Source organism: Gallinula chloropus (genome assembly GCF_964237585.1).
Source record: "Gallinula chloropus genome assembly, chromosome: 22".
Classification (NCBI taxonomy): Eukaryota; Metazoa; Chordata; class Aves; order Gruiformes; family Rallidae; genus Gallinula; species Gallinula chloropus.
Window position 1 is genome coordinate 2629107 of NC_140107.1, and position 143002 is coordinate 2772108.

Consider the following 143002-nt stretch of genomic DNA (forward strand, 5'->3'; position numbering starts at 1 on the left):
TTGGGGCAGCAAGAGATCAGCTCTGTGGTCATTTTAGCTGCCTACATGGTGGAACCACAGCAGAGAGCAAGGAAGGGCAGGGTAACATCAGGCCTCTTGGTTTTTAAACTGGCTTTTCACTTTAGGACTGTCTTTATATCCCAGACCTGGGCAGAACTCCCCAGGTCTTTATTTTGGTAAGGAATTTGTTCTTTGTCTTGCCACATTGCTATATGCTCAGTAAATTCGCTCTGCCAAAGCAGAGAGCAGAGCAGTTTCCCCATCCAAAACCACCCCAACCCTCCTGCAGAGCCCCAGCAGCCCTTTGGAAGCAGCAGATGCTATAGCAAGTATTTAGTCTGGCTGCATCCCTGTGTAGGAGTCGGAGATGGGGAATTTTTGATTGATACTTTAATCCAATTGGATTTAAGAGAGCAGTGACACTCTGGTGTGGAGGAGATCCTGTCTGGGTTGGGGAAGACGTGGAAAATCCTGCTCTGGGTTTTCTCACAGTCCCCAGGGAGTGCTGGTGCTGTGGATTCCTGAGGAACACGTTTATGAGGCGAAAAACCAGAATAGATGGACACCCAGCCAGTGGGGTCTCTACGTAAACATTTGCATTCACCTACAAGAAGTATCTGTTAATAAGAGGCCAGTCACCTGGAAATTAATCAAAACACATTCTGGTTCTCATTAAATGCTGCTTGGTTTCACTGGCATAAGGTGTGTTTTTGTATGTGCATACAAGGGAGTTTTGTAGCACTTGTGATGACAAAGAAGCAAACACTGTCCAGACTTGATTCTTTTCTTCCTACCAAGCTAACAGCATTCCCTCCAAACTCAGTCATGCTTTTTTTTTTTTCTTTCTTTCCTGTTAAACAAATGTATATCTTGATTTTAAGTGATTTCTGCTTTTTGTGACTTGGCTTGGCCTTTGCTGGCAGCCTGAGAGCTGGAAAACGTGACGTTTTGCAGAATCCCAGGATCATGGAATGGTTTGGGTTGGAAAGGACCTCAAAGCCCATCTAGTTCCAACCCCCTGCCATGGGCAGGGACACCCCCACCAGCCCAGGGTGCCAAAAGCCCAACCTGGCCTTGAACACTTCCAGGGATCTGAGTGCAGCCCCAGCTTCTCAGGGGACCCAGTGCCAGGGCCTCACTCTTCCCTGGTAAGAATTTATTCCTTATATCTAATGTGAATCTCTCCTCTTTCAGTTTGAACCCATTACTCTTTGTTCTATCACAATACTCCCTGAAAAACAGTCCTTCTCCAGCTTTTCCTCTGGACCTCCATGGTGTGAGGAGCACCAGGGTACTCCAGCAGCATCGTGTCTTTGCACCCTTTGTTTGCAAGGAGCTTGTAATGTGGAATCACTGGTGCACATATGTATATGTGTGTGTGTGTGTGAGTGTGTGTGTGTGTGTGTGTGTGAGTGTGTGCACAAGCATCTGCACTGCGTATACATATATATTTATATATGTATACCTCAACAGGTGGAGAGCTGGGCAGGGAGAAACCAAATGAGGTTCAACAACAGCAAGTGGAGAGTCTGGCACCTGGGAAGGAATAACTGCTGGAATCAGGACAGGCTGGGGGTGACCTGCTGGAGAGGAGCTCTGTGGAGAAGGACCTGGGGGTGCTGGGGGGTGACAGGGTGGCCATGAGCCAGCAGTGTGCCCTGGGAGCTGAGAGAGACAATGGGATCCTGGGGGCATCAGGAGGAGTGTGGGCAGCAGGTCACAGGAGGGGATCCTCCCCCTCTGCTCTGCCCTGGTCAGGCCCCACCTGGAGTGTTGTGGCCAGTTCTGGGCTCCCTGGGATAAAAAAGACAGGGATCTCCTGGAGAGAGTCCAGAGGAGGGACAGAGATGATGAAGGGCCTGGAGCATCTCCCCTGTGAGGAAAGGCTGAGTGAGCTGGGGCTGTTCAGCCTGGAGAGAAGACTAAGGGGGGACCCTATTAATGTTTATCAGTATCTGAAGTATGGGATGCAGGGGGAATGGGCAGCCCCTTTTCAGTGTCTGTGGGTTCAGGACAAGGGGCAATGGCTGCAAGTTGGAGCACAGGGAGTTCCACACCAACATGGGGAAGAACTTTTCCCCAGTGAGGGTGAGGGAGCCCTGGGACAGGCTGCCCAGGGGGTGTGGAGTCTCCTTCTCTGGAGATGTTCAAGACCTGTCTGGACACCGACCTGTGTGCCCTGTCCTAGGGACCCTGCTTTGGCAGGGGGTTGGACCCCATGGGCTCTGGAGGTCCCTTCCAACCCCTGTGACTCTGTGATTCTGTGATATATTAATTACCCTTCTGAAGAGGGGGTTGAGGCATGTTGCTGGAGAGGAGAAACGGAACGAGCTGCATCACCTGTTGCATCGTTGGTAGATCTGCTTCTGCCTCCCAGCTGCCTCTGCCCAGCGTTTTGGCAGCCTCTGTGCTGCCTGGGAAAATATTTACCTTAAGAAAAGTCGCGTTAATTAAACTGATTCTTCTCCTAAGTCCCCAGCCACGTAAGGAACACACAGCAGAGTCTTTATCAAGGAAGCTTTTCGAGGCAGGGCTGGCACTGGGGACAAGCAGGCACTTGCTCTGTGTGTGTAATGAGTATTTCTGGATTTTTTTTTTCACTATTTCTGTTATGTGACAAAATATAAATGAATTTCAGTATATCCCTCCAAAGAGTCAAGACTGTTCCTGCAAATAGGAGGTCGCCAGGCTGGTGATAGGATCAGGAGCTGTTTTGCCTGTAGGGAATAAAAGGACCATTTTTTTCTCTTTCTGACTTTCTTTTCATTGAGGATAGGAAAAACCCCATTGTCTTTGGTCCTGAATCAGCCCAGGAAGTTTCCTTGTTGTATTATTTCCACTGAGATTCCATGGGTTTTTTCACTGTCACTTTAACAGAAATCTTTCAGCATCTCCTCTTTGTGTTTGGTTAAATAAGATACAGACTGGCATAATACAGCCTTGTGTATTGATGCTGTATCCAGAAAGTAACACCCTACTTAAGATCTGATTTATTTTCTTTTCCTTATCAGAAGCTGCAGACTGATGCACTAATTCCCCCATCTACATCCTGCTTTTGCATCATCCTAACTCCAGGAATTAATAATGTATTTGTATTTCATAGAATCACAGAACCATAGGGTTGGAATGGACCCCAAGGGTCACAGAGCTCCAAACCCCTGCCACAGGCAGGGACACCAACCTCCAGGCCTGGAGCTACACAAGGTTGCCCAGGGCCCCAGCCAACCTGGCCTTGAACACACACAGGGATGGGGCACCCACCCCCTCTCTGGGCAGCCTGTTCCAGCCCCTCACCACTCTTTCTAGAAAGAATTTCCCCCTAATACCTAATTTAACCCTTCCCTCCTTCAGCTTCACTCCATCCCCCTTGTCCTGCCAGTCTCTGCCCTTTAACAAGCTGATTCCCCTCCTGTTCCTCTGCTCCCTTCAGGGACTGGAAGGCTGCAGTGAGGTCCCCCCACAGCCTTCTCTTCTTCAGCATAGGCAAGAGGGACCTGGGGTTCCTGGGGGACAGCAGAATAGCAAGGAGCCAGCACTGTGCTCTCATGGCTAAGAAGACCAAAGGCATCCTGGGGTGTATTAGAAGTGGGGTGGTTGGTAGGGCATGAGAGATCCTTCTCCCCCTCTGCTCTGCCCTGGTGAGACCACATCTGGAATAGTGTGTCCAGTTCTGGGCACCTCAGCTCAGAAGGATGGGGAACTACTCAAAAGAGTCCAGAGCAGGGCCACCAAGGTGATGGAGTGGAACCCCTTCCTCATGAGGAGAGGCTGAGGGAGCTGGGCCTCGTTAGCCTGGAGAAGAGGAGACTGAGGGGGGACCTCATTAATGTCTGTAAATATGTAAAGGGTGAGAGTCAGGAGGCTGGAGCCAGGCTCTTTTCAGGGATGGCCAGATGGTCAGTGGGTGCAGCTGGAGCAGAGGAAGTTCCATGTGAATGTAAGGAGGAACTTTTTACCTGTAAGGGTGCTGGAGCCCTGGCACAGGCTGCCTGGAGAGGGTGGGGAGTCTCCTTCTCTGGAGAGATTGAAGCCCACCTGGATGTGTTCCTGTGTGATTTAGTTTGGGTGATCTTGCTCTGGCAGAGGTGTTGGACTAGATGATCTTTTGAGGTCCCTTCCAACTCCTAATAGTCTGTGATGCTGTGATTCTGGTGAGGTCATGACCTGAAGTGATGAAAACCTTGCAGCAGTGGTGGGGTTTACCCACCATGCTCTGGGAGAGTGAGGCAAAAACTTAAAGCTTGCTTTTTGCTGCATGGAGAAGACATCTCTTGTCTCCTGTCTCCAAACAGGAGCCAACTGCACTGACACAGACCGAGTAACTCCCCCTGGGTAGCACAGAGGGTGCCTGGTGTCTGAGTGGTGTGAGAAATGGGGCTGCTCAGATGGAGCTTGTACCAGCCTTACAACAGCAATAGCAAGACTCTGCAGTGCACAGCTTGGATGCTTTGGCTCTGCCCAGCTCCTGTGCCCAGCAGCTGGTCACCTCCTTTGCTGGAGGCAGCAGCAGCACTCAGCCTTCCCTGCAGCTGAGCAGCTGGGGGGGCAGAGTGGGGATCACCCTCTGCTGTGTGATTCCCATTGCAGGTGCTTGGTGGGGGTGTGGGGGTGGTGTGGCTGTGTATTTACAGAGGGTTTGGTGGTTGGGTTTTTCTGAGGGGAAGGGGTTGGAAATAAGGACAGAGAAGTCCCTTCCCACATGCCTTGATATTGCAGTTCAGTGGCCATAAGTGACTTCCTTCTCCTCCTCCCTTCCTGTATGGTTGCTGCTTCCTCCCTTCTCCACTCTGCACCCAGGATCACAGCACAGTGAGGCAGGGCTGCACCTCAGCTTTGGTCCTGTGTCAGCACCCAGCTTTCTGAAGCTAGAACTACATCAAGCTGCATGGCAGGGGCATTTATCAACCCTGACCACACTCTTCTTTGCTTGGGGGGGGGATGAGAAACAACAAATCAAGCTGAGAAGGCAAAGCTTATCCTGGTTTTGGTGGAAACTCTCTGCTGAGCCTGTGTCTGTGCTGCTGAAGCTGTGGGGCAATGCTGTGGTGAGCAGACCCATCAGTCAGCGCTGTGAGGAGCTTGGGAGGTTGTGGCCTACATGCTTTTGGCTTATTTCAGTGTTGTAGATGTTGAATGTGATACTCCAGAGTTTCCTGGCTGCCTTTCAAACGCCTCCTCTCACCTCTACATGTGACTGGCATTTCAACTCGGAGCGGGTACAGCCCGTGGTGTGCTCCAAGAGTTTGCTAAACCCCTGTAGATTTGTTTGCTCAGGGAGGGAAGTGACAAAACCCCACAGATATGTAATGATTTTTTTTGGTTTTTTCAAGTCCAAACCAGAAAATATTAAAAAGACAGGAAAAACATCACTGTGTAGGGGCTGGCCAAAACACCAGCACAGAAGTGACCTGCCACCCATGGGTGAGTTGCAGCAGTTGTAGCATTCATCCCCCTCTGTTCCTCCTTCATGCCATCCCCTTCTGTCTCTCTTCCATGCCATCCCCCTCCTTGCCCCCTCCTGCCATACAGGCAGGATTAGAGGTGCTACCTCTGCCAACGGCAGAGCTTTGTCTGGGGCAGGAGCTGCTCCTGCTGCTGGATCTGCTGCTTTTGAGTTTGTTTCCATGTGTCAGATGAGCTGACAGCTCATCTTTGTGATGATGGAACCCAGGGGAGGATGTCCTTGTGTCCTCAGGGCTTCAGAGATCTGTGTGCAGTGAGGGTAAGGGTGGGTGGAGGTGGCTGGGTCGCTAGGCAGACCATCATCATGTCACTGGGTCAGGGTTTCCTTTTGCCACCCCTGAGCTGCTCACCTTGCATTTCCTAAGCTCTGTTCACAGCCCAGCTCGACCATCTCACATCCATGTTGCTTGAGGAGTAACTGGGTTTGCAGAGCTATTGTGTGTCTGAAGGGCAGAAGATGAGAGCTCCTGTGTAATCATCTGGCACAAAATAATTCATCAGGGGTGGGAAAAAAGTCATTGGAGAAAAAAGCCATCAGTTTGGGGGCTGTGTGAGCTGCCATGGAAAGGATGGCAAATCCAGGCTGCTGGAACCTCAGCAGTTCCCTCTGTCTGGTCAATGAAAGTGTGAGTTGCTTGAGCATCGTGGGCTGTTGTGTAGCCTGATGGTCATGTAGATATGCAGAGCCGTGCAAATGCATTCAGGACTGGATGCTTCATTTGACAGTGCAAAGAGCAGAAGCCTTGCTGTGGGCTTGGACTGTCACTGTGCAGGGATAAATGATCTCCAGTGGGAGGCTGGTCACGAGTGGCACCCCCAGGGCTCAGTCCTGGGTCCAATTCTGTTCAACATCTTTATCAATGACCTGGAGGAAGGGATTGAAGCTCCCTCAGTCAGTTTGCAGATGACACTAAACTAGGAGGAAGTGTTGATCTGCCTGAGGGGAGGGAGGCTCTTCAGAGGGATCTGGACAGACTGGACCGATGGGCTGAGACCAGTGGGATGAAGTTTAACAAGGCCAAGTGCAGAGTGCTGCACATGGGACAGAACAACCCCCTGCAGCGCTACAGGCTGGGGGAGACTGGCTGGAGAGCTGTGAGAAGGACCTGGGGGTGTTGGGTGACTGCAGGCTGAATATGAGCCAGCAGTGTGCCCAGGTGGCCAGGAAAGCCAATGGCATCCTGGCTTGTGTCAGAAATAGTGTGGCCAGTAGGGGTGGGGAGGGGATTGTGCCCCTGGACTGGGCACTGGTAGAGGCTGCACCTCGAGTGCTGGGTCCAGTTCTGGGCTCCTCACCATCAGAAGGACATGGGGGTCCTGGAGCGAGTGCAGAGAAGGGCAACCAGGCTGGGGAAGGGGCTGGAGGGCAAATCCTCTGAGGAGCAGCTGAGGGAGCTGAGGGTGTTCAGCCTGGAGAAGAGGAGGCTGAGGGGAGACCTTCTCCCCACCTCCCCTGCCCTGCCAGGAGGGTGCAGAGAGGTGGGCGATGGTCTCTTCAGCCAGGGGACAGGAGATGGGACAAGGGGCAATGGGCTCGAGCTGTGCCAGGGCAGGGGCAGAGCAGATATTAGCAAAAAATTTGTTACTGAAAGAGTTGTCAGGGCTGGAACAGGCTGCCCAGGGAGGGGCTGAGTCACCTTCCCTGGATGTGTTTAAAAAAGGGTAGATGAGGTGCTCAGGGATCTGGTTTAGTTTAGGATGGGAATGTTTGGACTCAATGATCTTCAAAGGTCTCTTCCAACCTTGTGATTCTGTAATTCTGTGATAACACAGCTCTCAGACCCTGGCTACCACCCTCCCAGTGAGAGGTGGTGTATGTGGGGAGGTGTTTTCTGTTACATGTCTTCTCACTTCTGTATGCAAAGCGAACTGGAAGCTGTTCAAGATCACTTTGTCATCTTAGTAAGGCTGGTTTAATTTTATTTTCCTTAAGTTTTATTGCATTTTGCTTAATTGCATCTGCTTTATTGTTAATGAGACAAAAAGCAGTTTGTGCACACAGAGTAAAATCATCAAGGCTCAGAGATGGCATTTGCATGTTAAAAGTTTCTTTGCAGTGTTTTCATTGTCTCCAAATTCCCCATTTGGTTTTGTTCAGTCCTACAAACCTGCTGTGCCCTGCAGGCAGCATCACTGTGTTTGCTCAGGGCAAACTTCCCTGGGCTGTGGCAGAAGGATGTTCCCCATGGGTCAGGAGGGTGTGTAGCCCACCTAGCACTGGTGCAGAGCGTTGCTCACTACCTGGGCACCCCAGCAGTCCTTCACTCTTGGTGTCTTCTGCCATCAGCCACAAGCAGCCCTCCCTTCTTATATTTATGAAATGCACCCAAATCCTTCATTTTCCCTGTTGTGGAAGGAATGGCTTCAACCCCTGCAGTAAGCAGCTGTCAGAAAAGCAGAGGCTGAGTTAACACCACAGCCAACCAACCACCCATGGCACATGGTGCTTTTTTTTATTAATTTATTTTAATTTTGTTTTACCTTAGAGAAGCCTGAAGGAAATACTACTCTCAGGATGCCCATGAAGCGAAATTAATGGGAAAGGAAACTATATTAATTGATCTGGTGAGCTTAATGCAAGAAGCAAGGACATGCAGGCTTGCTCCTGCATCCTGCTGCTGCACAGAGCTGGGGCAGGCTGGGTGACTTACTGCTGTCTCCAGTCTGAAATGTCTTCACAGAGCTTTTCTTGTGTCCTTAGGAAGCAAAACCCTATAGGAGTTATGTAGAGGGGGTCTAGGGCATGGGTTAAAATCTGGGTGTGTAAAATGAGAATATATAGATGAGAATACCCTGCAAGGGATGGGAGTTCATCTCGTGACAGATGTGATGAAGCCCATCGTCATGTCTTCAGGTCAGGGTTTCAGTTTGCCACCCCTGAGCTGCTCACTCTGTTCACAGAGCTCGACCATCTCACGTACATGTTGCTGGAGGAGCAACTGGGTTTGCAGAGCTGATGTGCATCTGAAGGGCAGAAAATCAGAACTCCTATGTAATCTTGCATGAAATCGTTTATCAGGGAAAAAATATAAGTCACTGGAGAAAAAGGGCATCAGTCATGGATTCCTGCTGCCCCTTTTCTGTCACTCAGTGCCATTTTTCATAGTGATTAGCTGACCAGCTAATTACCTAGCTGCAGTCTTGCCCCTTACCCCATCAATTGTTCTCCTGTGGACAGGGTGAGAAGAATCTCCAGTGGTCCCTTACGGACCAGGTCCAGGTGTGTGAGGGGGAGCCAGGACCTGGGACATGCTGTAAAACTAAATATCCAGGGTAAAACTAAATAGGAAAAGAATCTGAATCCCTAATTGCTGAGATGGACTCATTTCCATTTTGGTGGTTGATTTGGGGACCATATTTTTGCCCTGAGTACTGACATCACTGCTGGCTGACTGCAGCACTGAGTTTTGGGTCTCAGATACAGACAAGGCGCTCCTCCTGCAGCTCAGCTGGGTTCTGGGTCTGGTGTGTATTTGCATAGGGCTTGACAAGATGTGTGCAGTGAGCCTGGACACCTACACATGCAAAACAGCCCCACCAAGACCTGTGCTCGCTCAGACTTGCTGCAGGCTGCAGACCAGCCTGGCTGTGGGGCTGCAATGGGTCTGACTTGGGACCCTCTCCTGGTCCCAGCAGCTGCTCACAAGTCCTTTCAAACTTGAGCCCCACGCTGTTAGACAGCTCTGAACGTGAGGTGGAAAGCTGGCCTGAGATCTGTTTGCCATTTGGGCAGCCTGTAACTTCCCATACTGCACTTCCTTCTGTTTGTCCCAACCTTTGAGTTCATCAGCCAGTGAGAGAGTCAGTTCATGGGGCAGGAGAGGCAGGGCAGTGACTAGTTGCATCCTCCAACTCAGAGCAGTGGAGCCCACTCTTACCAGCAAATAATCACAGAATCACATCTTGCTTCTCCCACAGCAAAATAATCTGAGATACTCCCTGTATCTGCCTGGGTTTTGCATTATACCTCCCCTCCCCACCAGGCAGTTGGCTTTTGCACAAGGCAAATGGAGAAGTGAGCATCCAGCCTGCAGCAGCTCCTGTGCTCAGCGAGCCTGCTCAGCCGTGCCTGTGTGCATCCATGGAGGAAAGGTGAGGCCGACTCTGAGGCCAGGGAGGGTCAAGGGAAACCATTTTCAGCTGATCTCTACAAATCCTCTTGGCCATGAGACCAGGGGCTGTGGTATTGACTAAAACCTCCTTCCCCACTGATTCACCCTGCAGTTATGAAACGGAGCAGAAATCATAAACTCCCTCTGAACTGTACTTGTCCGTTTCTTCTTCTTCTTCTTCTTTTTTTTTTCCACACTCCTGTGGTTTGAAACTATGTAGAAACGTTTTGGAAGGTTTCTCCAAACATGAGTTTAACCATAAGTCTCATCAGAGGGAACATATTATTGGCGAAAGGCAATTACTGCTGGAGCTGTATGCAGGACACATTACCTTGGAAACAGTCCCCATCTCGCCAATAGCTGGCTTCCCACTCTTGGTTTGGCAGGTCTGGAGTCTTCAGTTCAGATGGGTTTTGAAAGAACCATTACACAGCAGCACTTTCAAAATATTAGTTTACTAATGACTTTCTTGCACCAAGGAGCCTGGGAGAGGCGAAAGCAGCAGAGATTTTTACAGTCCTCTGGAGGAGACGTGATGGTGATGCACATAATCCCACCTCATAGTCATAGAATCACAGGATCACAGGGGTTGGAAGGGACCTCCAGAGCCCATGGGGTCCAACCCCCTGCCAAAGCAGGGTCCTTGGGACAGGTCACACAGGTCGGTGTTCAGACAGGGCTGGAGTATCTCCAGAGATGGAGACTCATGAGCATCAAATGGGTCTTGAGGGTCATCTCAAAGACTCCAAGGGAACTCAGTTTCCTTGAGTTTTGTTTGCAAGAAAACAGGATTAGTTTCATTCCAAATATATATAAAAAAACCCCAAACCCAACAAACCATCTGGAACATGAGTAGTGTATTGGTGTGCCCTTCCTGTCTGCAGGAACCTGACTTCCAATCTCACTCAAGTGATGGCAATGACATTCTTGCTCCCAAGCATGTGTTTGCCTGCAGTGAACCGGAGCAGCCCTGCGCTGAGCCAGGCAGCATGCATGAGGCTCTGAGCAAGAGCTGCATCTGCCTGAATAAAACTCTACCACAAGTTTGCATTGGATGGGGCAGAGCTGAATGTTGGCCCCAAAGGCAGGATGAAACTATTGTGTGTCTTCTCTGTTTTGTGAGCAGGTCCAGGAGGAAGGGAGCTCTCAGCTGCTGCTTGCTGGGTCTGGGGCTGTGGTGCAGAGCTCCTTGCTCCATCTCTGGCTTTCAGCTTGGTGATGCTCACTGGGCTGCACAGGGATTGTTCCTTTTTTTTTTTTTTTTTCCCCTTCTAGTTTCAATGGTGATATTTCTGGGAATATTTAGCTCTAAAATATGCAGATTTTGCAATAATTACTCCATTCCGACCCAGATGCTTTTCTGGAAAAACTGGTTTAGGTTATGAAAATAGATTAACCCTTCACACATGTGCCTTGCTGGCAAAACATCAGGGTACTTCTGCTTGTCTGCTTTCCTCCTGGTGCAGGTATTGATGTCCTTCACTGCCTGGGAAGGTGAGGAGGGAAGTTACTGAAACCACGTGGGGTATAAGCAAAACTTAATAAGCACAACGTTCAATCCTAGACATTTTAATGAGCAGAGAAAGTCTCCTGGATGGATTCCCGTCTGTTTCTGGTTATGTGGCTCCCTGTTTATCTCTGTGGGTCTCTCCCTTCCCGTAGTATCTGGGGGCCTCACAGCCATTAATGGGTGACTCACAACACATCTGTGAAAGAAGGAACTATCCCCGTTTTAGAACTGGGGACTAACGCAGGCCGTAGATGATATGACTTGCCCAGTTTCACACAGGAAATGTGTAACCGAAGTGGGAATTGAACCTAAGTCACTTGCCAGTGAGGACTGGATCGTCTTCTCCCCTTGGCAAGTCCACAGCAGCTCAGCAGATGTTGCACGTGTGAGAATCACACATGTGAGTTGTGTCGGGAGATGCTGGAGTTGGGAGCTGTAAAGGCAAAAGCTGCTGCTGCCTAAAGGAAAAGGAAAAGAAAAGGAAAGAAAAGCATGCTTTTAAGAAGTTAGTTATTTTCTAACAATCAGCTGCCCCTGAGGGAGAAGGAAACTGATGCCTGTGCCCCTGGCTGGAAGGGAGACTGGGGAGATGTGATTCAGACAGGCAGCATCTGAACGCAGAGAGTGCTTGGGGCAGCAGCCAAGTTCAGCTGTGTTGAGCAAGCGGCTTTGCCTGGGGGGCACATCCAGCCTCCTGCCCTGTGGTGGGGCTTCCCTGGGTCAACCCTCCCTGCACCTTGGTCATCGTGTGTCCATCCTCACTGAGCACGCCAGGCAGCCCTTCCCTACCCGCAGCCTCTGGGCCCTTCCTCTCTGCTCTGCATTCCCACTGTCCCCTCACCCTGCTCTGCCAGTGGGCAGAGTCCTCCTTTCTCCAGGAAAAGCAGAGTTGGAGAGAAAGGAGGAGTGCTGCTTGTTTGTGGCCCCCATGGGGAGGAGGGGAAGAGGCATTAGGAGTGTTTTGGTCCAGAAACTGATCTAACTGGCTTGATGGCACTGCTGGCTGTGGTTTGAGGAATTTCTTACTCAGGATGGCCTGATTTAGGCTGTGCAGGGCAGGACCAAGGACATGATGCTGCTGTATGGACTACAGATGGGCAAAGGGACACCAGGAGGTTTTGTAGAGCCCATCAGGATTAACTGCTGCTGTAGTGTCTCCCTGCAATGGTGTGTATGTGCTTCTGCCCTGCTTTGCTCACATCTGCCTCACCTCCACCAAATGCATTCTTCAGATGTTTCTATCTGCCTGGACAGAATTGGTGTCTGGGTGCAGAGGTGCCCATAGGGACGTCCTGCCACATGCCCAGGGGTTCTACTGTCTAGGCAAGTGGGCTGGTGAGGTAGCTCTCCACTGCAACCCCATCTTCTACCCAGCTGGTGTTGGAGCTGGTACAAGTAGGGGACAACTGGGGTTTCAGGGGAAGAGCAGGGATGGGGGAGATCTGAATAGCCAGTGCTTTAGTACCCAACATGTGCTGCCACCCTTTGTTCCTTCAGTGGTTCAGAAGTGCTGTGACCAGCTAGCAAAGGAAGAGAGAAGTGTCTCAGTCCTGACTGTGCAGGTCTGTGAGCTGAGCACTGGTGGCAGGCTCAGACACACCCCCACTGAGAGCAGCTTGCACCAGTGTTGCTGAACTCTGGATTTGGTGATGGGGACATCAACTTGGAGGACCCATGCATTCTGTCATAGTGATGCAAGGCTTGTGTCTGTGAAGGAAATGTCCTTTCTTTGCATGTAAATTATAACTGCAAGCATAGCCCATACTCAGGGTCATTTGGATCTTCATTTGGAACCTCAGCCTGACCCATGTGCAGATCACTGTGTTTGTATCAGGAGCTTTGTGTAAGGCAGGTATGGAGGAGCTGAATGATTTCCTTAAAACTAAAAGTGCTCTAAATGCAAAGCTCAGGACTAAACCTGAGCTTTGGCAGAAGGGCTGCAGCACCTTTGTGCTGATCTGAATACTCAGTATCTGAGCAGACCTGAAATCCACACCAAGATGTGGAGCTTTTGCCTTATCCACACTGCATTGTTGTGGCTGGCACAGGCCAGGCTGTGGTTTCCCTTGAAGCCTCTTCCAGGAGGAGGAATACCCTGTGGTGATGTGTTTACTATGAGGGTGCATGTCACTGTGAGGGTAAACACGCTGAAGGAGGTGAATGCAGTCACCAAGGGCTTCTCCAGCTGTTGGGACTGAGTTTGTGTACTGTTTTGGTTACCAAGCAATCCTCTCCATCAGGGCACCTGATGTAAGTCCTGTGTGCTGGCTGCTGAGATGGCATTTTGATAGACGCTCATTACGACTCCAACACACTGTTTCTTTTACAGACTGAATTAAATCGTGAGCAAATAAAAGAGAGACACCCTCAAAATCACAGACTACTGATTCCACTGTAAGTAATCTCTGCTTTTACCCTGGTGATTTATCCTGGATGTGTGCACTGGCCTTTGCAACAGACCTAACCTGGGAGTGGGACTTGCTTTTCTGTTCGTCTGGTTTACTTTGCTTTCTCTTCATTATATCTGAGAAACTTTTGCCTGGTGAGTCCCCCTCAGTGCTGCAGCAGCATTTTATACTACTGAGTCTAGTTAAATGAGGTAACAGGAGCCGTGCTATTGCTGCCTGCTCATTGCATTGTTAATCCCTCTCAGTCATAAATCACTTTGAATGTCTAAGGTGGCATCTGCCCTTTCATTCAAAGCTCCAGCTCAGGTCTAGTTGCAAAGACCAGGATCTCCAGGTAGCACAATGTCCTACACTTTGCCCATCACCTTGTCTGCTTTCATAGAGTGTGGGGTTGCAGATTTTTTTGGTAAGGACTGAGGAACATTAGGAGCTCCTGAAAAAAAGAGAGATCTGTTTCCCCACAGCTGTGTCTTTGCAGATTGAGTAATCCATAGTTTAAAAAGGGATGAAGCTTTTTCTTCAGAAAAAGTGTGTGAAGCTTTTTCTGCAGACAGGACACTATAGTATTACTAAATTACAGGTACCTTTACTAAAGTAAAGGTGTTTACACTACCAGTAAGAAGGGAGTGGTACTTTTCCCTCAGGGGAGTAGAAATAGGGACTTGTGCTTTGTCTAATTCATTCACTTTCACTAAATTTTTAAGATTTAGGGGAGGGCTGGAGCAGCTCCCCTATGAAGAGAAGGTGAGGGAGCTGGGCTGGGTCAGCCTGGAGAAGAGAAGGCTGTGGGGGGACCTTACTGCAGCCTTCCAGTGCCTGAAGGGAGCAGAGGAACAGGAGGGGAATCAGCTTGTTAAAGGGTGGATAATGGCAGGACAAGGGGGATGGAGTGAAGCTGAAGGAGGGAAGGGTTAGATTGGATATTAGGGGGAAGTTCTTTCCAGAGAGAGTGGTGAGGGGCTGGAACAGGCTGCCCAGAGAGGGGGTGGGTGCCCCATCCCTGGGGGTGTTCAAGGCCAGGTTGGCTGGGGCCCTGGGCAACCTTGTGTAGCTCCAGGCCTGGAGGTTGGTGTCCCTGCCTGTGGCAGGGGGTTGGAGCTCTGTGATCCTTGGGGTCCCTTCCAACCCAGACTAGTCTGGAATTCTAGGATTCTATGATTTAAAAATAAATTTAACTTACACCAGATTTGTTGGTGATTGGTTAAATTTAGTTAAAACTGGCCAAATAGCTTAGAAGTCATGATGAGTAATGAAGAAGTGGCTTTTCCAGTGGCACACCATTTGCACAGCAGCATGGCATCCTTCAAAACAGGCTACAATTTGGTGTGTGAAAGTAAATGCTGTTATGGTTGGACTAGTATAGGAAAGCAGAGGTATAATAGCTTTCCACTGATCTCAGTGGATCTGAATCTGGTTGAGACAGGACCAAACAGTCAAGAAAATGCTTCCATCTGCTTGAGTGCTGCAAACAGTTTTGACTCTGATGGGGTTTTGAGGAACCATTGTGACAAAGATGTCTCAGTGTCCTGGAAACAAAAACCCAGGTTCAGAAAGCCAAGGGCTGCAGTGTTCCACCTGACACTTGAAAGGAACAAATTCTGGAGGTCAACCACAATGTAGAAAAAGTCCTGGTGCTCTCAGATATCTTTTCAGTGATGTTCCTACCTGGAGCTCAGGTGTGAGGTGCAGCATTTCTCTTCACCTATAGGGGAGTCTCAGTCCTAAACCCAACAGTAACGAGTTTGAGTGCATGGCTGCATGTATGTGGTGATTGCTCCAGGTACAGAGGTATCAGTGTAAGGCTTGGCACTGGTTAGGTCTTCCTTAAAGCCTTTGGGAGGACTTAGGTGAGGTTTAGGATTGTGCCAGGGCCTCTTTGCAGGACTTCATCTGTAATAAGGTAATTCAATATACCAACAATTGTGATCTTCTTAAAAAAAATTTCTAAGCATTTTATCTTAGTCTTTAGGGCAAAATTCTGGTCCCATTAAAACCAGAAAGAATTTTGCCATTGATTTCTTTCATCAGGGTGGCAGTCTGTGTTTCTGTCATGGAGAATAAAGCAGGCAGTTCTGTTCCTGTTTGCTCCATTGCATTTCAAGTAAAACCCTAAGAAATTATGTTTGAATACAAATAATAGCTGGAATCCCCAGTTTTAGTTCCTGTACTTTGGCTTTGGCCACAGACATGCAATGTTAGCAGCTGGAAACCATGTGCCATAAAATCCATGTGACTTTTTCTCTCAAAGACTCGGTGATGCTGCGCCGATGCCGTGCGCGGCCGCTGCCGCCGAGCTGCTCTGCAGAGCACAGAGGATGTGCTAAGTGAAAGTGATAAGCAAAAGTAGTAGAGGCATAACACATGACAGAGAGAATAAGCTGCTCGGGTCATGAGGAGCTGGAGATGAAAGTAAAAGCAAAAGGAGACATGCCTTTTCTGAGAAAAAAAAAAAAAGAGAAGAACTGGGAAAGCGTGGTGAATAGTAAAAGGCTGAGGTCTGAAGGTTGATTTTCACTGAGGTAAAGAGAATAGAAACTGGAAGGGGGAATTAAAAAAAAAAAGGTAGGTGTTCCCACCCATGTTTGTCTCATTGCTTTTCTAGGAGGAGCTGGTTGGAAGCTGTCTGTGGAGGTGGGCTCTGGGGAGGACTGATCCGTACCAGCTCCCCCATCCCTGCAGCCACAGGGGTACATCAGCCAACAGGGAGACCAGTGGGAACAAGTTCTTTTATCTGTTTTAATGCAGCAAGATGATCCTTAGCTACTTTAGGTTATGTCTGAGCTGGGCAGAGCAGTGGTAGGCATCTTCAGCTACCTCTTTGGAAGCTCTCATTCCCTTCCTCTACCATGCCTCCAGCTTCATAGGGAAGAAACCCCCCCCCTACAACTTATATCTAGGTGGACTTTGTTGAGTTATTTTTTGCACTGTTGAATTTTCCTTGCAGACATATCATTCTGTCTTAGCTTCATCCAGCTAGAAGAATTATCTGTTGCTATTGACATTCCAGGGCCATTTCCAGTGATGGAAAAAATATGTAGAAAGTAGCCTGTGTTACCCAAGAATGGCTGTGCTCACTGCTGGAGCCAGCAGGTGTGCTTGTTTGTTGACCAGTTCTTTAAATGTTAACTTTTGTGGAGAGTTCCTAACAAAATCAGCTGGGGCCATCTGTTCATCACAGAAGGCTGAGGCACTTTTGGGATGATATTGAATCTCCCCTATGAGGATAGGCTGAAAGAACTGGGGCTTGAGAAAAGATGGCTAAGAGGGGATTTTATTAATGTTTATAAATATCTCAAGTGTGGGACACAGGGGGAAATGGCCAGCTTCTTTTCAATGGTCTGTGGGGACAGGACAAGGGGTGATGGCCTCAAGTTGAAGCACAGGACGTTCTGCACCAATATGTGGAAGAACTTCTTCCCAGTGAGGCTGAGGGAGCCCTGGGACAGGCTGCCCAGGGGGTGTGGAGTCTCCTTCTCTGGAGAGATTCCAGCCCCATCTGGACACTGACCTGTGTGACCTGTCCTAGGGACCCTGCTTTGGCAGGGGGTTGGACCCCATGGGCTCTGGAGGTCCCTTCCAACCCCTACAATTCTGTGATTCTGTGATCTCAGGATGCTTCCTCACAACCAAAATGGTTATATACTCAGGAGTGAATATGGAGGCTATAGGATTATGATGTTTTTCAGGCACTACTGAGTTGGCAGTTCTTAAACATGAGTGCTTGAGCTGGCAGGAGCCAGTGTTCACCTGCTGCTTGCTGAAAAAGTCTCTGCTTAAATCCACCAAGTCAATGTGTTCTGTGTGTCATGAGTGAGGAAAGAACAGCATCTTGGGCAGATATCAGCATGATAAATCAGCTCCACAGCTGTCTTTGATCTTGATTAAGTCCTGTTCTGTAAGTACAGTCTAGCCCAGACCATGGTCAGTGTTGGTGAGCATTGAGGAGCTGGCATCCTCTAAGAAGGAATTTCAGAATGGAATTAATTACTCCTCCTCACAATGCACCCATAAGCATGAGGCACCTTTCTTATAAAGTTGGGGCAAATGCAGGTACTCTTCTGGTCCTGGGAAGATGTGAAGCTCATGCTGGAGGGGAGCAGAAGGTATATTTGGGAGAAAGAAGGAGATTTGAAGGACAGCCCCGATTTTCTGTACATTGACCTAAGAAGTGAGTGTCACAGCTGGCCAAGGAAGGCACTAATCCAATCAATAAGAGATGATATCCCAGGACAATCAATTTAACTTAATGTAATTAATCCCACCTTAAGCACCTCATCGGCACCCGCCTGCCTCAGTGATACTACAGGGAGCTGTGTCTAAGAACTTAAACCCTGATTTTTGGCTATCTAAGGTTAGAGAAAATCAATTCTGTTCATAGACAGTTCTTAACCACTTTTTAAAAAGTCTGTTTAGCCTTGATGTTAGGCTGTTCATATTTTTTAGACTGCTAAATTAAACTCAGTTACCTTAGCCTTCATGTCTCTCTTTTCTCATTGAAACTCTTGTTCCTCATTGGAATTCTATGATCCTTGGGGGTCACTTCCAACTCATGCCATTCTATGATTCTATGATTCCATGAACATGGAGCATCCATAGGTTTTAAGAAAGAATAAGGAGCAGGTCATCCTTGGAGGACTTCATGTTCAACACACCCAACCTCTTCTCGTGGTGCTTCACCCTTCCTCCTCAAGATGAAGTTGGGCCATCAAGCAGCTAAAAGCTCAGCCCCTGGGCTTCCCTGTTTTGCTGGGTTTACACTTCAGCACCCTCCCCCTGCATGGGACAGGATCAAAGCAGTAGGGCTTTGAGCAATTTCCCATCATTAAACCACTGCAATTGTGTCATAGCAAAGCTCTGCACCCTGAGGCAGACAACAGCTCCGTGAAGAGGGAAGATAGTTCCTTTCTCAGTGTAAATTACACGTATCAATTTGCTTCACTTAAAAAGCACCCTCCTTATTTTCCTTAGGAGTATCCCACCCATTTTCTATTCCATCTCTTGGTGATAGAGTCTTGTTTCAGCAGAATTGGTGTATTCCCTCCCTGATTGTCTCATTAATAGCTGAATTTGCTGACAAGGGCGGTAGGTTTAATAGAGTCTCCCATTCAGATGCATTGTAAGAAGGGCTCCCCTTTATAGACAGCCAATTTCCACATCCCTCCTGTATGAAATACATGCATGCTATAGAAGTTGAATCTGCACCATTGTTTGGCAGAAAAAGGCAGGAAATTAAAGAGGCAACATCTCAGTAAAAGAGATGTGTCTGCTTTCTCTTTACCTGCCATTGTTGTAAATGACACTGAAGATTATTGGGGGGCTTAAGAGAGCATTTTATGCCAAAAAGGTTTGCTTTGTGTTTGTCAGGGAATGTATGTGCTCCATTAGGCAGTGCATTGTATTTAGTCAGCTTTACTGTGCAGTCTGTTTGGAAAGGAAATATAATTATAACAATTGTGAGACCATAAATGTTTGCAGGAGATTAGAAGGAATTCATGTTTGAAGCCATTTCAATACATTTTTCCAAAAACCTCCTGTGTTTCAAGTTAAAGTCTTTGGTTACTGCTCCAGAGCCAGGTTATTTGTGCATTAAACTGTGCATGAGTCCCTGAGGTTTGATGTAGTACCATTTACATTTAGATTCCCATTAAAAGTAATGCCATTCAATAATTTATGCTGAATTTCTTTTGTGCAAAATATTTACTGTTATCCTCTATAGAAGTAGCATTGTTTAATTACTTAAATGCAAATACTGAAGTAATTCTTTTTTTCTCTGTTTGTTTTCTTTTGGATGTAATTACAGAAATGTGGGAAATACTTTTCCAAGGCTTTTGAACTCAAAAAGTGGAACAGAAGGAAGACACAGGGACACACACACCGTTCAGTGTTATTTTCCTTGCACAGGAAAAAAAAAAAGAGCATTGTGAGATGAGCACGAAAGTCTCAAGTTTTCAAAGGTTTGCATAACAAACAAGAGACACATTGTGGGTTGCATCTTGACTTTGAAGGCTTGCCACTGTCAACTGAAATAAAATGGCAAGGTTTAAAGCCTTAACCAAGTTCACAAGGAAAATATTTGGACTAAAAGTTTTGGAAAGTTTTCTCTCTTTGAAGTAGTTTGTCATGTGTTACCAATGTGAACTTTATTGACCTTGAAACATTTTTTTTTTTAATCAAATAGCAACTAGTGACACTTTAGTAAAATCTTAAATCAACAAGCATCTCCTGGTGGCTCCAGCTTCATAGCAAATGCAGGCAAAACAGGGAATCTACAGAAGAGACCTTTATTATTCATAAATGAAGCCTGCCAAAACCTTCCCAAAATAGCATTCAAAGACCCTTTTAAGGTCATGGATCCTGAACAAAGCCAGAAGAGCACAAAAAAGGCTGAGGAAAGTCCAAGAAAGAGGCTTCCCAAAGGAGAGGCTTTCCAAGTCAGTATTTCATCTACAGCTACGTACCAGGGCAGCTCCGCTTCTTCGCAAGGAACCCCTCTCCGAGATATCATATCGCAGCAGCACTTTTCTGGTTCTTTGCCAATTCCAAGAGAGGAGTCTCAGGAGAAGACTGGACATCAGAAGCAACCTAAGCCCTCCTCTTTCGAGCATACTCCCCACGTTTCGCAGCTTCAGCAGCACGCACTGTCACCAGCATTTATGTCTCCTGGGAAACCAGAGCATGTCCTTGAAGGTCCCACATGGCAGCTAGTTGATCCAGTAAGACCAGGTCCCTCTGGCTCTTTTTCATCACCCGGGCTTCACTCTCACCACGGCCAGCTCTTACCTTCCCATTCACCGATCATTCCTGGAGAGGACATGCCGTCCGTTCAAAAGGTCTATATCCCTCGCCCTTCGCAGGTTTCCTTAAAACAAGCTGAGGAAGTGCACAAGAAGGAAAAGAAACCTCAGAAGCCAGGCAAATACATTTGCCAGTACTGCAGCAGGCCTTGTGCGAAGCCAAGTGTGCTCCAGAAACATATCAGGTCACACACGGGTGAGAGGCCGTACCCTTGCATTCCATGTGGCTTTTCTTTTAAGACTAAGAGCAATTTGTATAAACATAGGAAATCTCATGCTCATCGGATAAAAGCTGGGCTGGCCTCAGGGATTGGAGCGGAGATGTATCCATCAAGTTTGGAAATGGAAAGGATTGGTGGGGAGGACTTTGAAGAGCCAACGGAAGGAGAAAGCACAGATTCAGAGGAGGAAACGGGTACAATGTCGGGCCATTCGGTCGAGCTCTCACCCAGGCAGAAGCACACCTTGTTATCCAGTAGTTTGCTGAGTGGAGGGAGCCAAGGCTCCAGCCACGACCGGTATTCATTGTCTCATTCCAGTATGTCCCAGTCTCTTGAGGACAGCACCCAGTTCGTGGAGCCATCGTCAGACCACGCCCTGAGCCATAAATCTGAAGATACCCACACTATAAAGCAGAAGCTTGCACTTCGCTTAAGCGAACGGAAGAAGGTCATAGATGAACACGCCTTCTTGAGCCCCGGGAGCAAAGGGAGTACTGAGTCAGGCTACTTCTCCAGGTCAGAAAGTGCAGAGCAGCAGATCAGCCCACCAAACACCAATGCAAAATCTTATGCAGAAATTATTTTGGGGAAATGTGGTAGAATTGGGCAAAGGACTGCAGCGTTAGCTGCAAACACAAGCCAGGGGTTTCCACACCTGTCTACTGAAGAGAAACCCAGTATGGTACCCTTATCTGTGCCTAGAACACAGGTTATTGAACACATCACTAAGCTAATTACGATTAATGAAGCTGTTGTAGATACCAGTGAAATAGATAGCGTTAAGCCTAGAAGAAGCTCTTTGTCTAGGCGTAGCAGCATTGAATCCCCAAAGTCTGGTGTATATAGAGAACCGTTTCAGTTTGATATCAAGTCTGGTTCCAGTAGCCAGTTGGATGCATCCAAAGTGTTGACATCCCATGGTGAAAAAATTAAGCCTGAACAATCATTGTTGTCACTTCAGCAATCCCACAGTGCCACAGAGACAGTGCCTCTCCTAAGAAGCCACTCAATGCCTTCTGCTGCATGCACTATAAGCTCCCCACACACCTTTAGAGGTAGCTATTCATTCGACGATCGCATCATGGAGCCTGAAGTCTTAAGCCGCAGTCAAGCATTTTCTTCCCATCCTCGAATGCTAAAACGACAACCAGCTATTGAGCTACCTTTGGGAGTCGAATACGTCTCGGAGGAGGTTAGCTCTGCAAACAAAGAAACTGTCTCCAAACCTCCTGAGGAGCCTGAAACCAAGGAAAGCGATCTTACCAAAAAGTCACGGAAGGGCCCGAAAGTCAAAGGGTTCATGTACGAGTGTAACATATGTGGTGCTCGGTATAAGAAAAGGGACAATTATGAAGCCCATAAGAAATACTACTGTTCAGAACTGCAGCTCTCCAAGCCTCGTTCTTCCACCTCTCATACCTCTTCAGAGACTGAGAAAAGCGTTGCGGAGCCTGAGACGTGGCCCCAGATGATGCATTACAAGCTGGGAAGCAGTTTGGAACTCACCCCGCTCCGAAAAAGACGAAAGGAAAAGAGTCTCGGGGATGATGAGGAGCCTCCAGCTTTCGAGCTGTCTGAGACTCCCTCCTCCAGTACTGGGCCAGGGACTCAGTTTGCAAACCCAGCATCATCTGATGTGGCTTTAAACCTAACCCGTGAATCCATTAAGTCACCAGCAGATCCAGGTAAATCCGCACCTTCTGATGTCAGTGCTAGCTTTCATTCCAGGAATACAAAGGTGACTTCAAGTGCAGAGGGTAAAGAGAGAAGGACAACCTCAAAGGAGATCTCTGTCATCCAGCATACGAGCTCCTTTGAGAAGTCTGATTCTATAGAGCAGGCGAGCAGCTTGGAAGAAGAGAAACCCATGTCACAGTACTCATCTCAGCCCACACCCCAACACAGCCGACCGCCTCACTCCCTGCAGCCCAAGCTGGTACGCCAGCCCAACATCCAGGTCCCAGAGATTCTGGTCACAGAAGAGCCTGACAGACCAGAAACGGAGCCAGAGCCTCCTCCAAAAGAGCCAGAGAAAACAGAGGAATTTCAGTGGCCACAGAGGAGCCAGACCCTTTCTCAGCTCCCAGCAGAGAAACTCCCACCAAAAAAGAAGAGGCTGCGGCTGGCAGAAATGGCTCAGTCCTCTGGAGAGTCCAGTTTTGAATCAGTGTCTCTCACCCGAAGCCCAAGTCAGGAAAGCAGCATATCCCATGGCTCCAGCCACTCCGTGTCATTTGATCGTGAAGATCACAGCAAGTCAGAGTCGACCAGCCAGCCCTCTGAATCCCACCCAAAGCCTCCTGGCATTGGCTCACACATGTTGATGGTACCAAGCCACCATCATCATTCCAGGGAAATGCGGAGATCTGCTTCTGAGCAGACACCGAATGTATCCCATCCTTCCCAGATGTCGGAGACCCGCAGTAAATCATTTGACTACGGGAGCTTGTCATCCACTCCTGCTTCAACCCCTGGCCCCTCAGCTTCCTCAGCTCCACAGGAGAGAAGGAAATGCTTTCTAGTTAGACAAGCATCCCTCACGAGACACCCAGAGCATGAGCCCGACTCAGCCCCCACAGGGCGGCCAGAGACAGAAGATCCAATTCCTTCATCAAGTAAATCTCCTTCAACAAGTTTACCCCATCAGCCAACATCTTCACCCCCTTTACCATCCTCTTCTCATGGTACTTACTCAAGTGAAAAGAGCCAGCCAAAAGACAGCCCTCCCCCAGCATACACCCAGCCGTACACAGAAGCTCTGCAAGTGTTCCATCACCCCCTGCCACAGCTAACGCTGCATGAAAAGCAGTTCATGGCCCCCCAAGTATCTATTTTTCCTTACCAGCATCTCCTGCCACAGCCAGGGCAGTCTGCAGAGCTCTTCACTGCACACACCATGGCTGACATCCTCTCTGCTCAGTTCACCATGCCTCAGATTCCTCCTTCCATATTTCAGAGCCCACCACTGCCTCTCCCACAAACGCTTATCCACCCAGGCCCACTTCATATTGCTCCCCCATTGATGTCTCACCCTGTCGAGGTGCCATTCAGGCAGCATTCTTCCTTCCTGCCGGTGCCCTACCCTGGCTCCTCCCCAATCCCTTCAGCCTTTTTTCTGCCTCTTCAGTCTCAGTTTGCTCTCCAGTTGCCAGGTGAAGCTGGTGGACATTTGCCACAGATCAAATCTGGTTTATTCCCAGAAGCAGCGACCTCCAGTCTTTCCCCTTGCACAGAATACAGCTCGGACAGTAGGTTGCATCCTTTGACCTGCACAACAAGTCCTTCAGTGTCTGTATCCGCGTCTCAGCTCATCGTTCCTACGCGGTCAGACCCAATGGTGTCACTTGTTGTCCCCGTTCGCATACAGACAAATATGCCATCCTATGGGAGTGCGATGTACACGACGCTTTCCCAGATCCTGGTCACCCAATCGCAGTGCAGTTCCTCTTCCATCATTCTCCCAAAATTCGATGATCGTCAGCCCAAGGGTACCCTGGTCTGTAGCGCTGATGTTCACGGACTGGGCTTTGATCTGGCACAGATGATCACAGAGGATCAAAGAAGCATTTTCCAGAGCCCTTATCTGAGAGTGCCCTTACCCTTACCAGAACGAAAAGGCTATATGCCACTCTCCTCCCCATCAGACAGTGTCCTTGGACTGGAAGGAGGCCCATCAACAGTCAGTGGAAGCAAAAGGATGCTCTCTCCAGCTGGTAGTTTGGAGCTGACAATGGAAACACAACAGCAGAAGAGAGTGAAAGAGGAAGAAGTGTCAGAAGCAGAGGAGAAGTTGGAAGTGGTGAAGCCTCCCAGTGCAATAGAGGAAGGGAAAAAGCAGGATAAGTCTCACTTTCTTGCAGAAAGCCAAGGCAGGGTCGAGGTTGAGACACCACCTAGTTTGTCCTTAGAGCAGTCAGAGCCAAAGGAAATCCCAAGTACTTTGCAGCAAGCTGTATCCCATCCAGGTTCTCCAAGTTTTGAGGCACTGGAAGAGTATAAGCAGCCAGCTGGAAAGCAGTTCCTCAGCAAGGCACCTTTGCAACCCGTGAAGAAAGAAGACTCCAAAGAATTGGCGGAGCCGTCTCCACCAAACCCTTCAAACCCTTCAAGCCCTGCACCTCTCTCCGAGGTCACTCCTAGTGCAATGAAGTCTCGAGAAGGTACAGACACAAAGAAGGTACTTCAGTTCCCCAGTCTCCACACAACCACTAATGTCAGTTGGTGCTATTTAAACTACATAAAGCCAAATCATATCCAGCAAGTTGATCGACGGTCTTCAGTATATGCCAGCTGGTGTATTAGCCTGTATAATCCCAACCTTCCGGGTATATCCACTAAGGCAGCCCTCTCCCTCCTGAGGTCCAAGCAGAAGGTGAGCAAGGAAACCTACACCATGGCTACTGCTCCACGTCCAGAGGCAGGCAGGCTTGTCCCGTCCAGCTCCAGGAAGCCAAAAATGACAGAGGTAATGCAATCCTATATATTTCTCCTCATCCATTTGGATACATGGGAAGAGGGGGACGAGGGCCGGGGAATTGCTATTCTTAGTTTAATAGGAGTTTATTCATCCCTCTCTCAGTTTGGTAAGCACTTGTTCTCGGTGAAACTTTTAGAATGAAGAAGCAAAGCCCACTGTAATTAAAACAAAGGAAAAGGCAAGCCTTCTGCAAGGCAAAATGCCATATTTCTGTTCTCCTTTCTACTTGCCTTGTAATCAAAAGAGCATGTAGGAATCACCACTGCACCATGAACTGCCACTGCTCAAGCACAAAGGATTAGACTTGATTTGCATTTGTCTTGATATTTCAAATAGCTTCATACCTATTTTTTTTCCTTTTTTTTCATTTTTCTTTAATAAATGCTGTTATAATTCCCATTTTGCATGTGATAAATGAAAAAGGATTTACCTTGGGGAAATGGGATTCTGTCTGGTTGTGCATCTACTGATCTCACATTAATGAACATGGAGAGGCATGCTTAAAAGTATTTAAAAAATATTAAAGGGAGATTTGCAAGTGTATTTAGGCCCTCAAAGAAGCTTGAAGGCATGCAGTGACATTTATAACAGTGCCTTGGTAGGTTAGTCTCATTATAACACCCATGTTGTTTGGTCATATCCTTGGCTAGTCTACCTTTTCTAGGTATCTAAGGATATTTTATACCTGGTCTTTAGAGTTAAGGGCAGCAAGGCAAAGAGCTTCCCATGTGTAGAGCTCACCAAAAGCATGGGCTATATAGGCACAGAAGTCTTTCAGATACTTCTGGTAGCTGCCTAGTGTTACGTATCTCATTTTGAGGCCAGACTTTTCCCCTCTTGGTTAATGCTGAACCATACAGATCCCTTTAATCCAGATCATGTTCATGTAGATTAGCAAACAGAATTGCTCTAAAGATTTTGCAATTTGATATTCATCTCAAGTCAATTTATATTGATGGATTATTCATTTTATTTCTGTATCATGAAATGAACTCTGAATATTAAATTTATCATAATCACTGCTGCAGCTGCTGCTTATAAACACATCTTAAAATACACAGTAGAGTCACTTTGAGTCAATAAATCTTTATTTCTATTCAGCATTTCCATCATTCTTCTGCAGAAATCCAAATGACAGGATTTCTAGGGACATGGGGCAGATAATTTATTACCCATGTGGTGCAATAACCACACTAAGGCTTGGTATTTGTGCAGCCTTTTTCAAAGGATTTTCCAAGGATTTTATCTGAGTGGTGTCGTACCATCCTTGATTTCATTCTCTAATAGAAGTGCCTGTGCTCCTCTGAGCTTTGCTCTTTGACATGGTGCTAAAATGCACACTGAGTGTGTGTTTCAGAACTAGGAGACCCTCATACCCTGAAGTCAAAGGTTAAGCTCTAGACAGAACTGGTTCTGCCCTTAGTCATCAAAAGACACATTTCACTGCTTGTGTTTGCCCAGAAGACTCAAAAGCCTTTTAGACAAAACCCTCTAAGCTGACTCATGCTGAAAGTTAAGGTTCTCATGGTACAATTTGAAAAAGTAAGAGTTTTTCCAACCAAATTCACCTAGAAAATGGTGTAGCCTAAATCTGACATTAATACCTGCTGCTTGAGGGAGTGCAGTGTGCAGAAATTATGCTAATTTCAGTGGAGATAAATTGACATCATGCCAAGCAGAGAAATAATTTTTGATTACATGATCAGTGGGAGTGAAATTCTCAGTTTAGTTTCTAATATATATATATATATATGACTGGCATGGATTAGGAAGTAGCCTTGCTGGTTACTCAGGAAGATGTGATTTCTAGGAGCTGCGTACCAGTAGCATCCGTCAAAGGTTGGAAGTTCAACCTTCAGTTCACTCTGCTTTACCTATTTCCTTTAAATATTTCCTTCTTTATGTAACTCTAAGTTGTCAGTCAACACAACAGCGATGTAAACCAGCTCTAATATTTTGTACAAGTATGCATGAAGCAAGCTACCAGCAAGCAGTAGTACTGTATATAATGTCTACGTACTTGGCTTGATTTTTAAATTCCCAGTGGGGTTTGCTGAGCAGAGCAATTCTGCAGTGACTGTAGGCTGCAGCGTGCATGTAGGGATGGCTAATTACACTGTATCGGGCTTGCACACTTTGTAAATTAAATGAGATTGTAAAAGGGGGATAGTAGTGACTGTATGATTTTTGGCTGTCTCTGGTGCCTTTCATCTGTCTGTGTTTTGTGCTTTCAAAAGTTGCAATAAATAAAACCTCATGCTACATCTAGAAAGTCAATTGTTTTGTATTCCTCAGTAAATAAGGATCCCAGCTGGGAAGGTTCAATGATATGAGCATGCAGCTCATATCAGGAGGTGAAATCATAACGGCCAAGGTTTAATTTTTGGAGATGCTCAGTGTGTCTCCTGCCATTGATTTCCTCCGAGCACAGACGTCTCCATGCCCAGAGACACCAGCTCGAGACTGTTCCTGCTGTTTAGTTGTTAAGTGGTTCCTGGCACAGTTGTGCCCTGGGCTGATAGCCCTCTCCCAAGGAACTCTGGCGCACACTTAGGGAGATAGGACAGCACAGGGACCATTCCCATGTGGCATCTAGGCAGGATATGTGGGTCTGGAGGTGGGCTAATCTGTGTGAGCTGTCCTGAGGGCAGCGAGCAGCCCCAGGAGTGTTTAACACTAGAGCTGAGCTCCTGAAATTACTGAGAACATTTAAAATGCTTGACTTTTTAGTGAGTTCATCCCTCCTGCTGCTGCTGCAAACCTGATGGTCAGATGAACGGTGTTCTGCTGTGGAGGCTGGGTTATATCCCACTGAATTTTGCATGTCTCAGTTTGAGCTACTTACACTTGGCTTCCCACATAACCATGAGAGACAAAGAGGCACCTCCTGGGTGATTCATCCCCCCTCAAGATAAGTGTCTAAGGTAGGGCAGCTGAATCACCCTTGAGAGCAGCCGCTCTTTCCAGTAACTGTGAAGAGTCAAGGCTGACCAGCTCTGCTTCACTTCTGCCAGTTCATTGGCAATGTTATGGCCAAAATTGCTCTGATAACCGTGGCCTCTCAAATGCTTTCAGTATGTTCCATAAATCATATATAAAGTGAGGATTTGGGTAGCTCAGTTGAACTTGAGAGGTATTATTGCACTTGTGTAAGGAGTAACCTGGGTGAAAGACAATCTGCTTTCCCCTTGCAGAGCTTCAGAGACCACCATGATTTGTGCTGGAGGTTGTAGCAGGGCAGCCTCCCACGATTTCATCCAGGTGTGGAGATGCCTACCCTGTATGGAGCTAGGGAGGAGGCAGCTGTAAGGTTTAGGTCCACCTGTTATTACAAAGAACTTTGCACATACTCAGTGAGATGTCAGTGCATGACTTAAACCTTGGTCTGAATCAAGGGTGACAAGTTCAACAATGAAAAAGCAAATTTTACCCTGGGAACATCTGGGGAGGTTGAGGATTATTTTCTCCCATTGGTTTTTGCAGCTTTCCCTGTACTGCACCCTTGGCAACAGGGGTTTGGGGAAAGGAAATCACCCAAGAGCCTCGACTGTCAAGTGATTTATATCAAGTTTAGATGGCTAAAGTCCAGATTTGTGTGGATGTGAGTGCATGTGGGGGAAACCCGGAGGTTGAGGTTAAATATGTGAATTCTACAGATGCCTCCTCTCTAGACCTTTGTAGAGACCTTAGAGGGTGGATTATCCAAGGACAGAGCAGTGGATTTGGGAACAGAAAGACCCATGGCTCCATCACATGCCCAGAGTGACCCCAGCCAAGACACTTCTCTTTATGCCTCAGTTTTCCAGTTGGCAAGAGAGCTGGATAATATTGAGCCCCATATGCAGGGGGGTGAATTAAAACCTTGTAGGCGGTCACAGTGACTATAACATAACCAGCAGGCCTCAAAGTCCAGAAGCAGAAGCCCTGTTTGTTAAGAGGATGTCCTAATTACTGCACTTAGCTGTCAGGAGCAGCGTGTGCAGCAGGTTGCTGGCTCTTTCTGAAGCTGTTTGGTCTGTGTCTGTCTTAGAGTGATTTTGTATGTAATCATTGATTGTTTTGCTCTTTTGGGGAGATAGGTTCATTTGCCTTCGCTCCTTTCTAATGAAGGTCGAAAAGATATAATTAGAGCTGAGAAGGAAGAGGATAAAAGAGGAAAAGCAGAAGAAGAGGCTCTTGTAACCAAAAGAGGGGAGCCAGTCAGGATCAAGATCTTTGAAGGAGGGTAAGTGTCTCATTCTATTTCTCTTTCTGTGTAACGGTTGTGTAGGAGTTACTGATACCGGTGATGGCAAGTCAGTGAAGGTGCTATGTGGAGGTGAGCAGAAGGCCAGATATAGTTGGATTTCAGCTTACTTTCCACATCTGCTGTAAAAACCTGGTCCTCAGGATCAGTAGATACTCAGGACTGCATTCTTTATTCTGATTTCTTTCTTTTCAAGTTATCTTTAAGTTAGCAAGCATCTCCTCCTCTTTTCTGAGCAAAGATGGCTGAAGAGCACCAATACATCTTGTAGCAGCCTCTGATGTGATGGAGGTGTTCTCCATGTCTTCTAAATCTTTGCAGAACCTTCTCCTGAAAATGATATTCCTAATGGTTGTTACAGTTATAAGGAGGATCTGGGGAGATCTTTTCTGATGCCTGGGTTTGGGGTGGGAGAGAAAAGAAGGATTGTGTTTATGTAATTCTGATCCCACCCAACCAAAGTAGCTCAAACCAGAATGGATGCAAGATGTAAATTTGGTGTATATTCTCAGCTCCAGGTAATTCAGAATACTCTTGAGTAATTAGCACTGGTCTAATGCTACTGTTTGTCTTTTCAAAAGTAAAAAAATCAGCTAGTAAGTAGTGTGTCTGTGGAATGCAGTTAAAGATCATGCTTCCTGCTTGTTCCAGGCTGGGCCAGGGAGATGTAAGCTATCCCTAGCAGGATTCATCAGTTGGGTGGTCTTGTTTTTTGTGTGTAAGAAAAAGGCTTTAATTAGTCAGTGGTTGTGTTTTTCTGCCATTACTGGTCAAAGTTTGCTTTTATTTAAAAACATTTCATTAGCAGGTGATCAAACTAGCTACCTGAGAGAGTAAAATAGGGCTTTGGGAAAGGAAACCTGCTCAGGACAGCTCACCTCTCACCCAGGCGTAGGCACCATGTGCACAGCTCAGGCATAGATACTAAAGAAGTGGCAACCTGCTAACGGTTATGACCTGAAGTGGTTCAGGGAGGGAGCCAGGGAATGGCAAAGCAGCAGAACAAGATGGATTTAGCTCATTGCCATCACCCTCCTGCAGCAGGTAGCACCCACAGGGCCGACCAGGCAATGGGGTTTATTGCCCAAAAGCCCATGAGAAGCCACCGTTCCCCTTGCTGGGCCCTCATGGAGCTGTGGCTGTTTCTGAGGGACTCTTGAGCTCCTTCCTAGACATCATTAACCAGCGTTAATTTGAATGAAAATCACCCTGCCCCTCGCAGAGCATCACCAAGGAGGGGGAGAGATGCGGGGGTGCTTGATGCTGGCTGCTCACAACTACCCCCACCAAACCAAGCTCCATCTCCACCTCCCTGCGCTCCCAGGGGGAGGCTGTCTGCATCTCCAAACCCAGCCCAACGGATGCAGAGTCACATTTTCTAAAGGACAGACACAAAATAAAGCAACTTTCCCAACATGTTCTGTAGAAGCCAGCATCAGGGAACACATTAGTCATCCTGAACGTATGCTGTGTTTTATTTTAAAGCTCCTGTAGCGCTGACTTAAGCCAGCCATCCTTCTGCATGTGAGACAGAGTAGAGTAGCTGATTAATGCCAAGCACAGGCACTGATGCAAAGCACCAGGTAATGGAAATGAATTTTCTATCTAAATTGGATGGCATATACACTGCTAACAGGTCAGGCAGGTCAGGCTGGTCGCCCCTCAGGGTGCTTGGTGCGTTCCTGGTGGTCTGTGCCTGGTTCCTGTGGGCTTTGTGATGCTGGATCGTTCAGCCTCAGAAGCCTTCAAGGGTATTTTCTTGTAGTGAAGGAACAAGCCTCTAGATGAAGCTGCAGGGTACCTGCTTTGTGCAAGACCCCTTTCCTGGCCATCTCCTCAAAATGTTTTACCAAAAGTGCATCCATTCCCAAGACATTATTTCACCATCTTCCCCCCCCCCCCCCCCAACAAAAATTTTCCTTCCTGTCTCATTCTTTCCCTTCTTTATTGGTTTCACATAATCTGCTGTTGGATAGATAGGGGGGGATGCAGTTGGTTTCAAATCTTTTGGAGCCATCCCATGCTTTGTTGTCTCAACCAAGGAGGGATATTATAAAGAAATTCCAGTATTACCACAAAAGGTGAACTTGCTGCAGTTCTTTTAACTCCTTCTTCAGTTTTTATTTCTTTAGAGCTCTTTCCTTTCTCACTGCCATTTTCAACACTTGTTTTTCCCTCTGGCTTCCCCAGTCCCATTGCTGGCTTTTCCCCATTGCTTGTTGCATGGCCCTGACCAGCTCTGCTACCTTCCCTGCTGCTGCCCAGCCTGCAGCCTGGAGTTGTATTTCTTGGCTTTCTGAGAAGACTAGAAAAGTCAGATTTTATACTTTCATCGTACCCACTGCCCATTTTTAAGGAACAAACTGATGTACATTTGGATGTACAAAGTGATGTACAAACTGGTTTTGGGACCAAGGCTCAGTAAATGCCATCTGTGGAGTGTGCTTGGGCTCAGATTCTTCCCTTATCACCCTTCCCATGAAGGATGTCATTGTCCCCTGTTGTGCCATCTCAGGATGTGGGACAGTGACCACTGGGGCTGTAAGTGCACCTGGGCAGTGGAGTTCTTCAGCTGTGAAGAGGACCCAAAGTCCCCTTTCTTGGGGCCCTCAGGAGGGATGTGTGCAGTTCTGCTTGACTTCTCCAGTTACCTGTAGACAGGCTGCACAGAGCTTTCCTTTGGGCCCCTGTTTAAAGAGCAAATTCCTTTTAGAGACCAAGTCAACATCATTCACATCATTCACACATAATTTCAGCAGTGACTTTCACTTCCAGATCTGAAATTTCCTAAGACTGGATCTACCTCCACTGCAACCAGCATTCACCCATGAGCAAACCCCATGCACTTGTTTCTAAAGGAGAGGGGAGTTGTTTAACATCCCCCACACAGACTGGGCGCTGCACAGTCTCATTGGCTTGTGTCTGGGAGAGCCATGTCATTAAGCATCCAGGGTAAAGTTTGGACTTCTGAAGGAGCTAATAAAAATATTCACTGGACTTGTCCTGAGGGATATTGTGGTGGTTTTAGGCAGTGAAAATGATCTTTGAAGGTCATGCTGGCCAGCACCACTTCAGGAGAAGTGCTGTGATTCCTTGGTAGCTCTGTGTCACCTTCATCAATCCACTCTAGTACTTTGGAGGCACCAGGTCCATTCTGAAATCTTACATCATGAAACTGTAGATTGGTATCGACCTGATTTGAGAGTGAGGTCTGTGATGGTATCATGGTCTTGTCGGGGAAATGTTGCCTGTTTACTGTGCATTAGCATTACCATGATGAAATCTGATAGTGGTTGGGTAGTTACAGTCAATATATGATCTTCTATTTCATAGCCAAGCCCTCTGTGCTTTAATGGGCCCCATCAGTTGGCTCATTGCACTAGTTGATTGCAACTAGTAGGGGCAGCAAAACCAATATAGAGAGGGTTAAGGACCATTCCCTGACATCCTCAAAGCAGCATCATGTAAAATTAATATTACATCAAAAGGAAAAACGTTCCAATCAATTTTTCTTCCCTCTTTATGGAACTTCTGGCTGCAACCTTCTGGTTGCAGATCCAAGTATCCTTGCATTCACACCTTAAAAAATACCTCCTCTTCACACCATCCCATGTGTGGGAATCCACAGGAGTGAGAAGAGCCCGTGGTGATGGTGTGTAGTGTGTCTCAGCATTAAGAGATGCTCGTAGAGCTGTTGTGACCCAGGCTGCTCTAGTCATCAATTTGGCCTGGCCCAGGTATGAATCTGAGTCCTTCACTCTTTGTCCTCCCCAGAAAGTGACACAGTTGCAGGTTCACTAGCCATGGGATGTGCTGAACTGGGGTTCTGGACCCCCCCCTTCAGCCTGAGCAAAACCCATACTGTCTAGTACAGCACAAGTAGTTGGGGGGGATGGTATGAGGCTTGGCCATTGCATGTCCTCAAGAGCACAGGGCTGGAGGGGTAGAGGCTGCTGCATTGTCCTGTCCTCTGTCTCTGAGCTATGGGGCTGCTTATGGGATTGTTGGCCAGTGGGAAGGAGGTGGAGATGTACATCTGCCTCCCTCAGCCTGTCCAGTGAGGGAGCCTGGGGGTTGAAGGAAACTGGAGAAGCCTTGGAACTGTTTTATCAGACTCCAATGTGAGTGCTAACGAGTGGATGTACAAGGAAAAAACAACAACCTTTGGGGGACCCCTTGGCTGTATGCAAAGCTCTTCCCAGTTCCTGCGGTTGTAGACTCCCTGGGATCTGTGGTTGGCTTCTCCAGGGTGATCTCACTCCATTTCTATGACCGGCCACAGAAACTGCATCTCCCACCACCCGCTGACACACACACACCTCATGGAAAACCCCTGGCACAGGCTTGCAAGAGTTTTATTACTCTGGAGAAAGCCTCTCTGTTAAACAAGCAAAGTCTCTCAGCGTGTAACTCCAAACCCCTGCATCACACCCGGTTCCTTCAGGGGATTTCCTTTGCTGCTTAGATGAGTTCTAAGAACTCATCCTGTTTGTTTTGAAAGGAGTCATTTATCCCAGAGACACTAACTTGAGCACGCACGTTAGCAGCAAAGGAGGAATCTGGGAAGGGTCGTGTCTGTCGCAGATCCAGCTGCTGTGTGTGAGGTAAAGGCTGATGCTCCTTCCTTTACCTGCAAACCAGCTCGAATCCTGGAGGTAAACTCAGTTCACAGCCCCAGGGCAGTGCCTCAAGTGTGAAGTGGAGTTAGTAACGTTTTACTCCATAGTCTGTTCCATGATATGAGCAAAGAATCCTTCAAACTTGCATTTTATAAGTGAAAGGGGTTTTCCTGAGATGGGGGGGTCGCTTTGCACAGAAGGGAGAAATTGGTGTTAAAACTTTCCTGTTAGGGATGGTGGTGCTGGACTGAGCATCTTGTGGAGGTTGGTTGCTGGATTTTCCCTGTCTTCAGAAGTGCTGAGTAGGCATTGCTCCATTCAGGCAGCTCTGTGGCTGCACAGCCCTTCTGCAAATCTGGTCCCACACGTGTTGAGTTTCTCTCTGAAACACGGTTTTAAATTCTCCAGCATTAGTTTGTGCACAGGTATTTATCCTGCCTGTCCATGGATATTTGCCCTGCACCTGTAAAAAACCTTTTCTAAAAAAGCAAAGTGTTTCTTATATGTGGAGTTTTTCATCTGTTTTCCAGATAGGACTTTCCAGCAAAAGGAGGGGAGAGCTTTGAGCCACAGGCTTTGAGGCCAGCAGGGACAGTCCTATTGCCTGGGCAGATCTGAAAATGATTAACCAGCTTGGGTTGGGGATGCTGGGAAAAGGGAGGGGAAGAGCATAATTTTGTTAACAGAATCACAGAATCACAAGGTTGGAAAAGACCTTTAAGACCATCAAGTCCAACCGTTCCCATCCTAAGCTAAACCAGATCCCTGAGCACCTCATCTACCCTTTTTTGAACACACCCAGGGAAGGTGATTCTGCCCCTCCCTGGGCAGCCTGTGCCACAGACCCACAACTCTGCCAGGGAAGAACTTTTCCCTCCCATCTGCTCTGCCCCTGCCCTGGCACAGCTTGAGCCCATTGCCCCTTGTGCCATCTCCTGTTCCCTGGCTGAAGAGACCATCGCCCACCTCTCTGCACCCTTCTGGCAGGTAGCTGTAGATGATAAGGTCAAATGAAAAATAAAGCCATGTCCTGTAAGATGCTGGCATCTCCCCAGGTATCCTCACCAAAGCAGCTGGTCATCCCCTCAGAGGGGCTGGCTTTCCAGGGTCCATCGCCACAGTTTGGGTATGGCCCAAAGGGTCACGATGCTCACGCTCGCCACGATCCATCCATGTGGGTACCGAGGGATGCTGCCAGGCACTGTGCTCCATACAGGGGGAAGGACAAGCCTCATTTCTCCCCTTAAAAGAACATAAGGTCTCTTTTGAGCACCACACATTTACCCACTCTTTTTCATAGCACAAAAAAAGCACTTTTTTCTTCTTAAAAAGCTAACAACCCAAAGGAGACAAGACACAGGGTAGCAATTGCAGGAAGGATGGATTTGTGAATTTTACCAGTGCTGACAAGATGAAAGGAGAAATTGTTTGAAGAGACAGGTTTGCAGGCAGGGAGAAAGGCTGCTCACAAGATACACTCAGGAGCAGCAGCAGAGAGAAATGGGAACTGGAGAAAAAAATATTTTCAGAATGAAAAAAAAAGTGCTTTTTTGCTTTGAAAATCACTGCTTGCTTACTTTAAAATATCTTTAAATGCTAATAGGAAGAAAAGGTTCAATTTGACTCAGAGCAAATGTTCTTCCCTCCCATAATATGTCTTTATGAAAACGGGGATGCTTTCTTTCTTTTGAATTTAGGGTTTAATTTTTAAAAAAAAACCAGAATAATTCAGGGAGTAGCTGTACTGCAAAACCTGCTGGGTTCAGTGGTCTGATTAGGAAATGAGGAGCAGCAATTAAACACCAGGGACTGACACGCGGGTGAGGAGGGAAGCAAGCGGTTTGCAGGTGGAGCCAGTGCAGCAAAGCAAAGGTGTAACTGGCTTGACTCCGACTTTGGACACCTCAGCTTCTCTGCTTGCTTCCAGCCACTGCTGAAATGTGTTAGATAAGAGCTGGTGTGTCTGGGAGAGCTGACAGATTTCCTTTCGGAGGGAAAGTGTGGGACGCTCTGTAACAGCGCCAGTTCCCCATCCTGCCACTCAGCAGATGGTGCTGTGTGCCAAGAGCTCTTGTGTAAGTAACCTTGTGTAATATAGAAGTAACATTGGGTTATTAACTTTAAAACAGGTTATTAATTGCTGTTGGGAGCAGCTCCTGGTTGTATAAGCATTACTGAAGCTTCAGGCAAGATCCCAAATGTTGTCTTGAGGACAGAGCTTGGGGCTTGAAGCACTTTTATACTCTCCCTGCCTTTCTGACTGTACATACAACCTGGGAGCTGAGACCTGCCCTGAACTTTTCTCAAGGGTCTGTGCGATGTGAATCAGCATCGTTCCCATTCAACCTGCTCTTTGCTCCTTTCCCCCTACAGATGAGGGATACAACCACCCCATTGAATCAGTCAGCTAAACATGGCCCTGCTCCCCCTTACCATCATAGCCCTGAAACAGATGGATGAAAAGATATTTGCAAGCTCATGGACCCCTGTGCTGCTCATGCTTTGGGTAGAGCGATGACCAGCCACCCCTGCACCACCTTCACCTTGGCTCCAAAATGCAGGATGTCCCCATGTGCCCACAGCTCAGAGCACTGGAGATGTCTTTCCTCTCACACCAGCTGTGTTGGTGCTGAGTGGCTCCCAAACGTGCTGTTGCTTGGCCTCCTGAACACATCCCAGAGCTGGCGAGTGGTGGTGGTTAGAGCAGATAAGTGTGACTTGGGGATGGATGGCAGACTGTGACTCATCCTGACTCTTGGATAAGCCTTTCTCCCTCTATACTTCAATTTCCTTCTTTGTGAGAGGGGCCATGCAAACTCACCTACAGCTACACTTGATTATATTATGCCTTTAAAATGCCTTAATATTCCTCAGTGGGAATTGTTCATGTTTCCTGTCCTGAATACCTCCTCACTTCACCTGACAAATTGGGTTCATTCTGCAGCTTATTCCTGTTTTCCCAGGAAATTTGACAAACACAGAAGGATTTAGTCTGGGTTGTTGTCTGCTTTTCTTTCTTATTTTTCCTCAATTATTTTTGCCTGTACAGCCAGCCTGCTTTCTTGACATGTCCCACTGGCAGATGCTGATAATGCAGCTTGATGCTAATTTCCCACAGCCAATTATTAAAACAATGCTATTTCCAGTTTCCTTTCTGACCTTGTGTGGGATTCTCAACTTTCTGCAGGGATTTCTTCCCTGTAAGCAGCCAGCCAGCCAGTCCTCAGGCTTCCCCAGTGCAACACATTTACTGTGGGGCGGAGGCTGAGTGTGGTCCTCAGGTGTTCTTCCTAAGTTCAGCATTCCCAATAGGATTTTCTCAGCCTCTTATTCCACTCATCATGACTTATATCATCTCTGTGCTGCAGAGACAAGAATTCTCATTTGGTTTTAGCTCAAATAATGAAAAATAAAGACTTAATAAACAGTGTCAAGCAAGGAAAGGTCCTAGATACCTTGCACAGGTCCCTGGGGTGTGGGATAGGACAAACCCACCTTGCTGGCATTGTGATGGATCTTATTGGGGAATGAAGAACTGCCAGGCTTGTCAGTCTCCTGTTGTAGCACTAATTGACTTAAAAACCTATTAGCAATTGCATTGAATTATTTTGCTTATAACACCTTGTAGGTGATAGGATAGTCCAGGCAGATAAAGAGAAGCATGACCTGTTCTGCAGTCTCTGAGACCCACAGATTTGGGAACAGAGGATGATTTTTCTTCCTTCTTCAGTGGAAAGATGAGTTCAGGTCACTGCAAACAAAGTGGCAGAAAGGGAGCGCTGTCTCACTTGGGGTATCTCTCCCATGCCCTGCCAGAGCCTACTGACCCTGGAAGTCACCTTTTCTTTCCCTGTCTTGGTCATTAGTTTGCAAAAATGGGGGCAAAGACAAGGATGACAGTAGTGGGAGTTTTGTTTTTAGATCTCAGTCCCTCCTTGGGGCTGGACAGACCACTCCACAGGTCTACAGCATTGCCTCTTTCCTGGACCTGTTGGCAGATTTGCCTCATTTCTGGGGCTGGAGCTTGCTCACAAAACCCTGCACCACCACTCTGGAGTCATCCTCTGTAGGGAGGTGTGTGGGGGCTGAGAGGGGAGAAGATTAACAAGGGGAAGGTGACCCACTCATCCTGGGTGGGGAGAGTCTGAGCTCACCAGCATGCCTTAAACATGGGAGAGATACAAAGCCCAATGGACAAACAGCACACAGTGCCAGCAGTGCCAGCAGGTTGTTGCAGGTCCAGGGCTGCTGCCAGAGCAGAGATGAGCATGAGAGATGGGAGACCTTGTGAGGCCCCAGCTGGAGTCCTGTGTCCAGAGCTGGGGCCACAATACAAGAAAGATGTGGGACTGTTGGAGAGGGGTCAGAGGAGCCACGGAGATGATCAGAGGGCTGGAGCACCTTCCCTATGAAGAGAGGCTGAGGGAGCTGGACTTGTTCAACCTGGAGAAGAGAAGGCTGTGGGGGGACCTCATTGCAGCCTTCCAGTCCCTGAAGGGAGCAGAGAAACAGAAGGGGAATCAGCTTGTTAAAGGGTAGGTAGTGGCAGGACAAGGGGGATGGAGTGAAGCTGAAGGAGGGAAGGTTTAAATTAGATATTAGGGGGATGTTCTTTCCAGAGAGAGTGGTGAGGGGCTGGAAGGGGCTGCCCAGAGAGGGGGTGGGTGCCCCGTCCCTGGGGTGTTCAAGGCCAGGTTGGCTGGGGCCCTGGGCAACCTTGTGTAGCTCCAGGCCTGGAGGTTGGTGTCCCTGCCTGTGGCAGGGGGGTTGGAGCTCTGTGATCCTTGGGGTCCCTTCCAACCCAGACCTGTCTGTGATTCTATGATATCCAGGTGCAGATAAAGGGACACACGAGAGCATTTCATAGTGCCTGGGTCACACAGTAAGGGGAAGCCAGTGGAATGGAAGAGCGTGATTTGATCAGACAGACAATTTTGGCAGCTGAACAGGGATGGAGAGAGGCAGAAATGGGTTAGAAGGTAAGAGATTGCAGTTATCCAAGCAGGTGAGGGTCAGGCTGGAAGATCTGAGCTCTCACAGCAAAGAGAGGGTCGGACGTAGAGAAAAATGGGATGAGTTGGTGCCAGCAAAGAAGTGAAGAGAGAGAGTGAAGGTCATAGATGGTCTCAGGATAAGGAGAACAACATATAGGAATGGGTGCATGTGGGTGCCAAGTTAACAGCAACCATGTGAGTGTGCATCTCCAAGGTTGCATATGTTTCATGACAGCGAGTGGTTTTTTTGCTGGACAGTTGCCTTTGTCAGGGCTTTGAAAATGATGATGTAAAAGAATCTGTGAGAAGTAAGTTCTCAATCACCTGGGCTGTCCTTCTGCATCGCGGGTTCTCAGGCATGACACAATGTCTTATTCTGAGCCGCTCTTTGGTGTGGGCCAAATGTCTGGAATAATAAGCTCTCCATGTCAGCAGACTGTTTATGAGCTTGTGGCAAACATCAAGATTATTGTTAGAGGGTTTTTCACTTTCTTGATTCAGTGGCACAAACTCTACAATTAATTCAAGTGGAAAATTTGAGGAGGCAAACGTTTTTACCAGGTTTACTTGGTTCTTAACATCTGCATATCTAGGCAGCCTGTCCTATGCAGAAATGTAATTTATGGAAGGTCTTTAATAGATTCCAAGTACTGTGCAATCAATTAGAAACCTGATGTTCAAATAGACAGACCCAGGCCTGACTGCCTGTTGCTCAGTCCCTATCGCACTAGGTAAGTGGCAGGATGACGACTCTGAGAATGTAATTTGGCTGTTTGGGTCTTTTCTGTCCCTTTTTAATGATAAAAACATTACTTTTGAGGAGACAGGTCTCTTCTCAAGGCAGATGTTACTCTGATTCCTGTTTGGTGGGGTTTCTTGTTTCGGGTTTTTGGGGTTTTTCTTGTAAATCTTCCCAAATGTGGGAGTTGATTTTCAATTCTCTTTACCAGAGAATCCCAGTGATGACAGATGGGATGTGAAATCCTTGGGAACATTTGTCATGATGGAAATGATAGACAACTGAGAGTAAAGTGCCTCTGAATCATATTTTCAAAAAAACCCCATGCATTTGGGAGCATGAACCCTATGAGATCCATCTAGTGAGTCAGTATTTCACCTAGAGTGGGACCATGTCCCTGAGACTGGGAATTGAGCACTTCCTGCTCCCAGTTTGGATTCCACCTTTTACTTTTCATAGAATCATAGAATGGTCTGGGTTGGAAGGGACCCCAAGGATCAGAGAGTTCCAACCCCCTGCCACAGGCAGGGACACCAACCTCCAGGCCTGGAGCTACACAAGGTTGCCCAGGAAATTTTTTGAAAACTAACTTTTTTGCATTATCTAGAAGTGAGCACACAAGTCAAACTGATGGTAAGGATGCTTGTAAGGACTGAGTAAAGCCTGTTACATCCTTCAGTAGTGGGACTGTGAGAGTTAGACTCAACATTTAAGGAAGACTTTCCAATTCCTCCCGTTGTGTTTCTGGAAGGAGAGCAGCTCAGCCTGTGTGCTTTGTCCTGATATAGCCCATGATGTAAGTGGGTCTTTGATGGTTGTGAATATCATCGTTCATCTGCACAACTGAGGGAGGTGCAATGCTGTGGAAGGAAGGTGAGATCATTCCTCCTCATGGGACACCGCTGGGCTTGCTCGAGGGGGGGAGAGGTTGGAAAGGCTAAACAAAACCTGGGTTGTGGCAGGAGCAGATGGAAAGAAGACCAGTGGGACCAGAGGAGATGGGCAGAGTCTGCTGCTGCTCTGAAAGCCAGAGAGTTGCTGGAGGCCAGGATCCAACTGCAAGGATGTGGTGGGCAGGGCTGCATATAACTTATTTTTAATATTCCATCTTCCCAAGTTGTGTTTCACTATTTAAAAGTTATGTGGGGTTTTTTATGATTAAAAAAAATAGGATAAAACAGGATAAAACCTGCTTACTTGCTTTTCAGCTTTAGATTGTTTTAGAGGAGGAACTCCTTGGGGACATGGTGCAGGCAGATACATCTCAAACCTGTAGCCAATCTGAGTCCCATGGTCTCTGGAAGTGCTATAAGGCGGCTGTCAGCCCAGCTCCATTTCTCCAGGGTGGAGGAGTAGGGAAAAGCTGTAATGACTCACTGCAAGTGTTTAATGTAACTTCCCTGTCCTGAAGGACCTGTGGCTGCTCAGGCAGTTACACAGAATCAGTTGGGTGAAAAGGGAGGGTGGGATGAGGGGTGTGGGGGGGCCTCTCTAAAAACATGTGAGAAATGAATGTCTAATCTTAAAAAATATGAGTCCAGACTGACTGTAGCTGCACATTTCTTTGTGTGCAGAACCTCAGACAAAAGGCAGTGCAACCCAATCAAGATATTTTTGCTGCTCTGTTTTGCTGCTTCTGCTGGTGTAAAGATAAGACAGAAGAATTACAAGTTTTTTTATAAATTGGAAGCTGGGATGCTCCAGGGGGAGATTACAGAGTCTTGGCTAACTCTCCTGATGATGTTCATCTGGCATCTCAGCATGGTGGTTGAGTTCCTTGGAAGTTCATGTGTTTCTAAGTGCTTGGGTGCTCTTGTCTTTCAACTTTATTTGGGATTTGGTATGTCAAACATAGGGGAATAATCAGATGCCTGCAGCCAAGCTTTTCTAAACCTTTCTGTTTGTTGGGTTTCTTGTAGACCCTGGCCATGACTGAACTGGTTTGTGTGACTCTTGGTTGGGTTAGCAGCACAGTAGCGGCACTTTCAAAGAGCAAATATTTCTTGCAGATGTTTTAGATCAGCAGTTAAACCAAGTGGTTTCCAATGTTTGTGAATTTCTTGCCATTCTTATTTAAACAAACTAGTTGATGGCAGAATGATGTGGTTTTCAAGGTTGCAAGAGGCTGAGCACTTACGCCTCAATCCTGTATGTATTTCAGTCCCCCTTACAAGACCATAGAGGGCTTCCAAGTGTGGGGTTATCTGCAAAGTGTTGCTCTGAAGTGTGCCAGAGCAACCCCAGTCTGCAAGCTGGTTTTGATAAAATAAGAACCTTTCCAAGATGTGAACTGAGCAAAGACCTTCATTACTAAAAATACAACCCTCTGCTTGACAGGAGAGCTGCTGTGGGGTGAGAGACCCAGGGGCTAATTACCATGTCAGGTAATTAGTGTTGATCACTGGGGAGGGATGCTGTGGTACATGAGGTCCCTGCATCGGGTGTCGTGGGTGTATAGTGCAGCTAGAGAAATGCCAGAGATAAAAGATCCTTGGGGAGCTTAGGCTGAAGATTGATAAGTTTTTCACAAGAATTCAAAAAGGCCAAGTAGGATTTGGTGTGTGCTTACTCAGGCAGTGTACAGGGAGTATAAGTTGCTCTGTTATTTCCTTAGCTTGAGGCTATTTACCTGCTTTCTCAAGATGCTGTGTCCTTGAGAGCTGCAGTGACATCTCCAGTGTATGTAGGGTCACAGTACAAATAGGGGATAATTAGTATATTCACCCAGGTTGGGAATGGCTTTGAGTTTCAGACCTGAAACATGCTAGTTTTGTGGCAAAATATCATCAGTAACGATAATTTATTATTAATTCACCTCTTTGTGTGTTGAATCTTGAGTTGGAGTTGTTGAACTGAAAGCTGAGCTCATCACTCAAAGAAGGGCTTCATCTTCCAAGATGCTGAGTGATGGGCAGAACTCACTGTGGTCATCAAAAACTTCGTGCTAATATATTGCAAAGGGTACTTGCAGGTGGCAGCAGCCTACAGAAATAGGAGGGCTCTGGGAGATGCCAGTCCTGTGCCATGAAGGTTTGCAATCTGCAGGCTGCCTTCACCAGTGGAGAAAGTCCCAGGAGTTTCTGACACTGCACCGCTGGCCCCCGTGCATTGCACAGCATCTCTCCAGGGTACCTTGGCATCAAACATGCTCAAATCTCTCTGCTGAACTTTAGGGAGTTTTTATTTCTTGCAGTGACGACCAGTGAGTTAAAATAAGTCTAACTCTGCCCCTCCTTCTTCAGAAGGGGACTTCATGGTCCTCCTTTTCTTGCACAGCCCAGAAATGCTGGAGAGCAGAGGACGTGTCAGCAGTAACAGCCGCCAGTTGTTTTTGCACAGACAGTCTCTGCTGCCTTCCTGCCATCTCTTAAGAAGTGTGAGTCGTGTCACCAGAACCGCCGAGGCCTCCAGCAGCCAAGGTCACATCTGGAGAGTGGGTTCATGAACTGTGCCTGGGATCAGATGGCTTCAAGTTCCTCTGCAGATGGCCCCGTCAAGGGAACTCCCAGCTGGATGGTGATCCCACGAGTGCTGGTGGTTGTTGGCAGCCTCCTAAGGCTCAGTGTTTATCTAAGAGAGGGGAAGATGAGTGGTTTTGAGGAGGAGTCGTCTTGGATTCTTGCAGGGTTTAGTATCGCCTTGTCTTCAGACAGCAACACGTCTTCTAGCAGAGTCTTAGATGGAAGCAAGCCCACGTGTCCCATATGAAGATGTGTACATGAGAGACCCCCAGAAGCCTGCGTGTCCCTCCTTGACTTGGGAAAAGTGCCACAATCATGAGATAAGCAAGGATGGCTGGTTGTGTAATGTTCCAGAAAGAAAATTGAATATATCTCAATCTCAGCAGAACTGGTACATTTGACAGACTCCCTTGCACACAGAGAGGAAGAGTTCTGTGTAGGGATTTATGTGATGCTTCAATCTTTTTCTTTTAAAGGAAATATCCTGAACTCTTCATGCACAAAGGGGGTTTCACAAAATACATGGAAAATGGTCTTTACTTCCCCCTGCACCTTGAGTAGATTGAGCTTTGTCTGCGAGTCACGTGCTATTGGGCTTGTCAAGATCCACTTCCAGGTGGCACCTCCTCTCAAAGGAGGGACTGGAGTCCTCTTCCCCCCTATTCTGGCTCCCTGCACCCCAGACTTTCTGCTGGGTGGGAACAGCCTCTTCAGCAGCAGGAGAGAGCTGTGAGCTGCTTGTCCTTGCTGTCACTTAACCTATCTCTCCGTAGAAAGGCAGCCTGACATTTTTCTTCCCTGATGAACACATGTAAAAACCAGCAGCCATAAACAGGATGATCACAGAATCACACACTGGTCTGGGTTGGAAGGGACCCCAGGGATCACAGAGCTCCAACCCCCTGCCACAGGCAGGGCCACCAACCTCCAGGCCTGGAGCTACACAAGGTTGCCCAGGGCCCCATCCAACCTGGCCTTGAACACCCCCAGGGATGGGGCACCCACCCTCTCTCTGGGGATGGAGCAAGATGCCACCAGAGTATTCTCACCTTTGGGGTGCTCCTGTCCTGGGTAGGCAGCCGGGAGACGACTGAGACGAGATGAGGGGAATTATGCCCATCAGCTCCAGTTCAAACTGGAAAAACCATGCTGTGCAAGTTTTCCATCCTCAGCACCTCTGCATGATCACATTGGACAATGTCACCTTCCTGCTATTACTTGGGGGAGGCTTTTTTCCTGGAACATTTAGGCTCTGTTCATATTTTACCAACTCTTTGGGCACAACCTTTTCTGTCTGTGTACAGAAGAGATGCTCTTCTGACTACTCTGCTATATCCTACCCTGTGTGCTAGCAGTGGCAATCTGGATCTGTCTCAAATAATTATGGAAAATGAGTGGAAAAAGTAATTTCCCTGGTACTTTGTCCACAAAGAGCCCTCCCTGCATCCCACTCACCCCTATCACACCAGACACAAGCCAGTATCACTACCAGGGCACTTTACAGCTCAGCACAACCTTGCATGTTGTCTCTGTGTTATGTTCTCAAACCTTTCTTCCCTGCTGCACAGATGTCTCTGAAAACATCTGCCAGCCTTCTTTTTCCTCCTTCGACTCACCTCTACTCTGAGGTGTCTTCAGAAATGATGACAACATTTAGGCTGCTGTGCCAGGACATCCCAGTGCATCACACTGTCCAATGCTGTCCTGTTGTTTTCCCATACCATCCACCAGTGTCCATCTGCTGTGTCTTCATATGTCCTTGGGGCAGGAACTTGGCAGGGTACAGAGCAGGTTGTTTTTACTCTGTGGGCAGTGCCTGCATAATGGACTTGTAGGAATCATGTTAAGAACAATAATAGGGTTTCTCTTTTGGAAAACTTTCCTTTTATATGTGTGCAAGGTACTGGACCTGCAACACTGGGGAGCAAAGTCACTGTGTGCAGAAGGGGGCTGGCATGGCTGAAGAAGACTTGTTCTGACCCAGGAAGGCAGGCTAGCAAGAGTAGTCAGTCTGCAGTGCAGAGACATCATCCATGGGACCTCACCTGCAATTAGCAGCTCCTTTTGCTTACAAGCTGCCAGAAAATCACCACTGTGACAGCTTCCAGCCACCACGGCTTTAAGCCGAATGTTGAGCTGAGCACTCAGAGTGAAAGCCCTTCAGAGTCAGCAGCAGACCTTGGGGCTCTCAGGGGACTTTTTATTTAATATGTATATATTTTACATCCTGTTTAAACACTCTCCCCCTCCCCAAAACCTTATGATCTTCCACCATTTGCACACACAAACATTGGCACGTTGTTTTTTTTCCTCTCTGTGTGTTAACTCTGTGAGGTTTCCATGGGAAACTTTCCAAGGAGGGATTATTTCACAGTCCCTTTGAACCCACAGGGGAGGTGGCCGGACCCACAGCATTTTCCATCGGGGACTTGGGAGCCAGTCTCCCCATCCCACCATGTCCGCATTCCTTGCACAGGAATCCGCGCTGCCGGTGTGTGTCCGTGCTGGCAGCTGGTGGCCTCATCTGTATTTCCCAGATGCTTTGCTGCTTGTGTCTCTGATCTCCCCCACGGGTGTGGTGTAACGCCTGGGAACAGACAGAGCAGTGTGTTCCCCTGGGGAGGGTTGTCTTGCAGCCTTGGAAAGGGGTGAGGCCTACACCAGGCCTTTGGGCTGAATGATGGTCCCATGAGAACCGCTGAGCTCCTGGGGCTTATGGAAACGTGTGTGTGTGTCATGGATCTGCTGCTGGAAGGTTGGGAACTGTATCTGTAGAAATAGTTGATAAAAGCAGCAGGATCTAAGTGTGACTTATCTGTGGCGGGAGAATTATCTGAGGGCTGGAGCCCCTCTGCTCTGGAGCCAGGCTGGGAGAGATGGGCTGGTTCAGTCTGGAGAGGAGAAGGCTGCAGGGAGACCTCAGAGCCCCTTCTAGTATCTCAAGAGGCTCCAGGAAAGCTGGAGAGGGGCTGGTGCCAAGGGCAGGGAGGGCCAGGCCCAGGGGAACGGCCTTCAGCTGCAGGAAGGGGATGGAGAGGGGCTGGGAGGCAGATATCTTTCCTGGGGAGGGGGGAGGCCCTGGCACAGGGTGCCCAGAGAAGCTGGGGCTACCCCTGGATCCCTGTCAGGATTCAAGGCCAGGTTGGATGGGGCTTGGGACACCCTGGGCTGTTGGGGGTGTCCCTGCCCATGGCAGGGGGTAGCATGGGGAGCTTGGCAGTCCCTTCTCACCCAAACCAGTCTGGGGTTCTGTGACAATATTTAGGGACCTCTACAAAAAATCACTTATGGCATGCAGCTGCAGGAGAGTATGCTCTTAGCATAATTGTATTTTTTATTATTATAATCATTATACACTGAAACTCATGCACAGCAATTATCTAATGCACCAGCTAAAAGCAGATGCCTAAGAGAGAAGTGTTTTGTGCTTGGCTTTTTTTTTCATTCTCTTCTTTTTTTTTTTTAAGTTCAGTTGCAGAAGAATGACTGGGAAAATAACATTATGTATTTTCCAGATTTTGTCCTCAATAATTGTGGTATCTGATGTGGTATCTGTGTTCCAAGTTAAAAGATGAGGGGTTTGAAGTGTAGGTCCTGAAAACACAACTTTGGCTCCGCTCACCTCCTCACACATCATCATGGGTAATGAAGGCTCTACCCCTAGTTACCCTTGGGCTGCCCTGTTTCCTTCAGTCTCTTTGCAATGTGTGATTGGAGCTGCCTAAATCATTGCATTGATTATGTGCAAGAAAGAGAGAACAGGATCCAGCTCCCTCTCTCTGGGCTGTCTCAGTTTTTGTAGCAATAGCAGAAGAGGGAAATCACAAACTCTTTTCAGTTGCCGAAGGCAGAAATTCTGGCTGGCTGAAGATGCCCCAGGGAGGAGCAGTGAGATGGGAAGGGGTACTTTCTGAGGCACTTCTCACACTGCCAGAGTGGTCTTGGAAAGCCATGGGCCGGTTGAAACTTTGCTGAGGACTGCATGGCTGACAGAGGATGGTCCTTTGGGACGTGTGATTTTGTACAGATGTGGGATAATTAGCAATCACCAAACTCCATTTAGAGTGCCTGGGCTGGAGGAACAAGTCTCTAGCTGGCAGGAGTTGAGTCGCTTGGTCATGTCTCCCTTATGATGCATGGACACAGTTCATGCTGCCTGAAAGAAGCCTGCACTCAACCCTGCCTACAACCCAAGTCCAGGCCCTCACACTGGCTTGAGGGCACATTGGATTTGGACCTGTATTTGGGCTGTAGTAACGCTAAAAAAGCATCCTGGTGTTCATAGATCAGCATAAACTTACTGCCTCTTGCCAGGTGTTTCATAGGTTCTCCCTGGGGGTCAGTCATTCCTATTAAAAATGAGGAGGACTTAAAATCTCATCCTGCTAGTCCAGATGAGTGCCTGAGGGTCAAGACACTTCTCTCCAGCTCATCTGGAATCTCTTACCTGTCTACAATTAGGCTGAAATTTGGTAGGACAGAAAGTTCTTATGCAGTTCCTGGTGTTTCTGGGGTCCAGTTGGACTGATGATATCCCAGTCTTCCTTGGGATTAGTCCTTATTTTCTTGCTTGGCCTTGACAGGAGACAGGAAGCACGGGAAATGAGAAATAATTAAATCAGTTCTTACAAATTGGTTTGTCTCAGATCCAGTTTGAAGGATGGGGTAAAGGCTATAGACAAGTCTGAGGCTCATGTTTCCTTGAAGCATTTCTCTATCTAGCAGAACAATGTACAGAATCTCATTAACAATTATAATTCCTGGGGTCTCATAAAGTAGAATAAAGGGCTGACGTGATGGTCTGCTTGTAGGTGATAATCTAAGACCAATCCATTAGCTACTCCAGGATGTCAAGATGTCATAATAACCTAAGTGTCTTGAGGTATTTTGTCAGTGGTATTTATATCTGGAGATCAAAAATTCATCAACCATCAATGCCCAGTGGTGATAAGGGCAAGAACAGACCATAAAGTGGTACTGATTTTTTTTTTAATGTTTTTATTGCTTTGGAGGCAAAAAGGGACCAGGAATTTGGACTTAGGGGTTTTTTACAACATTTCAGTATAGTAAGAAGCTTTTTGGCTTCTATGCTATAGAAACAAATCTAGTCTAATATTATTTATTGTTATTACTTACTAAGAGCTTTCACTGGGGAGTTGCACCTCACTTAGAGAAGTGTCAAACTCAGTGGAAATGGTCTATTCCCCTCCACCTTCCAGAAATGTTGGCTGTCAGGAAACCCCAGGATCTTGCTACCAAGGAGAGGTGCTCCAACATCTTGAGGTCAGATGGAGGTTAGGCCAGGGAAACGAATGTTGAAAGAAACCTTGAGGGACTGATGATGCCAGTGCCATCCTTAGAGCCTTCTGCTCTGAAGGGCTTGAGACTCCAGAGTGTCCATCTCTCCTGTGAAAACATCCTGCTGTGTCCAACCAGCTCCCTGACTTCTGATGTAGTTTCACATGGGATTGGCAGTGGGGTTGTCTGGGCTGTCTTGTGAAGGCATTTGGAAATCCAGAGTGTGTCTTGAAGAAGTTCCTCCATAATGTGCAGGAAATCAGCTTCAGGTCCAAGATTCTTTGAAATCAAGGCTCTTCCTGTTATTTCAAGGCGTAACCAGGCTGCTGCTTGGATGGGGTTTGTGTTATTGTTCATGGCAGACAGTCTTAGACGCTCAGTTTTTATTGTGCCAGCAGTTTAGGGATGGGTATTCATGTTGCTGGTGAAGACGTGAATGAAATTCAATACTCCCTACAGGGCTGCTGGAAACCTACTCTTGGAGGAGAAGTGTTTGGGTTTCTAGTGCTAGGTAACAAAAGGATGGGGATAAAAATGATTCCTGAACGGCACCCCCCCTCTCCCAAGCCCCTTACACTGAGACCTGTGCTGCAGCCTTGTTACAAACTAGAGAGGGAGGCTCCATTCCCCAAGGAGAACCTCTGCAGCACGGAATGGTGGAGGTGGAGGAGCTCGTGAGGAAGTTTTCTTTCACCATGGCTGTTGTTCTGACAGATTCCTCCTGTGATGCTCCCCAGGTCTAACACAGTGGGAATGAAGATGTAGGAGGTCACTGTAAAAGCATCCTTGGCAAAGGCTTTCAGAAATAAGTTTACATGTAAGGAAGATGGGCTGAAGCCCCATGAGACAAGAAGAGGAAAACAGCTGTGACAAAGCAGACATCCGTCAGTGAATGGGTTTAGTCTGAGCCAGTTTTGTGGCTCCCTTGTATAGAAGAATCAGTCTTTCTTACTCTATCCCTGCATATCTTAATACTAACATGATTTCCACTACTTGGGTTGGCTGACACTGAAGGGAAGCTGGAAGAAACTAGTTATCCCTATGTTCCACTGCAACCTTCTCAGTGAGAAAGGAGTAGCATCTCCACTGCTTTCAGGGAGCATTTGAAATTCGTTTGAATGAGTCAGCTGCACCAGAAAAGACCTTCCCTTCATCTCATGGAGTACCTTACAGGTTTTACTGAAGTAAAAATAACTGAAAGTTTACTTTCTCTCACTTGGAGTAGTCATAGAATCCCAGAATCACAGACTGGTCTGGGTTGGAAGGGATCCCAAGGATCACAGAGCTCCAACCCCCTGCCACAGGCATGGCCACCAACCTCCAGGCCTGGAGCTACACAAGGTTGCCCAGGGCCCCATCCAACCTGGCCAGTAAGGGAATTTAAGTAGGTGGCTTGGCCACAGAGTAAGTAAGGATGAGAATCCTCTAGACATCCATTGCCTTTAGCACCAAGGACACACACAGTAACTGGGGCACTTGGCCTGGCCAAGGGTCTACCAGTTGCTAGTGCTTTAAAAATACTGGGTTTTGTAGCTCTGCTCATATCTCGTTCACCCTGGGCATGCCAAAAGGCTCTTCATTGCTCATTTGAGTGATTAGAAATGGGCATTATAACTTGCATGTGATGTTAAAACAAAATAATTAAAATTGTAGAAATTTCATCTCACATGCATTCCAAACTTTGTCAATACTAACAGCAGTATCTAAAAGGTTGTCTTTTAAGTTGTAGTCAGACATGTAGGATTTACAGTTAAGTGGGCAAATTTAGATGTAGGTTGGTGGCCCTGCCTGTGGCAGGGGGTTGGAACTCTGTGATCCTTGGGGTCCCTTCAACCCACACCAGTCTGGGATTCTATGATACTATGATTCCCAATTTCTGATTAATGGAATTTGCAAATTAAGGTGAAAATATAGTTTCTTTTATTCTATGATTTACTTTCACCTTGCAGTGAATGGGATTGGAGGGCAAATCCTCTGAGGAGCAGCTGAGGCAGCTGGGGGTATTGAGCCTGGAGAAGAGGAGGCTGAGGGGAGACCTTCTCCCCACCTCCACTGCCCTGCCAGGAGGGTGCAGAGAGGTGGGTGATGGTCTCTTCAGCCAGGGGACAGGAGATGGGACAAGGGGCAATGGGCTCAAGCTGTGCCAGGGCAGGGGCAGAGCAGATGGGAGGGAAAAATTCTTCCCTGGCAGAGTTGTGGGGCTGTGGCACAGGCTGCCCAGGGAGGGGCTGAGTCACCCCCCTGGGTGTGTTTAAAAAAGGGTAGATGAGGTGCTCAGGGATCTGGTTTAGCTTAGGATGGGAATGGTTGGACTTGATGATCTTAAAGGTCTTTTCCAACTTTGCTATTCTGTGATTTCTAGATGTGAAATAAGCTCAGGTACCATCAACATTGTTGATATCATTTCCCTTGCTGCTATTTTCCTGCTTACTGAAGTATAAGGTGATTTTCAAATGCAGCATTGGGGTCTGCAACCCCTCTTCGTACCCCCAGAGCAGAGGGGTAAATAACCACGGGCAGAGCAGGACACAGGGCAGCCAGGCTTGGAGCAACAACCTCTGGAGCAGCAGCAGAGCAAAGCAGCTACATTTCCCTCATGGAGTATTACTATTTTTTGTTATGTGCAGGAATTCAGCTTTTTTAACACCATGGTGATTTAGTCTAAAAATGTGCAGCAGGGCTTTTGCTTTTTTTGGCTTTTTTTTTTTTAAACAAAGAAACAACCAACCTCATTAGGTCTCAGCTTTCTAAGTCTCACCACAAAAGCAATTAGCATCCAGGCTAAGCATAAAATGTTTTCTATGTTAAAGACCTTGCAGACCTGGCTGCTACATTACAGATTTATTGTAAAAGCCAGCGTATGGCCTTTTAATTTTTTTTTCCTGTCTGCCTACCAGTAATTCCAGTGACCCTGGATGGGACAGCTTCATTTGTGGGTCAGTGATCTCTAAAAGCAGAGGAATTACTTGAAGAAGATGAAGCAATCACTGGATGAAACAATGTAAATATAATTTTGGACAGAATACTAGAAAAAAATTCCAACCCAGCCTTCTATTAAGTGTCAGTTAACATTTGTTTCTCAAGTGAAATGATGAAATTCCACCTTTTAATAATTTAAAGCTAAGTGATGTAGCAAGGGAGAGCATACGGGGGCAGTGGTTCTGTATGTGTGCCCACCCCCAGACCCACCGGTGTGCTCCTTTGAGGTGCAGGTTGTAAATCTCAGAATCAAAGAAACACAGGGGTTGGAAGGGACCTCCAGAGCCCATGGGGTCCAACCCCCCCTGCCAAAGCAGGGTCCCTAGGACAGAGCACACAGGTCGGTGTCCAGATGGGGCTGGAATCTCTCCAGAGAAGGAGACTCCACACCCCCTGGGCAGCCTGTCCCAGGGCTCCCTCACCCTCACTGGGGAAAAGTTCTTCCCCATGTCGGTGCAAAACTTCTTATGCTCCAACTTGCAGCCATTGCCCCTTGTCCTGTCCCCACAGACACTGAAAAGGGGCTGCCCATTTCCCCCTGCATCCCATATTTCAGATATTGATAAACATTAATCAGGTCCCCCCTTAGTCTTCTTCTCTCCAGGCTGAACAGCCCCAGCTCACTCAGCCTTTCCTCACAGGGGAGATGCTCCAGGCCCTTCATCATCTCTGTAGCCTCCTCTGGACTCTCTCCAGGAGATCCCTGTCTGTTTTATCCCAGGGAGCCCAGAACTGGACACAACACTCCAGGTGGGGCCTGACCAGGGCAGAGCAGAGGGGGAGGATCCCCTCCTGTGACCTGCTGGCCACACTCCTCCTGATGCCCCCCAGGATCCCATTATCTCTCTCAGCCCCCAGGGCACACTGCTGGCTCATGGCCAACCTGTCACCCACCAGGATCCCCAGGTCTTTCTCTGCAGAGCTCCTCTCCAGCAGGTCACCCCCAGATGGGATATTTATTAGTTTCTAATGGGTGGGAAAACAAGGAGGCTTGTATGAGGTGTGGTGACAGCAGAGAAAATGCATTTCTGTGCCCCAGTCACTGGAGTCAATGGTTACTCACCTTGTCCCATGGCAGGAATATCAAGCTTTTTTCACTATGGCTCATGTTGGGGAACTGGGGCCAGTGTGATAACAGCACTACCGTGCACTGTGTCTTACTGACATGGTGTCCAGCAAAAGCCAAACCTGAGTCAAAATCGGAGCAAGCAAAGCACTGTGAGCTCCTCAGAACGGACAGGCATCTCACACAACGCTCAAGGAGGAGACATCCATGTCTGGAATGTCCCTCCCTTCAGAGGGATCTGGACAGACTGGACCGATGGGCTGAGACCAGTGGGATGAAGTTTAACAAGGCCAAGTGCAGAGTGCTGCACATGGGACAGAACAACCCCCTCCAGTGCTACAGGCTGGGGGAGACTGGCTGGAGAGCTGTGAGAAGGACCTGGGGGTGTTGGGTGGCTGCAGGCTGAATATGAGCCAGCAGTGTGCCCAGGTGGCCAGGAAAGCCAATGGCATCCTGGCTTGTGTCAGAAATAGTGTGGCCAGTAGGTCTGGGGAGTGGATTGTGCCCCTGGACTGGGCACTGGTGAGGCTGCACCTCGAGTGCTGGGTCCAGTTCTGGGCTCCCCACCATAAAAAGGACATTGAGGTCCTGGAGCGAGTGCAGAGAAGGGCAACCAGTCTGGGGGAGGGGCTGGAGGGCAAATCCTCTGAGGAGCAGCTGAGGGAGCTGGAGGTGTTGAGCCTGGAGAAGAGGAGGCTGAGGGGAGAACTTATCACCACCTACAACTACCCAAAGGGAGGATGTAGAGAGGGGGCGATGGTCTCTTCAGCTGAGTAACAGGAATGGGACAAGGGGCAATGGCCTCAAGCTGTGCCAGGGCAGGTTTAGATTGGATATAAGAAAAAAATTTTGACTGAAAGAGTTGTCAGGGCCTGGAACAGGCTGCCCAGGGAGGGGCTGACTCACCTTCCCTGGATGTGTTCAAAAAAAGGGTAGATGAGGTGCTCAGGGATCTGGTTTAGCTTAGGGTGGGAATGGTTGGACTTGATGATCTTAAAGCTCTTTTCCAACCCTGTGATTCCGTGATTTTGTGATTTATTTGAATGTTGCTGACTGTGCTAGGATAAACTCTAGGGTATATTGGTAGCAGCTTCAAAATAAAGAGGGGGGTATATGTCCTGGAGCTAACGGCTCTACAACAAGAGTAGGGGGCAGAATGAACTTGCTTCCTACATTGGGTATTTTTGTTCAACATCATAGAATTGCAGAATTGTCAAATCTCCTGAGTTGGAAGGACCCATAAGGACCATCAGGCCAACTCCCAGCCCCACACAGGCCCAGCCAAGTCAAAGTATGGCACTGAGTGCATCATCCAGATGCTTCCTGACCTCAGCCCAGCTCGGGGCTGTGACCCCTTCCCTGGGGAGCCTGTGCCACTGCCCGACCCCCTTAGTACAGAACCTCTTTCTGACACCCAGCCTAAACCTCCCCTGGAGCAGCTTCATGCTGTTCCCTCGGGTTCTATCCCTGGTCCCCAAAGAGAGGGTCCTGATCAGTGCCTGCCCTTCAGTACATCCTCAGTACAGTTTGAAATGTTTCTTCAGTTGTAACCAGCCTTGATCCAAAAGAGTTTCTTTCAAAACTTTGATGATGTTTGGGACTAACAAATTGTATAGACTCTTAACTTGCCTCTGAAAATTCAGGTCCTGCAGGGAGCGAGTGCTGCAAAATAAAACCCAGGAGCAAGGCCATTAAACACAGCCCTTCCTCCTTGATATGGCAAGGGAGAGAAGGACAAGGCAGCAGCCTGTAATTAGAACAGCCATGGCTTGCAGAATCATTCACAGCACTTTGGAAAGCAGTTGCAGAAAGAGCTGTTTGGAGAACAAGAAGTCTCTGTGTCAGACGAGAGTCGCTTAAAGTCACTTGGAGTCACTAATGGCAGATCCTCCGGAAATTGTTTTATCAATTGTGATGGGGGCAGAGGAGGAAGAGATGGGATTGAGACAGGTCATCTGTGGGGATTTCCATGCTAGACTTTCTCTATGAATATTTTATGAATCAGCTGTATGAGTCTCTGGCAGATGTTTTGGTTTTTTTTTAAAAATCTGGTACTTTAATCTATTTGTATTTGATCTTTAGAAGGGAAAGGTGGTGTTGGAGCAGTGCCCAGGGAACAGAGTGTGTACTTACCCTGTGGACTTTTGTACCCTGACCTAACCTGTCTGGCCAGTGCTGCGAAAAAAGGGGCCAGCCTTGCCTTAGCAGTCATGCAGCATTAATTTACTGTAGCATGGGGAAGGATTTGGAAATGGGCACGTAGAGGTGGAAAGCAGACGTGATGTGTTGTGATGCTGCCATCGTGGCCTTGTCATTAGGAAACCCTGTGGCAACTCATTCTTTTTCCTTTCCTGTTTATGGCAGGGTGGTGGTGGTGGTGGTGGGGTTGAGATGTTTAGATTGCTTGTGCTCTGCAACCATGGCTTGACTTTTGTGTGGTGTATTCTGAGAGCGGGGACACCCTGCCCGGTTGTTACACAAGAGGTGTGAGGCTGTGGAAGGTTTTGCTATGAGAATTTTTGTACCACCCCTCTGCAATTGGACTTAACAGAAGGGAAGCCCAGAAGGGACTAATTAGCCTGTGCATACAATCAAGATAATTCCACATTTCTTCAGGCTTATGTGGCCAAAGCTGACTGCCTGGCATGGCCAGTGCATGCATGTTGTACTGAAATACTTTCACCTTGCAGTGAATGGGATTGGAGGGCAAATCCTCTGAGGAGCAGCTGAGGGAGCTGGGGGTGTTCAGCCTGGAGAAGAGGAGACTGAGGGGAGACCTTATCACCACTTACAACTACCTGAAGGGAGGTTGTAGAGAGGTGGGCAATGGTCTCTTCAGCCAGGGGACAGGAGATGGAACAAGGGGAAATGGGCTCAAGCTGTGCCAGGGTAGGGGCAGAGCAGATGGGAGGGGAAAGTTCTTCCCTGGCAGAGTTGTCAGGGTCTGGAACAGGCTGCCCAGGGAGGGGCTGAGTCACCTTACCTGGATGAGTTCAAAAAAGGGTAGATGAGGTGCTCAGGGATCTGGTTTAGCTTAGGATGGGAATGGTTGGACTTGATGATCTTGAAGGTCTTTTCCAACCTGGTGATTTTGTGAATGTACTTCCATGTTTTCAGTCTTGTTTCATAATTGTGTTTTAGTACCCCAGCCTGGATGTTCAGCCTGTATAAAGAAGCACACTACTGGGTACATCAATTATTTTCTGAACAAGATGTGTGTTTGCAGCAGTTTGCTATGACAATTAAATTATTAAAGCGTAGAGAGGGCAAAGCTGTGTAACAGCAGATAGAGCCATAGAATCATAGAATCACAGACTGGTCTGGGTTGGAAAGGACCCCAGGAGTCACAGAGCTCCAACCCCCTGCCACAGGCAGGGACACCAACCTCCAGGCCTGGAGCTACACAAGGTTGCCCAGGGCCCCATCCAACCTGGCCTTGAACACCCCCAGGGATGGGGCATCCACCCCCTCTGGGCAGCCTGTTCCAGCCCCTCACCACTCTCTCTGTAAAGAACTTCCCCCTAATACCTAATTTAAACCTTCCTTCCTTTAGCTTTAATCCATCCCCCTTGTCCTGCCAGTCTCTGCCCTTTTGATGAGTATAACTAGAATTTTACTCCTAACAGACTAGCAAAGGCCTGATGCCACAACCAAAAACTGAATCAAGCTTTCACTCCAGCATAACACTTGGAGGAGCAATAGAAAACTGCAGTTTTTACAGTTTTACATCCATACCCAGTGTTTGCTGATGTTGGATTAATTTAATTGAAGGAAATCCCATGGTCTGCCTGGGACATAACCAGACTGCCCGAGGGCCAGCTCCAAGATCAGGGATCGGATGCTGTGGCTGTTGGGGAGCAGTCCTACTGCTGCAGACCAGCTCATGCAGTCTCAGATCCTCTTGTCCCTGGAGCCCACAACACATCTTCAATCAAAACAGGCTCTTCTGGCAAAAGGATTTGCATTTGCTGGGGGAGAGATGCCTTCAAAAGTCATTCTACTGACCGTGTTCTCATGCTAGTACAAGCTGCTTGTGTGGAATCGGGCTGTTGATACCTATTTTCTGTGTTGCTTTCACCCTGGTTGGTTGTCAACCTCTGGAGACTGTTGTTTGTGTTACAGAGATGTCAAAATTTCTGTCAGCCCTTCCAGGGAATTTATAGCAAGAAGCTGTGTCCAGTGAGAAGTGCCTGAGAGGCAGAGCATGCCAGAGGTGTTATACTGCTGGAATCCACACTGCTCCTCTGTGAGGTGTAAACCTACCTGGAGAAGCTGCCCAGCTTTTTTTTCACATTCACCTTAGATTTTCCATTTCTTGGTTTCACTCTGTAGTTCTTAGGATAACTGTGAATAAGAAAGAAATGTCTCCCCATCCTGACCACCACATACATCCTTCCAAACCTCCAGCCTGTGCCTAATAAATATACTGTCTGTGGTTCAGTACAATATTTGAATCATACACTTTTTGTAGGCTTTCTTCCCAAATTCATGTTTGTATCCAACCCCCTCCACCAGCAATGTTCTTTCCCTCCTTTTTCTTGGTTTGTTTATTATTTTGCTTTGCTGGCATCCTTCAAATTTTGAAATGTGAAAACCTGGACACAGTGTCCCAGCTGTGATCACATCAAGAGAGATTTCCTTTGACTTGGTATTTCTACAGGGACCTCCCCACATCCTGGTGGTCTGGCTATAGGAAGCTTTTTTCAATGATATATGGGCTCTGCCATATTTTGTAGGCAGGCTGGAGAATCGCTGATCTACTTTTGGACAGTGACTTGACCACCCATGGTGCCAGCATCACTTCTGAAGCAGCTGGTCTGTCCCACGCAGCCCCAGTGCCACCGAGGTCGTGCTGACAGAGCTGTGATCACAAGGAGCACACTGAGGGGATACACCCACTTTATTGTTTCCCATTCAAAGAAATGTGGAAAATTGCCTTAGGTACCATCTGAGCTGTGAGGACCCACCAGGGACATTATAGAAAGCAGAAAGGGTAACTTAAGCCTGGGCTGTCCTGTGCAATGATTATTTTGGGGTTGGATTTTTTTTGCAGTGCCATAAAGTTGTTGTTCCTCCTCCTCCTCCTATCTATCCTCAGATCCCTGCAGAAAGGAAAGGAGTGGTATGCATTTCATTCTGAAGTTGCCTGTAGAGTTTCCTGTTGAATCAGTGTGCATTTTGCAGTCGGGGTGATGAGCACTGCTGGCATGCCACGGAGACATTTTGCTCTGGGAGACACCAGCACTGGCAAGTTGTGCTGGTTTCCATGTGAGCAGACATGCTTTACATGTGGCAGTGATGGTATGAATGCTGTGCTGTCCTTGGGTCAATGGCAAGCCTTATGGTATACAGCACAGGGGGGCTTCACAGGCAAGAAACCTGATGGTCATCAGCTCTTTTTACCTCCATAAATTAGATTATCATAAGCAAGACCTTCCTGTTTGAGGTGCTGCACTTGGGGGAGGCTTAAGATGTTCTTGTGCAACATGCTCCAAGGGGTTTCTTTGAAAAAGTGTGATGTGCTATTGATGTGACCTGAGATAGAAATAGCAGTATTCAGTGCTCATGTAAATATACCTACTCAGTGTATTAATCTAAGCACATTGAGTCCACTGGGGGTTGGACTCAATGATCAGGGTGGCCAGGAGCCAGCAGTGTGCCCTGGGGGCTAGGAGAGACAATGGGATCCTGGGGGGCATCAGGAGGAGTGTGGCCAGCAGGTCACAGGAGGGGATCCTCCCCCTCTGCTCTGCCCTGGTCAGGCCCCACCTGGAGTGTTGTGTCCAGTTCTGGGCTCCCTGGGATCAAACAGACAAGGATCTTCTGGACAGAGTCCAGAGGAGGCTACAGAGATGATGAAGGGTCTGGAGCATCTCCTGCCTCCTTCCTCACCCATTGCTTTACCCACCAGTCCATCCTTCCTCTTGACACTCTTTGCTCTGCATAAATAAATCACATTAACCCCCATCTTTATTTTAAAAGCACAAATTATAGAAGCCATCAGTTCCCACCTTTCCTCAGAGGCACATGTTTAGACCTTTTATTCCTTCCATTCACGTACATGAATGAACTTGGAAGTGGCCACAGAAACTCAGAGGTGGAATGGGCTGGTTTTTCCACGTGTTTCTTGTTGCTCCTTGTGCAGAAGAGGTATCATCAAAGCTGCAGGTTTTTGACTCAGGCACTGAGAGTCTGTGGCTGGCAGGTTTGCTGTGGGGTCTCTGCCCTTCCATCCTGCAGCCATGGAGCTGCAGTGTGTGAGGAAGCTGATCACAGCAGCAGTCCGGACAGGGAGCTGTGTTTGCAATGTTTTAATCTGCTTTCTGCTATCACCAGTAAGGGACAGGGCCAGTGACAGGGCACAGCCACCCACCCAAAAGCCCTGGGGACATTGCAGTGCAGAGGAATAGCAGCAGTGGCTACCCAGCCACTCTTCCCATGCCACAGGCTCACGTGAATGATTAAGAGAAGATTTAATAGCCCTAAGCCTCTCTGGGATTCCCAAGGAGTCCAAACCAGCTAATTACCTTTGTATTGACCCTGAATTAGTGTCCCTCAGAAGGAGGGACCCGTTGTGCTAGGCACTGTGCTGTACCTGGGGCAGAGGACAGTCCCTGCCTCAGTGTGTTACCGAGCAGAGGGACCCCAGGGTGGGCATTGTCAGCAGCATGATCCTGCCAGCCTTAAATCTCATGTGAGCTGCTGATGCCTAATTCAAGGGCAGGATGATGTTTGTAGTAACTGTTACAGACCAGGGCTCCCACCTGGGTGGCAGGGTCTCACAGAGCTCAGGCTTGTGCCTTGTGCTGATTGTGAAGCATCCTTTACTTCAGACAGGGGCGAGAGGATTTCCGTGCCAGCTCTTCCCACAGGCATCCCCCAGCTCTCTCTCTCTCTGTCTTGCTGTAGCATTCTTCAGAAGTTTGTTGTTTGTCTGGGTGTAATATCCCTGTCTGGTAAATTGGGATACTGGAAGGTTTTACGATGCTTTTGGAAACCTGGAAATGACATTGTCTGGTCTGGAGTTTGTAAAGAAATCCTTCTGTTTGTTCTGCTGTAGCTTGGCTCGTGTTAAGGGAGATTTCACAGTAGCTGGCTGGCCTTGGGGACACAGCTCTGTGTGTGGGGATGCTTAACACAGATTACAGTGGTGCAAGGTCTGCTCCTGGGTGTCCCTGGGGTGCCCAAGGTGAGGGAGGGTAAGGACTTCTGCTGCACTTGCAGTTTCAGAGTGGGCATCACCTGTGGTATTAAACAGAAGATGGTCTAATCGTCTAGTAGGGAGCACTGAGAAAGGTGATAAATGTAACAGTAATTAGTGACATTATGATTGTTACACCTTTATCAGCGATCTGGCGGGTGGCATCAAACACAGAGGAGATCAGTTAATACCAGGGCAGACTGTCAGGAACTTCCAAAGGATTTAGCCAGGCCAGATGAGTGGGCAGCCTGATGACAGATAAAATCAGTAAAACCAGAGGGCTTAGGGCAAAGGCAACAGCTGGAGCTACTTGGATCCCTTGACTGTGAAGGAAAGGGATCGGGTGTCTGATTCGGGTGACTGTACCAGAAATCCAGAAAGCAAACATGGGAGTTTAACAAAACCAGTCCAGGAAATGCTTGTTGCAGTTGCTGCAAGGTTAACCAGGGGTGTTCCTTACCATAACACATTAGAAACAGAGATCATAGAATCATCGAACCTCCTGACCTGGCAGGGACCATCAGTCCAGCTCCCAGCCCCACATAGCCCAGCCCAGTCAGAGCTGCACTGAGCGCATCGTCCAGATGCTTCCTGACCTCAGCCCAGCTCGGGGCTGGGACCCCTTCCCTGGGGAGCCTGTGCCAGTGCCTGACCCCCCTCTCAGCACAGAACCTCTTCCTGACACCCAGCCTAAACCTGCCCTGTCACAGCTTCACACCGTTCCCTGGGGTTCTGTCCCTTGTCCCCAAAGAGAGGAGAGAGATCATCACCTGCCCCTTCGTTCCCCCTCAGCAGGAAGCCACAGACCCCCACGAGGTCATCCCTGAGCCTCCTCTTCTCCAGGCTGAACAAACCCAGGGACTTCAGCCCCTCCTCATAAGCCTTCCCCTCCTGACCCTTCCCCATCCTCATTGCCCTCCTCTGGACACTCTCCAATAGCTTTGTGTTTCAGATTCTGAATATTCAAGAATTAAAAATCTCAGGCTGGCTGTGAGTCCTTGCATATTAGATATGCACTGAGGCTTTGATCACCAGGGGCATGTTGATAACAGCATTGCAGGGCAAGGTAAATTCCTGGCTGCTGTAGGAGTCAGGAGAGAAGGGGTGATGCAGCCCAACTGTGTCTCACAGTGAAGCAACAAGTCTCCCAGAAACCTGCTCTCCCTTCCTGCCCATGAACCACCAAACTTCCTTCCCCCTCTGCTCTCCAAGGTTTTAGTGGGTGGTTTTCAGCCACATGAAGATTTTGGATGTGGCTCACAGCACTGAAAAACTACCCAAGTGTGTGTGGCTACAAAGGATAGGCAGATATCTGTAAAAGCAAATACTAAGCCTCCTAAAGCCTGCAAAGGAAAATGCTTCATGGTTTTAAGATTCAATCAAGTTTAAGGGAAGGAGCTGAGAGAAAGCTTTCTCTAAGTTCCTGTTTTCCCATTGTTTCCCAGCAGTGATGGGCTGTTTTGGGGCTGTTGAGCCTGGTACTGCCTGTGGTAGCACCGGTGCTGCCATGGCTGTGCCAGCTCCTCTGGCTCTGAAGAGCATTTGTGGTGGCAGATGTGCACTTGCTAGCACAACACAGCGAATAAGTTTTCAAAAATACATCAAATAACGTTCATTTCCCCCCCCCCCTAATGTCTATTTGAAAGAACTATTTCCTAAATTAGTCTCTGAGCTCATAATGGCCAGTTATCCTCCTGGGTTTGAAATCATCTTGGTATTAGATGGGAGCTGTGTAGGAGGTATAACTTGCTAACTACATAGGTATGAATCCCTCAATGCTCTGGAAGAGAAGCCCAGATTTGCTGACAAAAACTCCAGCTGTGGATATTAGAAGGATCTGGTTCCAGAGCAGGAAGATCCCTTGTCCAGGGTAAATCTCCATGTGAAGTGAGCTGTCACTGATTCCTCTTTCTGATGCAAATCTTATGAGCGCATTAGATCCACGCAGAGAGAAACCAGCATCACACTGAAGTCATTATCTCCATAAACACATCACAGCCTTCAGTGCAGACAGATGGCACTTGCAGCAGCCTTTCCTGTGTTACAGCAGCGTTCCCTCCCTTGTTTTCCCCTTGTTTCATTTGGTACTTCTTTAGGTTACCTTTCTTTTTGTGTTTCTCCCCTTCACACGCGGTCTGAGGGAGCTGTAGAGAAATATCTGTGCTGCAGGATGGCTCAGACTCACAGAGTGTCAGATAAACCCCTATGTCTAATTTCAGATTAAATCACGTGGCCCTTTTTATCCAGGAAAAGCCAGCACTGATAGCTTTAATGAAGCTGACGAAGGGACTGTTGGACACAAAGAAGTCGCTTAGAGATTTCCATGGGAGAGTGTAATTAAGGGCAGGGCAAGTACAAGGCTGATAAAGGAGCAATTTCATTTCTTAAATGGCAAGGTGATTACCAGCATAATGACAGGAAGAAAGGAAGGGGAGAAGGTAGCCTCCAGTATAAATTTGAACAGAAGAAGAGAAATCAGGATCCCTGGGTTCCTTTTGCTCCCTTTAGTGCTTTAGCATTCAGGCACTGACTGAATGAAGGAGGCACCTTGGCCACCCCTAGGAATTAATGATGCTGTCTGAAGGGTTAAATGAAGATAGCTGGACATCCTGGGGTGCAGGCTGGTGTGCTCTTCAGCTGAGTCAAATAATGAGAACCTTGTGATGAAAGGCTTTTGGTGCCAGGTTTTTTCCTGGGGGGCTGGGGAGAAAAGCATGGTGTAGAAGGCATCGATGTGCCTTCAGTTACAGGAGGTGGAATATGTGAGAGTATCTGTGCTGCCAGGTGACCCTGGTTACTTCTGCTGATGCTAAAAGGAGATCTGTGGCCTCATCACCTGAATGCATGAGCGACTCATCATGTTCTAAGCAGCTGCTTCTCCTGTGAAGCAAAGAATTGGCTCAGCCTCTTGCAGATAAGACCTTGAGGCAGAGAGACCAGGATTTGCAGGAGGGAAAGGGTTCTGTCCAGAACTCACATCTACCAGGTGGCACCCAAGAAATTTATTCTGAATTTTATGACCCCAAAACACCCCCATGGAACTGAAATTCCCTGTACCTTTCTTCAGGGAATGAAATGAAATGGAGCCAAAGCCACGTGTGTTCTGCCAAGGGGTTCATGCAGGGTGACACCTGCTTTTGATCCAGTTGTGGATTATTGGGATGTCTTTTCTTGGATGCATCCTGAGCAGACCATGCCATTATCACCCTGTCAGTCCAGGGCTGGATTTGTGATTTTTGTGTATTTTTACTCAGTTTTTCAATATTTTCCCCCTTTTTTTTTTTTGCATTATAAATACTTGCTTCTTTTTTTTTTTTTTATAAATTTACTGTACCTTCACTTCTGTAAGTGCTCACATCCCTAGTGCTGCTGTTTCTATTCAGTTTCTCTTCAGTCTGGCTGCTGGTTTCTCACCATTCTGGTATGGAGCAGGCTTAATTGGGAAGATGGTGACTGGTGGTGGTGTGTGTCTTTGGATCACTCAGATGCTTTAGCAGACCTAATTTTCAAAGGTGGACATTAGGATCAGGCACAATTCATGCTGGATAGAAAAAAAAATGAGTTGCAAGAAGTACCAGGCTACAAAAATGTGGCCTCTGGAAAACCTGAGGGGACCAATTCCATGTTACCTTATTCTTCTTGTGCTGCAAGTACAGGAAATTACAGAGTCCATTTGCTGAGCAGCAGGAGGCTAAATGATTTGTCTCACTCTCACAAATATTTTTCAAATCCACATCATGTAGCCTTCTCTATGCAATAATGTGTGGCCAGAAAGCAAATGAGTATACAATGTAAAGGAAGGATGACCAATCTCATTCTCTTGGGTGAACTTAAGTCATGATACGGTGCCAAAGGTAAAAGAGCCTGGAGTCTGTGGTGTTTGCCTTTAGTGTCAGCACAAGGTATTTGAAAAAAATGGCTGTTTTCTTCTCTTTGTGTCCATTCTGGGTGTCTCATTCTACCAGCAGTCTGTGCAGGGACCACAACTTGCTGCATGGCATCATGGGGTTCTCAGATGGCTTTTACTGCTGTCCCAGTGGGTGGGAAAGGTCATATCACAAGAGGTTTAGCTGGGATGTATTTTCTCAGCACTTTGCATAGTACAGTGACAGCCTGTGCATATTCTAAACCACAACACAGACAGGCAGAGAGACGATTCAGGCAGCCAGGTTGGACTGTGACGTGTCTGATTCAGACTGAGTACCTCAGCTTGTGTTTGAGGATGGGGAAAATCAGGATGTTTGGGTGATCCTGTGCCTTGATCTCAGACTTTAGGCTATCTGCCTGTACAGAGAAGGTGATGTAGGACATAAAGCTACATTCCAGAAGTGGAAGAAGCCATCTGGTGAAAAGCTTTTGCTGCTATTTTGAATTTAGCCTTATTACCCAGAGCCTAGCGAATGGTAAATGAAACCAGTGGTGTCAATAACATGCTGAATGAATCAATCCAGGAACGTTGTGGCTACTTTGGAGGTGGGAATCTTCTTTTTTTTTTTTTTTTTATCTATCATGACACCTGTTGCTCATAGGTACAAATCAAACGAAGAGTATGTATATGTGCGAGGCCGTGGAAGAGGGAAGTATGTATGTGAGGAGTGTGGAATTCGCTGCAAGAAACCCAGCATGCTGAAGAAACACATTCGCACGCACACAGACGTCAGGCCATATGTCTGCAAGTACTGTAACTTTGCTTTTAAAACCAAAGGTAAGAGACAGTCAGCTCCTAGATCCTCTTGCTTAGCATATTGACTTGCAAGCCTTCTTGGGGGCGCTGGCAAAGGGCAAGGGAAAGCCTTCCCAAGGTCTGGAAAACTCCATGAGTTGGAGGGAGGGGGATGAAGGAGTCTTAAATTTGGCTGAAATTTTGAGAAGAGGACCAGCCTTGTGTTTAGCTTGCTGTGTGTCACAGTGGAGAGCACTGGCTGCGTGTGCTAGCCTGCAGCAGAGCATCAATGCCATCCCACTTGTGCTTCTTAGAGGGAACAATCCTGAAATACAGCTTTGCTGGCAGGGATTTCTAAAGAAAACCACCCCAGACTGAGAACAGGAGCTCCTGAGTATGGGAAAACATCCCTGACTGAGCACCTGGAGATGATCTTTGGGTGGCTTTTCATGCTGCTGCTCTCAAGATCCGTTTGCACTGCACATTCTCATCCTTCGCAGTTGCATGTAGCTTTGACATTTTCTCTATCATCATATCAATAGTCTTTTTTTCTCTAAAGACCTCCATTCCAGGACATCTAGTCATTAATGATCCACATCCTCACTACTACCAGATGTTCTTTGCAAGCGACCTTCATCGTTGCCTCAGTAGGCGTGTGAGGGAGCTCTATCAGGAACATGTGAAACCACATGCAAAATAAGATCTCTTTCAGGATACTGTGGGTAAAGTTTTCAAAAGTGCCAGAGATGCCTTGGTCCCTCTAACTTCCCTTAAGAGCTTGGCACTGTGGCCTTGACAGATCTCCACTCCGTCTTTGGTTGCAGCAAGTCTGGCAATAAAGATGTCAAGTTCAGTTTCTTCATTAGAGTTTGACATAACCATAAAATGTCCAGTGTCTGTAGCTGCATCATTGCAAAATTCCAGAAGATGACAGAGCTGGGAGAGTTAATTACTCAAGAAGAGTGTCAGCCCACAAAGACCAGTGCTACCCACGGAAGTGGGTGTGGGGAAGGAGGCACTGGGTGCTGCGTGGACCCCAGCCCGTGTCCTTCCCCAGAAGTGCAGGGGGAGGAAGGGAATGTCTGCACTAGACAAGTGCAGACACTGGGTGATTCAGGGGGAGCAGTGCCTGGAGCTGATGGCTTTGTTGGGCAAGTGAGCTGGTGATTTCTGGGTAACTGTGTTGGTAGCACAGGGGAGGGATATTGAATTAGAGGCCAAATTCTTGTCAGCCACACGCAGCGGATCCGAATGATGGTTCTTTCTCTCCCTCCCAGCCTGGAGCTATTTCTGATTAATTAACTTTCTCTTTCCCTCTTGCTTTTGTTACTCTGTTCTGAGGGTTTTCCTTTGAGAGGTGAATCCATTCAGCCTCTCCCATCACTTCACCTTGCTTTTCCACCACGCTTCCGTGAGGCTTTTATTCAGGATGCTGCAATCAAACCATCCTCTCCACCATCTCTCTAGCTGCTTTGCTCTTCATCTCTGCTCCCTTGAAGCACACAAACTGTCAGCACTGACTGTGCCAATCGCAAAGAGACACTTGGCTCCAAGGGACTTCCCTTCTTTAGCCTTGCAGGGAACTTGCATGAGGAAGGGAGCATGGAAAAGCTTCCTTCCAAAACCCCCCAGACCAACCAACTCAGTGCTGGGATTTGAATGCACAACTCTCAGTTTGCCTATGGGGGTGCATGAGGGGTAGAACTTCCCCAAATCAGTGATTTCAAGACATCAGTTGCATGATGGTAACTTGGAATTGCATGAAAATGGCTCTTTACTGGAAAGGGGGGTTGGGGGGGGACAGTCAGAGCCCTGGCTGTGACCTGAGGACATGCTTGTACTCCGTAGACTTCACAGCACTTGGGTGAAAGCTGTTTGCTTGGCTCATGGAGACCCAAGGACCTTTGGAAGAGTTACTGGAGAGTGAGAAAGTCACTGGAGAGTGAGAAAAAAATTAGTGCTGGGTGCTGATAAAATCATCAATAAAGTCCAGTTATGGAATCATTGCTGTTGGTGCTGGAGTGGGAACCAGAGGTCCGGGAGGTTTGCAGGACTGGGGGTTCACAGCTGATTTTGCAGATGTCTCCAATAAGTTTGTGCCCTGATTCATTAGCATCCTCCTTCCTGGTCTGCAGTTTTGCAACCATGGCTAATTGCAGAATGGAGAAGCCAGAGCTCTCACCACTGGACTGCACTTGCAGAAGTACAAGTGGAGTTGAAACTCTTTTAGAAATCAGCTTTCCAAAGTTAATTTTAGCCTTCAGCATAAAGTCAAGAGGGATATCTGTGGAGCTGTCTTCATTTTGGCTGTGGTAGATCTCTCCAGCATGATCTAATGCTCTAAACTCTCAAGTAGGCTGGAAGCAGTTAAAAAGGGGGGTTTTATTATTATTATTTTTAATGATCTTTATCTGGTTAAAATGTACCTCCCCTCTCATCCCCCCACCCCTGAAAATCCATATCTGTGTTCCAAGAACTCAGAAAACTTTTGCAAAAGAAAGAGCTTGAAATACTTTCCCCCTTTTCTCTGATTATGTTGTTTCTTTGCTTTTTTGTGTGTGTGCATTTCTCCCACTTCACTGCAGCTGCTCCTTTGCGTTACAGAACTTCAAGGAAACATTTTCTTTTTAAAAATAATGATTATTTTAAAGCAAATCCATGAGATTTTTTTCTTTTTGTGTGTGTGTGTGTTCACTTAGCTGATGGAAACAGCAGTCTTGGAAATTCAGTTTGTAAAGATTTATTTGATTCTGCCTTTCTGGAGCAGATATAAACCACCCTCCTTAATGAGGTGTCTCTACCTCCACTGAAGTAGCCATCTCCTCAGAGGTTTGTTACCCTGGCCTCCAAGATGTTGTTTAAAAGAAGTTAAGCAGCTTCTTCATTGTTTTCTTACCAGGAAGGAAATGAAGAAAAAGTTACAGACTGACAATTTTCCCCTTCAGGAAGGTCAGGGGGAGCCTTTCCCTTGACCACTTCCCCAGAGGGGACACGGGAACCACCAGCCTTCCCTCATCCCACCCCTCCAGGGAAGAGCAGCCCCTTCCTTCGCTCCTTCTCTTGGGTGCCTTGGGGATGTGGGTCGGTGTTGGCACATTAATTTCCCTCCTGTGCAGACATTGTCCTTTTCCACAGCTATTTTCTGCTCTCATTCAGACTCACATCAGACTCTCACGTCCTGATGGCTTAAAATTTCTGCAGATTTGGGGATAAAATGTATGGAGCAGCTCACTGTGTCTGTGCTGCTGCCTTTCCTTAGAGGTCAGAAGGGACAAGGAGCTTCATATTAATTTAAAAGGTGCTTGTGTAAAGGACATCAGTGCCTTTTGGCTGAAGGTACCCATTTGATAGTCTAGTCCACTCACAGTTTCCAGACACCAGACTTCTTCATATCCTCAGCCATAGTCTTCCTTTAATAAATTAGCTTGCAGTTCCTTAAATCAGCACATGACAGGCACTGAAGTTATTGAACATGTTAATATATTAAATGCATTACCCCAGCAGCCCTTAAAGGCAAGGTTATGGCTGTACAGTTTATTATTATTCTTACTGCTCTAGCAGACTCAGCGCTCTGCTGAGCTTCCTCTGGAAACTCCAGAGCGGGTCCAACTGGCGGAAAGCTCTGCAGGCATTAACTGCTGTTGTAGCAGGGCAGGTTGATATATTGGTTTGCAAAATGTCCCTGCACCCTGGGTGTGCTGGGACCCTTCCTGAGCAGCCAGGGAGAGGGAAAACCCTGAGCATCCCTGCAGAGTCAGTGTAGGGAGGAGGCTTTGGTCCCCTCCGTGCCACCAACCTCCAAGGGGATGAGGAGAGAGGGGGTGGGTGCCCCATCCCTGGGGGTGTTCAAGGCCAGGTTGGATGGGGCCCTGGGCAACCTTGTGTAGCTCCAGGCCTGGAGGTTGGTGTCCCTGCCTGTGGCAGGGGGTTGGAGCTCTGTGATCCTTGGGGTCCCTTCCAACCCAGACCAGTCTGTAATTCTATGATCCTCAGGAATGTGTTGCCCTCTCCCTTATGCAATGTGGTGTGAGGTGTGTCACTGGGAGCAGAGAAGGACCCAGTGGTAGGGAAACACTGGGAGCAAAAGGGCTCTTTAACTTACCAAGAAAGGGTGAAAAAAAAAAGGAGGAATGAGGGCTGGAAGTCAAAGACTGGCAAATTCAAGTGAAATATTAGCTGTTATTTTTTTTTAAACAGTGCAGCTATTAAGTCTCAGCACAAGCCTCAATGGGAACTGTGCTAATTCTCTATATTTTGGAACCTGCAAACCCAGCCTGGGTACATTTCTGCACGATTAGGTTTAGCTTTACACAAGCTGATAGGTTTGATCTAGAAGATGGCTAATAGGTTATTGGCTGTGTCACTCCAGGCAGGCAGTCTTGATGTTCAAATTCTCTTCTTTAATCTTTAAAACAATAAGTATAAATAATAATAATAACATTTTTTTTAAAAAAATCAATGTTTTGCCCAATAAATTATTTAAATTAAAGCTTTGCTTCTCACAGAGTCTCACCTGGGGACATTATGACCCTGCAGAGACATAAATCAAGGCCTTTGCATTATTTAAGTTGCACATAAAACCTATTCCAAGGGGTTTTTCTGGGATCAAGAGTATTGGCCTGTTGCTGTTCTCTGTGTGTGAATGTGTCTCACAGCGAAACGGGACTTTGTGAGTTCTCCTTACATAGTATTTTAGAAGTGGAATAGAGAAACACTTAAGTGCTGGAAAGCTGTGAATGTTTGTATGACACTGTTGTCTTGGATACTGAGATCATGCAGCTGGTCGTTTGTTGGGGTATTTTTTTTCGTTGTTAAGTTGTTCATATAGGAGAAATAGAAAGGATGGTGTATGCCCACTGCAGTCAGGATAATTTTTCCAGGAATCTTAATGTTTCTGATCCCTCCTTTTTCCTTTAACTCCTCCACTTTTAAAATATGCTAATGGATATTCTGAAAAAAATAATTTCCTTCTTTTAATTTAAATGGGAAATCAGTCCCAGTCCCTATTAAGCTGCCTGAAGTGCATTTGGAAGAGTAGAGTTTTAGCTTTCTCAAAACAACACAAGTATTTAAGCTGCTTTAAATCCAGAATAAGACCTCACAACATCAGAAGGGCTTAAGCAGCCAGTAGTCCATAGTTCTGAGCAGGCGTGGTGAGAGCTGTGCTGATGCTGCATGTATCCCTTCTGAACAGCAATAGCTGGGGCAGGGGGACAACTTCACAGAATCACAGAGTCACAGGGGTTGGAAGGGACCTCCAGAGCCCATGGGGTCCAACCCCCTGCCAAAGCAGGGTCCCTAGGACAGGGAGCACAGGTCAATGTCCAGATGGGTCTGAAATATCTCCAGAGAAGGAGACTCCACACCCCCTGGGCAGCCTGTCCCAGGGCTCCCTCACCCTCACTGGGGAAAAGTTTTTCCCCATGTTGGTGTGGAACTCCCTGTGCTCCAACTTGCAGCCATTGCCCCTTGTCCTGTCCCCACAGACACTGAAAAGGGGCTGCCCATTTCCCCCTGCATCTCAGGCTTAAGATATTTATAAACATTAATCAGGTCCCCCCTTAGTCTTCTCTCCAGGCTGAACAGCCCCAGCTCACTCAGCCTTTCCTCACAGGGGAGATGCTCCAGGCCCTTCATCATCTCTGTCCCTCCTCTGGACTCTCTCCAGGAGATCCCTGTCTGTTTGATCCCAGAACTGGCCACAACACTCCAGGTGGGGCCTGGCCAGGGCAGAGCAGAGGGGGAGGATCCCCTCCTGTGACCTGCTGGCCACACTCCTCCTGATGCCCCCAGGATCCCATTGTGCCCCCAGGGCACACTGCTGGCTCATGGCCACCCTGTCATCTATCAGGACCCACAGGTCCTTCTCCACAGAGCTCCTCTCCAGCAGGTCACCCCCAGCCTATACTGATACAAACAGTTATTAATTTCCATTCATTTCTGAAGTTTCAGCATAACAAGTTTATTTCAAGTCTGGGAACTGTTTGGTAAAGAGTCCTTAGTGAGGACCACTTACCTGCTTAGCATCTCATATAACCATCCTGCCACGTGAACCCATGGTCCCTGCCCACTAGTTTCCCACTTCCTCCTTCCAATATGGTTTTCTTCCTTCCCTGCTGTTTCCAAGGAAGCAATGCTATATGGGTTTTGGGGGGTTGGGTTTTGGGGGTTTTTTTTAAATGTTGGGAGCCAGAACTCTGTAAGCCAATGAGTAGCTGTGAGTCCTTCCTTGTAGGATTCATATTCAGCTTTTACTTAGGGTGTTGATTTTTACTGGCACTTTGCCAAAGAACTTTAGCATTTAATCCTGCCAGCATTAATTAAGGGGTCTAAAAACATAAACTGTAAGAAGAATCCTGATAAGATAAATATCATTGTCCTCCAAATTGCTCCCAAGATGATAACTCAGCTTCTCAGCTGGTGCAAATAAGCCTCAAGCATTTAACTTCCTTAAAATGATGCAAACTGAGGTCAGGTGATGATCCAAGGAGTGTCTCTTCCCTGAAAATATAGCAGCATCCCTGTTATGTTGGGATTCCTTGCTGGGTGTATGCAGGGGGTGCTGTGCAGGGGTACACTGGGCACCAGGGGATTTGCACCAAGAGCTCGTCAGCAGCGTGTGTGGGTGTTGTCTTCTCTAACCAAGTGAGGATGAGGGAAGTTGGAAAGGAGAGTAGGAAAAAGCAGGAATGGAAAGCAAGCACCACTTGCTATGAATTGTTCCTTTGGCATTTTGCATAAACTCATTTGCACCGGGAGTTTTAGCATTGCTGGTGTGGTGCCTTCCAGCTCGTGCCTGTGCAGGCAGCTTGGGTGGGGAGGATGAAGAAGAGGCAGAAGAAGCCTCCTGCATTGCCTTGCACAAAGACAAGTTGCCTTCAGTGAAAGAAAACAGAGAAGGAACTTAGGCTGATGGGTTCTGGCAGAGCCTGTCAGCCTGACCCGGTGCTCAGGGTGGAGCTGAGGCAAAGCAGAAGTGTGATGGAGTGATGGGCACAGAGCTGGGCTGACCATGGTCCTGCAGCCCCAACAGTGAAAGTGTGTGTTTGCTACAGGGCTGAGGTGACAGGGAAGGCTTGACTGTAAAAACAGCCATTGAACCACTGCAGTGGCTGCTGTATGGGCCTGAGGACCAGAGGCCTTCCCTTGACTATGGGATGGCTGCAGTCAGCAGCCCCCCACCCCAAGTCGTTAATGTTGCCCCCCTCCAGTTTATCCAAAGCCAGATGATGGGGAGCTAATGTGCTTATTTTGGGGATGCAGGAACACCAAAATGCCTGTTGGAGAACCCCTCCCCACGTCCCACCCTGGGGATCACAGCTGAATTCCTGAGGTGCTGCAGACCACAGTTTAACCAAGACCCCCCTGCTCACACCAGGCGTTCGCTTGGGCTCTGCTCTGCCCTCCTGAGGCCCCAGCTGGAGTCCTGTGTCCAGAGCTGGGGCCCAGTACAAGAAAGATGTGGGATTGTTGGAGAGGGGTCAGAGAAGCCACAGGGATGATCAGAGGGCTGGAGCAGCTCCCCTACGGAGAGAGGCTGAGGGAGCTGGGCTGGGTCAGCCTGGAGAAGAGAAGGCTGTGGGGGGACCTCATTGCAGCCTTCCAGTCCCTGAAGGGAGCAGAGGAACAGGAGGGGAATCAGCTTGTTAAAGGGTGGATAATGGCAGGACAAGGGGGATGGAGTGAAGCTAAAAGAGGGAAGGTTTAAATTAGATATTAGGGGGAAGTTTTTACAGAGAGAGTGGTGAGGGGCTGGAACAGGCTGCCCAGAGAGGGGGTGGGTGCCCCATCCCTGGGGGTGTTCAAGGCCAGGTTGGCTGGGGCCCTGGGCAGCCTTGTGTAGCTCCAGGCCTGGAGGTTGGTGTCCCTGCCTGTGGCAGGGGGTTGGAGCTCTGTGCTCCTCGGGGTCCCTTCCAACCCAGACCATTCTATGATTCTAGGATTCTGTGTTTATCATCCCTGGAGGGAAGCCAGCTCAGGATTTTGCTGTTGCAGCTGAGCAAAGATGGGGTGTTTTTTGCCAGCTGAGCTAGGATGTGCTGAGATGGACAGGCAGCAGCAGCAGGGTTTGGTTGTGACAAACTGAGTTCATTTGTCTTTTTGCTACTTAGGTCCAAAAATTAAATTCCAGTTCCATGAGGCCACAATTTGGACTTTGCTGGGTACTTTTCAGTGAAACAGTTTTTCACTTTAAAACGATGGTGATTCACTGGAACCAGAGGTGTCTGTGAGAGTGTGTTCTTGTCTGAGGGGGTATCTTTGGGTCCACAACAAAACTCATGGTCTAAACTGGAGAAAGAGAGGTCTGATTGAGAGCAAGAATCTGAGCCAACCTGGCCCCATCCTCATAACTGAGTGTCCTAACCACGGGGCGAAGGGTATTTAGGCTCAGAGTTCAGAAATAATAAATCTCTCTTATTGGAAAGCTGCTTTGCTGTATTTAAATTATTAAGTATCCTTTGAATCCACATCCTAGATGGGTGCCAGATACACAAGGATATATAGTCAGCCTTTGTCTCTCCTGGTCTTTCCTGTTGGAGCTAGTCCAGCTTGTATAAAATGGTCTAAATAAATAATTCATGGACTAAAGAGAAACTAACTTGGTAGTGAGATGGTTATGGCACTCTTTTGAGATGTGAGGGCGTCACGGGTAATTCTCTGCTCCAATGAATAGTTGTTTATTTATTTATACTGTCCAGAGCAGTGGGAGGAGAGGTTGATAGAAGTTCTCTATACTCCCACCCAGTTCAGGGACCAGGGGACCCTCTGCATTGTAGGATACCAGCTGAGGGACCTCAGGCCTCAGCTGAAAGTTAGAATAAAGTGTGAGAATTCATTTTTTCTTCCCCAAATTTTCCTCTTTTTTTTTTTTTTGGTGAGAAAAACTAGCCTTGTGTTCAGCACCACTACCAAGCATTGGCAAGCAGGAAGGCTGATGGCACATGATATTGTCACAGTGAATATGGGGGGGCTCAGCCATCTACTGGGCTGTACTGGGAAATGAAGCAGCTCTTGATGGAGCTTCAGCAAGGGCCCAGGTTTCTTAGCAGCAGCTCAGCCCATAAAGAGATGTGGGAGAGGAAAGGGAAAAATGGGACATTTTATCTTTATTTCTCCTACCCTTTATCTGTTTTGCCTGTTCCACCTACCTTTCCCCTCCCCTCTCAACTAAGGATCCCCTTTGTTCAGCATTTCCTTATTCCTTTGGATATAAGTAAGGTTAATTAACCTGTCTAATTAACCTGCCTGTAATTTGGGAGCTGGAATTAGAAAGGTGCCCTATGAGGCCAGCATGCCCACAAGTTATCCTATCACACTGTCTCGGAGCAGGACCCAATGCCCCCACATCCCAGACTCCCCCTTGCAGGGGCTGCTCTTTCCATCCTGGCCCCAAAGAAGCCTCATTAGTGCTGAGCAGGTTTTCTCAGTGCTGCCAGACCCTGCACAGGTATCTGTGATGTCTCCTGCTCTGGCTGAGAACTTTTGCCTGGTGCTTCAGTGCATGCCAGAGCATCTGAGCTGGGAGCAGAGGGTGATTGATGTTTTTCCACTGCTGCTGGCATCTTGTACTCTTATTTTTGGTAGTTCCAGGCTGCCCCGTGGTGCTGAGGAGCTCCTCACCTGCAGGCAGATGTGTGGGATGTGGCAGGAGGTGATGCAAAATTGAGATGTGTTTCCTTCCCCACTTTCATAAAATCATAGAATAATATGAGTTGGGAGGGACCCCAAGAATCACAGAGCTCCAACCCCCTGCCACAGGGGCACCAACCTCCAGGCCTGGAGCTACACAAGGCTGTCCAGGGCCCCATCCAACCTGGCCTTGAACACCCCCAGGGACGGGGCACCCACCCCCTCTCTGGGCAGCCTGTTCCAGTCCCTCACCATTCCCTCTTTCCTACCATCTTCCTTTGCTGCACCATCACAGTTGAAAGCAATCCAGGACTTTTCTTCCCCCCAAAACCCAAACATGGGCCCCAGCCGTTGTTTCAGGTTGCAAAGTACCTGAAAGGTCCCACAGCCCTGCCAGCACCTCCTCCCCACCCCAGTGCAGCAGTGAAGGAACCAAAGGGGAGGATGTAGCCTTGTGTCATTGGGTATTGGCAGAGGACAGTGGTTTGAGGAGAATCAGAGGCCTCCTTGGCCAGGAGAGACAAGTCATTACCATCTTCCTGCTGAGCTTGCAAAATGAGGGGAAAAAAAACCAAGAAAAAGCCATATTGACCAAAATATGTTTTCTGCTTCTTTTCAGGGAATCTGACTAAACACATGAAGTCAAAGGCCCACAGCAAAAAATGTCAGGAGATGGGCGTGTTGGTATCTTCACTGGTGGATCTGGAAGCCGAAGAAGGTAAAATCTGTCCCACTACAAACCTGCTAAGAGAGGGAAACACTCATCAGGCAGGAGAAGTGCTCTCTGCAGATCATCCTTTCAAAGATTAGGAGGGATTTTGTTCACCCCAGGCTTTTTCAGGAACCCAAGGAGGGTAGTTGTGCTGTCATGAGGTGGTTTATAGGGCCATCCTGTGAGTCTGCCATCTGTGAGACTATGTGAGGCCAGGTCTCCATGGCAGGCCCAGAGGAGGCCCCAAGGATGATCCAAGGGCTGAAGCACCTCTCCTACAATAACAGGCTGAGACAGTTGGGGTTGTTCAGCCTGGAAAGAGAAGGTTGTGGGGAGATCTCAGAGCCTCTTACAGTCCCTTGAGGGGCTCCAGGAAAGCTGGAGAGGGGCTGGTGCCCAGGGCAGGGAGGGCCAGGCCCAGGGGAATGGCCTTCAGCTGCAGGAGGGGGATGGAGAGGGGCTGGGAGGCAGAAATCCTTCCTGGGGAGGGGGGAGGCCCTGGCACAGGGTTCCCAGAGAAGCTGGGGCTGCCCCTGGATCCCTGGCAGGATTCAAGGCTGGGTTGGATGAGGCTTGGGGCACACTGGGCTGGTGGGGGTTTTCCCTGCCCAAGGCAGGAGGTTGCACTTGGGGGGGTCTGAGGTCCCTTCCCACCCAAACCAGTCTGAGGTTCTGGGATTCTATGGGAATCACAGGCCCTGAAAGGGCCTCCAGGGAAGGACTTATTTCATAAGGATCAACTTTTATGGCCCTGCTCTTCTTACTGTATTTGGCTGACCCCAGGAGACTTCAACTTATCAGTGTAAACCTGGTCTGTGTCTGGAGGGCCTTGTGAGTGTATGAGCTGCTTCCACCTTTGCAGTCAGACCCAGCCCAGACCCTACCCCACTGCTGGAGCCCTCAGCATGCCAGAACAGGGCATGAGCAGCTCCTGCCCCCATCCCTCACTCTCACGGGTCTTTCCCACGTGTAGGATGAAGGTGAATCACCCAGGTCAGAAAGGAGCTGGAAGAGTTCTTATTCAGTAAAGAGCCAACAAAACTAAACTGACATGGTGCTTTGACATTTAGGAGCTTGATTCTGAGTGCTTGACAAGGACCTACATTTACCCTGAACTGCTTCTTTCTTTCATCCACTTATGCACAAACACACACATACGACATCTGTCCATGGGTGTCTGTAAATTCGGGACTCTGTTCTTTGAGTGGGACACAGGAGGGGATCCTCCCCCTCTGCTCTGCCCTGGTCAGGCCCCACCTGGAGTGTTGTGTCCAGTTCTGGGCTCCCTGGGATCAAACAGACAGGGATCTCCTGGAGAGAGTCCAAAGGAGGCTATGGAGATGATGAAGGGCCTGGAGCATCTCCCCTGGGAGGAAAGGCTGAGGGAGCTGGGGCTGTTCAGCCTGGAGAGAAGAAGACTAAGGGGGGACCTGATTAATGTTTATAAATATCTTAAGCATGAGATGCAGGGGGAAATGGGCAGCCCCTTTTCAGTGTCTGTGGGGACAGGACAAGGGGCAATGGCTGCAAGTTGGAGCACAGGGAGTTCCACACCAACATGGGGAAGAACTTTTCCCCAGTGAGGGTGAGGGAGCCCTGGGACAGGCTGCCCAAGGGGTGTGGAGTCTCCTTCTCTGGAGAGACTCCAGCCCCATCTGGACACTGACCTGTGCTCCCTGTCCTAGGCACCCTGCTTGGTCAGGGTGTTGGACCCCATGGGCTCTGGAGGTCCCTTCCAACCCCTCTGATTCTGTGATTCAGGATTGTGGTGGCTGTAAGCACTCCTGTCTCCATCAGAAATGTTGAGGGAAAGGTGAGGAAGATGTCTAAGCTTGGGGATGAAGGAACATGGCGAAGTCTTGTTCATATTCAGCTGTTTCAACTAGAAGAAGATATTTTAATGACATGACTAGAGGCTGCACTCCCACAGCTGTGAAGAGTTGGGTGCTGTGTCTCCAGGGAGCGGTTCTGTGCTGTTATGGTTGTTACTCTGTTTCCTTTAGTAAGACCCTTGCTCTTCAGGGCTGGAGCTGCAGTGCAGGGGGAAGAAGCTGCAGGGGGAGCAGAACTCGTGTCCTTGTGAGATTTTGGGTCATCTGCATTTGTATTCAGCTGGTCAGTTGTGTTTATAGGATGTGCCCCTGGATCACTGGCAGGGTCCAAGAACAAGTTGGATGGGGCTTTGGGCACCCTGGACTGCTGGGGGGTGTCCCTGCCCATAGCAGAGGGGGGCTGGGAGGGCTTTGAGGGCCCTTCCCACCCAAACCTGTCTGGGGCTCTGTGATACAATGGACACTGCACATACCAGCTACAGAGGAAAGGGAGGCTCTGGGAGCACAGGCCTGTTTCTGTTCCAGTGTCCTGGATAAAACACTTTGTGCCACACACCAGGGTGGTGTTTTCTGCTTGCATTGCATTGCAGGCTGGTCATGACAACACTGACCCTTTCTGGTTGCCACCTCAGAAATCCCAGTACCAAAGCAGCTCTTGTAACTGTCTGCAGCAATTTTTTTCCCCCACTTTCCCATTTCACCCCCACCATGTGACCCCAAACAATGTTGATTCCCCCCCATCCCTGGGATTCATTCTGCCACAGACTGTGAGGGTTTGTTGATGATGGGTTAAAATGAGCTTCATAAAACACATGGTGCCATGGTTATTTTTATAAAGGGAACATCAGCTGAGCGAGTTCTGGAGACAGTGCTGTGAGCCAGGGAATGTTAACTCTGCAGGAACAACAAACAGTGCTTATCACCCTGGTCCCCTGCTGAGGTCAAGTCCATCAGAGGCTTTACTGGGAAAGGGGCTTGTTCCCTGGACATGGACAGTGTCACATGCTTCCCACTTTATAGGTAATTAAACATCACTAAGTGTGTTTCCCTACAAGCCCGTTGTGGGAGTGGGGTTTGCTCAGCCCTCTGTGCCAAGGCAGCTCCCAGGGCTGGGGAGGTCATACCTGCTGGGCAGCTGTGGCTGCTAGGACTCTCTGAGGTGATGTGTGTCTCAGCTTTTCTATGTCAAACATCAGAAATGCTGTCCCCTGCAGCATGCTTTATTCTTGGGGCATCTCCACTCTGCTTAATTAAACAGTGCTGAGGACATTTGCAGGCACTGGCACTCCCTGGTCTCAAACTGCGATCAGAGAGTATCAGGAGCTGTAAGGGACTGTAAGGATCGACCAAGAATGTGGTTTAGGCTATTTAACACCCCCCCAAAAAAATACTGAGCACAGTATGGGAATGAGCATGGTCCTGGGACTGTTCTTGTAGTGGAGGTTGGACGTGGCCACCCTGTTTTAGGGGTACAGAGATGCAGATGCAGAGCTGTCTGATGGGGCTGTGGGGCTCCTGTCACTGTCCTGGGACAGATGTGTTTTGGAAGGGCTGATGTGACTGTTCTTGACCTGAACAAACCACAGCTCGACTTGGCAGCAGAGATATCAGGAGATATCTGAGGAGATATCTGAGGAGATATCTGAGGGGTTCCACTAGTTAACAAGCCCCAGAGCCTGGATGATCATCAGTTCAGTGGCACCATGCCCTTCCAGACTTGGGTTCTGCTTCAAGTCAGGTGTGAGTGGAGTGGTTCAAGTGGTGTCAGGTGTTCAGTGGTTCAAGTCAGGTGTCAGGCTGAGTGGTTGGGGATAAAGACATGGGAGAAAGAAAGAGTCCTGTGGCATTGCCAGACATCCCTGCCTACTTCCACAGTGCTTTTCCTGACATGTACAGGAATGGACAAAGGGCTCTCCCAGGCCATGCAGAGTAAACATCTAACCAAGACTGAGGACATCTGACCTGGCTCACATTGTGCTGCTCTGCCTCAGAGGTGGCTTTCTTCCTTTTCAACCTGCTTCAACTCTTGGGTTTTCTCTAGATCTTCAGAGCAACCAGGCAGAGACATGCTGTGCTTGGCTGTGGCCTTTCCAGAAGGGGACAAGGCCAGGTTGGATGGGGCCCTGGGCAACCTTGTGTAGCTCCAGGCCTGGAGGTTGGTGTCCCTGCCTGTGGCAGGGGGTTGGAGCTCTGTGATCCTTGGGGTCCCTTCCAACCCAGACCAGGCTGGGATTCTATGATTCTATGGCCAAAAGAAAACCTAGCTGTGGATTTTTAGTAGCTGTCCAAAGGGAAAAGTGTTGGTGTGGTGGAAGCAGTGGGAGGCTGCTCCCATGTGGGATTTCTGGAGAAGCCCTTCAGCCCAGGAACTCACTTAAAATAATTGATTAGCTGATGGTCTCTGAAAAAATCTCTCCCTGCTGTTATACCACCTGTTGGTGATGCTTCTGCAGATCAAAACTAGATAAGAAGAAAGATGGTCCTGAAATGTTGGTTGCATGACTCTGAAAAGAATAACTGCTAATTTAAACCTCTCCATCATAGTCAATTAGAACTTCTGAATCAGATTAATTGAGTTTTGCTTTTGAAAACCTGCAAATCAGAAGTCCTATTTAAGGTACATGTAATTGCAGGCTTCTGAGGACAGAACAGCAAGGGCTCACTTCCCCAGGCAACAGGAATGCTTTCATTCATTATTTCCTTCAGTGTTTCATCCCCAGGCTTGTACAGGGTTAACAGCAGTGCCCTCAGCAGTGGGGAGAGGTGGTCCAATGAAGGGCTGGCAGGTGATGGGGCTCAGCTCATACAGCCTTTGGCTGTGTGGCAAGAATAGTTCCAAACCCAAGAAATGCCAGGAAAGGTCTGCCTTGCATCCCCAGGTCAGCTAAGAGAACACTCAGCAGAAAGGATGGGGCCATCATTAAATCATAGGCTACTTGAGGCTGAAGACATGGTGGTTGGACACTGATTAATCCCAGCCAGGAAGGGCCCTACCTGGGCTGTGGAGGAGAGGACCCAGTTGGCTTTCAGAGGGGACTCCTCTCCCATTGTTGCTGTTGGCTGTGGGGCTGCTCACTGGGATGCCTTGTGCTGTCTGGACTGTACAGGACACAAGGCACCCGTGATTTTAGAATTACAGAAAAGATTCAGCCCCTGTTTCCTCCCATTGGTGAAGCCCAGACCAAAGGGATGGTGTGGCAGGAAGGACTGCAGAGAGGTGAAAACAGGAAGGTGCCTTATCAGAGGACATTTCCTTTCTTCCCTTCCAGCTGCTTTTTCACAGAATCACCAGGTTGGAAAAGACCTTCAAGATCATCAAGTCCAACCATTCCCATCCTAAGCTAAACCAGATCCCTGAGCACCTCATCTACCCTTTTTTTAAACACACCCAGGGAAGGTGACTCAGCCCCTCCCTGGGCAGCCTGTTCCAGGCCCCAGAAACTCTTTAAATAAAAAATTGTTTTCTAATATCTGGTCTGCCCCTGCCCTGGGGCAGCTTGAGCCCATTGCCCCTTGTCCCATCTCCTGTCCCCTGGCTGAAGAGACCATCACCCACCTCTCTACAACCTCCCTTCAGGTAGTTGTAGGTGGGGAGAAGGTCTCCCCTCAGCCTCCTCTCTTTTTCACCTGGTTAAAGTTAACACCAGACTTCTGCTGAAACTTCAAATACTCTGCCCTGTGAGCAAGGAGGCCCATTGCTCACAGGTGCCAAGTAAATACTAAGTACAGCAGCCAAGAAAATGGTCAGAAAATTGTATTTTGGGGGGGCTATTTGGATAGATGAGAGAAGAATGTGAAAGTGGCAGAAAGGTGCAAGGGAAATCAGAGATCCCAGCTGCATCAGGCACCCCTTAGAGCAGTGGATTGCAAGGAGCCTTCCCCTGCGTAACCACAGTGTGTCTTCTCCACGAAGAGGCTCAGATCACAGCCCAGCAAAGGCTATTTTCATTTTTAAAATACCCAACAAAACATTTCACTGAAAGAGTTGTCAGGGCCTGGCACAGGCTGCCCAGGGAGGGGGTTGAGTCCCCACCCCGGGTGTGTTTAGCAGACGGGGAGATGAGGTGCTCAGGGATCTGGGTTAGTTTAGGATGAGAATGGTTGGACTCGATGATCTTAAAGGGCTTTTCCAACCTTGTGATGCTGTGATTACTGTTTCTGTGTGACACAAACCAGCACAGGAAGATTGCTGTCTTTTCTTTGGGGGCTGGCAGGGAGGGAGCAGCAGTTCCTACACCTCCCTGGGTTGTTTTAAACTGCAGTTATATTTCACTCCAGTGGTTATATTTCTGTTTTAGGGGCAGGGGAAAGCAAGGGGTGTTACTATAAAAGGAGATTGGAGGGTAATTCTTCACCCTTGCATTGGTTTTGCTTGGTGTGAACTCACCATGTTGATAGAATAACTTGGAATAATACACGTGTAATGAAATGCAGCCCTCAGACAAAGGCCTTTTCCCCAGCTCCCTCTCTCTTTCTCCCTCCCTGTCTGTCTTCTCCTGCCCTGCCCTTTCTCTGGCCATTAGCTCAGCAAAACCCTTTTCAGTTGCACGAAGCTGTGGCTCAGGTCTGAGCTCTTTCTGCCTGCAAGGAGCATGTTAGGAGGCCAAAGCAAACTTGCTTTGGGCTGTCCCGGGACTCACTGAAACGCTTCCCTCGGTGGCAAATGCAAACAACTCCCCAGCGTGGAGCTGGCTTCATGTTTCCTCCACTCTGTCCTTCTGACCTTGCTGTCTGTCCTGGCAGGCGCCTGTCCCATGTGTGACTGTGGCCAGAAATGGAGAGCACACAGGACAAGGCTCTCAAGAGCCTCACAGTGGAGGCTGAGGCTGCAGCTGCCCATCCCATAACCCAGAGATGTCAACCCCCAAAAACCAGAGACAGGGGCAAGCTCATAACTCCAGTACTGACATGCATTCCTTTTCCAAGCAAGAAATATGCACAGTTCATCCTACAGCTGGGATAACTGGTCATTTGGAATGATATTTGTTCTGAAGTCAGTTCCTTTGGGAGTTTGCAAACAACCCGCCGCTGGATCCTGGGTCCAGCAAACACCATCATTAGACAAGCATTGCACAATGCAAGTCAGCCCTTTGGTGGGGAGCGCTGCCTTCAGCTCCACGCTGTGGGAGTTCTGCTCCATGGACTGGTTAAGATCCTTTGGAAATGGGGCGTGGGGCAGATGAGATGCGTTTCGGGGTGATGCTGGGGTCAGCCCTGGTAACAGACATCCCTTATTTCATGGGTATTGCTGAATGAGTATTTACCAGTAAGGCCCTTTTATTCAAAGCAAACAAAATTCAATGTTTTCTCCCTAGATGACAGTGACTTCTCACTGTGTGGCCATGTCTCCTTGTCCCAGCCACCCTGCCTGCCTCAGGCAGGTGTGGTCCAGCCCCAGCCTGAGCTCCCTTTCATTTCCCCTCTGGCTCGTTCTGCTGACAGATGGCAGCTCTAAATGGAAAACCTTGAATTTCAGCATTCATCAGAGGAGGAATGGTGTCCTAGGCTGAACTGGTGGGGGAAAAAAGAGGCCAGCAGTGCTACAGTTCAGTTCCCCAGCTGCATAAAGGTGCCTAAGCAGCATCCAGGCGCTCTCCTTCCAAAGCTGGGCACAAAGCGTGTCCCAACAGCTCTGCACCCATCATCTTGGCTCTTGGCACAGAGTTTGAGAGCCTGGCCTTTTATCAGCCCCTCCCAAGCAGTGGGGACTCGCGGGATGCCTCCTGCCAGTGCAGTTGTGTTGAGCTACAGTGACATCCAGTGGTTGTTCCCGATGGACCCTCTTCAGGCTGAGCCTGCACTTCTGCTGGGACTGCTGCACATCTGGCACGGGGAAGTGCACAGAGTCACACACAGGCTGCGGTGGGTGGGAAGGGACCCTCAAAGGCCGTCTAGTCCCACCCCTGCAGTGAGCAGGGACACCTTGAACTAGATCAGGGTGCTCAGAGCTTCATCCACCCTGACCTTGGATGTCTCCAGGGATGGGGCCTCCCCCACCTCTCTGGGCACCCTGTGCCAGGGTCTCACCACCCGCAGAGGGAAGAACTTCTTCCTCAGGTCTCACCTAACCCTGCCCTGCTCTAGTTTAACCCATCGCCCCTCGGCCCATCGCTCCCTGCCCTTACAAACAGCCCTGCCCAGCTTTCCTGTAGGTCCTTCAGGGACTGGAAGGGGCTCTGAGGTCTCCCTGCAGCCTTCTCTTCCCCAGGCTGACCCAGCCCATCTCTCTCAGCCTGTCTTTGCAGGAGAGTTGCTCCAGCCCTTGGATCCTCTGGCCCCACTCCAAGAGGTCCATGTCCTTGTTGTGCTGAGGGCTCCAGAGCTGGATGCAGCACTGCAGGGGGGTCTCACCAGAGCAGAGCAGACGGGGAGAATCCCCTCTCCAATCTGCTGGCCACACTTCTGGTGATGCAGCACAGGATGCTGTTGACCTTCTGAGCTGTGAGTGCCCATTGCTGGCTCATGTCCAGTTTTTCATCCATCAATACATCCAAGTGGGTGAGTGGACAGAAAGCTGCTTGGGAGCTTGGTACTGGTCTGAGAAAGCTGCTGCTGGCCCTTAAAGTATTTTTACCTGCAGGTATATTTAAAATACTTCAGAATTTACTTTTTGGATATTCCTCACTGTTTACAAGCTCTTATTAACAAAGCATCTCTGTGCAAGGCCTTCCACAGACAGACAGCAAAACCACAAAGAAGTGTCTGTATCGTAGCAAGAATTTATCAAAATAAGGGAAAATCCACAGAGGGTCTTTCAACACTATTGTTTGTTGTTTTAATAAAAGTCCTGACTTGCAGGGTTTAACTGTCACGTAATCCAGGCAGGAAAAGTTCCAAGATGGGGAGGTTGGGAGCAGTCATCCCAGCAACTTGCCTGGACTTTGACAGCTGCAGGTATTTTGTAGGTACCAAACAGTCTTACAAAGCCCACCAAAGGGTGACACAGAGACTGTTCTTGTCTATTAAGAGCATTTTTTAAATTTCTAGAGAAAGGCAGGGGGTGTGAAGGGACCAATGGCTGCAGATGTCACCAGAGCAGTGGCTGGAACCAAATTTAAGGTAGAGCAGGAGTTCCCAATGGTAGAATTCACTGGGATATACTGGGATTATGAGGAGTGGAATTGACACAAAGAACAAGACCACAGGCTTTAAAGTATGAGATGGTCAGATCTAGGAAACAGCCAGGTTCTGTCTCCTCTTGTCCTCTTAGAACTTCTGAGCAGGTTTATCACTAAAATAGTGTGTGTGCTTTACACTCTCTGTGTTGTCTCTCTCCACCCCTCCAGGAACCAGTGAAGACCTATTCCAGGACTCTGAGGGGCGGGAGGGATCTGAGCCAATTGAGGAACACCAGTTTTCAGACCTAGAGGAATCTGACGATGACGATGACAATGAAGATGAGGAAGATGAGGAGGAAGAGGAGAGTCAAGATGAGCCACCTTTACGGTTGCCGGAAGGCAAACATACCACCCTCCTGATGCACTCTTCATGTGGCTCTCCATCTTCTCAAGAGGAAGGCACTGAAATAGCATTGTCCTTAGCCCAAGAAACTGTTTCCAGCAGCCAAAAAGTAGGTGAGGGCCAGAAGGCCTCTTCCTCAGGGCTGGAAACAAAGTGGTCAGCAGACAGCAGTGACATTGCTGTGTGCCACAGCTTCTTGAGTCTCCACAGACCAGCTTTGACCTCCACCGAACAATTGGCTTCTGCTGAAAAAGAGTCTGTCACAAGGCCACAGATGTCCTTAATTATGGACCTGTCAACCTCAAAAGACACCTCCCCAAGAAAAAGGTGGTCTCCGAGCCAGGACTCTGGCAGAGGTGGTGGCAGCAGCAGACCAATGCTAGCGAGAAAGCACCTTCTCATCAAAAATGAAACTTCACCCAAACGGTTTTCACCAACTGGAGAACTGTCTTCTCTGAGGTGTCTGTCTCCAGGGAGAGGGTTGTCTCCTTGCCAGCGCGTCTCTCCCAGGAGGGAGGCATCTCCACTGAGATGTGTGTCACCAAGACTTGAGCTGTCACCCAGCAGGCATCTTTCCCCCAGAAGAGAGCTGTCCCCAAGAACATACCTTCCACCAGAAGGAGAAGTGTCCCCTGTGAGGCACTCGTCACCGAGCAGAGAGATGTCATCAGTCAGATATTTATCTCTGAAGAAGGCCTGGTCTCCAGGCTGTTCAGAGTCCCCTAGGTATCCATCCCCCGGGAAAGAGGACTTGCCTGGGACTAGTAAATCAGCAGCAGATGACAAAGTTCAAAGCTCACATCAAGCCCAGCAGGGGATATTATCTTCGATGCCTCTACCTCACAGGTTCTTTGGCAAAAACCTACAGCTCTACGAGTCCAAGCTGGTAAGTTCAACCCCTTCTTGCCTTCTAGCCCCCAAGCTACATTCTCTGATGTGTTTTTAGATGAAGGTTGCAATGCAGAACTGCCCAGTGACTCTGGCTACAACTGACGTCACAGGTAACCCAGAGAAAAGGGACAGCAGACAGCACTGGGTTTTGCCCTATTTCAGTCTTGCCCATCTCAGTTGAAGAAAAATAAAGTTGTCCCTCTCTAAGGGGTTATTTACACTCCTGACCCAACCAGTCTCCTGCTGAGACAATCAGTAAGGATGACTAGTCACTAAGACGCATTTTTTTCCCTGGGAATTTATGAGATTTCACCAGCTGGGGTGAAACTGTGACCATTTGTCACTGGTCAGTGACCTGAACTAGGTCTGAACTGGCCTTTGCACTCTATTGCTGACTCCTGGGCTACCTACGTACACAGCCACCTCTGTTTTATTAACTGCTGAGAAACATGTTTGGACATCGCTGATTTCATCTCACTTCTCTCTAGCACAGAGAAGTCCAGAAAATTATTTAATGTCTCTGCTGGACATTAAGTGGGGGTTGGACTCGATGATCTCTTGAGGTCCCTTCCAACCCCTACAATTCTGTGATATCACATCCTCTGGTTAAGGGAAACCTGCATCTTCCTCTCTGCTACAGGCAAATTAGACATTGGTTTTGGTGGAAAGTTTCCCCTTTTCTACTGAAGTGCCTCACTCCCCTGTGCTGATTAAGATGGGATTCAGTTGCTGGCGTTGCTCTGCTGTGATACTGGTGTGAGGACAGACTGGAGCCCTTAGGGATTACACTGGGAAGAGAGAGAGACCTTTATACAATCCCTGGAGAACCTGTCACAGCAGATGCTGACCCAGGTCTTCTCCAGAAAAGCCATGCTGCCTAGTGTGCATTTCTCCCATGCCTATAACAACATAACCTCTTTTGGTGCTGCCTTCCCTCTGCTTTCTACTACAACTGTTTGTCTGACCTTCTCAGAGACTATAATATTTGTAGGTCCAAACTTCTGCTTACTTTAATGCTATTTCCCTTTCCTATCAATTAACTTCTTGTGGTGAATCTCAGGGCTGTGGAAAGCCCTGAGGAAGACTGCCCACTGCCACTACTTGTAGCAAATCCTCTAAGCTCCATAGTCCACAGCAGGAGACAGTAATGTCTACTACCCCTGCTTGTCTTCCCATTCACACCTTTTAACCTGCTCTCACGTGTGTACCCTTTTGCTCCAGTTTCCTGCTGCTTTTCTGCATCCAAAGTCACTGTTTGCTTTCTCATGTGCCTCCAAAGTGCCAGTAAAGGCCTGAATGGGAAACTTTCCAGTTATCTGCAAGATGAAGAGATGGGTTTTCATTGCAAAATAGTGTTCCTGGTAAGGCTACAAGAGTCAGGAAGATGGGGAGCAGATGTACCAGATCCCAAGAGGAGCTCTGTGCCCCAAACTGGTGCCCTGTGCATTGCACAGCAACCTGGAGGTTATCTCAGCTTAACTTCAGTGTAAGGCTTTCTGCCAAGTCTGTGCATCAGGCCTGACCATGACCATCTCTCTTCCCACTGGCAGTAGGTCATCTCTCCTTCTGATGGCTGTGGCACCACTGAGATGATTTGTTTGGGGGTTTCCTGGCATCCCCACAGTGATTCTGCCCAAACTTCATATGATAAGTGAGATTTAGCAAGTGTTCAAGCTTGTAACTGCTGACCAAGTATACACTATCTTCAGTGGCTCTTTCTCTCTGTTCTATTCTCTTTTGCTGTTTCTTCTGTTGCCTCTGCATAGAGATCTACCTTGTAGGGTCAGGAAATTCTGCATAATCCTACAACAAAATATTCCCTCCAGTGAATCCTCCAGTTTTATAAATAACCCCATCTTAGGAGAAAATTGATTTCAGTTTCTGTTGCTTCGTCTTCTTGGGAGTCCTGTTGAGGGGGTTAGTTATAACCTCATCACTAATTCATCCATTTCTGTTTAGCCACATATCTCTCCATGATGTACATTAGGAAACTATGTGAAGCACCGAGAGAGAAAGAGGAAAAGGTAAAATGGTAGGGTCTTAACCCTTGATTTCTATGGACCACACCATGAGGGTGGTGGTGGGGACCACACTGATGGGTGTGCTTTGTGTCTCTCACTCGATCCAAAACATCCTTGAGATTAGTAGCTGCAAGGATGCAATCATGCTTTAAGAAAATACAGTAAAATAAGTAACAGTATTGTGGGCTCTCAGAAACCCCATGTAAAAAAGGGACCCAAAGTGGCTCAGATGGCAGGAAATGCTGGCATCTTCTGCTGGGGTTTCAGTACAGGTCTGATAGTAGGACAAGGGATAATGGTTTTAATCTAAAAGAGGGTAGATTCGGACTATATATAAGGAAGATATGTTTATGCAGAGGGTGGTGAGACACTGGCACAGGCTGCCCAGAGAGGTGGTAGATGCCTCATCCCTGGAAACGTTCAAGGTCAGGGTGGATGGGGCTTTGGGCAACCTGATCTGGTTGGAGATGTTCCTGCTTACTGCAGGGAGTTGGACTAGATGGCCTTTAAAGGTCTCTTCCAATCCAAACCATTCTCTGATTCTGTAGCCATCCAAGCCTGAACCAAAGCCCTAACAGACCATCTGTACCCAGAAGGCAAATGTTGGGGGTCTTCTTGTTCTTTACCTTAAGCATTTGGGGGTCCAAGTCTTCCCTGGTTGATTGATCTCCCTCAAATTAGAATAAAATGTTAACAAACCCAGTCCTTACAGTGAGCATCAATGGTGCTGATCCTGTAACTCATATGCTGTGCTGATTCAGCTGTTTCTTTTCCCTCTCTGGTGCAGAAGATAGAACCACGAAGCCCAACATCTTCACCTGGCGTCAGGCAGCCCGTCTGCTCCAGACCCTTGCAGGCACCTCATGAAATACACGTCCACACTCCCAGCCGAGGGGAGGAGAATGTCTTCAGCCATCTCCCGTTGCACTCGCAGCAGCTCACAAGGACCCCGTATCCTATGATTCCCATTGGGGGCATCCAGATGGTCCAGGCAAGGCCAAGCAGCCATCCCAGCTTGGTGCCCAGCTCAGTTGTCTCCCTGCAAGCGGAATACTTTGCTTCTGGAGGCAGCAGCTTCGTGGAGTTCAGCCGGGCTCCCGAGAGGGACGAGGAGCCGCCGGAGCCGTCGTCGGCATCCGTCTCCCCGGTTGCAAAGGTTTCTAAATACGCACTGTCCCCAGAGCTGACGAACAGTGATTACATAGAAGAGAAAATGAGGACTAGTGAGCTTCAGCAAAAGACAGACCAGGAGGAATACAGGGTAAAAATGTTCACTGAGTCCAGCCACACGGAGCAGGTGGGCTGCCCGGCGTCCCCAGCCAGCCCCAGCACAAACGACGAGCACTCTCCAAAGCCTTCGACAAGTGGGGAAGAACCCTTGAAAAAACCGGGCAAGAAGCAATCTGGCAGCTCGAGCACTTCTTTTGAATCATCCTGCACTTTCATCTCAGATGTCCCCTCCCAGACGTTGGACCGAAGCAGCAGCACCGGCTGCCTCTCAGAGCCCTCATCCAGCCATTCGCACGCCCAGCCCTTCTCCGTCCGGAGGAGAAACCTCTCCGGAGATCCCAGTCGCCACGGGGGAACCTCCAGGAAGAGCAGTCCACACCTAGAGCATGCAGATTTAGCTCAAACTCAAAACAAGGTGGATGAAAACAAGGGAAGTACTTAAGCCTCCACCATCTGTTCCACCTTTAGGCTTCCTATGTAAAATCAACAGACATTTTCAACACTATTTCCTTAAGTATAATCATCGCTATACAAAGCACTCTAGTGAATGACCAAACCCATTGAAGATTCCTGGTTTTCTTTGTCCCAGTCTGGTATTATCTCCACATGTATGCAGTTACTTGTGCCTTTTTCTATACCTTTTGTTGCTTGAAATGTACAAAAAAAAATGTTTGAGGCTGTGAATATTTTTTTAGAGTTTTTTGGAAAGGGGTTTGTTAGACCTTGTCTTTTTTTCTTTTTTTTTTTTTTGGTTGGTTGGTTTTTTTTTTGCCATTTAGGTGTGCGTTATTCTGGGCCTGAGAGATGCAGAAAGGAAAGGGTTAAGCATTTTAAGAGGAAGAAGATGCACTGAAAACAAAACAAAACAAAACAAACAAAAAAAAAAAAACCAGAAAAAAACTTTTTTATATTGATTAAATGATTAAAAAGACAAAAAAAAAAAGAAACCAAACCCTTGCTCCTGTGTACAGAAGTTTATGGTTCGTATTTATTACCTGCTTTATTTAATTCTCCCAAAGTGCTTGGTTTTTTTTTTCCTTGCATCCCTCTGATTGCCTATGGTTGTGCTTTAAAACAGTTGAGACTGCTTTACATTTGAGAACCGTGTTTACCCTGAAGTTGTAAATGAAACTAGCACTTCCTTGAGTAGGGGGGAGGTTGGTTGGTGGGGAGAGAAATTGTCACTCGAAAGAGAAAACGAATCCTTGAGCATCCCTCCAGCATCCCTCCCTCCTGCCGAACCCATCAAAAGCACTTTTCTAAAAAGGGATAAAAAAAAAGAGGAAAAAAAAATAAGAAAAAAAGAAAAAAATAAGAAAAAAAAAAGGTTTTTTTTTTCTTCAAAGACTTAACTGCAAGAACATAGGAATGTATCGACTGCAGACCCGTGCCAGGAACCGCGTCTCTCGCTGGACGAGCTGGCCTCCTGCTTGCTTTACCCCTTCCACCCCTGCGCAGGGCCGCTCCGCGATGTCATGCCTGTGCCTGAGAGAGCCCCTCTTTTCTGGGCTTTGGAAGCCCTCTGTCAACACCCACCCTTGGTTTCACAGTGGAAGTAAACTCAGCCTTGCAACCCATTTTTCTCCCTCTGGTGAGTTTTTTTCAGTTGCTGACAAGCTCCTTCCATCCCATCCCCCCCTGGGGCTTCTGCTGGTTTGACTGGGGCTGAGCTCCAGGGATGCAGGAGTAGCCTGTGCTCTGCTCCTTTGCACGCCAGCAGCTCTGTAACTCTGTGACTCTGTGTCTTAATTTAATTTATTTATTTAAGCAGAACATCACCCTTCTTGTGCAGATGGGCCCTTTTTTGGTGTTTTGGAAGAAAAAAAAACCCACAACCTATGATGCTGAGTGGTTGATGTTTGCAGTCAGCTTGTTATGCATGCACAGTAACTTTTTCCAGAGCAAATTTTTAACTATGACCATCCATAGCAGAGCAATGGCCTCTACTGCCAATAGATACGATACCAAATACAGAGAGACCTGATGGAGATGTTCCTCTCTGTCACATTAACCCACTTTTTAAACTACAACTGTTCAATGCCCTAGCAGGCAGCAGGCTCTTTACTACTTCAGAGGGTTTTCTGGTCTATGGAATCTGTAAAAACCTATTTTATTTTATTTTATTTTATTTTTTAATTTTATTTTAACAAAAAAACCAACAAAACAAACAAAAAAAAATCAACTGGTGGACCAGTTCTTGCTTCTTCCAGAGCTGTTCCAGTTTATCGGGTACGTAATACACTTTTTAAAAAAAATAAAAATTAAAAGAAGTAAAAAAAGAAACAAAACCAAACCTGAATGAGAACATATTTCCTTGCCAGACTTGATGAGCTATGAACTGTTCCCGTTTCACAGGCAAATAATATAAATTTTTTAATAATCTTCTGTGATTTTTGTTTTTTTGGGAGTTTTGGTTTTTTTTTTTTGGCCTTTCTTGTAAAGGGAATTAAGTACAAAAGAAGATATCATGGAAATAACATTAAGGCTGTGACACTGACCAAACCAGAACCCATTTATACCTTAATTAGCACTTTTATCAAGTTTCTCTTTTTCCCATCTCTCCCCATCTGGCCCCAAGCCTGGAAGCTGGTCCTGCTTTCCAGATTCCACCGCGGGAACAGGGACTGGGAGCTCAGTTCAGCAAGCAACTTTGTTCAGTGAACCTCTTAAGCACCAGCTTAAATCCTACTCAGGCTTTAAGCGTGTGTTTAACTGCGAGATGCCTGGGAGGAGATTGCTCAGCCAGGGTGGCTGTGAGCATCCCTGGATATGGCAACCAAATACAGCGACAGCTTTGATCTCCCTGGCTTCTGCCACTTCCCCCCCCCTTGCCCTTGTCACACTCTTAACATTATTCCAAGGTAGCTTGTTGTATTTAATTTTATATATATATATATATTTATATATATAGAAGTTGTACATAAAGAAGAATAATGGAGCAGTTGTGCACTCAGTGTCTTGGTTTTGTTAGGTGCATTTGACACGAGCTTTGGGCTAGATCAAATTCGCTCAGCTTCCTTCTGTAACTATTTGAATCCTTGACCTGGTAATTCTTTGCATGGGTTGTGTGGGGCTTTTTTTTTTTTTCCTCCTTCATTTCTGGACAAAGGAAAAAAAAAAAAAAAAGAAAAAGCCCTATAAACCCAGAAGTCATTACATATTACATCAGTTTCTTGCTTTTGTTGTTGTGGGTTCTTGGTTTTTCTTTCTTTACTGTTATTATTTTTAAAAGCTTTTCCAGCAGCTCAAAATGAGTTGAAGCTTTCTGCATCTCAGCTGTGGAGCATCTGGGCTGGCAGCCCCACTGCGTGGGACAGCAGGGTGTGTGTGTGTGTGTGTGACCATCTGAATAACTTCATCCAGCCAAAAAAAATGGGGAGAAGATTTTTGGGCAAGGTCCCTGCAGTGTCTCAGTGCTCCTTGGGTTGTGGCCTGCTTGGACCCCCATACCCACCCCAGGGCATGACAGAGCAGGAGCATGAAGGGACTGCTGAAAACTCAGGAGATGGGCAAAAAATAAATCAAACCAAGGCTGTGCTGAGTCTCGACCCGGTTCAGCTTCTCAGCAGAGCCGCTGCGGGCACGGCAGGAGAGGCTCTGGCTGGGGTGAAATGGTGCTTCATGCTGTACCCAACGGGCGCAATATGGCCTATTGCATAGGCAAAAAGGATCACACACAACAAATATATTGCTAACTAAGGGCTAATTATCACACTGACAGCTCAGAGCTCCGCGGGAAGGGCGTCCTCCTCCGCGTCAGCACCAGCATCCCTGCCCGTGGGCAGGGAGGGCATCCCCGAGGGGCTGCCCCAGCCCTGCTGTGAAATCACAGCGTGACCTTGTGCGAGTCCTGTCTCCCTCCTGCCCCATGCTCGGCCAAGGAGCACACTGAGGCAGCTCCACTGACTGTCCTAGAGCTGCACATTACTTAGAGCAGGGCTGAAGACCCACGGGTGGCTGCCTTTCCTACCCGGAGCACCCGTTGGCTTCCCTGTGTCATGCACCCTGAAAGCTGTCTGCAGGTCACAGTTTTTAGCATCACTCTGTTCTGTCTGCAAACCAGGGGTGATAAGCCCTGGTTTGCCTTCCACAAGGGCTGCAGGGGTGGAGAGGTTTGTATCTCTGCAGATGCTTTGCAGAGCAATTAACAGTATTATTTGCAAGAGAATGTATTAATAATGCAAATAGGCAATTTAAAAACCAAAGCCCAGTCCTTCCTGTTCATCAGCAGGTGGAAGTTTCCTGCTCCTTCTGATGGCAGAGGTCCTTAAATTTGTAGTCCGTGAAGGCATGGGGCCTTTAAACACTGGCTGCTCCTCTTTGTCCTGTAGCTGATTAATTAGCCAAAACCCTATGCTGATGTTTCCTTCCTGGGTAAGCTGTTTGAGTAGCTCCCATGAATGCAGGTACTCAGTGGTGAATGGATGCACTGGCACCCCAGAAACCATTCTGCATTGCAGGACTTGGCCCATGTTCTTAAAGAACTCCAACAAGCACTTATGTCCCAAGTCTCATATCCAGAACTAATAAAGCACTTGTACATTGGCTTAAGCTTAAGCATCTCTGGAGTTTGGGTAAATTCTTTGTGCTTAAGTATGAATTTAGCTTCTTTGATCAAGGTTGCAGAGCTTGGAGGACTGAGCAGACCATGGGAGGAGGAGCTGGGGGCAGATAGCTCCCCAAAACGACCCCATGCCTTGCAGCAGATCTCTAATGATTTACAGGTTGTTGGCTGGATACCCAGGAACTTCAGCAGGAAACTCTTAAAAGTAATGATGAAGTAGCTGTGACTTTACATCTTATGAGTGGGAAATGTATCTCGTCACCCGCGCCGAAGGGGTGACATTTCCAGCCCTAGAAAGTCTCTCTATAAAGTTACACTCCTCCACCAGTTCTGATAAAAGCCACACACCAGTCCCACACCTGGCACTTGCTGGAGCCCCAGCAGAGCCATTGGGGTTTGCTGGGAGTGCTGGGTGGGTGCTGCTGCCTGAGCCCTGGGGCTGGAGGCGGCAGGAGATGCCCGCAGGCAGAGCAGGGCCATGCCTGCCCGCAGCCAGCCCCAGCCAAGCATCCACCCACCCTGCCAGTTGCTGGCCATCAGCTCCACTGGAGTGGTGTTGGGCACAACCAGCTGCCTCCTCCCCATCACTTTCCTCACACTTCCACCAAAATAACTAATACCAATACCTGCAGCAGTGTTGGTTTCCCCTTCAGCCAGCTCCCACCATTACCTGGGGTTTGTTTGAAGCCCACGGAAGCATCACCTGAACAAGCAATATCCTTCATCCTGCAGAAGCCACTGAAATGATTCCAACTTCCATGCAAAATCCTGGACACAATTTGATCTAGCCCTGTTCTTGCAATTGGGTTTATCTTTTTTCCTTTGCTGACTTGGTTTCCTCATGTGCTTTCCTTTCTTTGGTTTTTGGTTTGGGTTGTTTATTTTTTTTAAATCTCCACCTATTGCACAGTATTTACAAAGAAAACCATATTGTAAATTATTTACCAAAAATAATAATAATTAAAAAAAAATTAAAAATCAGTCCTGATTGCATAAAACCAATCTGTTTTCGTTACTGAGATATGATGGCACTTATGATCACTTTAGTAAATGTAATGTAAAAAAATAATAATAATAATAATGTGTACGCAAATTTAATATACATGGTCTCATGTAAGATAAATATTTGCCTTTTTTTCTAAAAGGTGTATGTATTCTGTAAGTGGAATAGTCTGTAGAAAGTTTCTATATGTTCTTAAAATGGCAATACATTCCAAAAAAAGCTACTGTAAATATGTACAGAGTACAATGTAATTTGGTAGTTTTGCCTGTAAATTTATTTTCACTCCAGTTTCTACACTTGCATCTTGCAATGTCTGTATGGTTATATCAGTGCAAAAAAAAAAAAAAAAGAAGAAAATGCAGGTAAAAGCACAGTCTGATGTAAAAAAAAAAAAAAAGAAAAAAACAACAAAAACAACCAACAAAAGCAGAAAAAACAAAAACAAAACAAAACACACAAAAAAAAGGAAGAAAAAATACTCAGTATTTGATGTTTGTGACCCTTATTGTAAATGACATCTGTACTGTGAATGAGAAGTTTTTACAAGTATAATATTGCCTTTACTACAGCTCAGATTGTCTGCTCAGTCTGGGCATATTTTTTAAAAAATAGCACGTTGGAATAAATTTTAAAGTCCCAACATATTACTACTTGCATGAGTGGCAGTCTTTAATTTTCATCTTATTTAGCTCAGGCAGGGACCTGGCCTGAAAAACGATGGAGGAAATTCAGATAAAGCAGAGTCAGGCTGCAGCCACCCCTCCTGGAACACCCCAGGGGCACATAAAGTGCTGCCCTAACAGAAATGCCACAAACTTCTTGTTTTTCAGTGTTTCCTCCTTTGGGTGCGTGAGGTAGTGACAGATGGTCCCATGGGGGTCTGCAGAGACCAGACTGAACTCAGTATCACAGAATCAGCATCACCAGGTTGGAAAAGACCTTTAAGATCATCAAGTCCAACCATTCCCATCCTAAGCTAAACCAGATCCCTGAGCACCTCATCTACCCTTTTTTAAACACACCCAGGGTTGGGGACTCAGGCCACTGGGCAGCCTGTGCCACAGCCCCACAACTCTGCCAGTAAAGAATTGTTTTCTAATATCTGCTCTGCCCCTGCCCTGGCACAGCTTGAGCCCATTGCCCCTTGTCCCATCTCCTGTCCCCTGGCTGGAGAGACCACCACCCACCTCTCTGCACCCTCCTGGCAGGGCAGGGGAGGTGGGGAGAAGGTCTCCCCTCAGCCTCCTCTTCTCCAGGCTCAACACCCCCAGCTCCCTCAGCTGCTCCTCAGAGGATTTGCCCTCCAGCCCCTCCCCCAGCCTGGTTGCCCTTCTCTGGACTCGCTCCAGGACCTCAATGTCCTTCTGATGGTGAGGAACCCAGAACTGGACCCAGCACTCGAGGTGCAGCCTCACCAGTGCCCAGCCCAGGGACACAACCCCCTCCCCAGACCTACTGGCCACACTATTTCTGACACAAGCCAGGATGCCATTGCCTTTCCTGGCCACCTGGGCACACTGCTGGCTCATATTCAGCCTGCAGCCACCCAACACCCCCAGGTCCTTCTCTTCCTGCCAGTACACTGATCAGAGACAGTCTGCAGGAAGCATGGCTGGGTTGGGTTTAAGAGGTGTCCTTGCCTGCTGGATCTCCCAAAGCCTGGGATGCTGCACAGCACCCTGTGATGGGGTCCTGCTGGGCTTTCCACTTATCCCAATCCCTGCTCCCTCCCTGCAGCCCTCCAGACCATGCTTCCCTCTCCAGAGCACAGCTGGACCTTTCTCCCCACTGCATCCTCACCAAGTTAAACACATCGAGGGCCTGATCCAGCAAGGCTGAGCTCCAGCCCCGGCTTGTAGCCAGGGAGATTAAGAGAAGCTTTGCCAGCCCCCGCTGTGCTCCCTCCTCTGCCCTGTCCCACTGCCCAGGGCATCCCTCCTGCAGGGCTAGTCAGGGGAAAGCAACTCAGAAGAGGGGATTTGGGAACAGGGAAGGTAGCTGTCCTCCTCCTAGACTTCTTTTTCCTCTTCACCATGCCCACAGGGAGCAGCCTGGGATCTTGCTGCACCCCAGCAAACACGGACCTTCCTGATGATGCTCTCCAGCTAATGCAAACCTCAGCCCTGCAGAAGCATCACATCTGGGGAGCCAGCCCTGCCTGGGGCTGGTCTGCTGCCAGCACTGCTCCTGAGCTGAGCATGGCCATTAGACAAGGGAGGGGGAGGAAAGGAAAGCCTGTAATTTCCCCCTGCTAATTGTCCTTATAATGAAGCCGGCTGCCTTCAGCTCCTTTGCTCCCTTTATGCCTCTGTAAACGTGTCTGGGCAGCTTCCCACCTGCTCATCTTCACCCACCACCTCCAGCCCTCCAACCAGCCTTTGATGGACATTTGCAGCCAGGTTCAGAGAGTAAAGCATGGGGGCTAGTGGAGGGAGGCTTTGCAAAATAGGTCAAGGAAGGAAATCTCTATCTGATTTCTATCCATGACCACGACGCTGGGGCTGCATCAGCCAGCAGAGCCAGCTGCTCCCTGTGCTCCCAGCCCAGAGCCTGGCTAGCTGGCACTGCTGGCACTGGTTTCTGAGCACGGGGAGTGGGCTGGATGAGAGAGATGAAGGAGGGGGTGGGGAAACTCATCTGGTCTCCATTTAGTCTCTTAAAAGCCACATCTCTGCCTGAAGAGGAGGGAGAGGTGGTGGTGGGGTCTGGGACCTCTACCTTCCCTTTCTCCCAGAGCTGGCTGTCTCTGCAGCAATTACCAGTTTGTTGGGTTTCTAATTTTATATTTATTTATTCATTACTCAGGAGGGAACAGTGTAGCAGTTTCAGCTGCCTCAGTTTCCCCAACTAGCAATCGTGGCCTCCTTGTAAGGCTGGAGGAAGACTCCAGTGGTTAAAGCACGTGCAATAGAAAGACCTAAAGATGCAGAGTCTTGGGTGACATCTCCTCAGGGCTTCTCCCCTGTTGTAACCCCTTAGAAAGCTTTGGGTGATGGGTGCTGCACCCTGCATCCCTCTGCTCCAGGGGCTTCCCACTCTTGCTGTTCTTGCTTTTCTAGGTGCAGTAGATGTGGATTCAGCATCTCAATCCGTGCATCCACAGGAGCCTCTGAGGAACCAGGGGGATGTGTGAGGGGCAGGACTGGGGGAAGATCAGGTCCTTTACTACCCTCCTAACACCTTGTATTTTCCTTTATGGTGGTTGAAGGCAAAGAGCCTTGGCTGGCAGCTATGTGATGGTGACGTTTGTTCCAGATATGCTGCCAGCCCCTCCAGTGTGTGCTTTAGCCACTGAATGGAGGAGTGATTTTTCCTTTAAAAAAAGAAATAGTTTTCCAATGCTTAAAACCAGAGATGCTTTAAAGGCAGCCAGAGCTGTCTGGAGAACGCTGTGGCTAAACCCTGCTAATCTCCCCAGCCTGGAACCAATTTGGTTTACACGAATCTCCAGAGTGGTTCCAATTAATCAGGTGTCCCAAGAAATTCCTTCCCCCTAAAGAGTCTTTGTTTTCTAGACACAGAGACCAGACGTTTCCTTCCCTGGGAAGCCAAAAGTGGTATCAAAATAAAAATAATCCTTTGGCTGATGTTACAGACTGGTTATCCCCCTGGGAAATGCAGTTATGGATCACTGTGTGAAGGGGGGAGGGGTGTGACAAAGCTGTAGGAAGATCAGGCCAGTGCCTGTCTTTGGGAGGCTGAAATGTCAGCTCCCTTGAAGTACCCTAGGCCCACCATAAGCAGACTCCTCTGCAGGTTCAGCCTCCCTGTAGCTTGAGTTGAGAACCTGGGAAGGTGAATCAGTCCTACAACCAGCCCATAAGGTGCATCACAGGTATGTGGGCACCTTCAGAAATCTGGGAAGCTGGGCAGGGCTGTTTATAAGGGCAGGGAGCGATGGGCCGAGGGGCAATGGGTTAAACTAGAGCAGGGCAGGGTTAGGTGAGACCTGAGGAAGAAGTTCTTCACTCTGCAGGTGGTGAGACCCTGGCACAGGGTGCCCAGAGAGGTGGGGGAGGCCCCATCCCTGGAGACATCCAAGGTCAGGGTGGATGAAGCTCTGAGCACCCTGATCTAGTTCAAGGTGCAGTGAGCAGGGGGTGAGACTAAATGGCCTTTGAAGGTCCCTTTCAACAAAGCACATCCAATGAGATGATGATTCTATGGCCCTTCCTATGTCCCCCCATATCCCTTCGCTAGGGCCTGGACAGACAGTGGCGGGGTGGGGAGGGGGGGAGGAGGAGGGCAGCATGAGCTGAGGCTGCACTGCAGACACTGGCCAGGGGACATAGAATCACAGAATCCCAGCCTGGTCTGGGTTGGGAGGGACCCCAAGGATCACAGAGCTCCAACCCCCCTGCCACAGGCAGGGACACCAACCTCCAGGCCTGGAGCTGCACAAGGTTGCCCAGGGCCCCATCCAACCTGGCCTTGAACACCCCCAGGGACGGGGCACCCACCCCCTCTCTGGGCAGCCTGTTCCAGCCCCTCACCACTCTCTCTGTAAAACACTCCCCCCTAACATCTCCCTGTTTCTGCCAGTATGTCCCACACAGAGCGCTGGGGACCACCAGACAAAGCTGAATGTGTGGGTGAGGGGGGGGCAGCACCTCACCCCTCTGCTCAGGGGAAGGTCAGCCTCCTCCCCACCCTGCCAGATGGCTGGGGGCCCGGAGCCAGTGCTTTCCCCCATGAGGAGGTGTTTGTGCTGGGAAGGCGGGCACGGCCGCCACGGGCTGATGCTTGTTGTTATGACAACAGGAGGAGGCTGCTGTGTGCAGAGTGGAAGAAGGGAGGAAGGGAAGGAAAAAGGATGGAGAAGGTCTCAGCCAGCAAGGGGTCAGGCAGAGGCATGGTTTAGCAAGACTGGGGGACACCCCCAGGGCTGCCACTGTCACGGAGCATCAGGAGGGCTTGGGCTTTGCACCTTCTCCCATGGCTTGTGACATGCAGGAAGGGTCTGGGCATGCCTGCAATGCTGTGTGTCTGTGTCCTAAGCCCCACCAGGCATCGTGCATACAGCTGGTGCGACCTGTGTAGTGGGCAAAACCTGGAAAAATAATGGCTGATATCCCAGGCTCTGAGGATTATTGCAGCAGGTAACTTGTGGGGAGCGCTGGCAGGAGAAGCATGACTTCATTCTTCTTACAGACACTTCCTGGAGGGCAAGGCAAATAAAAAAATCACCTAATAACACACTTTGTGTCCTGATAGAGTCACCAGTGCCCCCCACAGCCTCTCCTGACCCAAAGGGGGTCAGCATAAAGCCAAGAGTTGCAGGAAGCTGTTGGGGTAAGTCCGCAGTGTCAGCTTGTGCTTCTCATTTTAATCAGGTGCTTCATAACCTGCACTTCTTTGTAAAACCACAGCTCCCAGATGATTAAGTGAAAACCTTGGCTTTCATCATTAGAAAGATGCAAACAACCGTATCCTCTGGCTTAGGGGGGAAAACTTGGAACTGTGGCCCATGTGTTCTTGCCAAGAGGCATTAACAGCCACATGAAATTCATTGGTCTGCCACTGCCTTCCTGTGAGACTTGGTCACATCCCTTAGGAATGTGGCCCTGAGGGTTCTAAAAGGAGCATAAGCAAAGTTTTCAAGACCAGACTAAATAACAACCAGAGTGACCTGGGCTGATGTCTAAGCTGACCTTGCTCTCTTCTCCCTTCCAACCCAAATTATCCTATGACCCTAAGCATGTACATCAACGAGTGAGTTACCAGCCTTCCAGGGGCTCAGAAGCTATGGTGAAGGCACCACCAGCCAGATGTTGCTCTTGCACCCTTGTGCTCAGGACTCTTGAGGTCTGTGAGTCAACCACATCCTACTGCTGCTGCCCCCTCCAAGCCACGGTGTTGAAAGGACACAAGGAACTCGCCCTGATGTCACATCTTTAACCAGGTAACCAGCAGCCACTTTAAACCTCAAAAAGAAAAGCCTCTGAGATGAGTTGGCTTTATCTGTCCTTGAATTACAGGTCAGCTACAGAAAGGCCATGGTTTCAGCAAGAGATGGCTGTGGGTGAGAGCATCCTCTGTCTATTATTTATCACACAAGGTCTTTCCCCTTCTAGCTGCAAGTTGAATGGCAGCTTAGGGCACCAACATGCCCACTTGCTTCAACATCCTAGGTGAAATATTGGGGTTAGGACATGAAATACTAAACTCCCAGAGAGAGCAAGGTTAGGTTTGTAGTACAAAGATTTGCTTAAACCTTTGGTCCTAAAAATGTTGGAATTCCAGTGCCATTGCTGGATCATTCAGTCCCAGAGCTTATTTCACTTAAACGTGGGTTAGTAACTGAGAATCCAGATTTTTCACTTTAGAATAGATTTCTAAACACTGTGCCTATGAAAAAAGCTTGTCTTTCCTAAAGTAAGGCAAGTATGAAGAATGCAAAGGATTTTAACCTCCTAATTTTGAAGGCTTCTCTCAGGACTTCTCAATACATAATGCCAACAGTGCCATGTCTGAGCATCAAGCTGCAGTGGAGGAGTTCTTCAATTTTAACATCTTTGCAACCCATGAGGATACAAATTCATTAAAGGAGACAGGCTAGGCTGTGCTTTAAGGTAAGTACTATGCTCAAGGAAGAGTTTTCTCCTATTTTTTTACGTGCTTTGTACCAGTGCTTTTGGGTCTGGTGGCTGATGGCACGTGAGCATCCCTGCTGACCTTCCTGTGGGACAGATAGACCAGAAAGTCTTCACTCAGCACATTTTCTATGCCTTCCTGTCTCCTTGTGAATGTTTGTATAGTTATCACCCCCTTTCTAAACTCCTTCTTCAGAAACAGACCCCACAATTCCCCAGCTCTCACACGGCACCATGAGCTGGTGCTTTAAATTCTTCTCTCACAACCCAGCAAAGAGGTTGCTCACGGGCTGCTCACAGCAGAAAAAGTAATGGCTATGGCTAACAGCAAACCTATCTTCCCAGTGCTTTTATATATCTGACTGGAGACCTAATAAGCACTGAATTGGTTGTGATTTAATGAGCTGAACTTCAAAGCTGCTGTTTCAACACCTAATTCACTCATCTGGACTAATAACTGGCTTGTTTTTTTTTATTTATTTCCCTCTAGCAATTTATTATTTACCCAGTTGCTTTACAACTCCTAATTTAATAAGTGCAATAACCCAGGAGTACTGCTCAGGGGAAGAGGAGAAACTGTGAGATCCTACAGTCCCTTCTACATACTGTTTTTGGGCACCAGAGGTTCCATTATAATGTTTTAAGCCCTTTATGCCATTGGCAAGTAAGAGATCTGGAGCACTGTGCATCCTCAGACTGCCTCTGCCTCCAAAATGGGCCAGTGACTGCTGAAATGGCAGGATGGCAGTGCTGGGTCTTCTCCTGTGGATTCACATCATGCAGACTGGAGTGTGTTACTTGTGGCTCACAGCACAGCACGGGTGGGCTGCTCCCCTGGATTGAGCCAAAGCACACCTGGAGATGGCAAAGCACATCCCCTCTAGCTGCATGGCTCTTTCTTAGGCTCTCTTCTCTCTGCTTCCCTTCAGGGGTGTGCACAAGGGAACCCCTTGCCCTACATCAGTTTCTTTCTGTGGCCTAAAATTACAGCCACAAACCCCACTCTGCCTTCCAGCCAGATGAGGCAGAAATCCTGGAGGAGAACCTGCAGGACTTTCCTGGGGGGCTTGGTCAAGATTCCCAGGATCCTTCAGGGACATGCAGACAACTCTGGGTGTGAGAGATGGAGCCTGAAGCCCACTGCAGTTCTTAACCTCCATCTGCACAACAAGCAGGATAAATAAGAGGTTTTTCCTGCCCTTGCATTGCACTGACAGCTTCTGCACTGCTGGATCATCCACAATTGCCTGTTTGATTATTTGTGCTGGCTTCACCCCCACCTGCAGCATCCTGGAGGTCATGCAGCTCACTGGGGCTCCTTGGATATTTCTCAGCCACAACCAGTCAGGAGAAATGTGTGCTGAGCTGTCTCACTGAGCTCCTCTCCAGGCTGAGAGTTCTCTGAGCTGTCGCATTCGGATGTGCTTGAAGCACAAGCTGCCCTGTTCTTAAGAACTGCCGCCCTTCCCCTGCCACATTTCTCATCCCTGGGTTTCAAAGAGCTTCTGCAGACATTAAAGAGCTGTTCCCCAGAACCCCAGAGGCTGTGGCTAAACCGAGCTCGCTCTGAAATGTTCCCACTGTTGCTGTGATACCAGGGAGAGCTCACACCAGCCGTGAGCCTTTTTATTACAGCCTAAACTAGCTCAGAGGTGAGGTCATTTTATAAAGCACCAAGGCAGAGATGTGACGGTGCTAGGCTCTGGCTGCTAGCCATTGGCAGAAGAAGGGATGCTGCTTGGGATTCATCCTCTTTTTAGGCAAGCTCACATCCCTCCTTTTGTGCACTTACACTATTCTTCCCCCCTCACCCCCCAACTCACTCGTCCTTTGGGCACTGGCTGTGCTCTCTGCAAAGGTTCAGCGTTGGTGTTTTATAGCCTGTCCATTAATCAGGTAGCCCTGCAGAATAGGGGGAGGGGGGGAGATCCAAATAAACCTGCTGCTAATTATTAGTTACCTATTTTCCTCTGGTTTTAAGTAGGAAAATAGCAGTGAGCCTAGCTTGTGCTCTGAAGCATCACATTCCTGGTCCATGAGCTATTCCCAAAAGACAGCTCTGAGAGCATCCAAGGCAAAAGCGCTGCTCGGTTTCCCTGCCTGAAGTGCACAATGAAAAGTGGCTGGATTTCCCATTTTGGGCTGCTGATAATTGGAGCCAGCAAAACTTGCAGCCAGACCTGCATTTTAGAGGTGGGCAGGCAGGGACCTGCCTGGGCTCCAGGCCATAGGGCTGGGCTGAGTGAGGTAGCAGGGCAAGCCATCGCTGTTCCTGGGGCAGACAGAAGTGTCAATCACAGTCCCACAGCACAGAGATGAAGGGGATCTGCATCAGCATGAGGGATGTGCAGGGCTGAGCTGCTGGTGTGATGTCTGCACAGGGAAAAGCAGCACAATCCCAAGAGGACCAGGCTCAGCCCATGCACAGGCATGTGCACATGCTGCAGGTCTGGTCTCAGTCTCAGCACACCAGCCTTGAGCTCTCCTTGAGCCAGAGATGCCTGGACTAACACATGCACTCTGGAAGCCCTGAGTGTGGAGGGAGGGTGATGGACTGCATCAGCGCAGGGCTGTGTGCCCCAGGAATTCATAGGCTGGGGTCAGGGTTCATAAGCAGTGCTCTGTGAGTCTGGGGCATCTTAAGAAAGAGCTCCTCAACCCCTGGCCTGCAGATGGAATGGGCACAGGGCTAGTTCTGTAGGCATTTCACTCATGGGTGGCAAAACCATGGAGCAAAGGGGCAGGCTTGTTCAGCCTGGAGAAGAGAAGGCTGTGGGGGACCTCATTGCAGCCTTCCAGTGCCTGAAGGGAGCTTATAAGCAGGAGTGGATTCAACTTTTAAAAAGAGCAGATAATGGCAGGACAAGGGGGAATGGACTAAAGCTAAAGGAGGGAAGGTTTGGATTAGATATTAGGGGGATTAGATATTGGTGGTCATTCCAGTGGTGTGGCCACTGACAGAAGCCAGGCTGAATGTCTCAGCCCTTCCCCACAAACCATCTGCCCAGTGGCAGCCCGACCTTGCTGTCCAGATTTGAGTCATTGTAGGCACAGCATGTGGCTCTCCACAATGACACGCCACGTTCTCAGTCTACCATGGCACTCACACAAAAGGAATCTGCCTCATTCTCTGATTGGGACCCACCCAGGTCTGAGTCCCTGTCATGGGCTTCCTTCATCCTCCTCATTCTCCTTCTTGCTTGACTGAAGATGGCCACAGTCCAACCCAATCACCTTCTATGGCCCTTGGCCTCTCAGTCCCAAACCCAGCAATGTACCTGGCCCACCAGGACCCCTTCAGCCAACCCATGAGCAGTGTCACTTTAGCAGTAAATCCCATTTTCTCACCAGCCCTGCATGCTGAACACCTAAAATCAAACCAGTCATGGCCATCCCTAGTGTCCCATCCACCCCTTGCATTACTGGGCGTATTTTCCCTTGTCTCTGCAGAGCAGAGGCTGTGGCATTGGAGCCACTGTCATCCCTAAGAGAAACCAGTTGCTGCTGTCCCAGGCACTGTGATTCCTCAGCAGCTTGGTGGGGTTTGCAGCCTGTGCAGAAGTGGCTGGTGTCCCCTCTGGCCTCATCATTGCTGCCTCTCTAATGGCTGGATGGTCTTCCAGTGGTGATAAGAGGGGATCGGATTGCTGACAGATGGTATTAAAATGAGCTTGCAGGAATGAAACATGAAAAGATTGGATTAGCTGGGTGCTCATGCCAATTACTGCTGGAGCACAGCCCCCCCCTCCTTGCAGCCCTGCACCAGGCAGGTGTGTTCAGCAAAGATTTCTCTTTAAGAGAAATTAATGATCTTTCTCGAGCGCTCTCGTCTCTTTAATGAAATTGCCTCGGGAACCCGTCACTCACACCGTGTGAGCTGCAGCCCTGCTGCCAAGCAGCCACTCGCTCAAATGAGCATTGTGGGCTTGTGATGCTTGTGAAGGAGCCAGAATCCCTGTTATCCCCCGTGGGGGTGGCACTGGGAACCGGGCTGCCTGGAGGTGTCTCTGTGCCTCAGCAGCAGGGCTGGGAGCAGAGTTGTGATGGAGAGTATCACCTTGCAGAGAAAAAGACTTTGCTGGGCTCAGCTGCCCTGGGCATCCCTGAGCCTGGCACACACAGAAATTAAAGGTTAGAGGCCAGACAGAAGAAAGGACTGGGTCTTGAGTTTCACTAGATTTTAGTCCAGTCCATGCCTTCATAGCATGCAGAGGTGTCCCAGGTAGGGTCTGGTTCTCCTGTGCGCCCCATTCATAGTCCTGGCATTGTACAGTGGAGCTGGGAAGCCCCAGACCTTCTCACCATCGATAATTATATTCCCCCAAGCAAAACAGCTTGCTTTAGCCCAGCAGTAACCCCAGGCTACACCCAGCCTGGTCAGAGGCAGGTTGTGCACCAGGAGAGGGAGGGGAAGAGGGCAATTTGCCTTCTATTGTCCACGTCATAGGGCACCTTCCTGGTGTGAGCTATTGCTTGAAGCATGAGGCCAAGTTTTCTGTTGCTCTGACACAAGGCTGTTCCATTCTGTTATGCTACAGGAAAGACTGTGGTGATGCCATTGTCCTGGCAGGCTGGAGCCCTCTGACTACCCTTTTCAAAAGGTGATTCCCCTCCTGTTTGAGCATACAAAGAGGGGAATCAACGTTTTCAAAGGGTAGACAATGGCAGGATAAGGGGGATGGAGTGAAGCTGAAGGAGGGAAGGGTTAAATTAGGTATTAGGGGGAAGTTTTTTACAGAGAGAGTAGTGAGGGGCTGGAACAGGCTGCCCAGAGAGGGGGTGGGTGCCCCATCCCTGGGGGTGTTCAAGGCCAGGTTGGATGGGGCCCTGGGCAACCTTGTGTAGCTCCAGGCCTGGAGGTTGGTGTCCCTGCCTGTGGCAGGGGGTTGGAGCTCTGTGATCCTTGGGGTCCCTTCCAACCCAGATCATTTTATGATTCTCTGATTCTATAACTAGAGCAAGGGGGCAGGAGCCTTGGTTTCAGGGTTTCTCTCCCCAGCACGCTTCCCCTCTTCATTTCAGCAAACCACTTCCTTGCCCTGAGGATCAGTTTCCCACCCAGGACACACAATTCCCAGCACCCTTAACTACAATGAGGGGAAGCAGATCCCCCGAATGATTGACAGGCAGACGGATGAGGTGTGATGTCAGGTGGGAGGCAGGCACGAGGCCTTGGCACCGAGCAGGGATGCTCGTGACCATAATTGTGGGGCGTGTGGTACACCAGCTCCTTGCATTGCATCAGCCGTGCCAGGCTGCTGAGCTCTGCGGCAAGCTGCAGCCAGCTCACGTTTGAGTCTGCATGAGTTGGGAAGAGAATTATCCTTATCCATGGAGTGCCATCTAGTGGGATTTTAGTTTATCATCCATATTTCCTTCCAAAAGGTGGCTTTCCTTAAAAAATACAGCCTTGTGCAGAGGTTTGAGAACAGGGATTAATAGAATCATAGAATAGGAATCAGAGTTGTAGGGGTTGGAAGGGACCTCGAGAGCTCATTGGGTCCAACCCCCTGCCAAAGCAGCTCCCTAGGACATATCACTCAGACAGGCGTCCAGACGGGTCTTGAATATCTCCAGAGAAGGAGACTCCACACCCCCTGGCCAGCCTGTCCCAGGGCTCCCTCACCCTCACTGTGTGAAAGTTCTTCCCCATTTTGGTGTGGAACTTCCTGTGCTCCAACTTGCAGCCATTGCCCCTTGTCCTGTCCCCACAGACACTGAAAAGGGGCTGGCTGATTCCCCCTGCATCCCCTGCTTCAGATAATTATAAACTTTAATTAGGTCCCCCCCTTAGTCTTCTCTTCTCAAGGCTGAACAGTCCCAACTTACTCAGCCTTTCCTCACAGGGGAGATGCTCCAGGCCCTTCATCATCTCTGTCCCTCCTCTGGACTCTCTCCAGGAGATCCCTGTCTGTTTTATCCCAGGGAGCCCAGCACTGGACACAACACTCCAGGTGGGGCCTGACCAGGGCAGAGCAGAGGGGGAGGATCCCCTCCTGTGACCTGCTGCCCACACTCCTCCTGATGCCCCCAGGATCCCATTGTCTCTCTCAGCCCCCAGGGCACACTGCTGGCTCATGGCCAACCTGTCACCCACCAGGACCCCCAGGTCCTTCTCCACAGAGCTCCTCTCCAGCAGGTCACCCCCAGCCTGTCCTGATTCCAGCAGTTATTCCTTCCCAGGTGCCAGACTCTCCACTTGCTTTTGTTGAACCTCATCTGGCCTCTCCCTGCCCAGCTCTCCAGCCTGTCCAGGTCTCTCTGGATGGCAGCGCAGTGTCCTGCGTGTCAGCCACTCCTCCCAGCTTGGGAAGGTCTGACTGTGTGTGACAGAGGGGGAGAGAGCAAGAGAGTGGCAATGTTTGTGTGTACACACTTGCATGTTTTGTATCACAGCAAGTACAGGTACCCCACAGGTGTGGGTACCTGCCCAGGGCACATATGTGTGCCTCTTGGAGGGATGGATGTGTGTCTCCAGGGTGGTGGCCATATGCAGGGAAGAATTTGGCTCCTTGCAGCATGCTTGTGCTCTGCTCTGCCTGTCTCCCCTTCACACCTTGCATCAGAGCGAGCCTGATTCCTGTGCTCATCCTTATCCCACCCTGGAGTGGGTGAGAGTTGGCTGTGGAAACTTCCAAAGTGCTTTTATAGCCTAATTTTACTCTTGGAGGTCCCCATAAATCACAGGACATGCTGGGCTGTATTGTGAGGACCTGTTGAAAAGGTGAGACCAACAACAGAGGCAAAGGAGGCAACATTAAAGGACACAGTGTGGGAAGGGGCCAGTGCTGTGCTAAGGGGCAGAGCTAAAGCTGCAGAAGCCCTTTGGAGGCCATGTAAGGTCAGATCAGGATTCCACTGGACTCCTGTCTCTGCCTTTAACACATGTCCTTCCAGTCCTCCTCACCCAGCCACCAGCCTGGCACTGATGCCTGAATCTGCTGGCTGTGGAGTCTGTTGTTCTGGTGACTGGCATGGAGAAGCTGGAGGATATTCCTTCAAGGAAATGCTGGAGAAGTGATGCTGGGGATGCACCTTCCAGGGATCAGCCCCCAAAGCAGTGATCAGTGATGCTCTCTGCATCTGAATGACCTCCTAATCAGGCCATCTGAGCTAGGAACAAAATGCAGTACTTTCTTGAAACAAGATGTAGAGCAACAGAGGTTTCATGTGCTGGAAAAACCTTAGGTTTGAAAAACATGTGTGTTTTGTGGTAGAATAAGGAGGGGGTGCCATGGCAGCTGCAGTGAAGGAAGGGCATTGTGGTCTTAGCACTCCATGTATACACACATGTATGATATATACACACCAATATGTATAAGTACACCTGTATGTGTACCACATGTATATACCACACAGAGACATGCATGCATATATATACACACACATTAAAAACTTAACAGAATAACTGCAAAATGTAATTATTCTGTCTATTCTAGCGGTGTGGCTGAAGACTGATACCTTCTGGCAGTTGAGTTGACAGAAAAGGTGCTCCTCCTTCCACCCCTATTTGTACTCATTATCTTAAAAACCAGAACAAATGAATCACTCTATGAATATCTATTATCAAATTTGATCTCAAATGTGTATCTTCTTTAAAAACAAAAGGATAAAGGGAGGACTATTGGAGTGGTGCTTTGCCTGCTACCTGTGTGGGCCCAGTGAGGCCCTCTGTCAGGGTGCCAGTCCTACATTGCACTGAGGATATTTTATTCATTCCTAACTCAAATTTCTGCCCACAAATGACTTGTCTGAGAATGAGATAAGTAAAGCCCTGAGAAGCTGACAATGTAAGGTGGCAGATACCTAGATATCTCCCTATCTTTATCTGCACTCACCATGAGGATATTCAAAAAAGAAAGAGGTTGGTGGATCTGCATCATTGCTAGCCCTAGGAATGCCTGCCTGCAGCATCAGGCCCAACACATGGCTAGGTGGCATCAAGGCTTGCCCATGATGTACCATGGTAATGCCTTGGAGAGTCGATCCAGGTCAACATAAATTGTCTCCTCTGTGGCTTTTCAGTGTTCTGCCTCCAACCCCAGATGGCCCCATGCAAGGGAGAGAAAGAGAGAGAGAGAGAAAGGCTTCATTGAATCTCAAACCCAATTGGAGGTTTGGATTCCCAAGTGGGATCTTCGGACTTGGAAACATTTAGCTTGGCTCTGGCATTTGTCTCTGTACTGCTGCTGGCGGTCTCTCCTGTTTGCTGTAATTCATCCTCAGATAGTCCTGGTGCCTGGAGGAGGTTCACTGTGAAAAGGCTCCGTGTTTATTCATTGGATCAACCCGTTGCTCCACTCAGGCAATTCCTGCTCATGTTTCTCTTGTAGGAGAAGAAAGGAGCAGTTGTTTAATTTAAGAAAGTTCCCCTTCTCAATGAGGGATCATGAACAGTGCAGAGAGGGGAGCACAGTACCATGGACTTCAGGTGTGAGTCACCCCCAACTTCCCACTGCCACCACTTTGGGACATGCCAGCAGTGTCTTGAAAGGTGATCGCCTGGAATGATTCTGCCTGTTCTTAACATTACACACAGGAGCAGTTGGACAGTGGGATGCCACAATCCAAGGGAAAATGCCCTGGTTTCTGAGGTTTCTTTTGGGATTAAGGACATCATGGTATACTCCATCTATGGTGGGCCCACAGCCATCTTCATGGTCATCTCTCTGCCAGCTCTCCAGGAGAGCTGGGCTTGTGCATGGGGTTTGTATTTGAGGCTGGCTCAGGCTGTTGGGCACATGCCATAACCTGACACACTGTTTGTCTAAAACATATTCCAACTTGGACCAGTCTCTTCTCAAGAGACCTTGGCCACAGCCAACATGGAAGCGGCAGAGGGGCCCCTTTGGGAATTTGGTCCAAACAGAGTCAAAGCTCTTGGTGGGGATCCAAGAATGTTAATTGATTCTGCCAACACACACAACCCCTCAGCACTCCAAGGGGCTCTGTGTTGGCCCATGTGCACTAAACCTTGCCCCAGGGGCCTGCTAATGTTGTGAACTGTTGGCACGCTCAGCACCCGGCACTGGGGTTTGGAGGAGACCATGGTGGAGAGGCCCTGCTTGGCACCAGCTGCCAAATACAGCTCCATGGGTAGACCATCTACACAGTGGAGCATTCAGATGGGATCTGCAGAGAATGCTCACAGCAGGGACACCAGCAGCTTTTGCCTCTGTGTGAGTGGTGGCATACAACCTTTCCCACCCACTGGCTGAGAAAAGATGCTCCCAGACCTGCAGAGAATGAAATCACTGGAGACTAATAAATACTAATAATTAATATCCATGGCCCTTTAACACCAGCATCCTCAGGACCTTGCTGCAAACAGTGTATGCATTGGCACAGAGAAGGATCAGCCCCCAGGCTGGCTGGGGGCCTCTCCTGATTGAGGCAGGGATGAAGGAATGGGGCACTGGCCCCAGATTTGCTCTCTATTTAACTTCCTTGACCCATCCTTGTTTGCTGGTGTGAAGCTCCAGATGCTGCTGCACTTGATGCCCCTCTAAAAGCTCAAGGAGAAAGCACCTTCCTTGGACACCAGATGGTTGGGAGAATGAAGCATCTCAGAAGGAAAATAGATCTTGCTAGCCTATATGAAGTGGGCATGTTTCTACTGGGTTGGGGTAAGCAAGGCTCTCTGCAGAGCATACTTTCTCCAGTCTCCTCTGAGTGAGTTGCATGGTCCAGTTTGAACAGTCTTTGTCATGGTGATTGTGGTGCCAGTCCATAATGCAGAGAAATGAGGAAGAGAAGGAAAAGTCACCAAACTTCTGAAAAACCTCTGACTGATAAGCTTGTGCTTGACAGGGAGCACAGGAAGAAGTTTCACCCCCTTCCTCCAGTGCAGTTTTGCCAGTGTCCCACTGCTTGTCCTTTTGCACGTGCACTGCTGGACCAGACAGATGGGGAATGAACTTGGAAATTACCCAGCTTTCCATGAAGGATTGCCTGGAGCTCTGCTCCCTGTCCTGGGGTTGTGGTACCCCAGTGTGCCAACGCTTCAGGTAGCTCCTCACTGGAGCCTGTAGCTCCTGCACAGTGCAGCCATGTGGCATTGAAGCCTCTTTTAGCCTGTCTTACATCACCATGATAGAGCAAGCAAACAAAATGCATGCAATCAAGAGAGGTGAACGTGACAAGAGTGATAACTCACATGCCACTCTGCTTGCTCACCCAGAGTAAGTTAGGCAGGAGCTATATATAGAAGTGAGATTGCTAATAACTGGCACGGGAAAGCCTTCAGCGTCTCCATTCAATTCATTTACACCTCCCACAAAGAAGACAAAGAAAGCCTCTTTGAAGGACTGCCAACCTGTTGCCATCTGAGTCAGTCACTCAGCCACAGCCTCTAGTGCAGCCTCCGCTACCCCGTGTCATGCACGTTGAGGGCTGGATTCACAGCTCGGTTACCTCCGGGTGAACTGCTGAACCAGGGTCATGCTGGCACTGCTACAGTCAGCATCTGGCCTCTCGGCCCCTCCAACACATTATCAAGACCCTCAGATCATCTGGCTCAGCCAGAAGCTGGCATGGAAGAATCACAGAGTCACAGGGGTTGGAAGGGACCTCCAGAGCCCATGGGGTCCAACACCCTGACCAAGCAGGGTGCCTAGGACAGGGAGCACAGGTCGGTGTCCAGATGGGGCTGGAATATCTCCAGAGAAGGAGACTCCACACCCCCTGGGCAGCCTGTCCCAGGGCTCCCTCACCCTCACTGGGGAAAAGTTCTTCTGCATGTTGGTGCAGAACTTCCTGTGCTCCAACTTGCAGCCATTGCCCCTTGTCCTGTCCCCACAGACACTGAAAAGGGGCTGCCCATTTCCCCCTGCATCCCATACTTCAGATATTGATAAACATTAATCAGGTCCCCCCTTAGTCTTCTTCTCTCCAGGCTGAACAGCCCCAGCTCACTCAGCCTTTCCTCACAGGGGAGATGCTCCAGGCCCTTCATCATCTCCGTAGCCTCCTGTGGACTCTCTCCAGGAGATCCCTGTCTGTTTGATCCCAGGGAGCCCAGAACTGGACACAACACTCCAGGTGGGACCTGACCAGGGCAGAGTAGAGGGGGAAAGAAGATGATTTACCTTTGATTTTGGAGATCCCTTTGTTGGTCAGACTTCCCAGGCTCCTCAGTAAAGGTGGCCAGCAGTGAGATAACACCAGAAACAAGCTGCACATTAACTAAATGTTAAAAAGTTTTGCTGCTGTCAAAAAGGGGATGTGTTTTAAGCATATGGACTTTTTCCACATGGCAGTATTTTAATTGTTGTGTAAATAATAAATGTACATTATAATGGCTTTCTGCTGTTGATTGGTAGCAGATGAATGTATGAGGCAGAGCCCTGCCCTCCATGGCACATCTGGAAGTGTCAGTACAAGGCTCAGGCTGGGTATTATGTCAGATATGACAAAGGTTTGGCATCCTTCTGCCAGTGTTTTTCCAGGCTTTTTGTCATGGCTTTGACTGGGACAGGATAGTTCAGCTGAAGAGGTACAGGCAGCCACAACGTGCACGGCAGCGGTGACAGGCACACCCAGAGGAGATGCTGTGATTGTGGATCAGCAGTCAGATGTAACTCAGTTTTGATCCTTTAAGAGCAAGGCTTCTCTTCTTATCTATGCTGATATCACTGCTGCAGCCACTGCCTTGCAATAAGGACACAAATGTGAGATACCTTCCTGGTCCCGTGCCTCGAGGAAAGGAATTGATACTGGAGCTGTGACCAGCGCTGGCCACACGTGTCCTGACAATCATTGAACAAGTCACACAGGACCTAAGCTGCACAGTTACTTGGAGCTGACTGTGGTTTGCTAATTTAAGTGTCTAATTTAAGTGCTGCCCTCTGGAAAGTTTGCATGCCTTGCCTCAGGGATGGTCAGGAGACACAGATGACCTCGAGTAACTGTGTCAGTTAGAGGAGAGACCATTGTCTTGGCAAATCTGCAGAAAATGAGCCAATCACCCTAATTTTGGCATTCCTCTCTCTCTGGACAGCATATTGACTAAGTGACTCCAGAAGTGTCCACCTTCCCATTAAGAACATGGGGATGCTACTGGAAATGGCAGTTTTCTTCATCATCTGGGAGCAGCCTTGCTTCTGTTTGTGGGCAGCAGGGTGGGTGCTGGTCACCTTGTGCATCCTCATTGCTCCAATCACACACCAGGGGGTACATCCCTGCTGTTGCTTTCTGCCTGTTGTGCTGGTTTCAATTTTTCCCCTTTAATGAAATAAAAATAAACACAATAAGTACATTGACTAGAGGTGGGACTGGATCCAACACCGACCCCATGCAGGGTGCTGCAGCCATGGGGCAGCAGGGACCTCTCCTCCTACCCAACACTTTCCATGGAGATCCAGCAGCTCAGAAACATCAGGGTCAATGCAAATGGGGAAAGCCCCCTCCACTGGAAAAGCATGGCCTGCTGAGGAAGAGGAGGCACCTTCCTGGGGAGGTGACCCTAGTAACAGGCCTGATCCTTGGAGAAAGAAGAAACCACCTCAGTTTTCCTGCTGGATTGTCAGCAGAAAGGCAGGCAGCTCCTGTGAGGAACACATCACCACTCGGCCATGGGGAGGCTGCAGGATGTGGGATGCCCTGGGTTCTGTCCAACTGCCTGCTGGTTCAGTGGAGAAGGAAGTGCTTGAGGAGGAATTTGGTGCCTCTTTGTGTGGATCTGGACCGTTACCTGTCACACCTTGCCCCTCAAGTACGGAAAGAAGGCGTTGGGCCTGGTGTCTTTCACAGGTGTTGAATCTTGTTAGCGCCCGTCATTTGCTAGGCTGGGCACACAGCAGATGACATAAAGATCTCCTGGAGTCTGGGATGGTTAAGCTACTTCAGGCAGAGCTTGTTTTCCAACTCCTACATGAAGAGACAAAGGAAAACACTGCAGCTCAGCAGCAAGACAAGTCACGATTTAACCTCCTGGAAGGCAGCTGCCCAGGCTAGCTGGAGTTGAGGATTTGGGTGCAGTGTGTTCCCTGTGCAGGAGCTTGAAGACTCTTCCTCTGTCCTGTTGTTCTCCACAGTGGTCCATGGTTCTGTATCACCCCAAAGGAGCCACTCTGGCTTTATTTGTGGATGCCAAGTGATAGCAAGTAAGCACTTCCCTGCAACACTTCCAGAGTTGGAGTGTGGTCCCTCTGAAGGCCCCGAGCCTTGTTTACAGACATAACTTCTCTGAGGCACTGATTTAGGGAATGGTTACAGTTTGCCAGCCCCAGTACAGGTGAGAGGAGAAGCTGGTGGTGATCGATTATTGTGATGAGGCCAATGTTGGAGAGGAAGAACTGTTGACAGAGGCAAAACTGAAATCTGTCCAGAGCCTAACAAAGGTGTGAGGCTGGAGCCGCTCCAAGGAGCCATGGGAGAGGCCACTGGGTTGAAAGTTGTTTTCCCTGACCCTTTGCCAATACATTTCCCAGATCGTGACAGTTGATTTGAGGTTTCAGTTGCAGCATATGCACTTTTTCCCTCCCTCACACTTCCACACCTGACTGACCAGATTGAGGAGAGCACTGTGCTTGATCACTATCTTGGCAAGGCGGCTCGCTTGAGGAACAAAGTGTGGCCACATTCCAGGGCACAACTGTCCCAGCAGCAGAGAGGAGCAAAGAAAGCATTGGACATGTGTTTATGAGATTCCAAGTGGACTTCTACCTCCTCTGAACATCCCCTGGGGACTGATGTCTATCTTCCTTAGATTCCTTCAGCTATTGCTGCTATTCTGAGCATCTCATGACTGCAGGCATTAATGAGGCTTGGACTCAAGTGAGTCCCATTTGTCACCCTCCAGAGGGTTCCCCACTAATCTAATTCAATAAGCTGAAGAGAAGGGGTATCTCAAGACATCAAGGCTTGATTCATACCCCACAGTTTGCATTCCAGTGGTCAGGGAAGTCCCCACTTGGTGTCCATGTGAGACAAGAACAGCTACAGTTAAAATGACTTTCATCTTGGCCTGATTTTTGGCAGGAGGAAATTTAACACGTCCAGAGACCCTGCTTGTGCAGGAAATGCTCTCCTCCCCAGCCTGTAGAGTCACCTGGCATGGGATTTGACTGGGCATCATGTATTTCTGAAAATCACATGCCTATGTCCAAGCCATTGCTTCAGATGGTGGAGGTGGGTCAGAGGAAAGCCTTTCAGAGGCACATAGAGTCCTGAAGTGGGAAACAGCAGATGTAGTGGTCTGATCTGGTCTGACTAAACACTGGAACAGGGTGCCCAGAGAGGCTGGGGATTCTTCTTCTCTGGAGAGGTCCCAAACCCACCTGGATGCTGTCCTGTGCAGCCTGCTCAAGGTGATGTTGCTTTAGCAGAGGGTTGGACTGGATGATCTCCAGAGGTTCCTGCCAATCCCCATGAACTTGGGAGTCTGTGACTCTGTGATCTGATGATGTCATGCTAAGGGGAATGATTCCCAACCTAATGGACCTTGACATTTGGATGCATTAATAAAGGTGGCTGCAGTGGGACTGAGAGCACAGGAGGGCACAGGAATTCCAGGCATGGAAAGCTGCTTACTGAGGCAGAAGAGGCACAGCAAAAACAGAACTAAGGAGTTGTTTGCACGTGGCTTTATCCACATTCTAAATAGGAAAAAGGTGGTGAATGGGAATAAGAATCAAACTGAGATATGCCCCTCTGCAGGGCTGAAGCTGGACAGTGATGATTAAAATGGTCCACTCCAGCACCAATAAATGGAGATCACTGTTCCCTTCCTTCCTCCACTAAACTTCTGCTGTGAAGAATCATGTATTGCTTTTGTGCTCCAGATCCTCCACTCCCAGGACCCAGAGTAACACTCTGGTGCAACTTTCCTCATAAAGGAGCCATCTAAGGAGCTGAAGTCACTAGCAGCAGTAGACATGTTCATTGGCAACCACACAGGCAAGCCTGCACTGGGAGGAGGGTGGATGTGGCTGTTGCAGGCTGTGTGACCAGCACTGGGTTCACAGTGTGAGCTGAGAGGTGAGCATCCTCACGGCCATACTGAGACTGAGACTGGCCACAGCAATTAATTATCAAAGCTCAGTGTAGGTAACAGATACAAACCTGATAATGACATCCAGGCAGATGGCCACCCCTGTTTTGGACATATTTCCATTTGACATCTCCACTGCTCTGTGGGAAAGGGCAGTGCTATGACCCCCTCTGAAGCTGGGGAGCCAAGCCGCTCTCCAGAGGTGCTGTGGCAAACCAGAGAGGTGAAACTCAGTGCTCTGATTTCCTGGGCAATCTTTATTGATGTTAGAAGAGATAACTGTGAATAAACCCCAGATATGTACATTCCCAGACCTGGAAACTCCTTTTACAGGGACTGCAGAGAACAGCCTGTGGGGCAATAGCCATCAGTGATTAATACCCTTTTAGGAAACAAGCCTGATCTGTTACTCATGCTTTGTGAGAACAGCAAACAAAGGTTTTAAGTCAGGGTGATAACAATAGTGTCCTGCCTTCCTGCCTCCAGGGCACTCGCTGTGGGGACATGACTCTTCATGTCCTCGTGTGCTGCCCATCACAGGGCAGCAGAGGCAAGTCCTTCATGCAGTCACAGGCTCCTGTCTTCTGCAATCCATGGAGACTGTCCTGGCTTTTCAGCAGGTGTTACTCCCGACTCTGCATTCACTTTCTCTTTGAGGTATTTAGGATAAAACAATTCCCACAGACTTTCTGATTTCTGACAGTCTCCACAGCCTGGGATGGGAGGCTCCTGACCGAAGCACGCAGAGGGTGTTGTCCATTGACAGGGAGGTCAGAGACCAGCATATCCCAGCTCATATTTCTCCTGTCCTCAGCAGACCTCTTGGGAGTGATGCACAGGAGTTTGCATCCTGAACTCAGCAGGTAGGTGGAAGCTTTGATCATGCATCAGTCATCCATGTGGCCATTAAAAGCAATGTTACAGCAGATGACACAGATGCGATTTGCTGAAGCAGAGTCAGCTGCCAGCTCATTTCCATGCCTTTGGTCGGTAGCTCAGTGCTGTAACCCAACATCCCACAACACTGAGAGGTGCCAGGCTGTCTTCCTTCTTGCCACCCCACAAGGCTATTCCAGGCTCTGGCATAGCCAGGCCAAAGATGATATTCAGATGCTGAGAGCACTGAGTGTTGGAACCTTGAATATTTAGGTGCATGACTTCTGCCATGGAGCTAAGGGGTTGCTGACTGCTTAGAGGCAAAAATTGGGGAAATTAAGAATGTGTCTCAGCACTTACTGCTCACTGACCACAGGGATATGGGAAGGACAGGGGGAAATTTCTCTTCCCAAAGGCACAGCTCTGCCCTGAAATTAGGCAGACACCTTTTATTTCAAATATAGAACACGGGCTGCTTTTGGACAGCACTCTGTGAAAAGCTATTTTATAGCTTTAGGAAGCAATGCAGAGCATCAAAGACTTTCTTAAGCACTTGTTGACCAGAAGGTCATATCTCTTCCACCTCTAACGGCAGGTTACAACCTGAGTTAAAACTAGGCTGGGGAAAGGGCACAGCATTTCTGTGATTCTATAATGGGCAGCCCCTTTTCAGTGTCTGTGGGGACAGGACAAGGGGCAATGGCTGCAAGTGAGAGCATAGGAAGTTCTGCACCAACATGCAGAAGAACTTTTCCCCAGTGAGGGTGAGGGAGCCCTGGGACAGGCTGCCCAGGGGGTGTGGAGTCTCCTTCTCTGGAGAGATTCCAGCCCCATCTGGACACCGCCCTGTGTGCCCTGTCCTAGGGACCCTGCTTGGGCAGGGGGTTGGACCCCATGGGCTCTGGAGGTCCCTTCCAACCCCTGTGATTCTGTGATTCCCTGCTTATCCTGCTCACCTTGCCTGTCTGAAGACTTTGGACCTCAGTAGCCTGTTCTCAAAAGACCACCTTGAGAGCCAGCCTTCCTCCTCCGAGCACGACAGAGGTGCTGAGGATCCCAGCCCACCCCTTTGCAGGCTTTGCCTCATCAACAGACCCCCATGAGCTGTGTTCAGTCAGCCTGCTGGGGAATCTGTGCTGCCACAGGTAAGTGCAACACTGTGGGTAATCAATTATCTCAGTTGCACATTATTTTCATTCCTTGCCTATGTGCGTTTCCCAGAGAGCTGATTATGTCACTCATTAACCTCCCAGACCTCTTTATTTTCTTTATGCTGCCTTTTGTCAGGCCAGCACGTTCATATTTCGGCTGAGCTTCAAGAACAAAGAGTCTCCACTAATTCCTTTCTGCTTAGTCATACCCCAGTCACGTAGAAAAGTTATTACCAAAATTGGTACAGAAAGGTTGCCAACTGCAGAGCTCCAGCCCAGCTGCGTGTGGTGAGATTTGCATATCAGCAAGCTGGGGAGAAGGCTGGGTGCAGGCAGCACTTACTGCAGAAGATGTTTTTGTTCAGTTCTGTGAGTGAATGTTTGTAAAGTCAGAGCCTTTCCCAAAACAATGGAGATAATCCTCCCATCTGGCCTGTCCTCCCAGAAGCTTTTATCCTCTCTCAGCACTCATGTCAAGGCCAAAATAAGCTGGCATCTCAGTGGATTAAAATCCTTTCTTTTTTTTGATGTTGTTTTTGATTGACCACATGGAGGTATTTGCTTCTTGACAGTTGAGGAACGTGGGGCTGTGAAAGCATCTCACGTCCCTTTTCACCTCTACGTGCTGCAGAGCATCACACTGGAATGGTGCTACTGTGCAGCTGGCTGCTCAAGACCTGCTGCATGACCACACAGCTCCAGCCAAGATTAAGACAGGCAGCGTGTGCTACAGCAGTACAGGAGAGTGGCTGCAAGCTGGGGAGGTACTCACATCTCACAGGTCATGAAACACCCCTGCTTCATAATAGCTAGAGCAAGTTTTCTGCAGTGGTGATTCCTAGATAGCATCCAGAGGTTGTTCCTCTAGCAGAAAGTCAGGTCAGCATCTCCACACTGCATTCCCAACCACTCCTCTGAATTCAGGGAGGCAGCTCCTCCACATCATTAGGTTTGTTCTGAGTTAGGATTTATGTTCCAGTTTTACATTACAGCTGCACAGTTGAAGGACCCTCCTTTCAAACCGTGTAAGCTGAGATTCTCACAGCATCACATGAACCCCAAGCCTGGGCTTTTAAGGAAGATTTTACAAGATTTGCAATCACATTTTTACAGCTGGACAGATGTTTTTTCTGAGGTGAACCAGTATCCCACCACACACAGCCTGGGCTGTTGTTCTGTGTGCACAAGGTAGCAGGTTAGAGGAGCTGTAGTGCTCCTGGTTACACCTGATGCTGGTGACTGACACAGAATCACTAGGTTGGAAAAGACCTTTGAGATCATTGAGTCCAAACATACCTGTCCTCTACTAAACCATATCCCTAAGGAGATTGACTGGATCCAGAAGACAATGACCTGAAGCTGTGGTGGTGGCACAGGGTAGACCAGAGTAACACTTCCATGGCTGCAGAATTCAGGACCCATGATCTGAGGGACAGAGTCACTCTCAGTACTTCGTTTGGTGGGGGCACACCTGATGGTCCCCTAGAACATCTTGCCTTCATCACCACGTAGTCGTACCCTGCTTTGACATGGCCATGGAGGAAGTACTTCCAGCAATGACATTGAGCCAATCACCTCTGGAACAGCCCAGGACACAAAGCACTGTGAAAAAAACAGAGGGCTGGGTGCAACATGCCCTTCTCAGGCAAGCCCTTGTGCCTGTGTAGGTTTGTGCCTTAGGGTTGCTTTGCAGAGCTGGGTGGGGTATGTTCCTGGTTGCAGCTTCTCTACCTGCAGGAATGTGTGCTCTCCACGAACTGTCATCTGAATAGTTATTGTTAAAAGTGCCTAATGTTAACTAAGATTTGTGTTACATCATCTGTCTGTAGTACATATACCCATTCCTTAGGTGGCATCTGTCACCACGTAGATAAATAAGATGCCTCCCAGGGCTGCCACAGCTCATAATTTTCACACCTCTCATTATGCCATTAACCTAGGGCAGATCATCCTCCTAGTATTCTGCTCATCCCTCTGACATAGCTAGACCAGGGCTTTGCTATATCATGTCCAGACAACCATAGCACAATGAGGCATCTGCTGTTGCATGCAATTAGCTGTGCAAAGCAGCCTGTCTTGCTGGCACTGAATTACAAAGGTTTGAGCCTAAAACATGGTGATTTGAACAACTGCAAAAGCAGGGCAGAGGACAAGTGAGCCAGAGTTGAGCCTCCAAAGCACTAAACAGCTCTTCTCTTGGCTCATAGCTTATCAGGGCAAACGTTAACAACAGGTCCAAAAGCTGTTCCTGATGGACTTCTTTCCTTCTTGCTATGGACAGGCAACAGCACTAGGTCCTGCTGAGAGCATGATGAGGGTACCCAGAGCTGGGCTTGAAGTCACAGTGCTATCACTGAAAGGAAAAGTTGGCCTTCTGTGCTTTTCATGGCAAGTCAGGTCAAAGCTGAGTATGGAAAGACTTTCCTGAGACTAACTTTGCATGATGGAAAAACCTTCAAAGCCAACAGATAACTTCAATTGTTTTGATTCTTGGGTGTCCAGTGCTTTAGAGAAACATGGATTTGGAGACAGACCCCCTCTAGCAAGTCCCTCTAGCTCCCCACTTCTGGACACTCAAACCTATGTTGGCCAGTCTCTTCAGCCATCTCAGTGCTATGAATAGTCTTTGGATAGAATCATCTTGTCCAGACTCTTGTGCCCTTTTTGAATTTGGGTCTTGAAGAAGTCTTGAATTCCAAAGAACAATGGGTAACAGCACATCACCCTCCTCTGTACTCAGTTTTTCCCCTTCCTCTCACAGACAATAAGGCTTTAGCTGACCTGACAATCAAGGTGTCCTGCACAGCCTGTTCCTGTGCAATGGCTTTTAATTCCAACAGTCTCACCCTGTGGTGAGAAAAGGGGAAGGTGTTCCCATCTTTCTTCCAGAAATCAGCTCTATGAGGAGTGGTAACACCCAATTGCCTCCAATTCGCTGTCCAACCGTGCATGGCCTTCTACAAACACCAACTTCATCCCACGCATCTGCCTGTGTTTTCTTGTCCTTCCCTCACTTCTCCTTACTATCTCTGACCCCGTGGGGGTCAGTCTGTCCCTACAACCACTCAACCTTACGTCACACTCCAAACACTAGCCTGCTACTCTTTCAGCTAAAGAATTTCTGAAGGGCTATGGAAGCAAATGAGTGCTATCACTTCATGGAGCATGGGTTACAACTGCTAATCATAGAATCATAGAATCATAGAATTGTAGGGGTTGGAAGGGACCTCTAGAGATCATCAGGTCCAACCCCCTGCCAAAGGAGCTCCCTAGGACATATCACTCAGATAGGCGTCCAGATGGGTCTTGAATATCTCAAGAGAAGGAGACTCCACACCCCCTGGGCAGCCTGTCCCAGGGCTCCCTCACCCTCACTGGAAAAAGTTCTTCCCCATGTTAGTGTGGAACTCCCTGTGCTCCAACTTGCAGCCATTGCCCCTTGTCCTATCCCCACAGACCACTGAAAAGGGGCTGGCTGATTCCCCCTGCATCCCCTGCTTAAGATAATTATAAACTTTAATGAGGTCCCCCCTTAGTCTTCTCTTCTCAAGGCTGAAGAGTCCCAACTTACTCAGCCTTTCCTCACAGGGGAGATGTTCCAGGCCCCTAATCATCTTCGTGGCCCTTCTTTGGACTCTCTCCAGGAGATCCCTGTCCTTTTTAAACCAAGGAGCCCAGAACTGGACACAATACTCCAGGTGGGCCTGACCAGGGCAGAGTAGATGGGGAGGATCCCCTCCTGTGACCTCCTGGCTATACTCCTCCAGATGCACTGTTAGATTTCAATGTCTACAGCACTGTTAGATTTCAATTTAGAGACACAGGCAGCCAATTGACCTTCACTTCATTACAGAGGGAGTGCACACACACACACTTCTCTCATCAAAACCACTTTTGTTCCTTCTTGTTTTGTTCTCTTACACAATAAAAAAAAAATCCTTCTGGCTCAAAGCACCTTTGCTCACCATGTACAGAGAAACACACGTTTTGCCAACAACTCTCCTGAAGAGACACCCTGCAGGGATATCCTGTCTACACTTTTCCTATCATTAAGCAGAGGGTGGAAGTCTGTATTTGGGGAGCTATCAAACACCCACTCTGTTCGCCACTTTGCCAATGTTATCAGTGTTTGTCCCTGCGTCCTTCGGTGTGCTGCTGGATTCCTTTCCCAAGTGTCATAAAACAACGGGGACAACTCTGTTGTTTTAGGAAAGGAGAGAACAGTCTGAGCATGGTGGAGAATGTTTACTACCATGGGGATGTGCACGTACCTCGTGTAGGATGTCTGCCATGCAGCAGCAGAAATATGAGTGTCAAAAGGCCTTTGGGTGTAGACAGTTTTGTGTGCGCTCCTTTGGAGGAACGTCAGCACCTAGGAACCTGAAGCACCTACAGTGTTAGGTGGCAGCTCAGGTTTTAGGTTTCTCAAGGATGCCTACATGCTAGGCTTGAGCACTTAATCCCCTCTGGATTTAGCTCTTTGGACATGGTGAGCTGCTTGTGCACAAGCCCTGGAGAGACTCTTAAACTAGGCGTTCCCCACTTTCTGTTTTTTTGGCAAGACCTGATCTATTAGGCATGTGCTGAGCTTGCCAAACCCACACAAAAGGCAGCACAGACGAGCCCTCAGACATGTGTGTGTACTAGTAGACTCAAAGCCCAGTGGTTACAGCACTTTCCTGGGCTGTGGAAGAGGCCAAGTGTGAATAACTTCAGCTGCTTCATGCTGTGGCTATTAAACTCAGAGCCCCCTTGGTAGGAGATGGTGATGTTACCTGGGATGAGATTTTCCTATCTTTTCTTGTATTTTGTACAACTAAACACTGGGTAAAGAGAATCCTGGAATGAAGTGGGCTACTGGATAGATTGAGAAGGGGAGACCTCTTTCTTTCTGGACCTCATTTCTCAGAGGAGACACCTGGCCAGTTTTGTACTCCAGCTGCCTAACTCTCTCTTTGTATTTCACACCCATTTCCAGCAGCTCCCTGTTCATACTGGGTCTTCTCTGTGTCCTGACTCATGCATAGCAGCTCTTTGTGGATGTACCATCAGAGAGAAAAATCACCTCTGAAAATTGATGTTCCTAAAGCATCTTTGTCTTGCTGGCAGGAGAATTCTTGGCATTTTCAAATCTGTGTTTTGGCATTTCCCAGGGACCTGGAGGAAGTTTGCAGCAGAAAGATGGGACTGAACTCAGTAGATCTGCAGCACTTTATACTCACCAATTTATCATAACCCATATCAGCCAAATGAGGATTACTGCAGATGAAGGGGCATGGAAATCTGGGTCTGTGGGAGGGCATTGAGAAGCACATAGGACTTTTGGCTGAGCCAAGTTAAATCTGAGCCCACTGGAGAAAATGGTGAGAGAGATTGACTTGGGGGCATGCAGGAGGCAGAGATGCTTCTTTGAGAGGGGAAGGGAAAGCAGTGCCGGAAAGATGGAGCTTGCTGTGTCCCTGGTGTGGTGAGTGGCTGCAGAGGAAGCATGGAGGAGTGTGGCCATGGTCAAGTGGAGGAAAGCTCATCAGAGGCTACTGGGATTATGGAAAGGTTGGGTGGAGATAAAACTCAGGTCAGTTTTCTGTCTTGTTACTTGGTTTTCAGTGAAAGTATGCAGACCTTTCCTTAGGAAGACCCTGAAAATAATGAGGTAGTGACCACTCCAAAGACTGCTGAGTTTCATGACACCTCCTTAGGCTACATCCCTACTTGGAGATGAAGATGGGATTTAAACAGGCTGTTCCAAACATCCAACACTACTGTAAGCTTCATTTGAGTCCAAAGCATCCACCCTCAGATACAAAAAGCACTCTTGGGCTGGGACTGGTCCACTTGGCCACCTCTTGTATCCTCACTGCAGGCCACACTGATGAGAACTGGTGTCTATGTTTGGGGCTGATCTTCCATGAAATCCTCTCTTCTGCAGCCTTCCCCCAGGGCTGAGATCCTTGTGAGACCCCGTGATCTGCAGGCAATGCTGAGCAGGAGGAACGTGCATCTCCACATGATTCATGCCAGCAAAAACCACCCCACAAACAGAGTGGAGGTTATTTTGAGGAATCCCTGAGGTATAAATAGCAACAGCTCTGGGGGAGCTGAGTCCTCTCACCTCCTCTGCTACTCATCTGCCTTGTTTTCCCTTCGACTTTCTATTATCTCCAGTAACAAAGCAGATGGTTTGTGGCATCCAGGGGATGTCAGACATAACTAAAGTGTGGCCTTCAGAGCAAAATCACTCAATGACAACACTCTGCTCCCCTCTCAGCAGTTCTTGTTGGGACCAGGTCTCTGAGCTGGGGTTGGAGAGCTCAGACCCATCCCACACAGCCAAGGAGCCTGTAGCATAAATAGACAAAACAAACAGTGGCAAGAAAAAGGACAAATTTCCCCCTTTCTTCTCTTCTTCACCATTTTAATGTGGGGGAATTGAGACAAAGTGTGTGTTAGAAAGGAATTACAAACACAGCCAGTGTTGTTAAGCATCTTTTACAAATCCACTGATTCTCCTGAAACCAACAAATTAACAGCAAAGCTAACAAAATTAGGCATTTTTATGAGTTTGCAGTATCTCATGTCTACAGCATTGGAAGGGATTATTTTGCTGTTCTGTTTAAATTTACTTTTCAAAGTGAAACCTTTAATATACTGAAATTCTTTTTCTTGTAAGAGACCAAACACTTGCAAATGTTTGCTCAGGATAATACTTTTCTGCAACCTGAGATAACACTGCTTATGGAATATTATATTTCTTTAAATTTTAATATGAAACTCCTAATAATTTGATGTCTTTTAGGTTGGAATGGAAAATTGCAGAATTTCCAGTGAAGCAGAAAATCAGCTCTGATCCCTCTGGACTTGCAGTCAGATACCAATAGTTACAGCATAAACCAGGCTGTAAGAATGAAGTTTCATAGTGAGCTGGTTAACGAGTAACTGAAATTATGGTTACATCTGTCCAAGGGCAGAGACATCCAGCAAAAAGACACTTCTGGCACAGACTGATCCCTTGCCAAGTTTGTGTTGTGATTCCTCAGCACCTAATTACTCCTACTTTAATTAAACTTTCTTGTAAAACTTTCGTTGTTTCCTTCCCTAAATGATCTGCTTTCTACAGACTGGAGTCTCTCATCTCCTACCAAAATTGCAAATAGAGCTGGAGGATGGAAATTCTGACCTTAGTTTGCTGAAAATGCTTTGGGGTGTTTTGTGGGTTTGGGGTTTTTTTGTGTGTGTGGTTGGGGTTTTTTTTCAAAATCAAGTATTTTTGATTTCTTTTAAAAATAAGATGTTTCTAAGAGTTGCAAGCCTGATGAAAACATTGCATTTTGACAGGAGATTTTTTTTTCCATTACTGTTTTGAGCCCCTTGAGTAAAGAAAATGACAGAAATCCAATCGTTTTTGCAACAAATTGCAAGACTGGGAGCTGACATAAATTCAATGAATGGAATAAACTGTCTGATTTAAAAGCTCTGGACTTCATTTACTACCCTGCCCATAATTTTTAGGGAAAATGGTGATATTCTTAGTGTTCAAACTCTTCAGTGGTCCTGCATCAGCACTTTTCATTGGGAAACCTTTGTAAACTTAGAAAATACTGAGATGGATTCGTACACTGTTCAGAACAATGGGATCTGTCCTCCAGGTGGCACAAATCAATATATCAATACATCAGTAAACCATATCAATAATTAATAATTAACCACACGAACAGGTGCTGAGGTTTAAAGGGCATACACTTGCATCTCCTCCTTTAGTCTGGAGAAGAGGAGGCTGAGGGAAGACCTTCTCTCCACCTACACTGACCTGCCAGGAGGGTGCAGAGAGGTGGGTGATGGTCTCTTCAGCCAGGGGACGGGAGATGGGACAAGGGGCAATGGGCTCAAGCTGTGCCAGGGCAGGGGCAGAGCAGATGGGAGGGAAAAGTTCTTCCCTGGCAGAGTTGTGGGGCTGTGGCACAGGCTGCCCAGGGAGGCGCTGAGTCACCCCCCTGGGTGTGTTTAAAAAAAAGGGTAGATGAGGTGCTCAGGGATCTGGTTTAGCTTAGGATGGGAATGGTTGGACTTGATGATCTTGAAGGTCTTTTCCAATCTTGTGATTCTGATTCTGTGAACTTCTTTTTTTCCCTTGGTTTTCTTCAAGATATCTTTAACTTCTGCCCTATTCTCTGTATCAATTTCTGTCTCTGACCAACCTTTGCAGAGTATTTACCCAAATAGCTACCATATATCCCACCAAAAAAATAACCTAGAAAGAGAGATCTGGAATAGTTATGTGCTACTGGTGAAATACGAATGAGTTGCTTAAAGGGGTCTTCAAGCACACACGTCCTCCACTGGTGTCTGAACTGGGTACCCAATATTGGTGTGCCTCCAACCTGGAACAGCTCAGCATTTGCAGAAAGCAGCTGATGCAGAGAGGGGGATTCACTCCTGTCCAGGTGGTAGGAACCCCATTGTACTTGTCTCAGCTGGAAATAGTTATGTTACACAGGCTGTTCTCATACACTTGCTGCAAAGGATTGGTATCATAAAGCAGCTAGCAACAGAAGACAGCTCCAAGGTGGTGATTAATTACATTACACCTATTGTAATTATAAATTCCAGGTCACTCATCGTTCTGGAAATCTGAAGGAGTTCAACTATCAGGGTGGAGTAAACGTAGACATCCATACTGAAGTGTTCCAATGAACACCCAACGTACGAGGAATGTCTCCGCGGGGCTGTCCAAACACACTCTGAGCTTTGCTTTTCATGCCCTTTGGGCACAGAAAGTGTGGAATCAGCCAGGCACACAGGACACATAGAATCATAGAATCATAGAATGGTCTGGGTTGGAAGGGACCCCAAGGGTCACAGAGCTCAAACCCCCCTGCCACAGGCAGGGACACCAACCTCCAGGCCTGGAGCTACACAAGGTTGCCCAGGGCCCCATCCAACCTGGCCTTGAACACCCCCAGGGATGGGGCACCCACCCCCTCTCTGGGCAGCCTGTTCCAGCCCCTCACCACTCTCTCTGTAAAAAACTTCCCCCTAATATCTAATTTAAACCTTCCCTCCTTCAGCTTCACTCCATCCCCCTTGTCCTGCCATTATCCACCCTTTAACAAGCTGATTCCCCTCCTGTTTCTCTGCTCCCTTCAGGGACTGGAAGGCTGCAATGAAGTCCCCTAAATTACACATCTGTAATTGTCATTCAGTTTAACTCTATAAAAACTTTCTTCCCTGTAAAAGTTTCCCTTCACTGCAACTTTCCCCTTCACACAATCAGAGTGAACACACTTTGCTTCCCAAGTAGCGAGGGAAAGACAGGGTGAGTTCACAGCCTTTGCAGTCCCTACATTTTTTGAAAGAAGGAATAGTTTGTGCTGAAAATATTCCTCAAATTTCTTGGTGTGGGAGAACTGGAGGTTTTCACCCATGCCTCTCCCACAGTAGCATGGAAGGTTGTCATCAGGAGCACATCTGTTCTGATTTTAGAACAAGACCAGACTAGATTGGGTCTGTGATGTGTGGCAGTGACCAGCAGAAGATTTTTGGGGGGAAAAGTGGATAAATCTTGCTGTAAGGAATAAGGTATGGTCTGCTACTGCTCTAAGTCTCATCCAGGTCTAAGATAATAGGAGAGCCTTGAAACATCAGGTTGAATATCCCTTCCAACGTTGATTACACATCCATATATTCACACTACCCCCAGTTTAACTAGTACCTTCCTGTACTTAATTCAAACCAGAGGCAAGTCTTGCCAACCTTTCCTCTTTTATTTGACTGAAGGACTAGTGACTTTGCTATAAAATTGATTACACTTGTGTAACAATGACAATCATCTTAGACTACAGACGGACAGCTCAGTACATTTCAAAGGTCTCTGAGACATTCAACTCATTTTTCCCCCTCTGAAATCACCTGAGAACTGCACCTCTCTCAAGTTTTCATTAGCAGCTTCCCAAATTGCAGTGTTGCAGGGGCCTCATTCTGCCTGACAGGGGTCCTGAGGCAGTGCCATACCCCAGTGATGCCAAACTTGCCCTGTACAAAGGATGCCTGAGCTCTCTTGTTAAAGCAGAGAGGCACTGCAGAAAGGGGAACATGATTTTATCCACGATTTTAGGCCTGCCCTCCTCCTTTGCTGTCTTGTAGCCACTCAGGGCCACTGTAAATTCAAATTCTGAAGCAGGAAAGTGCTACTGTGCCCTGCAGAGCAAAGCTTATGGCTTAATCCCCTCTGCATGCAGTTTGGGTCTGAGATTAGTCATTCCTGCAGTTCTCCAGCCAGGATGTCAGGCAAAAACCAGCCTTAATTCAACAGGCAGCTCAAGGCACATGCAAAGTAGGCAAAGGGCAGCATCCTGACAAGGGGTGGGTACTGCCATGGAGTGATGCCATCTGGGTGATGCTACAACCAGACTGACTCTCCTGGGTGTGAGAGGTTGTCCATGCAAAGGCCAACAGGCTGCTGCCACCTGTACCCACCACTGGAAAGGATGGAGAGAGCAAACCCTGGGGGTGCAGGGCATAGTCTTCACTTTCCTCTCTGACCCTGCCTTCTCCCATCTCTTTCCTAATGGGATATCTACCAGCACAACAGAAAGTCCTTGTGTCTGTGATATGGGAAATGGGGATGGAAGGGCAGCCCTAGCAGCCCCTGATGGCAGTCCCAATGCCTGGGACCAGGATATCTCTCCCCACGTACATGAGGGAAACAAGGTTCCTCTGGAAACTCTGAGGATGGGGTAAACACATTTAAAATCTGGCAGTGGAGTAAACAACCCTCATGGTATATTCAGGCATTGATAATGCAAACCACAGACAAACACAAATCAGGGACAAGTTTATTATGAGTAAGCCATGCAAACACTCAGACCTTAGTGCTGCTTTTCTTTAAGGATGCCAGTTCATGGCTAGCTTAGACTCGTTGAAGTCCTTTTTGGTGTTTAAAGGGGAAACCCCATGTCCAGATCAGCCAAGCAATCCCACCTCCCCATTGTACTAACAGCAACTTTTATGCTAGAAAAGGAAAGCTGCAGCCCAGGGTCTGTGTGCTCTGCAGGGAAGCTGACTGGGACCTTGCAGAGCAAATCCTGGAGAGGTGAGAGAAGCCTGGATTTTCAGGAACAGCCCAATGATGAGTGAAAGCTGTTGCAACCTGTGGGGGGACCTCATTGCAGCCTTCCAGTCCCTGAAGGGAGCAGAGAAACAGGAGGGGAATCAGCTTGTTAAAGGGCAGAGACTGGCAGGACAAGGGGGATGGAGTGAAGCCAAAGGAAGGAAGGTTTAGATAAGATATTAGGGGGGGTATTTTACAGAGAGAGTGGTGAGGGGCTGGAACAGGCTGCCCAGAGAGGGGGTGGGTGCCCCATCCCTGGGGGTGTTCAAGGCCAGGTTGGATGGGGCCCTGGGCAACCTTGTGTAGCTCCAGGCCTGGAGGTTGGTGGCCCTGCCTGTGGCAGGGGGTTGGAGCTCTGTGATCCTTGGGGGTCCCTTCCAACCCAGACCATTCTATGATTCTATGATTCTATGACTGCCTGGGTCTCCCAGTCCTCCCACAGGACAAGTCCCTGTCAGAAGAAAGGGTCCAAAGAAGAATTTAAGAACTGCTTCAGAAAATGCCTGGATGCTGCAAGTGAACTTCAGGTCACTCTCCACAGAGCTGACCTCAAGCCAAAATAAGAGAGACTGGGATCTGGAGGATGGCCTCATATTGTTCATGTAATTTAGTAGCCTTAAACTTGTCTGAAATTCTCCAAACACCACTTTTTGTGCAAGACTCTCCTAAGCTCCTTGACATTCTCAGCACCTTTGAAATGGTAAGTCAACACTCCATACCAAGGCTGTGTCAGGTCAAAGCACTGGATAGTTAATGAGACTTCTGCCCCTTTGCCCTTACAAGTATCCAGACACTCGTGTGCATCCCTCTTCACTGACTGCAATGCACTCTTGAGGTAGCCCTGTGTTCAGCCAGAAACCCCTGGTACTCAGCAGAAAGTGATGATTTAGAACCACTGATCTGGGGGTAGGAAGAGGGGGCGACAAATCCTCCAAAGGATGCTTCACTCCACAATGTCTCTTTCCAAACCTCCCTAACAGGGACTCTGGAGGGGGATGACCAACTGTGGAAAAATTCTGCTAATGTCCTGGGACAAGAATTGTGATTATTTGCTGGGCTTCTATCCACCGCCGGGGAATTCTGGCTCGTGACATCACCCCATTGCTCCTGCCAGTGCCAAGAACACGCTGGGATCCCGTCTTCTCAATGGTTAAAGCCCTTTCCTGTTTGCTCCTTCCTTGTTTCCAAACAGTGCATTTCATGAAGGCTGCACGGGACGTCTCTTTTCTTGAGCTGTTTTGTCCCTTTCGTCATGTCTGCCTGGAACTCTTCACAATGAACTGAACAATGTATTCCTGGAGTCAGAAACAAAAGGGAAACAATAACTGCAGGAGGCAAAGCCCATCTTTGGCATTTAGGACCCTGTGGACGCCTTTGTTCCTCCTTTGCAAGCTGTTTGTGTAGCACAGCCTGTTGTTTTTCTTAGTGATTTTAGTGGGGTGATAGTGCCAGGAGGGTTGGCCCTGGGAAGTGGTGGGCCCTTGCTCTTTATCAGGGTAACAGGGACAGCTGCAGGACCAATGCAGCTTCTTTGTGTCTAGGGGATCAAGGAGAACCACTGCTCCCAGCCTGAGCTGAACCTCCAGCCCATAGCACAAAGGGAGATTGAACAGTCAGGTTCACTCTTGAAACCACCCTGGTTAGCCACTAGAATAATATTCTGTGGGCATGACTGATGCAGAGACAGCTGTTTCACTCTATGCCTGGATGTTCCTCTTTGGAAGCCTAAGGAAAATGACTTTGTTTTTAAAGTTGCTGGTTTTGTTGTGGGTTTTTTTCCACACAGGAATTCTGTAGCTCTGGACAAAGCTCCGAGAGCAGGGGCAGTTCAAAGCAGCCCTGGTCCATGCAATCCCAACCCCACTTCTTCTCTGTAGGGTTCCCATATCCCTGCAACAAATGGAGACCCCACATCCTCTGAGAACTCCAAAACACAGTGCCAAACATCCCTAGGAGTTAGGTCAGGTTAGTGCCTGCTCAACACAGCAGGGTATTTCCTGGAGAAAAAAAAAAACAAGTTGAAATTCCATTCAGTAGGCATATATGAACAAGAGGGTGTAACACTTGTTCTATTTGCCACAGCAGTGTAAATCTCTTGGGATTTATGAGAAATGAAGAAAACAAGTTAGAAATCTTGGGCTAAAGGTCTGTCTGTAAAGATGTTTCTTCCAGCTGGCATTAAAGGTGGGTACCCAGCAGATTATTTGGGCACTCACCTTCTTCTAGCAATGCAGTGAGACATCTGTACAGACATTTACAGGTAGCTTCAGGTGTTTCTTGGATATGCAAGCTAAGTGACAAAGCTATGGCCATGGAAGGAGCCTGGTAAAGAAAAGAACTTGAACCCAGACCCCCAAAACCTCAGGTTAAACTTGAGACTCTTCTTCCTTCCTGGAGGAGAGGGTATTTGTGCAACCTCATGAGAGATCTTCGTGCAACAAAGTCCTCAGCTGATCCTTTCAGCAAGGGAATCCTTGAAAGCCACATTACTGTGGCTCTGCCTCATGCTTCCTGCAAAGACCTTTTCTGAGAAAACGCCCTTTCTTCACCCAAAATTATGTCATTTACTCCTCAGCCTTTCCTCTGGGTGGGTAAATACCACTGCGTTACCTTCCCCACGTCGAGGGTATCTTCTTTCACCCTGCAGTGGCTGGAATGAGGATCATGGAAACTGGAGCCAAGGGAGATTTATTGTATCACTGAACTGGCATCTGGAATGTCACATAGTATGCGAGCTCTGACATAACTCTGAAACTTGGCACAGCTGGAACATGGCCTGTAGCAGGTAACGCTGCTATTGCATTGTCCTGTTTTGTTTAGAAGGATTGCTGCAGCTCTACAGAGGTTCAGAACTTCCCTTTGCTTGTTTGCCTATCACTCTGAAGCTGCAGTTTATCAGTCATATAGTTGTTTTCTTACTACTTTAAAATAAAATTCACTGTTCCCCATTTTCTCTGCCTAACATGCCCTCTACCCTGCTATTTTACCTGCATTCCCAGATAGATATTTTTTCATCTGCTCTGGCCTCCCATCTCCACTCACTTCATCCCTACTCAATAAACACAGATCTCGACAGCATCTCTGCTCTCCTGTGCCATCACAGTCAGAGTAGCTTAGTGAACAGAGAAGTAATACCCCCTGAGCGTGTTTTTGGACCCAACTACAGGTTTTCTCCTGCATGGATTTTGCATGAGTGCAGAGAGGGATTCCCACTGCTGCTTGGTCAGAGTGAGTGTTAAGGACTTGTCATTGCTTGCAGGAATGCAACCGTCACCCATTTAACTTTCACAAGACGCTATTGCTCAGAAAAAGTGTTTTTCTACACTGTGGTTTGCTACACTTTCTTATTTCTCTTTCATTCCTCCAGAAGAGAACTCACACTGATTCATGGTAATAGCCATCATCTTGCATTTGATCACGACAACAGCGCAATAAAACCTCAACTGTTCATTGTAAACAAATAAAAATACACTCCCTTTCCTAAGAAGACTTAAAAACCCATCTTGAGACAGGCAAATGCAGTATTTAGTTCTTGTTAGCTCTCCTTACCCACTCACACCCCAGTCCTGAGGTGCATCCAGGAGCTGCCTCTCTCAGCTGGAGCAGTGGCACCAGGGTGTGTGAGGTACCTGGGAGCTGCTACCCATCCCTGGGGTGGGCAGTTCCCTACTCCTGCATGACACAGGTGATGGGGCAGGATGAAAGCCCTTTGCCTGCCTCTGTGTGCACAGCAGGAGGGGACTTCTATGTTATTTTACCTTATCTATGTCCCGCAAAAACCTGTGCAGAGGGGGAGGGTTTGCTGCGGTGAAACCAGCCAGCAGTGGGGCTGTTTTATTGCCAGAAACCTTAATCGCTGAACCACGCCTGATGTCAGGGAAACAGAGGGAGAGGGGGAAGCCGGGACCCTCGTTTCACACGCGCGTCTCCTGCCACTGAGCAACGATCTCACTTGAGTCCCGTTCCCCGCGGCACAGCCTGGCTCGACCGCGGGCAGCCTGGGGACCCTCAGCCGAGCCGGGCCGGGCCCCGCGGCGGGACGCACCCCGCCCGCACCCTGCCCGCACCCTGCCCGCACCCTGCCCGCTCCATCTGCCGGCGGTGGCTGCAAACAACGTCCCGGCCGTCACCTGTAGCCCGTCCCGGGGCAGGAGCAGCTCCCCACCCGTGACCCTCCCCGGAGTACAAACCCCGCGCTGCAGAGCAGCTCCCACACGGTGCCCCCCGCCCCGGTCGCCCCCTCCCTGCCCCTCGCAGCGCAGGGCGGTCGGGGGCCCACGCGTGTTTCTCGGGAGGGGAGTGAGGGGCGCTGAGAGAGGCCGGTCGGGTGTCGCCGAGGTTTTTTTCCCCGCGGGGCCACCCCGCAAAGCTCCGCTGCACCCAACCACCCACCCCACCCCCCCACCCGCACCTCCCCACGCGTGCCCGCGCCCCGTTTGTTTCCCCGCGGCCGCTCCACGCGTCGGGGCGGAGCGGGGCCGTGACGCGGCGGCGGCGGGGCTATAAAGCACCTGCCAGGGGCCCGGCGCTTCCAGACGCATCGCGGCGGCTCCGGCTAAAGCAACGCGCGGAAAAGCAGCGGGAGAGCCGGGGAGGGCGGCGGTAAAAAGGAGGAAAAAAAGCCCAAACAAACTTCCCCCTCATCCCCAAATCCTCCGCCTGCCTCCCCCCCCCGCCCCGCCTGCGAGACCCGCGGCCATGCCCAGCCACCCCACCGCCGCCGTGCTGCTGGCGCTCGCCCTCTGCGCCCTCCTGGAAGATGGTGAGCCCCGGGCCGGAGAGGGGCTCGGCACCCCGCGGGGGGCATTCCCTGGCAGGGGGACCCGCCTGCAACCCGTCGGCTGGGGGAGTGGGGCGGCGTGGGGTGCCGGAGAGCTCCCCAGCTCTGCCCGGAGGCTGGCTGCGGGGTGGGGAGCGTTACACGGAGGCTCCTCCGTGCCTTCGCACCCCCCCTCCCCGGGAGTAGCCCCCGCAGCTGCGCGGGGAGTGCAGGTCCGAACCCGCAAGGCTGCACCTCCTGGGACTGGCTGCCTGCTGCAACGGCCGCGTTCCTCAGCGGGGGGGTAGCTGCAAGAGGTGACATACCGACGGGCACTCCAGCGCCCCGCACCGAGCCCGCAGCTCATCCTTTCCTCCCTCTGCCGCAGGTACGGGCCACCCTCGGCTGGAGTCCCGGCTGGGTGCAGCCAGCGCCGCGCACCCCAGGACCAAGCGATGTTCGTGCAACAGCTGGCTGGATAAGGAATGCATTTACTTCTGTCACCTGGATATCATCTGGGTCAACACACCCGGGTGAGCATGAGCGTGGCGTTCTGGGGGTGGGGGCTCTGCTGATGGCTGCGCTTTCTGATCGAGGATGGGTTTGGGTTACAGGAGGGTGGCAAAGGGTCCCAGTGCTTTGAGGCTCTTGTAGCACCTGCTCCAGAGAGCGTAGTGTCCAGTCCTTTCCAACATCTAGAAAGGGATGAGCTGTGTTTCTAGTTTTAGGTATAACCCTGAGGGGGAGGGCGGTGTGGTGGTGGTGGTGGTGGTGGTGGGGATACCACGGGATGCTGCTGCTCATGGCTACACCTTGCTCTGGGATTTGCACCTCTGCAATGTGAAAGGAACACGGAGATGTTGCTGCTGTGAGTTAGAAAGTTGCTTTAGCCACTTTGTGAACTGTAACCCTGCCTGCTGGCTGCCAGTATTGTTAATGAGACAGAGGTGGGCTGGCACTATGGTCTCGTGGCTGCCAAGTCCTGCCCTCAAGAATGCTACAGCAGCTTTCTGAGCAGTTTCAGACCAATGGCCATCACTCTGTAAGCAAAACACATGTACTCAGGTGTGGTTATAATCACGCTTGCTAACGTGCAATTACAACTCTCTGCTTGCTCGGAGAATAGTTGCAGTCACTGCCAATCCTAAACCCTCTGGGAGAGTAGATTGTGATCAAAGATGGAGTGGGAATGTGCTAACAGCTCTGAAAGCATGCTGTGATCAGAAGAACCTGTTATGGCCTCAAGACATCTTGATTCGTACTATGTCCCGTGTATTAAAACCCACGGGGCTGGGTGGGAGGAGGGGAGGGGAGGGGAGGGGAGGAAAAGCCCTGACTTCTCCTTGCTTGAGAAACTGGCTTCTAGCTGCTGCTGCACTGGAGCAGCCACACTCCTCGTGCACTTGCCACCCAGGTGAGCTGCCAGCTTGCCCAGCCCATATGGCAACCCTTGCACGGGTGCCTGGGCTGCTGCAAGGAGAGAAAATTCCACTTGCAACCCAGCACACACTGGCACGGCAATCTCCCTGGGAGGGGTAGGGTGGGTAAACAGTAGGTGGGAGAGGAGCTGGAGTTTAAAGGCTTAGACATATCAGTGACCTTTTCACCTTATGTCTATAGATGAGTCTTTTATTGTCCTGGCACTGGCTTGGCTGCCTCCCAGGACTGTGTTACAAACCTGTTGGCTAATCAGGAGTTAGTTGCATAGCTGATTTCTTTTGTTTTTAACAGACACACCGCTCCCTATGGCTTGGGAAGCCCGCCAAGGCGGCGCAAGAGATCACTTGGCAGGTGTGAGTGCTCACACTCAAGGGACAACATTTGTGCCACCTTCTGCCAGGAGAAGCCTGGGTAAGTCAAGGGAATCCTGGCGATGTCCCTGGGGGGCTGCTTGGTGAGGGTGCATGCAGATGGACAAAGCTTAGTAGCTGGAGCAACTCTCCCCCTCCCTGGGGATGGCTGAGCAGCTCTTCACAAGCAGCTGGAACTTGTCTAGTGGCTTTTGTACCCCTCCCAGGAGGCCCTGGCAAAGTGTCACTAGGGTGTTCTTGTACAATAGTTTCTTTACTAGTTGATATGAAGCAACGTTACCTCCATCAATCCTGCTGCCAGGAGGCTGAGGAAGTGCTGGGGGAGAGGTGGGGAGGGAGGAGCTGGCAGCTGGCTGGGAGAGGAGCAAGCAGAGGGTGTGAAGCTCTGGGACATCAGTGTCTCCAGCATGGGAAAGACTTCAAGAAAGTAGGACTGCAGTGAGCTAGGGCTTGGAAGTCACATACCTTCTGTAGACAGCTCCTTTGATAGTGCATGTCCCACTCAGCCAGCAGCACAGGGGAGTGTTTACACTGTGGGAAGTGAAGTTGTGGTAGAGATCTGTCACTAACTTCATAGCAAGGCAAGAGTTAAAATCCTCAGTCATTAAATATGACTGTGAATAGAGTGAGGTCTGACAGGAGGGGATAGCAGTAAAAGTGAGCTATGAATAGCTCTCAAAGAGCTGCAATTAACCCTTCAAAAACATGCATTCAACTGTCTCAGTCTGTCATGGTGATGTTAGAGCAACCCTCCCCCTGGTACTTACCATAGCACAGCTGGGTATGAGTGCTTCATGCATCTCCTCTTGCTCCTCAGGTACCTCCAGAGCCTGAAGCTCCCAGTGAGCTCTGAAGCATCAACAAAGGCTCTGCAAAGCATAAGGCCTTCCCACCATGGCCTGCTGAGAGCTCTCAGGTGAGCATGCCACTTAAACCCACGCTGAACATCTCTCAAAAGCACTTTAAAGTCTGCAGTTGTGACCCCAAGCTGCAGCTGCCACTTGACCTGACCTCCCTCTCCAGGCTCCCTTGAAATGAGCAGACTTGACTTCTGCTCTCTGAGGCTGAGGGAACTGGAGTTGCTTGTGTCATTCCAAAATTAGAGGAATATTGCATAAAATGTAGTTCTTGATTGGAGCAGGAGGTTCCCCTGATGTGGGACAGGCAAATGGGGGATGTGCAGGAAGGGGAGAGGGACAGCATCATGTAGGACAATGGTTGTTTGGCCCAAATGTAATAGCATTCTTCATCACATCAGGGAGTTGTGGCCTTCACTGCTGGAAGAAATTGTGGACTCCAGGAGTGTAAATGAGTTCAACAGAGCTGGCAAATTGAAGGAGAGTTGCTCTGTAGGTTGCAGTTAAATGAGATGCAATGGGAACACCTTTCTGAAAGGCAGATCTGGGGGGCAACATCACTTGGGTCATGCCCTGCTGCAAGCCTGCAATCCTCTGCCACCAGCCTCTCCTGGAAAGGGGATGGATGGATCTCTGCCACAGCTTAATGCAGCTGTAGATAAAAATTACCCCTCTTCCCTTCCCCACCCCCTCCCCCTTTTTGCCTCAGTATAAATCACATTGAGGGGTAGATAAATATCATAGTATGGACAGTTGCTGAGTAGGAGGAAAATGGATGGCAGAATGAACATCACCTGTCTCTTCTTCCCAGGGATCTTGCCATCTCCAGTCTGCGGTTCGGCAAGCGCCATCATCGCTCTCGGAGCAGCGCACAGCCAACAGTTCTGCCTTGGAAGAAAAACATCTGGAAGAAGAAGAGATAGGAAACAGGTGCATACCAAGTCCACCAGAAGAATCTGGAGTCCTGTGGGTGCCACTAACTCCGCTGTCGGTAGTTAGAGCTGAAGGAAAGGCCATGAGTGGAAGGGGGAAGAAGTGGAAGTCTCCATGCTCCTGTTGTGTGAACCAGTGCTGCGTGCACTCCAGAGACTGTTGTAAAGGGAAAAGTGTCTCTCTACAGTCATAGATGTGTCGTGGAGTTGAATTGTGCCTTTTTGGATCAGGCAAGGGTCTTGCTGGTAGAGCACTAGCCTAACTCTGCACTGGGGTCCTAGGCAGAGGATCAGCCCGCGCTGGGTGACTGCATCACTTACAGACCAGCCTGCCCTGTGCAGTTTGGGACCTGGCAGCCCTGAGCCCGTGTCACTGACCTTTGAGCCGTGTTTGAGCATGGTCTCAGCTTGGTCCTATTCAAAGGTGGCTTGGCTGGTCACTACAGATGGTGATAAATGGTCTCTGGCGTGGCCTGCCCAAGCCCAGCTTTGCACTTTGATTTGTCAGACAGTGTGTATGAATCAGACTCCCATGGTACAACAGCTCTCAGTTTTTATTAAAAATATGTACAATTTGGAAGCCCAAAAGCCAGCTGAGTAGTCAATGGCATCCTGTGGCTGAGAAGTTCACTGAAGGGCTGTCCTTAGGTGGCTCTTGTTTAGGTGGAGGCTAGTTTACTTACACCAGAGCTTGCATCAGATCCAAGCATGACCCTTGCCACCAGGCACAACAGCAGGCTGGGAGACTGAAGTGGAGCTATACTTCTGCAGGAGCCCCATGTGTGAAGCTCTCTGTAGCCCAGGTCTGAGGCAGAGCTGAGTGCTAGTCTGAATGAGTTCAGTGCTGTGAACCTGTCTCCTCTCCTTGGGCATAACCTCAGCAGAGTAGAGTACTTCCAGCTCTTAACCTAACAGCCCAGCTTGCTTTCAGCTCTGCCTGAAAGAAAAGCCTTGGGGGTGGAAAAGATGGGTGGTGGGGGATATCACACGCCATGGCTTGCTTGCTGCTTCACTTAGGTCAGGTCTCTGAGCCAGGCTCTGTATAATAAATGACCAGTATATGGATAGCTTGTCACTAGAAGTATAACCTGAATTAGGCACAGCCAGATGAGAGTGATGTGGAGGAAAGGTTTGGTAAGCAGAGAGCACTGCACAGCCTGCACAGCTTCAGAGGGAAGGTCTGGATTCAAACCCACTCCAGGAGCTGTGCAGTGCAGCTGGCCTCAGGAGGGAAGGAGTCATTTAGGGGGGAAAAAACCCCACCAAGTCCAGGACCATGAAAGCAGTCTTGCAGGCAAACACAATCTCAAGGAGCTGTATCACAACTGCACTTATGTTTGCCTGGGCAGATTAACTTCTCTTCTAAATCGTGGCTGCAGCTGTCATGTGGTTGGTGCAGGTAAATAATTGCTCTCCTGGAACCACTGTTGGGTTCCCCTTGCTGCCCAATCCAATATTACACAGCAGCAAAAAAATCTGTGGCTGTTGCAAGTGTAGTCCCATTGGACATACAAAATATTTCCTTGAATTTGCCATAAACCCTGGGTTAGGGGGGGGAGAAATGACACCAACTGATTGTATGGTAAAGGAAACAACAGACATTTGCTCCCCAGAGCTGCAGAGAATCTTTTTATATTTCACATTCTGAGGGTTTGAGTCATTAAAAAAAAAGAGAAAAGTCCTGAAAGGGATTATTCCAGGGGAAACTTTGCACATGGTTTAATGTGAGCCTAGTAATTTAAATAAAACTACTGCTGTAAAGTACTATGTATATCTCCTTGTGTGTATTATGCCTCATCTTTAAGTGAGTTATTGCACACGTGCCATATGTAGCATCCTGAAATCTGTATATTTATTTAAATATATTGATTTTTTTTTTAGACAGTAATTTGCCAGATTTAATTTGTAATAAATAATGACAAAAGTCAATAGCATTTTTCTTCCTTATTTGAGGGCTGGGTGCTGGTGGATGGCCAAAAGTACTGTGCCCAAAAGTACTGTGCAAGGGGTGGGACAGCAGAGCTGGGTGAGAAGGGGGAGGCTGGTTCAGTCTTGTGAAAGGTCCTGAGCAAATTTCAGTTCCAAGTCAATCCATCTAGCTGATTGAAACGTTCATTAGCTTAAAATAAATACTTTGCTGCTCTCCAGATGTGAAATCATCTTGAGCTTCTTGGATTTAAGGCTGTGGATGCTGAAAGCAGCTTCAATCCTTGTGTCAAGGGATCCTGTTTATGTTTTCCGCCATCCTCTGCCTCACATCCCCTTTGCTGCTCTGTGCCCAGGTGTCAGCATCGCAGGGACAGAGCACCCACACACCTTCTCCTGTGCTCACCTACTTTTACATATGAGTTTGACTGATTCTTTCTAATTTAGTTTTTTTTTAAACTGCAGTTAAAAACCCATCATTTTACTGCTGGTGTGATTTTTCTTAAGTGCAGGTAAAAAGCTGTCATAGAATCATAGAATGGTCTGGGTTGGAAGGGACCCCAAGGATCACAGAGCTCCAACCCCCCTGCCCCAGGCAGGGCCACCAACCTCCAGGCCTGGAGCTACACAAGGTTGCCCAGGGCCCCATCCAACCTGGCCTTGAACACCCCCAGGGATGGGGAGGTGTCATAGATTTGCTGGTTGTCTTTGCATGAAGCCCACACCACAGATCATCCTGGTGTAGTTAACTCAGTAAACCTCATGGTGCAGCTGGGAGAAGGGAATAAAAAGAACTATTAAAGTAATAGCTTGCTGCATGCCATGGAACTCTGGCACTCCTTCCTGTGCTTCCATGGCTCCCTGGAGCAGGACTTCAGAAAGCCCCACTCTTTCCTACTGCCCAGCTTTCCTGACCAAGCTGCATCACCCACAGCCCAACCTCCACCCCGTGACTTGGTGTTGGGACATGTGACAGTCAGATTCCTGCAGATGCTTCTATGACAATAAGTCATAGTTTCTATGACTTCAATGATAAAGCTCCTTGATAAAAAGGACCTTGAATTACAAGTAAAAGGGGGTAAAAAAAGGCACCCTGAAACACTGCGAATTTTCTACCTGTAGGATCTAAGGTGTAATTCTCTCCTTGTCTGATCAGCTTTGTTGCAGGACCAGCTTGAAAAATTTGCCTGTTTTGAGTGATTTCCACAGTGTCCTGCCTGGACTGATTTCAGGTGGTGTGAATGAGGAAGCTGAGGGCTTTTGGAAATTCACTCCTTTCCCAGGAAAGATTTCCCCATCATTTGGAATACCAATTAAGCTAACCTTGGGCCCAGCCTTTTATTTGTCTTTCTTAAGTCACAGAAGAACTATGGCCTTAGTCAGCCCTCATTCTCTGAGAATAAAGCATCCCTGCTCAGGCAGCTGGTAGCCCACCCAGCTGTGAGAGTAAGAGCACAAGGGGAGCATCGTGTTTGCTGGAGGTGTCACTGTAAGGAATGCTCTCCAGCTCTGCTACAACATGTGGACTTGAAGTGGGACATTCAGATAGGGAGAGAGAAAAGTCAAGCTGATCCATTTGTGGGTGAGTTCATGTTTTGTGTTTGAGTGTTTTTCAGGGTTTTTTTTTGGGGGGAAAAGAGGGTGTTTGTTGCTTTGTTTTGGGCTTCTCTTCTCTCTCCTCTTCTCTTCTCTTCTCTTCTCTTCTCTTCTCTTCTCTTCTCTTCTCTTCTCTTCTCTTCTCTTCTCTTCTCTTCTCTTCTCTTCTCTTCTCTTCTCTTCTCTTCTCTTCTCTTCTCTTCTCTTCTCTTCTCTTCTCTTCTCTTCTCTTCTCTTCTCTCCTTTTCTCTCCTTTTCTTTTCTTTTTTCTTTTTCTTGTCCTAAGATCAATGAACAGAGGGAAATTTCCAGGTAGGGCTGAATGACAGAAAGTCTTCCAGGGCAGTTTCTCCACATTCAGTTGGGGAAAATTTGGACTCACCAGTGAGTACTAAAGAAGGAAATATTGGATGTCAACATATCCAGATAACCAGTTTAAAAGTCCCACAGGCCAGACAGCGAGAAAAATCCCCCAAGGCCCTGATCAAAAAAATCTTAGAAGATCTCTTTGCTAGGAGGGAGTGTCCCACCCATCACTGAGGAGCAACCCAAGCCCAGCAGCAACACAGTGGTGCTGCCTGGAACAATGCATTGTGCAAACCCCAGCCCTTTGGGTACATATTTAATTACAAGAGCTAATTAGGTATCACCCAAGGGAAGAAAAGGAGGGAGAAGCTTAAGAGTGTCTTAATTAGGGTGGAAAGGGAGAAGAGAGGACCAACTTATTCAGAGGTTATTGAATTCAGTGATAAAGATTAGCTGAAGGAGGTGGAAGGAGGCATATTTTATAAGTTTTCACATATAACTGTAAAGAACAGAATAACAAACCTTTACTAAAGAGGAAAATCCAGGAAAGCAGTCAAATTCCAAAGCCAGTTGTAAGTAGAAGTGCTGGGTTGTCTTTCCTAAGATACAACTTTCTGATTGAGCAGCCCATCTTGTGACCGACCTGTCCCATAAAACTGGACTTCTTGGGCCCTGCATGTGACTGGTGGGTTTTTTCTGCAGCAGGAGTTCTTGAAGAAGAGATGGCCCACAGGCAGCTGTCTTCCCTTCTGTACTGTGGGATGGATGGGTTCTCATCTGGTTAGGCAACACTTTTTTTGGTGGGACTTTTGTCACATCTCCCATTTGCTTCTGCTCAGGAGGAGAAGTGTTGACATAAATACAGACACGTGCTTTGAGGGACTGGTATTTGGGTGGATGTCTTTTCAAGGCCAGATGTTGATCAAAGGAGGTGATCCTCCCCCTCTACTCTGCCCTGGTCAGGCCCCACCTGGAGTATTGTGTCCAGTTCTGGGCTCCTTGGTTTAAAAAGGACAGGGATCTCCTGGAGAGAGTCCAAAGAAGGGCCACGAAGATGATTAGGGGCCTGGAACATCTCCCCTGTGAGGAAAGGCTGAGTAAGTTGGGACTCTTCAGCCTTGAGAAGACTAAGGGGGGACCTAATTAAAGTTTATAATTATCTTAAGCAGGGGATGCAGGGGGAATCAGCCAGCCCCTTTTCAGTGGTCTGTGGGGACAGGACAAGGGGCAATGGCTGCAAGTTGGAGCACAGGGAGTTCCACACCAACATGGGGAAGAACTTTTTCACAGTGAGGGTGAGGGAGTCCTGGGACAGGCTGCCCAGGGAGGTGGTGGAGTCTCCTTCTCTGGAGAGATTCAAGACCCATCTGGATGCCTATCTGAGTGATCTGTCCTAGGGAGCTGCTTTGGCAGGGGGGTTGGACCCGTTGATCTCTTGAGGTCCCTTCCAACCCCTACAATTCTATGATTCTATGATTCTATGTTTCCATGGAAAGAAGCAGCTGTCCATGGCAGATATCTGCTTTGCTGAAAGATTCTCCTCTCTGGCATTTTATGATTTGCTCTGGTTTGCTTTGGATCACCCTGCAGAAGAGCTGGGTCTTAATAAAGAAGGCCCATGGTGCAACAGGGGGAGAAGGGACTCTCAATAATGGGTGCAGAGTGATGCTTTGCCATGGGTCAGCTGCTGGTCCCCATACCTTTGGTTTTGGCACCTGTGGTCTCAGCTACAAGGTCATTGGCTCTGTGGAGGTTGAATATGGACCAGCAGTACAGACCCCCCCAGACAGCACTGGTGGGCTGCCCAGCAGCTGTGTCTCTGTCTACAGTAGCTCTGTGACAATGTGACTGTGGCCAAAGCTCCAAGGCCCCGAGGCAGATAGTCTGCAAAACATCTTCTCTCTGAGAAATCCCTCCTGTGAACACTCACAGCCTAACTCCAAGCTCAGGGAAATGCAGTTCCATGGGATGGGAGCTGCCCTCTACCACTGAGATGTTCTCTAGTCACCTCAGCCATGGCCAGGATGCAGCACTGTGGTTTGACTTGCACCCTCCAGACTATGGCAGGATATGGCACATGTCAAGGGTAGTTCTAGGCAAGGAAATAGAGGGTTTGATTAAATTTCTCTGTTTAAAGTTGCCAAATCTCATCTCTAGATGCAGCGTCCTTGGGTATGATTACTGACTGGTTGCTTTGGGCTGGCTGGAGTGAGGAACAAGTGGTTCTACAGCATATGTCAGCTTCCTAATTCCTGCCTTCTACCACAGGCTGATGAACCCTCTGTGGTGAGCTGTATCTGCAGGGTGTCCTAGCTGTGGGGCAAGGAAAGCCATGGGCTTTTTGGCTGTCATGCTCAGGTCTAGGGATCCTGGAAACTGACCACAGCCTGTCTTACCTGATGCAGGCAACAAGGAAGTATAAACCACCAAAATCCCTCCTTATGGGAACTGTGTCTCAAGTTAAACCCTTAATCACTTCAAGATGGGATTGATAGAAAAGC

At 48.5% G+C, this 143002-nt stretch overlaps 2 protein-coding genes across 2 annotated transcripts; both read left to right on the forward strand.

Annotated features, from left to right (window-relative positions):
• Positions 1-19840: 19840 nt before the first annotated feature.
• HIVEP3 (HIVEP zinc finger 3) lies at positions 19841-88470 on the forward strand (the record flags this gene model as incomplete). Its single annotated transcript, XM_084274403.1, has 6 exons — positions 19841-24973; positions 29065-29210; positions 64118-64293; positions 74501-74599; positions 83712-84772; positions 87586-88470. The coding sequence occupies 6 exons, from the start codon at positions 19841-19843 to the stop codon at positions 88468-88470; spliced, it is 7500 nt and encodes a 2499-aa protein (XP_084130529.1).
• Positions 88471-133012: 44542 nt separating this feature from the next.
• Positions 133013-136664, forward strand: EDN2 (endothelin 2; the record flags this gene model as incomplete). The annotated part of the gene is made up of 5 exons (XM_084274204.1): positions 133013-133076; positions 133462-133606; positions 134805-134924; positions 135702-135800; positions 136553-136664. 5 exons carry the CDS (start codon positions 133013-133015, stop codon positions 136662-136664), a joined length of 540 nt encoding a protein of 179 aa, XP_084130330.1.
• Between the last annotated feature and the right edge of the window lie 6338 nt (positions 136665-143002).